The sequence below is a fragment of the Quercus lobata genome, chromosome 12 (genome assembly GCF_001633185.2).
Source record: "Quercus lobata isolate SW786 chromosome 12, ValleyOak3.0 Primary Assembly, whole genome shotgun sequence".
In the NCBI taxonomy this organism is placed as follows: domain Eukaryota; kingdom Viridiplantae; phylum Streptophyta; class Magnoliopsida; order Fagales; family Fagaceae; genus Quercus; species Quercus lobata.
This window is the reverse complement of record NC_044915.1, coordinates 38,155,122-38,260,454: the sequence shown is the minus strand read 5'-3', so window position 1 is coordinate 38,260,454 and position 105,333 is coordinate 38,155,122. Positions and strand designations below refer to the sequence as shown.

Genomic DNA, 105,333 nt, shown 5'->3' with positions numbered 1-105,333 from the left:
TCTCACTTTAAATTTGAGCTTATCTCTAAATTAGGATGGAGTCAGGATTTGAAGTTAGTGGGCCATTTTTTTTTTTTTTTTTATAATATATTTTAAAAGTCATTATGAAACTACAAAGAAGCATCTATTTAAGTATTTAGTATTAACAAAACGTCAACAAAGACAAAAACACAAAATCATTATTTCTTAAATACATTACAATGCAATCATTGATGAAAAGGGTAATGTTTTTATTTTTATTTTTATTTATTTTTTTTATAATTTTTAAATATTGGAAATCATTTGTGATTGAATCATACATTCATACTAAATGTCATATATAACAATGTCACTTTCAATGAATAACATCAAAGAATCCATAAAAATTCATCTTTCATTTTGTTGTGAAGGCTAGTTTTGATAAAATTCATAGCTAGAATTTGATAGAATAACTGAATAGTTTAGTTCATAAATTAGTTTTGATTCAAATTTTTTTAAGGACTTTTTTTTTTTTTTTTTGGTTGGTAAAATTGGTTGATTGGACTAAATTTTCTTTTGTTTTTCTACTAGTGATTTTGTTGTTGGGCTAATTTTTTTTGACTTGCTAATTTCATTTTTGGATTTTAGACCATGATTTTTCTTATGGTATTTAAGAGGGACAATGATATTGTTAGGGGGAGGGGGGCAAGTGTAATTTTATTGAACTAAATTGCTAAAATTAGTGTGTGTGTGTAAATATATATATATATATATTTTTTTTTTTGCTGAAAATTTGGGGGGGGGGGGGGGTTGGTGCGGCGCTTGGCCCCAAGGCCAACAAATGGCTCTGTCCCTGTCTCCAAAATTGGAGCTTGATAGATGGTGAGGATTGCATAGTCTTTACGGGTTCTAAATCACTAGATGACCTAATTTTTTTTTAATTTATATTTTTATAATTTGATAGATACAATAAGGGAGAGAGGAATTTGAACTTTGAAAGTTTCCATTGGAATGCTTACTTGAACTTCAAAACTCTTGGCTGATGACCTAAAAACTATCCAAGATGAAAATGCTATTAGAGAAAATTTCTCTAGAAGTCATGCAAAATCTTCCCCTTTTTATTTATTTATTACTAATTAAGATACCAATATTGAATTTACTTTATTATTTATTTATTTAAGAATCATATTGAATTTACTTAGGTGATTAAGAAGCTGCCTGTTGGCAAGCTGTGTCTTTATAAATGATTATATTTCTTTCTTTACTTTGAATATTCACTTAGAACTAAAAAGACAAAACAATGAGTTAATCCCACATTGGTAAATGAGTGTAAGTTTATCAAAGTTCAGCACCCAAAAGCAAGAAGAAGAACCAGCTACAAGCATCAGATAAGAAGAACTAAACATAGGCTATACGACAGAAAAGGATTTTGTACATATAACAAAGCTACAAGTCGTTTTTGTTCTTTTATTTATCTTTTTCATGTTCACACGTGCCATAACCGCCTGTAACTATCTCTTACGCATGTTCCTTATAATTTGCTCAGTTAGTTAGTGCTTAGCAAGTTAGTTAGCTTAGTTTCTTGTATAAATATAATCTTAATGTACAGAATCATTTATACTAATACAATCAGAAATTTCTCATCTTTCTTCCTCTCTTGCTCTTTGTTTTCTTTTTCTCTAAAAGTATTAGATTTTTATGTGTGAGTTAAAGAGGTTTAAAGTTTGTGTTGTGTATCTAAAAGTTAGGCCTTTTTTTATATAAGTTTCTTTAAGATCTTCTTCCCTCTTCCTGTGTGTGTTATGTTCAAAATATTTAGTATTCTCAAAAAAGAAAAAAAAAAGAACTCAAAAGGCTAGGTGCTAAAGGTCGAAATTCTTGATATTCAGTATAGCATTAAAATTCACAAGCCCGTTTGCTTCCTATTTAAAAAAAAAAAAAAGTTATATATTGTTCTTAGATTCTCAAAAAAAAAACATAAAAGATTTAGTCAGAGGTTATCAATTCCTTTGATTCTATACTTTAAGCTTCACAATTAACATAAAATGTGTAATTTTCTTTACGATTAAGTTTTATTGAAAATTCAAGATACAAGTTATACAACAACACCTATGGAATTATACCCAAATTTTGTCTTAAAATTATTTTTTCAGATAATTATTCTTGAAAATAGCATGTTTTCAAAGAATATTAAATAAATTTTTTTTTCTAAAACCATTTTTTCCCCAGTTTTGGAAAAATAAATCAATTGAAAACATCATGTTTAATAAGTTTTTATTTTTTGAAAATGGTTTTTAAAAGCTATATTTGAAATTACAGCCAAATTGGTTGGAAGATTCTGCTATTGCACGCTTGCAAGTGCACCAGCACACTCAACATAACACCTTAGCACATTTTGTTGTTGATTATATATGTGTGTGTGTGTGTGGGGTTTTTGTTATTGTTGTTGTTTGTTTGTTGTTGAACTGGTCCTAATCTATCCTAAAGTGCTCCCTTGGAGCCAGAATCCTAGACACTCTCAACCCATGACAAAATTTGACTCATATTTGAAATAATTTTTTCTAAGCTATTATGTGATAAATTATAAAACTGTCTATATATATATATATTATTTAAAAAAGTAATATGATTAAAACTATACCTAGATGAATTAGAACTTAGTAAAGTAAAGTAAGATAACCCAAATATGTTTAGAGCCGCCAAAAGGTAGGTGGTGAAGTCTTGAAGCACATTTTGTTGTTGAAAATTTTTATTTTTTTGGCTAAAATTTTGTTGTTGTTGTTGTTTTTTTGGCTGTATGATTGACAAAATTTTTGTTGAAAAATGAAAACTGTTTTAAGTTTATAAGGGGAGACTTGGTCTTCCTCGGCGTCTATGGGGTGAGACTAGGACATTGTCAATTAAGATTATTATTATTTATTGACTTGAAATGGCAACTCTCAATCAAAAGATTTTTCAAAGTATTTCATCGAGTGACCATTTTGCTTTAAGATTTTTCAAACGGGAATTAAGAATTATATATTTTTTACTTTATACAAAAGGAAAAAAAATTCCATATTCTTATTATGGCCTAATTTAAAGAGTAGCATTGTGATATGGAAAGATGTGTGGTGCGGTCCCGTCACTAATTTGGTTACAACTTGCAAAAGAAGCGTGGAAAATAATCAACGAAATATCTTGTCTAGTCTCCTAAGCACGTGTTAAACAAAAATATGGATTTCTTGAATTTTTGGTTGAGTCCTGATAGAATCAACTCAATTTACTCTTATTTTATTTAATGTTAATACTTTATTTTGTTAGAAATTTAAAAGTTGGTTCAAGATTGTGGGCTATGCACTGTGCAGCATTATAAAAGAAGATTCAAAGACATAATTTGGAGGCCCTAAGTTTCAAATAATAAAATTCTCTACGTAGATACGCATGTGTACGCATACACATATATTAAAAAAAAAAAAATCAACTTGGGGTCTCCTTAGATCACCTCTAGCAGTTAATTTAAAATTAAAAATTTCAAAAAATTGGTTATTAAAAATGCTATTTTAGCTAACCACCTCTTTAAATAAACCCATGACAAATTCTTTATTCTTTTTCTAATCTATTTAAATATTTATTATTAATTTTTTTTTATTTCGAAAAAGTTTACAGATGTCCTAAAACATTGGTTTAAAAAATATTTTTAGAAACTTTTTATGGAGAAAAAAAAACATTTTATATTTTTCATAAAAGTGATTACTATTTTTTAAATAATCAATTAATAAATACTTTAAGAATACCCAGTACCGTTATCATTATTATACGGATTAGGATTCGGTGCAATATCCTAGGTATTAGGGTATCATCAGGTGCAATTCACCCATCTTCTCACAATTTTTTTTATTTTTTATTTTTTACTTTTCATCTTTTTAACTTTCACTTTTTACTTCTTTTAACTATTTTCTTTAATTTTTTTGAATCAATGGTTGAAATTGAAAGTTGTTTTTTGCAATTATCAATTTCAATCATTCATAAGAACTGCGTATTGCACCTTATCTCAATCCATTATTACCGCATCAATCAAGTCAAACATCAAATCAACACCTAACACTTCCCGTCTACCACACAACTACTTTGTAGAACCTAGGCCACCACACATAAAGACCACCTATAAGGCTAGAACATTGGTCATAAAATCCAAATCACATATTGCAAAATTAAATATTTACGGAAAAAATAAAATTCCCTTGGTCACACCCCCAAGCAACCACCGATTCCAAAGCAACCATTGCTTGATTGCAATGACGACCGGTTTGGGCGCTAATCACTAATAGGTGGTCAACAATCCAAAGAAATTATGGCTTCATTCACCTCAAAATTAACCCAATTTGACACCAATAATGTTAGGTGTTTCTTGGTTCCAATGTATTACATTAAGACGATCTTTCAATGGTTGGATTACATAGACCATCGTTGTGAAATGTTCACGATGATGTTTGGAAGTGGGAGACTATGTTGTCATGAGGCTTCATAATGGGAATGGAGGTTGCTTTTGGCTATGAGTGTGGGGAATGAAGAGAGATAGTCAGAGAGAGGATTCGAATCCTGAATATTTTCGTTAAAAACACCCGCAGATGTTAACCAATTGAGCTTTAAGCCTACCATGCTTGTGGCCATAGTATAGTGACAGTTTCAGTGCATAGAGTAACTATAAATTACAAGAGTATATAATTGGCATAGCCAATAATGTATCTGTTGGACCTTCAATTTCTGGTTTGTTCTAATAATTTTGGAGAGAAGAATATAGAAGAGTGGTTGGAGATGCTTTTATTGACTCTGGGATTGCCTGAGATTTATTTTGGAGTACTGGAGATAATTGATCAGGTAACATAAATCACTGAACATAACTTCGTGCAAAAAGCCAATGCCTTACATGTGAATCATTGATAATGATATGTAATTTGACTCATTAGCAGATAAAGAGACCGACATTAGGTCTTCACCTAAGGGTTTAGTCAAATTTGTGTCGAATATTAATTAACCACATGTGCTAATCCATGATCCACAATTTGGGTATATGAGAATAGTCAGTCAAAGGTTTTTAGATATTAATTTTTTATTTTCTTTAAATTAACTCTAATTGTTTGTTTGTTTCTACGTTCTCCTCAATAATTGGGAAAAGACATTTCTCTTGCAAAATCTCATTCATTGTGACCAAGAAAATCACTGGTTGTCTTACATTTGAATTATGAAATAAAGACATTCTCCTCTTTTTCCATATGTGTGTTAAAAATACTTAATATTCTTTTAAAAAAAAGTTATGATATAAAGACCTTTTTATATACACCGTTTCGCCAAACTATAAAATAAACCTACTTTCAATTTGTAGTAATAATAATAATAATAATAATAATGAATTAATGATTCTCTTATATTTATTATTTTACCTCCACTATTCACGTTTTAAATGTGAACACTACTTTCTTTGCTTTTTAAAATGTGTATATCAATGATTGCGATTGTGAATATTATGTAAAAGAATGGTTGTAAAATAAGTATAAGAGTATACTTAGTCTAATAATAATAATAATAATATCGTTGATAGTAAGGGATTTGTGAGTTGTGAAGCCAAAAAAGGAAAAAGAAGTAGTAGTGCATTGCAATATTTCTCAAATGGATTATGGATGTTGCTATTTGTACACCTTAGGTTAGTTTATGGGTAGCCTAAGGTTAGTTATATATTTTCTAATATATAAACTCTACATTGAGTTCATTGTATTTATATAATATAAGTGCTTAACATATATAATATATAGCCGTTAAGGGCTTTCTTATTATGGACGTGAGCCGTTAGACAAAATCACGTAAACTTTTGTATGTGCTCTCTTTTTCATATTTCCACTTATTATTCAATCATCGCACAACAACTTTCACAATATTTATAACATATCTTGTTCATTTTAAATCGAAATTATAGGCTGAATATTGATTTTTTTTTTTAATTATAAAAAATTGAGATATCTCAAAATTCGCAGGGTCCCGTTCCTATCTCCGTTTTAAAGAGAGAAGTGCAGTATGGGCTTTGGCTGCACCATGAGTATGAGTTCCCCCTTACCTACAATGCTAGCAAGGTCAACCATTTTCTACTTGCTTGACAGTTGCCACTAAAGCATGCACCGTCCTTCAAAAGAATTCAAACCCTTGTGAAGATTCTCCTGTTACTCCTTCAGGAACATCTTCTTATATCAACTTTATTGCTCTTAAAGTTGATGCTAAGCCTCTAAAACAGACAACAAGAGTCAAAATCAAACCCAATAATCCTCCTGTTTTATCAAGAAAATCAAGAATGCTTACAAAACGGCCATTTTCAAATCTTCTTTTATTGGTACCTTTGTCCTCCGAATTTTATTGCATTAATAATTGAGACAGCTGAGAAAACATGCAAACCTATTATCAAAACATTAAAAATTAAAACAAAGAAAAAAATGCAAACCCATGTTGCATGCACTGCACATACAAAAGGCTTATTGTGAGGAGTTGAAAAATTTGTAAGCCTTACTGTTATGGGTTGGCTGATCCTGATTCATTAGAAGCCTGAAGTCTTCACACATGGATGCAGAATAGAAAGCCTACTAGACCAGTTCATTCTGGTTATATGCTTTTTAAAAACATATCCGACTGTAATTTAAATGATTTAATTAAGAAAGCTTTCAAAATATAGTGATTGCTTCTGTTGCTAAATCATCATCCTCAATATAATGATTGCTTTTGTTGTTGCATTTTACCATATCAGGTTGCTAGCAAGCTCTAATACCAATTGAATTAGACCATAAAGTTTGAATATGTTAGATATCATTCCAGTTAAATGCAAATCTTTAAGCTTGTTAATGGTTCCTTGAATAAACAATCAAGTACATTGAAATTCGTGAGTTTCAGTTAGTTCAACTGGTAAAGTTTCTGATGGTTGAATATAAAATCCTTGACTACACCAAATACCGATTAGTACCTTGATCTTTTCATTTGCAAGCTGGATGCTGATATATTTTTTTTTTTGCCGTACTAACATTGTTTAATACTTACGAGTTCACAAGGGTTAAAAATTCTCATGAGCTTCAAACTATCTACAAAGGCATTCATCAAGTAGACTTAAGATATTCTAGAAATGACAAAACTTAAGTACTGTACCTTAGGTGCTGTTCTTTAGGTTCTCCATTTAATAAGATTCAGCCATGTGGCTATTTAACATAAAAATATACTAGGTTCTCATGAGAAAAAATCTACATAGCAAAATCTTAAAAGGGAAACTTAAGGATCAGTACCTAAATACTGTCCCTAACTCTTGCTCTTTTAGAAAAAGTAGACTTAAGAATGACAAATTAAATGTCATTCTCATAAAGACACTTCAAAGAAGAAAGAGGCTCTCATAGCTTGGTCGGTTTCAAAATGACAATATTGGAAGTGAATTGATTCTTGCATGAAGAAGATACAGCTGGAGATTGAAAAGTGAAATAGTAACTTTTTTTTTTTTAGGAAATAGTAACTGGCGTGCAACTTTAATTTATTTTCATGACCTTTTATGACCATCCATCCTTGTGGTATTAAATTATTAAAGTAGAATTTTCATGGCCACATCCATCAATTGCGATAGTTGTTGACTCGACTATTGCCTTTTGAAAAATCTTTATCTATTTATTTATTCTCGTTACTTTCCAACTTTTTTTTTTTTTTTTTTTGTACAGAAAATGTTTTTCTATTCACTATTCAGGATAGATTTTCATGAGTATTCCAGTTAGCTCAACTGGTAAAGTTTCTGATGGTTGTATAAGAGATCTGGGGTTCAATCTCCGCTTACACCAAAAACTGATTGGTGTCTTAATCTGATGATAAGGAGCTATCATTAGAAACGAACACTATAAATTAAAACTATCTCAAAAAAAAAAAAAAGAAGATAGATTTTCATGAATAGAAATTTTTGTTGATATAATTATTTAAAATTACAAGAAGTATTAATAATTTTTTGTATGAATCAAACAACAACAAAATAATTTTTAATTAAAAAAATCAAGACCACAATCAAAAAATGGAAAAATGAGTCATTTTAAAAAGGAATGTTAATAATCTAAGAGTACCCACTTTGGAGTGCTTCATTAAAGTTTTTTTTTTTTCTATATTTATTTATAAAATCAGCATTCAAATTTTAAGGGATAGAGAAATGGAAACGAACCGATATAGAGAAATGGAAACGAACCAATATAACTTCAAATGTCTAATCAGATAATATATCATGTATTCAGATGTATTCAGTGTATGTATTAGATGTGACTTATGTGACAGGAATGATTGAACTATGATATTTTTTTTTCAAAAAAGAAAGAAAAGGAACTACTTCAACCTCAACAGTCAACAGCATAGTAGGACTGTACGTAGCAATGAACTATTATACTATTAATGGAATTTACTAGTTTTAGGTCTAATTCACGTCAGTGGACGCTATTTTACAGATCAGCAGGACAAAAAAATTAAAACCATTAGATACATGCCTGTCAATCAAATGTTTTGATCTGCTGACGGCTTTGATTGTGAAGTGTGAACCCATGTCCGATGTTTACACAACACAGCTAGCAGTAAAAAGCTGTGGTGGATAATTCATCAAAAAAAAAAAAAAAAAAATTAGTCCGTAGTGGATAAATTAAAGTAGTCCTCTCCAAAGAGAAATTTTAAAAATTTGGGTGTGAATTTTAAAATTCTAATAGTTAGATTGTATTTTTTTATTATATTTTTTATGCATGTAAAATTTTATCAATCGCTATCTCATCAAACAAATGTTAAAATTTCAATTTTTTGTGATATAAAATTGTGTATAAAAAATAAGTTTATTGATCAAATAGTAAATAATATCTAATTTAAAAGAAATTTGATATGAATGTTAAGAATATAAGGAATATGAAATTTAACGGTTAGATTTTTAAAATTCAAAAAAAAAAAAAAAGATATATGAGAAGTTTGAAATTTGGAGAAAAACTTTGTTCATTTGTTTGTGGTTCAAAAAAAGGATTCCTTTTGGGCTTTGGCTATATGATTTTTGTACAGATTTGAACATTCGCATTAGTGTTTGAATAATAATAAAAATATTATATTTTAATCAATTAAATTTAAAATTCATATAAAAATATATTGTTATTATAATAATCGTAAAAATGGACACTGATATTATTCATTTTACGTTGAATTTTATTATTATTTCTTTAATTATTTTGAGAATAAAGGAAGATAGTGCATGGTGATTAGTGTGTGAAAAATAAAAATAAAATCCAGAAAAATTGATAATTTAATAAAATATAGTGTAAAATAAATAATATACCATGTAATGTTTAAAAAAGTAAGTAAGTAAATTATTTTTTTTTAAAAATTCTTATATTAAAATTGACAAAAAAATTTGTACTGATGTTAATACTTAATACTTTAATATTTTATGTCAACACTTTTGGCTATAATCCAATTAATTTCGAATTATTATCAAGTGCCAAGCTGGTTGTTCAATAGTGGCCACATGTTCTAATTAAACCATTGTCACTTGAGGAGGATTACCAGGATCAAAACTTTTTACAATACTCAAGTCTTATCCTCCAATATCATATAGATTCATAGAATCCATTACCAGTACTGATAAATGAACTGACATAATATGAGCTGAACTCTGTACTATGTACTAAGCACATTGAACCAACTATGCGCGACAAATTTTAAACTGTATGCAGTCTTGTCCATAGAGAATATCATGATTAATTGAATGGGGATGGAGGTTAATTCAATTAGCAATAGTGTGTTGATTTGTGGGGAAACCCAATCGAAATTCTCATTCTGTAATAGCTATCTGTCAGTTGTGGATGGAGAGTGCCCTTTAACCCAAGGGCAAGGGGGCACGCTAAATTGGACTCCACAGTGGACAAATTTAGACTAACCACATCCACCCTAATCAATCACAATATACATTCAATTACCTTAATGCCCCAATTTAGTTATAAACTTACGATACTAAGCTCGGCAATTAGCAATAGTGTGATATTATAAGCAGGGGCGGCTTGATGCATTTAGAGGCCTTAGGCGAAAATTGACTCGAGATTTTTCATATATTTAAATATGACTTTTTTTATAAAAAAAAATTAATATTACTTAAATTCTATTATCTTGTTTTAGATGCAAAATTATTAATTAACTATGTAGAATATTTTTTTCTTTAAAAAATCTATAGACATAAAAAAATTAACAAAACATTTCACAATTGTTGATGTAGCAGATTGACAATGGTAAGTAAAAATGTGATATTAGTGGTAGACTTAGATGAAAATTAGTAAAAGTTGACAATTCAACTGTTGTGAAAATTTGTGAAATTCTTTGGGTATTGCTTTTTTTTTTCTTTTTTTTTCCTTTTTTGTGAAAAGTACTATATTTACAATATTTTCACAACAAATCCTAAATATTAAGTTGTTACTAGTTCTAATTTAAACTCACCACTGAATTACTTTTTTTTCCCACCAATAACAGCTAGTAACAACTTGCTACTTAGGACTTGTTGTGAAAAATGTCGTGGACGTGGCATTTTTCTCTCTTTTTTCTTGTTTTTTATTTGATAAAAAAAGTTATTTTATTTATTGGCTAATATTTTTGGGCTTAATGAATAAGTTTATAATATAAAAAATTACTTTATTGGCCAAAATTTGGGGGCCTTTTTCTACTCAGGGGTCTTAGGCGACTGCCTCACGTGCTTTCATACTAGAGCCGGCCCTGATTATAAGTTGGGGGTAAAACTTAGTACTTTAGGCACAAGGAATAGCAAAATTAATTGAATGGGGATGGCAGATTTTTTTTTTTGGGAATAAATATGAGGTTAATTCAATTAGCCATAGTGTGGTATAATAACTTGAGGGTAAAACTTAGTACTTTAGGCACAATACATTAAGTTGTTTGATCAAATTCAAAAACTTGATTGTATTGATCAATAAAAAACAAATAAATTTGTTTTAAGCACAATGAAGTTTAAAATAAGTAAATGTTTGAATTGAATTGGAATCTTAATGTGGTGCAAATCCTGCTAAGTTGGTCAGATTTTTATTTTTATTTTATTTTTTATAATTTTTTTTTCAACAACCATGGTCTAAATGATTTGACATCCTATTATTGGTGATGGTGAGTGCCTGGTTTGGTTGTAGAAAGTGGAAACTAGAAAGTATTTAGTAAACTGTGGACCCGCTGCTGTTGTGAGACACCCATTGCATGCAAGAATTTGAAGTTACTTAGCAGACTAGCACCACTGCCACGCAAATCAAGAATCAAAGATGTTGTTTATTTGTGATGTCGGACTGGCCAATAATTTGTCTTGAAAAATTCATGTGCCACAATAAGAGGTATAATATTGATCACAACTCACCATATGAACGAGTTGTGATTAATGTTGTGCCTATTTGTGTGGTATAAGAATTACTCATTTGTCTCAAATGATTTTAAATAGTTTCAAAAACCAATCAATCAAGCTTTCATAGCTCAGTTGGTTAGAGCACCCGTTTAGTAAGCGGGAGGTCTTGAGTTCGACTCTCAATGAAAGCAAAGGATTATAACTAAAGTTTTGGGATTAGAAAACATGGTTTTCAACTTTTGGGGAAAACGACTTTTCAGAACTTTGCTCCAAATTGTTTTTACACTTTTTATGTATAAGAGCTGCCACTTCTGACTTCACCACAAACAGCTTTATTATCATGCTTTGTATTTGGCACATCCTGAACCCCTACTGCAAATGAAAATCAATTTTAATTATGGCAGTTTTGTTGTCTGTGGTGTTTTTCATCTTGTTTTTCTCTTCTTTGCAGATTTTCTGCTTGTTCTAGTTCTAGGACAATGTATTTGGTCAGGTTTTTCTATTAAAAAAAAAAAAAAAAAACCCCACTTCAAATGAAAATCAATTTTGAGGTGTCATGTTTTTTTCTTTTGCGATGTGCTATTGTTTTAGACTTTTAGTTCTAGTTGCATTCTGTGACCTTGTTGTATTTGCAGATTTTTCTGCTTGCTCCAGGACAATGTATTTGGTCCAGTTTTTCTAATAAAAGTATGAAACCACTTCATTGCAAGCCAACACCGGTATGACGAAATTCTAAAAATAGTAAAATACTAAATACTACTAATGGTGCATAGATGGAGACTGTGGCAGCAACACCAATTAATCTTGCCAGGCTGGTATGATATAATCAACGAAAAGAAAAGCAGTGAAGCAAAAGAAAATAAAATGAGCAAACTCAGTGATAATCTAACCCCATCAAAATGGAAAAGAATTAACAGTAGTAACAAAACAATTCAAAGCTTTAAAAATGACAAATGTTAACTACACAACGAAGTAAAAGTTTTTAAGTGCAATTTCGCTTCCCTATTGCATAATGAGTGAAAGATAAGAACTCTACATTCTTTCATAGGTCTAAAGGGTTGGGAAAAGATTATTAAGTCTGCATGGTAATCCATAGAATTCATCATTTCTAAGATCTGAACTATATAAGCTGAACCTCTCCCACCATTGCAAGCTGGTGTCTTTTCTTGTGGCATCAGTTTCAGGAGAGAGTGAGCAATCCAAAATCAAAGCAACCAGTGCAGCCACCGTTGTGTGGGACATGAAGATGACAGTCACCATATCGTCAAACTGCAAGTTATAAGTCAAAATTAAGTAAAATGCCAATAGTGGGAGCATTAACATATATATTGACTAAGTAATTTGATATGTAAGACCAATTCAGTTCAAGACTCGCACCCATCCAGAGCTGGTGTGAACATGAACAGAGCGGAAATCTATATGATAATATTCTCTGAAGTACTGTGGTACTGAAATGCCCATGAAGAAAGAAAAGCCCAATATGAATTTTGTTCTGAAACTGTTCAAGTTACAGAATTGGAGAAAGCCAAGACCTGCAGAAGCTGCACACAACATTATAAACCAAGTTACCATTCATTTTTCATTGACAGGAAAAAACAAATCTCTAAAAACTGAGTATGATGCCCTTATCATAGGGAGGTTTAGGTGAAATAGAATACTTACAAACATAGCCAAAGAACACACAGTACAAAGCTGCTACGATTGGTAGAGGTATAGAAGCGAAAAGCGCTCCAAATTTTCCTGGTCAAGAACATGATTACCCACATTTAAATTGATTACATCTTAAATATGATGCAATAGGCATGATTTAAATATTCTATATACTACTTTTGGATGCATTTCAGTTCTGAAAATTACAAAGAAAGCAGTTGATGGTGAATGTGAATGATAGGAGTTGTCCTCTCTTCTAGTTTCACATTCTAAGAATAGGATGGAATGTTATATTCAGCTGGGCATGGTTTAGAAACTGATTAAGTTTAATACCTACCACTGACAGGTCCTCAACAGTGAATTTTGTTTTCGAACAACTATCTTTCTGAAAGAGCTCATATTTAATATAAACCACCAGTTACTGTAAGTGCCAACAAGCTATAAGCATTGACATGATAAGAGTTACTTGAGCTAGCATACCAAACACAGAGAAGAAAATCATAAACCCTGCTGATATTTGGATGACTCTTCGACTTCCAACTCTTGTCAATGCCAATAGACCAGCATTTTCCCTATACATGAAGCAAATCACATAAGGAAAGGTAATAAGGAAAAAATGTTCAAAGGTTTGGGTTGTCTTCCTTTATATGTAAATCATGTTGCACCATATGTGTGTGAATCTTGTTATAACACTAAAATATGTTTTTGTGTTTTATGATCTGATAAAGAATCAAACCTCCTTTAATGTTTATGCCATTCTATATGTCCTTGAAAGTGGGCTCAACCTATGAGAACTGTTCATAATATTTCAATGAAGGCAGTGTATAACCTTCCTCTTCTGTTCTATTCATACCTATTTATTATTACTACCATAAAATGTCTCTTCTATAACAACAATAATTTATTTTTTATTTTGGTGACATAAATTCATATAAGACAGTTGGAAAATGTCAAATGAAGTAGTTGGAAGTTGTACTGTAAACCTAAAATTTTTATATTATTGCTAACAATAATAGTTGGTTTTTTGTTGAAAGTTTACCCCTCCCCCCCCACTTTGATGTTGTGAACAAATAAAAAAATAAAGGATTTTAATATTTTTTAAAACTTATTTTGATTGAATATTAGATTGAACCATTTCTGTTTTTCAACTGCATCAGATCAGATCACCATTAACAGATGATATCCAAAATAAACCTACTAGTCCATAAACTAGAGTTAGAGGTGGAGCCAGAAGACCTTTATCTGATTTGCTCTATAATAGTTTTTTTTTTTTGATAGGATGCTCTATAATAGTTTATATTGAATAAGAGGTTTGAACTTCTTACACTGAAGCACAAGCGCCAGTTACACATCCAAACATGCCATTGAGCAAAACTCCTACTCCCTGAGAATCAAACAAATGGCACAAGTGAAGGAGCAGCAAAAATTTAGTCTACAATGAATAGAGAGAGAATCATGATATGTAAATGAGACATCACATAGACACATCTTACCAGCCAGCCAACTCCACGGCTAATAACAGAAGGTGGCACTGGTGTGGCACTGCCATATCTAGCTGTTGCAAAAAATGTACCAGTAGACTGCAAATAAAAGGGGAAAATTAAGAGAAATATTTTGCATTTGTCTTTCTTTATTTCTGATTTTAGAATGATGAAAACATGTTTTTCATATTCATAAAGTAAAAACAAAAACTGAGAATTTACATGCATAATTTACTGCATACTAGTTTCTGCTTTTGGAAGTAAATTAGAGAAATTGATGGCAGGGTAGCTAGCTAATAAACAAAAAACACATGAAATAGCTGTTAAAAATAAAAAGTAAACCTCAAAAGTTGAAACAAAAGAAGCAGCCATCATGGCAAAAGCTTCCCCAGCATGAAATGTGGGGCTTCCCCATTGAAACGGGTAAGGAATATATACCCTGCATGTAATAAAACAATGGCATAATGTCATATAATGTAATCACACTATTCAGTAAGAAGGTGAGAAACATTGTCTAAGTTGTCTGAATGATTATGGTCTTTCCATATAATTGGGTGAATTCATAAATTGAAAGAGTAAAGTCAACAAAGGACAATGGTCTATCAAAATGAAAGAATATAACACCATTTCTATGTTGAATTATATAAGTAATAAATGTGGCATTTATTTGCACTGATTCATACTTTTGTAACATCTTGGAAGCGTTAAAATGTAAAGAATAGAAATAACACCCTCCATAATACAAAGGATGATCATGATGTGGTAAAAGGAAATATCCTGGATATCCTGCTGTCGATGCTACTATCCATTCTTTGCTTGTAATTCAGACAACCATCCTTCTCTATATGCTATTAAGCGGTTAAAAAGAATGGGGAGTTAAAATGTTTTTTTTTTTTTTTTTTTTAATCTTCTTTCTCATTATTTTATATTTCAAAAGTATTAGTGTAGAATCTCTTCCAGCTTTATGTGGTTTCAAGAGGGGGTGACGAAAACAGTTACATAATACTTATATGAGCTTGTTTGAAAAATCTCACCAAGGAGCTGCAGTAAAGAGTCCAGCACGATCTGTGCGGCAACTAATCTGAGTTTTTGCAGGTCTGTTGTTATACACACCACTTGAGGTGAGAAGTTGTGCATATATCCATACAATTGAAACTGAGAAGAGCACTGCAAATCGATCCCATATTGGCCTCTTTGGTATCAAAATTTGAGGAAGATACTGCAAAAGCATAAACCGACACCAGAAGTGAAAAATAAAGAAGAAAGAGAATTATCATCAATCATCAAACTTCATATGATACACACATACACACACATATATAAAGCACATTTACCTCACTCCCCACTCCATCTTATGAGGGGAAGGAAGAAATTTGAGCTAGAGCTCATTGGCAGTTTGAAAAATGATCATATTAAGCAACACATTATGCAGGTGGAGAGTTAGGCCTTTAATATCTATCTACTACTGTCCTACAAACAAAGAACGCCCAATTGAATGACAAATTTCCTTGATGCATCCTTTAATTTAAAAATAACAGTCAATTTCCACTCAACTCTACTCTATTTAACAAGTATTGTTATTGAAAACAAAGTCATAGACTATTCATCTCTCTCTCTCTCTCTCTCTCTAGAAAAAAGAGTCTTCCGGTGGTTTGTCCTAGAGAGAATTTTATCCCTAACCAATTCTCAAATAAATAATATGATATGGTGTGATCCTAAATGGGCGTCACCCAGGATAAATATAAGTAAGGTGGGGTGAAGAGAGTGACTGGATTGGAAGAGAACCTGGCTACTTGCCTGAGAGATGAAAACCATTACAATCAACCCGGGAAGCCCAATTTCAACACATTTTGCCAGCTGCAACATAAAAAGAAAGAAAAATATGGAAAATCTTGCAAGTCAAACGAAAAAAAGAATGCTTTGATAAAAAATTAGCAATATTAATTAGGGTAAAGACAAAAGATTTAGAACTCTTTACCATGGGGAAACCAAGATGATAAAGCCCAAAACCCGTCAAAGTTACATATGGAACGACAGAAAGGGGGCTCAGAAACCTAATTCAGCAAGCAATTAAAGAAATTAACAATCATGAGATAGCTAACACATTATTTTCTTGTAAACTAAAAAATAAGCCTAGGAATTTATGAAACTGGAAATTATGGATAACGTACCTAACAGCATTTCTCCAAAAGCCTAAGAAACCCATTGCAGTCTGGAAACATGCAGTGATAATTAAAGCACCTTGTATCCCTCTCATAGTCTCCATGAACCTCTGAAAATTCACCCACGAGGCAAAGGGATTAGTATAGCACAATGTCAAGCCACTCAATTAAAATACAAAATTACAAAAAAAAAAAAAGAAAAAATGAAAAAAAAAAAGCCAAAGCCAAAGAAATGTATAAAGATCAACCTCATGAGGATCTGTATATGCATTATATCTACGGGCTAACACAATTGAAGTTGTGGGTATAATATATGAATATGAACCCACAACCACAGAGGGAAGTCTGGTCCCAAATAAAGACTGCAATAGTGTGCTCAATCCTGAAACAAAAAGTAAGGTCTGTATCACTCTAGCCTTCTCAGCCTGCAATGACAAAAAAAAAACCTCAAGTAAATCAAATAAGTAGGCAAATTAATCAAGAAAGAAGAGAAACAACATTCAAGAAAATGTAGTCTAATCCTTACATCATTGCCTCCCATTTGAGGAACAATGATACTTGGGATCAAAACGATAATGCCAAGCGCCAGTACATAATGCTGGAATCCCAACACAACAGCTTCAGCTGCATCATGACAAAAATGTAAGTCCTCATCCAAATTTGGACTTAAATTACAATGAAATATATATATATATATATATATATATTTAAAAAGACATATAAATATTGAATTAAGAATTTACATTAATTTTTTATATTGGTAAATCTAATTGGTAAATGGATTAGTACAATGATCCAATAAACTAAAATAAAGATTAAAGGTGAAACATAACATCAAGAAGCAAAATCAATGTAAAGACATTACGCCAAAAAAATCTTGTAGCTCAATATCATGTTCTCCTTTACACATGGAAAACAAAGATTCAAATTCCCCCTCTCATTCTCGCAACTATCGAATTACCAAAAAGTATAAAACATGGCTATATATTTATGGAGAGAGAGAGAGAGAGAGAGAGTACGGACGCCATGGAGGAGGACTGTTAATGCAATACTGAATGCCAGGTAGCTGCTCCTTTACCGGTTGTGGTTGAACCTCCTCAGGCTTTTTGTTGTTGCCACCACCTCCATTACCAGTATTGTCAGCATTGTTGCCACCACCACTATTACCAGTATTGTTGCCGCCACCTTGTGCCATGTCTTTTTGAGAAACTGTTACAAGGGAGGGAAGGTCAAGAAAATAAAAAAAGGTTTATTATAGAAGGAGAGCTAAAAGTCTAAACAAGTGACTAGTGTTCTTGAAAAAAATTCGACCGTTACATGTATTTATAAGGAGATATCATTATAAAAGACTAAATCAATTTAATAATTATCAGAAAGAATGATAATCGTACTTAATGCTGCAGTAATGCGCTGCAGTAATGCATTAGCCTTCAATCAAAAGTAATATGATTGATGGAATAAGTAAGTTAGAAAGACTAAGATATTTGAAATAGTACAGTTTTGAAAGAAGAAAAATAAACAAATTAAGATGTTAATTATTTACTCTTTTTGTTCGCAGAGCCATGAGCAACGCCTCCCCACTTCTACAGTGTACAGTACAGATCATTTGCTCTCGCTAATTGGCGACTTCTTCAGCAATGGAGTAACAAAAAATAAATGGGAAATCAAATATGCCATTTTACCAAATAGAGATATATAATATCACCGTTAATTTTTTTTTTTTTTTTGAGATAAAAGATAGACCGTTAATTCATTTCTGATTAGTACTATCTATAGTTAGTATCTTTATTTATTTATTTATTTTTTTTGAGAACATATTTAGTATCTAATTAAATACCAACATCTAGTTTTCTACTAGTTGTTAGAACGGTTACAAAAATGAAATCTTTGGACTTATTTCCTTAATGAATGGTACATGATTTGTCTTTCATTGCTGGGTGTAAATTGTCATTATTTACAAAATTTCCATAATAATTTATTTTTAACTGGGAATGATTCACCACGTAATATGATGATTAATGGAATTGAAGGAATTAGACTCATAATGGGAAGGAAAGTGGGGAGCATGAACGAATTTAAAAAAAAAAATATACATATATATATATATATATATATAACTTAGTTAATTATTAAAAAAATAAAAATAAAACTTATTTTCTTTTAGTTGGAGTAAAAATGAGTAATAAACGAGTAAGAAAGAAGTAATATATCGGCTAAATTTTTTTGAATGATGCAGATCAATTCAGTTAAGCCCCCATTCTTATACTGATCAAGGACTCATGGTGATATCAAGTGATAGTTAGATTCATATATTCTATTCCCATCTTGACCCCAATAGAAGCTGATGATCAATTACAAAATCAGAAAAAAGATTCATTCAACTGGCACAAATTTATATTTGAGTATCAAAATTAATCACTTAGAAGAAAAAAATAAAAAAAACCAGCGTCTTTTTAGCCATCATTGTCCAACAGAAATCTCTCACCGTGAAACTTGAGGACAAAGATAATAGTAAATGAATAATCAGGTCCATTGCAACAGAATAGCAACGGGCAATTATGAGTCATAATTGCCTCTTAAGGATAAAAATCTCTTAGTTTCTGCGTTTTTTTTATTTTTATTTTTTAATTTTCTTAAACTGAGGGTGTTTTTTACCTAAATTATTTCTTTAAAAAAATTGACCGTGAAGGAAAAAAAATTTCTTAAATTTTAAGAATTCTCATTTTGAATTTAAAATGAAATTTATTATTTGATATTTATGATTCTATTTATAAGAGAAGTTAGTATTTTTGAACTACATAAAGTCTAGTTTAAAGAGGAGAATCTTTTATATATATATATATATATATATATAGTAAAGAAGTATGGGTCCGGTTAATGTAAGGGCACACATTAAGCTTTCTATTTTTTGAAACATTTTCTCTGGAATTTAAAAAACTGTCATTACTTTTTCAATTTTCAAAATTTTTTTTTCCAAAAATGGAAATTAATTCAAGCTTAAGACATTAATTCAAGAAGTATAGATAACATTAGTTCAAAATACCACTAGTATTTTGGGAAAGGCGTTGGACACAAGCTTAGAGAATTCTTCAATGGCCCTTCTAGAGATGATTTTGCAGCTAAAAGCAAGAAACAAAGTACTGCAAAAGCTACTGCATACCAAAACCTGACGGTATTTACCCCATTAACTACTTGATAGCAGAGAGCCAGAGAGTAATGTAAGGCAATATCTATACATAAGAATTGCTATATCAAAATTGTAAAGCAGTGACTTCCAGTTCTTTTTCTCTTTTCTTTTTGGGAAGGGGGGTGGGGGTTATCTTATGCATCGCTTATATGCATCCTATCTCTCACATAATATAAATCCCACAAGTGTGTCAGCCTGCAGCATGTTAGAGGCGAGATGCATATAGCCGCTGCATGAGATACTTCATGGGGATGCACGAAAGGTGCTAATTATTCTGATTCTTCTATGGTGATGCACAGATTTATGGTCAAATCCATTAAAGAGAGTGACCAAACCAAGTAAATGAAATTTATTGTATCACTTGCCTATTTAGGAGGGCGGTTTAGAACCACTTTCTTGAAGTAAATCTAAAACCCTAAATTTTTTTCTAGGTACAGCTCTTTCAAACAATCCATTTTCAAAATACTGAAAAACAAACTGTACCAAATAGGCATGGATCAATATGATATCAATCACTTTAAACAGTATTAATTACTTCTTCCCTTTCTCCTTCTCCAGCAGCCACTTCTAGCAAACCTGCATTCAAGATATACTTTCTCAGGAAAAATAAAAATGTTAACTTAAAAGGTTTTCATTGATAATTAATCCGAATAACCTGAATTAGTCACGAGAGATTCTAAAGTTTCCTTTTTGCATTTTAAAAGCAACCAATTGAAGCATAATGTAACGTAAAAAAAAAAAATTGAAGCATAATAAGTAAACAATCAAATAAAACATCAATAATGATTAAAGATATTGAGTCTAGGCAACACTAATTAAAATTGCCAAAGTAATGTTTTTTCACAAGCAGTAATGATTAAAGATGTGTGTGTGTGTGTGAGGGAAAGTTAAAAACTCAAATGCTTCAGAGTATCTTCTAGAATACTTATTCGGCTATGGCAGGAATTGGTCATGGCAGTAATCTTTACGCAAGTAAACTTTTGCGCAGTATTAAAAACTCAGGGATTCCAGACTAACAGAAATGCTATTTCATTTTAAGATCATAAGAGTTCTGCGTGCATAAAATTTCTAACTGCAGATACATAATATGGCACAGTCATAAAAGGGTTCCTAAGTTTTAGTAGAAGGTAAAATTAGTCATTCTAGAGACCATTAATATTAACTGGTTAAGAAAGGGTTGGAATCCATATTAAGTTCATGCCCACATAAAAAGACCGGCCTTGATCAGTGAGCAAACCAGAAAGAACACACCCTTGGATTATCTATCTATTATGGAAAACATATAAAAAGAGAATAAATAACCTCCTTAAGAACTATGATGTCTTATAAGTTCTAATTATTTTTCCAAGATTTCATTGCCAGGCATAAAATTTTATTATCATCCAAAAATGACAAGTCAACATCACCTTTAACAAACAAACTCTTATTAAAAACTATATGTACTATAATCATCTGTCAAGTCTTTCAGTATGGTTGCCATTAATAAGCCAATTTTGTATACTGCATTTGCATTTCTAAATTCTAAGCTCAACTTACGGAATTTAACAGCTAACATGTTTCATCTTTCAGAGCACTGTCTCAAATTTTCCTCAGAAACGAAGTCCTACCTACACAACTAGTTGCTGACTTATGACCCAAATCCCTTTCTCCGTTTCAGTTTAACACCTCCTAAAGCTTCATGTAAACTTTCCCCTACACATTGTACAAATATCATTGCTGAAACAATCGTTTATCAGAAACTGACATTAGCAAATTGCAACCCACAATGCCACATTTAAAATCGGTATCACCAACTGACATCCGATTTCCATCTCATCTAACAAAAATGATATAATCAAAAGATAAAATGGAACACCACACGAAGAAAAACTACATATTCTAAAGATATACCTCAATGAACCTCAAGTTTCCATATAAAGTTTCTCAACTCCCAGTGGGCAAGCATCATTTTGTTGTGTAATTCCCCTTGTTGAAAATCATACACAGAATACCAAATACTATGATTTGCATTTTGCAAAGATTAATATCCTCCAACTCAAGTAATGCATCACATTCACAAACACATTATGTCTAAAACAATTACAATTACTTATTAATGAATGTGCTGCTTATCATTTGAGTCATGTTCAACATAACATGCTTTTTAAACTATTCTATTAAAGTAATGCATGCTTGGCCACTTGATAATATATAATAAGCTACCTTATTGAATTTACAGTAAGTATAGTTTATAACAAATTTCAGAATAAGGTGCTCTTAATATGCTCTCACAACAAATAAGGAAAGCATTATAATTCTTCAACAAACCCCCCCCCCCCCCAACCCCCCTTTCTCTCTCTAATCAGACAATGCTTATCTAATTCTCTAAACGTTATTGTGATTTATTAGCTAATTCTTTAAGACAACACCTTCAATTATGTGTAACATTTAAAGTTAAAGAACCAGAAGGATAGTATTTTTCTTTAAGCAGAATTATCATTTATTATCAACCAAAATAACCCGATCATTTCTTCCATCCCTCGAGTTCTCGATTTATTATTTTGTGTAATGGTTGCATACAACATTCTTTTCACATGGGAGTGGGAACCACCTCCGATTGAAAACGGTTACACACAATACCACCTCCGAGTTCTCAGACTGCTAGATCAAAATTCACAAAACTCTATCAACACGCTAAACCTATGGTTTAAAGCTTCACCTATTCATTGCAATCTCCATAACCACATATTAAAATAGTTTCAATCATTTCAGTTCATCATAAACACATATAAACGAAACACACAAAATTCTTAGAAAGCAAGCAAACAACATTGCATATGCTAAGCAAATTCTAATCATTCATACTCAATGGCAACAAACACAGGCATTATTGATTTCAAAATTTCCATTTACACACACATAATGATAGCAAAGGGAACAAGGTTATCTCACCAAAATAAGCACCATTGCACCAAAAACCGCAGAGCAATTGAAACTAATTCGATTTCTTCGGCTCGGTGATCGATCTCTGATTGTGAACACCGCCAATCTCTCCCTTCTTAACCCAAGCCATTCCAGCACCACTAGGCTTCTGTACCTCTTTGCGACCGCCAAACTTGGAAGAGCCTTTGTAATCAATGTAACTTCCTCCAAAGCCCCGATTGTCTCTGTGACCGTGATAAATACCGGTGTTCGGCCTCGTCACTCTAACATTCCCTTTTCCGATTGTGAAATCCCCAAATTTCCGTTCAATCTCCGCCGTCGGCCTGAATTCACTCTTTGTTCCCTCCGATTCGCCGTTCGTTCTCGCCGGAGAGTTCTCCTTCTCGCCAATCACTTTCGGCGCGTGTGACGCACCTCCCGTCACCTCCACCTCCTCCTTCTCCTTCTCTTTCTCTTCCTCTGACCTAGGTTTCATTTTCTTCTTCTTCTTCTTCGGTTTCTTCTTGTTCTTCTTCTCGTTGTTGTTCTCCTTGGCTTCCTCGCCAGTTTGCTCCTTCTGAGCACTCGCATTCCCGATACCAACCTCCACGGCCACGAGCGCCGCCGGCTCCTCCGGCTTCTTCGCAGGGCTCACCTCCACCACCGCTCGGCGATTTTCCCGCCAAATTTGCAGTCTCCGGTCGGGCTTGCGATCATTCGCGTTGAATTTGAGACGACCCTGGCTCTGAACCAGTTTTCGCTTCCGCTCTTCTTCCTCTTTTTCCCGAAGCTTCTGCAGCTGAAGCTTCCTTTGTCGTTCCTTTTCTTCTTGTGCTGCTGCTTCCTCTAGCTCCTTCTCCTTCTTCAGCTTGCTTTGTTTCTCTTGAAGCCATCGTTCCTCGAGTTGAACAATCGTGACGAAGTTGGAAGGCACAGAAGGACCGTTCTTGTTGTTGTTGTTGCTGTTGTTGTTGTTGTGATTGTTGTTGCTGTTCTTGACTTCGTCCACCTCCATTGGAAGCACCACCACAAAAAGGAAAGAAAGCAAGGAAACAGTAACAAACTGTTTTTTGCTTTAGGAAAGAGAAACAAAAACTGTTTTACCAGTGGAGCCTCCTAAAATAGACTCTGAACTCTGAAGACTATTTAATTATAGTAAATATGAAATTTGCAAGTCTGTTAATTAAAGGACAAAAATAAAAAATAAAAAATGATTCAAGTACAAGTGTACAACCATGGCCCATGGATACTATAGTTTAGATTCCCAATTTGAAATTTGACCTGTTCAATAAAAACTTGGGTAATTACAGCTTATAATTTGTCTCCAATTTAATTTACGTATTTGTGGTTTTATTTTTGATACTTTATTCACTGATGGTTCATTCTGTTTATACTCTGTAACCCATCTCTAATTATTTCGTTACTCTAACACGTTTCATCAAAAAATCAAATCAGACAGTCATCTCCCACACACTCTCTCATACTTGCTCACCCCTTCTAAACTCTTGATTCTACATTGCTACCCTGATTTTAGACTGAGAAATCGATTGGGTTTTGTTTGTGCAAAGACATCGAGGAAGAAGACCCACCTGATTTCTCCTTTGGTACTTTTCTTATTTCACAGCTCTCTCTTTTTGACCCTCTATTTGGTTTATGAGAAAGCCATCGGAAAATTAGTTTTTTTTTTTTTTTCTTCTTATTAGTATTTGGTTGCTAAGAAAACTAACCAGGAGAATAGAAATGTAGCTAGCTCAATGGAAACTGAAAATGAAGGAAATGAAAATTTTTTAAGCGTAGTTGGTGTTTGGTTGCTGAGAAAACTGTGGGAGAGAATGGAAACTGAAAAATCTAATCCTTTTTTGGGGGGTCAAATTTACTATTTGGTTGCAAAGAAAATGTAGGAAATGGAAAAAAGAATGAAACTTTTTTTTTTTTTTTTGGGAATTTCTGAATCTGTGATGAGCTGTTATTTACTTGGCCCTAATTGCTATATCAATCTCTTGGGGGTTTGAATCCAAGTTTCTGTTTGAATGCTGTAAAAATGGAAAATAAAATTTGAAACTTCAATATTATTGTTGTTTTGGTTCTTGGGAAATTGAAGCTCAACTTAACGAAGTCAAAGAGAAAAAAGAAAAAGAATTCAACCCATGTAGCCTTACAGGTTGTGTTAGGCTTAATTCTATATGAGTGCATTGCTTTATTATCAGGAAAGAAACTAATTGGAATACAAAAGTATCATAGAAAATCTTGTTTTTCTTTGTTTCACTTTTCATAGATGTAGTTGGAAGTGGGTTTCCTTCCTTCTTGTTCTTGCACAAACAAAATCAAGTCAATTTCTTAGTCTAAAAATCAAGTGGGTAGCAATGTAGAATCAAGGGTTTAGAATGGGTGAGCAAGCGTGAGAGAGTGTGTGGAAGAGGAGTGTTTGATCTGATTTCTTGTTTGATTTTTTGATGAAACGTGTTAGAGTAACAGAATAATTAGAGGTGTGTTACGGAGCATAAACGGAATGAACCATGGGTGGGTAAAGTGTCAAAAATGAAATCACAAGTGGGTAAGTTAAATTTGAGACAAATCACAGATAGGTAAGATGTAATTACCCCTAAAAACTTAAAAAGATAATGTACTATTTCTATTTTTTTTTTTTTTAAAGTTTTTACCTTATCAGTTTCTATCTTTTAATCCATTTTTTTATTTATTTATTAAATCTAGAGTTTTAGTTGTAGAGTTTAGTGGGGAAGGATCCCCCCTATTTTGATTATGCTGTACTTTCTAATTTAAAAATCATATATACACCACAAAATCAAATAAATTTACAAATTCAATTAAGAATTGAAGGGGATTAGAGAATTCCAATGAAAGGGGAGGACTCGATAGGAGACTTGAAAGAGTATTCTATATTTAGACGTAGGACATGTAGTATTTAAAAATCAAATGTCATATGTTGCACATTTGAGACTTAATAAAGAAAAAATATATTGGAAAGTGTTAGTTGAGTTATAAGGATCTTATCTTTATCCCTATTTAGTAGGGTTGTAAGAAGTATAATTTTAGCTCGAGAACTTTAACTATAGAATTAAAAATTTAACTAAAAATGCTTTAATATAAGGTGCGTGGCAAATTATGGTACCAAAGTGCTTCAAAGTTATTAGAAAACAGTTTGGCAATAGATTTTAAATGTGAAAAATGGTGATATATGAAAAAAAAAAAAAAAAATACAACTAGCATATTATTGAGCTTTATCACTAAAACTCATAATTTCAACATTAGAGAAAAAAATTGGTTAAAGTGAATTGGGGAAGAGTAAAAAGAGAAATACTAAAATGTGTATATTGAGTTACAAGACTTATCCCTATTTCTATTTAGTACTGATGTAATAAGTAAATTTTAGCTCTACAGCTTTAATGGCAATGATTTTGCGATAAATAATTTTAAAATGTTTTATTCTAAGGCATTTGGCATATTTTGGTAACCAATTACTAAAGAGATTTAAAAAAAAAAATAGTAAAAAGATTTTAAATGTGAAAAATGGCCATAGATGATAGATGAAAAAAAACTACAATGGTATCTTAACGAGCTTAATGCTAAAATCATTCTAAAAAAAAAAAAAAAAAACTCAATATCCTACCTCATCCGCCAATTGTGTTCCTTCCAATTTAGGAGGAAAGAGAGAAAGAAAAAAGAAGTTAAAATGTTAAAGGTGAGAAGAAAAAAGAAAAAAGAAAAAAAAGAGGCTATTTGGTAATAGTATTTAAACATATATTTTTGTTTTGTAATCCATAAAATGGTTGGTTTCATATTTAAATTTATTGTTTGGTTAATATTTTGTAAATACAGTTTTCAAAAAACTGTATCTTATTTTCTTGATTAAAAATAGGATTTTGAAAATAGCTAAAGGGGTGTTTTCAAGATATTTTAATGACATAGTTATAAATAAATTGAAACCAGTGAATCACACATATTTGTCCAAATTCTTTTATCTCTTAAATCGAGAAACTTATTTTTATCACAAAAAGAATTCCTACAATTCAAATTTGAAACTTATTATTAAAAAAAAATATTCTTTATCATTATCCACCAAAAAAAAAAAAATAATGTACAGATTCTACACGTTACTTTTTGTATTTTTTTTTATAAATTTTAAAAATAAAAATAGCCTCTCAAACAATTATTTTTTGTTTTTATTATTTTGCAAATTATTCTTAAAAGTAAGAGTCAAACACATATAATATAAAAATCATTATCTAAAAACAATTTTTAAGTCCAATTTTTTTTTTCTACTGTTTTGAAAATAAAAACAAAAACCCTCTACCAATCAAGTTTATTTTTATTTATTCTTTTTTAGGATTTATTTTATCTCTTTCTTTGCTTGGCGAAGAAGTTGTACTTTACTTCTTTCAGAAGTCTGACGCATCACTTTTTTCATTTACCTTTGGGAAAAAAACATTATATAAATGCTCTCATTATGCATCGCTAACTGATAAAACTATCAACTAATAATGACTTAATGTGGCCCTACGTTGCTTGATATTTTTTTCCCTGCTCCATATGTGAATCAAATACTGCCAGATCAGATTATTAAAAACAAAATAAAAAAATACTGCCAGATCTTACAACACAAGGAAAGTTTTTTATTTTTATTTTTTTAATTATATTTTGGTTGACCAATTTTAACATTTTTTTTTAAAATAACAATTTATAGCATTTTCAATCTTGAAATTTCTGAATGCTATTTGTGGAGCCCAACAATTCGTGGACTAGGCCCATTTGCCCTTAGAGAGTTCGAAGGCCCAATCCGAGGAGAGCTGTGGCCCAAACTCTACAACGTAGAGCACAAAAGAATTTTGGGAGGCAGCCGAGGACAGTGTAGTCCTCGGCAGATCCATAGTCCCACCAGAACAAAGGGGTGAAACTGGTACAGGGACGAATTCGTAAGGAGATCCAAGATACCTTGGGGAGGTTATCCTTACTACCCCTCCAGATAAGACCCAGCGCCTGACAGAGCCGCACTCTGCAGCTTTATCAAACCATCCCCAACAATTCCGGGATTGGACTGATGGGACAAATGTTAGTGTTTGTAAAGACTGACCCTACACGTGGACGAAGGATAACGAATGCAGACGAGTATAAAAGAAGAAAGTAAGTAAATCGAAAGGGGATCCCGGCCCACCCCCAAAAAGAGAAGGATCACATGGGGGAGAACATCTCAACAACACCGGACTTCACTGAAGAAAGTCCGTCGTTGGAGAACCGGGGAAAGGCCTCAATGGTCCTCGGATCAACTCCGAGGAGTCCCATCCCATAGGGTACGACGTCTTAGGGCTTAAATGTTCAAGCCCAACTCCTTTTTCTACCTGAATTCCTCTAAAACCAGGATTGGACATCGCCCCGTGACCAGCGGCTAGCTTTTTAAGCCCACTCTCTACAAATCATATTGTGAAGGATCTTTCGTACGCGAGCCCAACATCCTTATTGGGCCGCCAGAGAATTGTGTCCTTACAATTGGCGCCGTCTGTGGGAAAGCTTGCGTGTTGGCGCAGGTGGCGGTGGAATCAACTCATTGGCAAGCAGAAATTTCTGGGATCTCCTCCGTCTCCGGCGACATATAGTTGTCACTCCGACGAAAGCTTCTGCTAGGGGCTACGCCTCGCAGTACTAAGGGCGTGGGCATCTCTAGGGGCTTCCAGCCTCGAGCCAACTTTCCCCGCCGTGGTGTAGGGGCTTATGGCCGAAGAAATAAATCAAGTAAAAAAAAAGAAAATCTTATAAGTTTTGGACAGAACCAAGGCCTTGCATGGTCCTCGGATTCAAGCCTATGGGGAAACCAAGTACATAAAAAGATCGTAAGTTTTGGACAGAACCAAGGCCTTGCATGGTCCACGGACTCAAGCCTATGGGGAAACCAAGTACATAAAAAGATCATAAGTTTTGGACAGAACCAAGGCCTTGCATGGTCCTCGGACTCAAGCCTATGGGGAAACCAAGTACATAAAAAGATCATAAGTTTTGGACAGAACCAAGGCCTTGCATGGTCCTCGGACTCAAGCCTATGGGGAAACCAAGTACATAAAAGATCATAAGTTTTGGACAGAACCAAGGCCTTGCATGGTCCTCGGACTCAAGCCTATGGGGAAACCAAGTACATAAAAGATCATAAGTTTTGGACAGAACCAAGGCCTTGCATGGTCCTCGGACTCAAGCCTATGGGGAAACCAAGTACATAAAAAAATCTAAGTTTTGGACAGAACCAAGGCCTTGCATGGTCCTCGGACTCAAGCCTATGGGGAAACCAAGTACGATCATAAGTTTTGGACAGAACCAAGGCCTTGCATGGTAGCCTATGGGGAAACCAAGTACATAAAAGATCATAAGTTTTGGACAGAACCAAGGCCTTGCATGGTCCACGGACTCAAGCCTATGGGGAAACCAAGTACATAAAAGATCATAAGTTTTGGACAGAACCAAGGCCTTGCATGGTCCTCGGACTCAAGCCTATGGGGAAACCAAGTACATAAAAGATCATAAGTTTTGGACAGAACCAAGGCCTTGCATGGTCCTCGGACTCAAGCCTATGGGGAAACCAAGTACATAAAAGATCATAAGTTTTGGACAGAACCAAGGCCTTGCATGGTCCTCGGACTCAAGCCTATGGGGAAACCAAGTACATAAAAAGATCAAGTTTTGGACAGAACCAAGGCCTTGCATGGTCTCGGACTCAAGCCTATGGGGAAACCAAGTACATAAAAAGATCATAAGTTTTGGACAGAATCAAGGCCTTGCATGGTCCACGGACTCAAGCCTATGGGGAAACCAAGTACATAAAAAGATCGTAAGTTTTGGACAGAACCAAGGCCTTGCATGGTCCACGAACTCAAGCCTATGGGGAAACCAAGTACATAAAAAGATCATAAGTTTTAGACAGAACCAAGGCCTTGCATGGTCCTCGGACTCAAGCCTATGGGGAAACCAAGTACATAAAAAGATCATAAGTTTTGGACATAACCAAGGCCTTGCATGGTCCACGGACTCAAGCCTATGGGGAAACCAAGTACATAAAAAGATCATAAGTTTTGGACAGAACCAAGGCCTTGCATGGTCCTCGGACTCAAGCCTATGGGGAAACCAAGTACATAAAAAGATCGTAAGTTTTGGACAGAACCAAGGCCTTGCATGGTCCACGGACTCAAGCCTATGGGGAAACCAAGTACATAAAAAGATCCTAAGTTTTGGACAGAACCAAGGCCTTGCATGGTCCTCGGACTCAAGCCTATGGGGAAACCAAGTACATAAAAAGATCATAAGTTTTGGACAGAACCAAGGCCTTGCATGGTCTTCGGACTCAAGCCTATGGGGAAACCAAGTACATAAAAAGATCGTAAGTTTTGGACAGAACCAAGGCCTTGCATGGTCCACGACTCAAGCCTATGGGGAAACCAACCATAAAAAAAAAAAAAAAAAAAAAAAAAAAAAAAAAAAAAAAAAAAAAACTACTATGGCATATAAACCTCAAAATCCATCCGAAGAGAATTTCTCGTTAATAGTTGGGTCAATCCTTTAATTGCACGGGTTCCCCGGTCTACCCTCAAATCCCCAGTGCCAAAGGGGCTAATACGATACGGCACAGTATGTTACCCCAAGGGCACGATCCAAATCCATCGCTGCTTGGCTGCCCTCTCGGATATTCGTCTAGCGTGCATCACGCAGCGCTCAACAGCTATCTCGGTTAGTTCCATGAATTCAATCTATTGAGGATTACCATTATTATACTTGATAATATTTGCGAGTTTAAACTAATAAGGGTTTGTATTAAAGTGTTCTTCCGCCCAGAATATTGTTAAAGGCAGGCTTAGACTTAACATTCAGACCCAAAGTGGTTGTTGCAAAAAAAAAAGGAGTATATATAAAGAAATAAACACATCTTTTATTAAAGTAAAAGAACAGTACAGTGTACAACAAAAGCTGAAACCAGCTTACATTAGAGTTAACTGCGTAAGCAAAAGAAAAGCACAAAAGAGTGAAGATGGTGCCGAGGAGATATCTCAGAGGAGAGGTTGGCTACTGTTCCAAGATGTCGTCTAAGGAAACTATTCCTCGACGCTTCTACATGCCCATAACTCAGGCAGCCAAAGAACCTGACCTCAGGCTAACACCATCTACGGAAAAGATGCAGGGAGCCGGAAGTTGGGAAGTCCCCGCAGAAATTTGCCTGCTACAAGGCAGACGGCGCTGATGGCGGAAATTCCTTCTTCGGGCATACCAAAAATCTGGCATGACCAGAACCTGCTTCGGATTTTGACTAAAAGAGGGAGAGACATCCTTTCCCCTCTCTCGAACTGAAATATTCTCTTGAGTCTACGCCTCCTTGGCCCGCACCTCACTATTTGGAGTCGCAGGAAGACACGACGTTTTCGTGGCGGAGAGAGCTCCTTTGCCCCAATCCTCGCCTCAAACATGATGTACTAAGAGAGGAGACTGAAGAATTCGTGTGAAAGTAAAGCAACCTTCTCTCCTATTTATTTAAAAGATGAGGTGATGGCATTTAATTCACGCAGCGTCCCAAGGAACGCTACAGACAAAATGTCTCCGGCTCGATTTCCAATGCCGTCTGCAACCCTGAGATTAAAGGAGCCTCGTGAAGGCGCACCTCGAATACTGGGACGCCAAAAAGTACCGTGTGACCAAAGACTACGAAAATGCCTCTAAATCTGTGGGCCTAATAAATTCGCGGCCCAGGCCCGTTCTGCATGGAAGCCCACGGACTATGGCCCACACCAAGAAATAACCGTTACCGAGGACAACTTCCTGCTCGGCAACTTATGAGACACCTGAGGAAAGACAGGTGCAAAGAGAAAAAGGGAGGGCATAAAGTTTTGGACAGAACCAAGGCCTTGTATGGTCCTCGGACTCAAGCCTATGGGGAAACCAAGTACAAAAATTATTATTATTACAAGTTTTGGACAGAACCAAGGCCTTGTATGGTCCTCGGACTCAAGCCTATGGGGAAACCAAGTACAAAAAATTATTATTATTACAAGTTTTGGACAGAACCAAGGCCTTGTATGGTCCTCGGACTCAAGCCTATGGGGAAACCAAGTACAAAAAATTATTATCATTACAAGTTTTGGACAGAACCAAGGCCTTGCATGGTCCTCGGGCCCAAGCCAAGGGGGTAAGTATTACTTTTTATTGGTCTGCCTTATTATGCCAAGCACTTCCATTAAAGTTATGGCAACATCTTTTTATTATTAAGTATTTTGGTCTTAGTCGTCATTGATTTAGATGCTATATGATTGTTCCGAGCGGCGCTTACAAATTTATAAAAACAAAGAGACAGAACATGCAAAGTGAAATAGAAACAAGTTTTATTAATATGAAAAATTATTACAATGTACAAAAAGAGGCTTCAACAAGCTTATACAAAAGAGGGGCTGCTGAAGCAGTACTGACATCCACAGTACAGATAAGCAAACGATCAAGCGCCTTTTAAACTTGTCTTCAAAGTCTCTCCAATCCCTGCCTCGCTGTTGCTCATACTAAGAGAAGAACTCGCTTAAAAAAAAAAAGAGAACGAAGAAGAAGGAAATAGTAAGGAAGAAATCAATGAAGAAGATGAAGGACATGAGTAAGGAAGGAGGAGAAGAAGAGAGAAGAGATAAAAAGAAAGAAAATGAGCAAAAGAGGGAGAAGCAGAAGCACTTAGCCCCTGCCTCAGCCCTGACTCCTAACACGCTGGTGCCATATTAGGTACGCTCGCGAGGAGCCGGGTGGTGCTGGTCTTGATTGTTCTCGACTCAGTCACGCCGAGAAGTCGACATGACAAGCCCCTGCTTCGGATTTTGGCTAAAAGAGAGGCGAGACAGATCTTAAGTCTGCGCCACCCTTGCCCTGACCGAGCCATTTCAAGTTTTGTCAGAATATAGTGTTTTGAGGAGGAGCGTGTTTCCTTCATCATTCATTATGGAGGGCGTATGCAGATATGATGTATAACAAACGGGCTAAGTGGACGCTAAAGGGGGATACGGATTTCAGATTTCAGAAGGAAGGAGAGGAGTCTGTACGAAAGTCACTGCCACCTGCTTGCCTTTTTATAGGAAGGGCAAAACGGATGGAATTAAATGCGTTCAGAGTTTCCAAAAGGATCTGAAGAGAAAAGAGGCGCCCGTTCCGTTTCCCACCTTATCAGATGAGCCGCCGGACATAAATGTGCCTCGTAAAGGGAATTCATTTAAGGGCGCGTCTGGGACATCCAAGCGGCAGGAGTAGATCACGAGCGGATTAAACGGAATCCCTTGAAAACCGGCCGACTTCTTGGGAAACCGCTCACATAAATGCGGGGTCAAATTAAATGGGCCATATTGAGGGCCCGGGTTTGCCAAAACCCTCCTTTCCAACCCGGAAGTCAGACAGAAGGGTTTTGAGGGGCTATTGTGGGGCCCAACAATTCGTGGACTAGGCCCATTTGCCCTTAGAGAGTCCGAAGGCCCAATCCGAGGAGAGCTGTGGCCCAAGCTTTACAACGCAGAGCACAAAAGAATTTTGGGAGGCAGCCGAGGACAGTGTAGTCTTCGGCAGATCCATAGTCCCACCAGAACAAAGGGGTGAAACTGGTACAGGGACGAATTCGTAAGGAGATCCAAGATACCTTGGGGAGGTTATCCTTACTACCCCTCCAGATAAGACCCAGCGCCTGACAGAGCCGCACTCTGCAGCTTTATCAAACCATCCCCAACAATTTCGGGATTGGACTGATGGGACAAATGTCAGTGTTTGTAAAGACTGACCCTACACGTGGACGAAGGATAACGAATGCAGACGAGTATAAAAGAAGAAAGTAAGTAAATCAAAAGGGGATCCCGGCCCAACCCCCAAAAAGAGAAGGATCACATGGGGGAGAACATCTCAACAACACCGGACTTCACTGAAGAAAGTCCGTCGTTGGAGAACCGGGGAAAGGCCTCAATGGTCCTCGGATCAACTCCGAGGAGTCCCATCCCATAGGGTACGACGTCTTAGGGCTTAAATGTTCAAGCCCAACTCCTTTTTCTACCTGAATTCCTCTAAAACCAGGATTGGACATCGCCCCGTGACCAGCGGCTAGCTTTTTAAGCCCACTCTCTACAAATCATATTGTGAGGGATCTTTCGTACGCGAGCCCAACATCCTTATTGGGCCGCCAGAGAATTGTGTCCTTACACTATTCATTTGATGTTTTCTATGTCATTTATAGTTATGATAAGATTTGAATTTATAAGACTTCCGCTCCATGATTTATTTATTTTAATTATTAGACAAAGATACTAAATTATTTTGGGTGTAGACAATATCTAAATCTAGGTCTCACTATTCAATAATAATTAAATAATTTTACTAGTTAAACTAATTAGAACATATTTGATGAAGTATAAGTATAACAAAAACATCTAGAATTTAAATTTTCCTATCTCATTGTTATAACTATCAAATTATCCAAGGGGGAGAGAGGGACTACTTAGGATTGTTGAGACTTGAGCGGCAACCCCAGTTGAGAGAGTACAATAAGGAGATAGGAAGTGTGAGTATAAAAAAGTTAATCAATTAGAAATTTTAGGGCTTTTATTTATGTACATGAATATCATATCTTAGTATTGATGTGAATATCAATTTAGTCTTTTTATATATATTTCTAAAAAAAATTTCTTATATGTTTGATTTAATTAATTATTCCCATGGATAGTAGATTTGTGACAATTAAACTGTCTATTGATCCTATAAAATGAAAATAAAAATTATTTGTTGATATTGTGGGGAAGTGGACCTGAATCCACCCTAAAGACTTTGGCCCAAAGAGGAAATCCGAGAAGTGGATTTGGCCTAGGGTCCAGCAAAAGATAAAAGGGACTTCTAACAGGAAGAGACCATTTGGGCCCTCAACCGAGGTAGTCCGCTATACCCATCCTTCCTGAGGACCATCTGGGCTCACTACCGAGGTAATCAGCAAAACCTTTCTTTCCTGAGGACACAAAGACCAGCCGAGAAGTGACTTTCCTCTCAAGCCGGGGTCTCCCTTTATTCACCTTTCTCCCGAGAAACACATTGAAGAAAACACAGAGCCCAATATAATAGTCACCTCCGCATTAATGAGCTCCCCTCACCTAATTTCAGCCACATTAAATACTAAATGATTGGCCTGAACAGTAAAAACACCCCCCAAAGTCCTTCTTCATGATCAAGAAATAACAAGATAAGATACTAATGGGATAAGTATCCCCTCAAATCCAGCTAAAAGCTGGACAGCTGGAGAATGAAGGGATGTGGCTATAAAAAGGGGAGGGGAGCAATAAGAATGGAGAGGTAGAAAAAAGAGGACTTAAGCAAGAACAAGAGAGAGGAAGAGAGTTAGAACTTTTTACTTGTATTCAACCCTCAGAACCCCTCTTTGTACCACGGGAACACCCCTTTTTCATATATAAACACATGATTCAGTTTCCTTTTGTCTTTAACTATCCTTTTAATCTTCTTGTTGTGAATTTCTATTTCCCACTTCTTAGAAATTAGTTGTGTTGATCAAGAACTTTTTTTAGTGTTTTTGACTCCCACAGATATGTTTTATTAAAAGCAAGGGATGTAATCATGTTACACACATAGTAACAATGTTTCAAAATTATTGATCACATGGTAGAAAACTAGAAATTATGTGTAAATTGTGATTAATGAAATTAAGTTTTAACCGTAAAGATTAAATATGAAAAGAATGTTTGCCTTGTAGTAAAACTAATACATAGGGATCAATTGTTCAAATCAAATATTCAAATACTAAATTAACACTTCACTTTAGAGTGTAAACAAGGGTGATATTTGTAAAAACCTTAAACTTGAAGAGGGAATTGACTAGACTCTGACAAGGATAGAATTTGAGTTAACATGGCTCATTTGTCAATCAAGAATTAAGATTTCCAACAAATTGCCAATTACTTATTTAACACAGCTAGTTTTGTATTTTATAGGATTTCAAAACCAATTCACCTGTAAAATTAAACTCCTACTTTAGTTCCATTTGGTGCTACAAAGAGCACAGGTGAAACTTTTTAGTGCGAGTGCTATTAATTTAGACCAAAATAGTATATAGTGCACATGAGTGGGTATAGCATATCATTAAACACGTATGAAATATTTTCCTTTAATTTCTTACCAATAAACTAAAAATTAATATTGTATTAACACGGCCGAGCCTGGTAACGTAGGCTTGTCACCAAGTGGAGCATTAAAGTGGTTGAATTATGTGTGACTTTCCAGGATAGTCATGTGTTGAAGGGCCCTGGCCTATGGTTTAATGGGCTAATCACATCCTATATGGGTGAGTAGCAATTACAAACAATTGAGTTTGAATAGATTATTAACACATCTTGAAAGCCCTCATGGCCAACCTCATTCTACATGGGTGGGTAGCAATTATAAACAATATTGTATTAACACGCATTGTCCCAAAAGGACAAATAAAACAAGTCATCACTCTTGGGCAGACGACATATTAGTTTTGCATTATCTTAAGTTCTAGTTGAAACCAAAAGTCTCGTAACTTAAATAGTTGATATTTTTTTTTAGTGTTTTCAAATAAGACATTTAGTTGAACAGCCCATAAGAGAACCAGCTGTTGAGCAACCCCGTTGGTGTCCACCTCCATCTCCCCTGCTCAAAGTAAACTTCGGTGGTGCTCTGTTCATGGACTCGTGTAAGGCGGGCATCGGTGTAGTGATAAGGGATTCAGCGGGGAAAGTTATTGGGGCCCCGTCAGAAAGGATCCCATTACCCAAGGGCCAAAACTGTAGAGGACGTTGAAGCGTTGGCCTGCAGGAGAGCAATTGAGTTTGCACTAGAGAAAGGCTTGCAATAGGTTGTCTTAGAGGGAGACTCGGCTACTGTCCTAAATAGCATCTTGGGGGGCTTGCCGTGCTTGCCACCTTATGGGAACATTATTGAGGATTCCATCATCTTGACTTCGCAATTCAGTCACTAATCGTTCTCCCATGTTCGCCGCAAGGGCAATGCGGTGGCTGACAAGTTAGCATAATTAGCCAAGCATCTTAATGTACCCAAAGTTTGGTTGGATAATATTCTTAGTGATGTCAACTCTCTTGTAGTTATTGACAGCAGTTCTGCTGAAGTTTGAATAAAATTACTGGACGGTTTCTCAAAAAAAAGAAAAGAAAAAAAAAGACATTGTTCAAATCTCTTTTCTTCCATCTTTTTTTCCAACTATTAAATCATCAAAGAAAAAAAATGTTGATTGAAGAGTTGTCTTCACATGCAACCCAACTGCTACTGAGGAAGGAGAGTCAGAGACACACTTGATGTGCTACCAATAAAAACTATACTAATCATAATTAAATGTCCCAATTGATCATAACATGATTGTAATTCTTTTATTTATTCATTATTTATTTGTGGGCTTTGAACTAGCCTTTTGCAAATACTTGCTTATGTTTAGAGTTTCTCATTTTTAAGAAAAATACATTTTTTCCTAATTGTGATAATTGTCTTTAACTCCTCCATTAAACCGAATGAGCTTGCTCCCTCAGCAAAAATGGGATAAAGTTAAGCTAAAAGATCTCAATTCAAGAGGAAACGAGATCTCTTTAGGATCCACTCCAGCATTTAGAAATTGGTTAATTGATAAAGATACATGAACTTGGTGCCCGTCCATTTTAAGAAGTTTCAAATTAAAAATTCATTACCAATTTGCTATTATTATCCAATTACAAACCTTACCCAAGGCGCCATTACTTAATTGATAAGCAATTAATGGACATTCTTTCCAAAAAATTACAATTTACAGATGACGATGATAGTGAATTTCAAGGAATGAGTTGTTACTCTTTTACAAATTTCCAAAATAAAAAAAGAAATGTTACTCCTAGCACACATTTATTGTCCCTTCCATATGCATGAATCGTGCTTTAAATCCTCTAGTCACAACATCCTAGAAGCCACAAATAACGTATATTGGTTATTATTATCTCAAAAAAAAAAAAAAAAAAAAAAAAACGTATTGGTTGTTCATTGTAAAAAAACCTATTTTGATTTAGCTCCCTTGATGAATGGCTTAAGAATCAAATATAAGCAACTTAACATTGTTCATGCTAATTATTAGTGGCTGTGATGTGCCAAATGCTTTATAGCTCTTTTACATTTTTTGGTGTTTTCAATAGAAATATTTAAGATTCAATTTCTTCTTCCTCGTTGTACAAAAAAACAAACACACCGAAACATAGTCGATAGTTATTTATTCTTGATCCCCATTGCACCTCAGTGAAAGCTTCGTTTATATCACCATCCTTTAACCTCTCCTCCATATCTATAAGAAATCCTATAGCTTTCTTTATCTAAGTTGATTTCCTATTTTTCTCTTGCTTTGTAAAACTAATAGAAGAAAATGAGTCACTACCCACAACAACCACCTGTGGGTACTTCCCCTCCTCAAGGTAAACATGATTGTTTTGATGTAAAATATTAGTTTTATACTTAAGGAGAGTTTGATCTGGGTAATGTTACAATGCATTGTAATGTTAGATTCTTTAAATCTTAAATTCATGTAATTTTTTTTCATAGGAGTACAACATTACGGTGTTTGGTTCATCATTATAATATTGTTCCAATTGCAATGAGCCGTTTAATAGTGATCTTATTAGTGAGTTGCAACTTATGTCACGTAGCATTGTGATTGAATTTGGTTTTTGTTTTCTTATTTTGAGTTCTTACATTACCTGTTGTATATGTGTGGTTTCATGTGAATCATATATCTAGGTTATCCGACACAAGGATACAATGCAAATGATGCTTATCCTCCACCTGGTTATCCTCAAAGCTATCCTCCTCAAATTCCTCCTCCAGTCCCACCTCAACCTCAAGTCATTTACTGTCAGTCTCCACCGCCGCCGCCACAGAAAAATTCACAGCTTGGCTTCCTGGAGGGCTGGTTAGAGTTTTTCTTTCTCTCTCCCTCTTTGATACATTTTGGGTTATAAAGCATATATAGTTAGTAATATGCGAGATAAAAAAATTAATCGTTAACATTTATAGAACTACATACATTTATACATATGGAACCAATTCATGTTTTGATATTCTTGTATGGGAAGAGTACTGACTAAAAGTTTGTCATCCTTTGTGCATCTCTGCAGTTTTGCTGGTTTGTTTTGTTGCTGCTGTCTGGAGTTCTGTTGTGGCTAAGCAAAGAATGCTTATATAACCAGAATCAGTTAAAGATTTGTAGTATTATTATTGAATCCCAAATTATATAGGCAGGATTAAAATTCATGTGATAATATAATGTTTGACCGTGCTTTTAATTTCTTGGGACTTGAAACGTGTTTTGAAATGCATTAGTTAATGTATCTTGATATTGTTTTTGTAACGTGTTTAAATTGAAAGAATTGGTGGAATGTGATTATGTGAATCAAAATAGAATGACAATGGAATCAGGGATGTCTTGTGACTCTTGTCTTCGTTTCAACATGAGGTGGGCAGGTTAAGCAAGAGGGCAAATTTTTGTCATTCCTAAACCAAAGGATTGGTGTATTGGTTGGGTTGATTTTGGGAAGGGGGTGGAGAGAATGAAGTTTTCTTCATTTTGAAAAGAAAAAAGAGAATAGAAAGTAAAGTTTGGGCTGGAGATGAGATCAACAAAACCTATCCTTTGCCCATTACCTCTTAAAGGTGTGAAAAACTTGCACAAGGTAGAACGGGTAAGGTAGATAAGCATGAGGGAGAGTTTTGTCATTCCAAAATCGAAAGATAGGTGTGTTTTTTGGGTTGATTTTGGGAAAGGGGAGTAGGAATGGGTAGTATAATAAAGTTTTCTTCGTGTTTATTTGGAAAGAGCTTATTTAGTTGAAACTAAAAACATTTTATTGAAATTACTGTAAATAAAACTAAAATAAACTAAATAGTAAAAGTTGCTTTTTTCAGCCAATGACAAACGCAACATTCGTTTTGTTGAAAGAAAAAAGAGAGTAAATAGGAGCATGGTGGTTGAGTGTTTTCCATCAAGAAGCACCAAATTTAAGGGAAAATTTGCTAAATTTCCTTCTTATTTCCTCTATCTTCTTTCCCTCTTCATTATCTAACTCTTTATCTAATCCTAGAAATTGCCATTGAAACCTCTTGAGAAGCTTCACTTTTTTTTTTCTTTTTCACCCATCACATAATAAATACAAGAGCAAATTTTAAAACAATAACAATAGAAAGGAAAATTGAGAAAACAAAAACTACTTGTCTCTATAACTACTAGACCAATTGATAATTTAAAAAAAAAAAGTATTATTAGACTAACTCAAATATTTAGGAATAAAATAGATGAGATTTGTATTGAATGACTTTTTCCTTTTTATGAACTTTGGTGCAAAGTGGACCAAAAGTAACCACGCCATAGTCTCTAGTTTCTTTCCTTAATTGGTGGACTCCTTGAAGTTGCTGCCAATGAATGTTTCAGCTTGCGATGGGATTTAATTTTGGGATTACAGAATAGTAAAATATGATTATAGTCATGAATTATATAATCAGAGAAGAAAATTTCAGTTGTGTTTGATTTCCATGAGATCCTTTAAAAGGGCAGTGCGACTGAATTAGGTTTGCTCTGCTTTATGATAGTCATGGGAACTGACAGGAATAAATTAAGCTAAAAATAGTTAGGAATAGGGAGCCTTTTCCATTCTACTTTGTATTACTTTTTTGTAATTTTTTATTATTATTTAAAAACTATTACCCTATAGCTGAATGAATACATGGCTTTATATTAAAGAAAGCCAATTATTACTACGTTTGCAAGTCATGTTATTAATAATTGATTTGAACATGTCAGCTTTGACATATGGGTACCTTAGGCAATCACCTAAGGCCCCAAATAAAAGAAAGCTCCCTCTTTTAATTAATATAGTATAATATATTTATCTATATATTTTTAATTAAGGTTTTATGCTTTTTGCGTAGGAAAAAAAATTGAGGCCCTCTTATTGGCCAATAGAATGCATTGTGTATTAAAAAGACCCCATATATGAAAACAAAGAAGATTAAGAAAGTGAAGGGGAAAAGAATCAGTCAAAAAATTCTTATCAAAATTAAAATCTAAATTAACAGTAGGTAAATTCATTAATTCATCTCTTAAAATCTGTTAAAATTTAAATTAATATTAGACAAATTCATTAATAAATCTAATGTTTATCTCTTGAAATATTTTAAAAAGGAGAGATTATAAATCTCTAAGAACAAAAGACAAAACAAGAACATTCTCTTATCTCTCCCTATCTCTCCATCTTAATTCTTGAAAAATTGAATCCCAAATTTTTTTTTTTTTTCTCATTGTTCACCTTGCTATTCTTAATCTTGATCTTTTTCCTTTTAACCTTTCTTTGCAAGTGGTGGACAGTGTGTGGGTTCACTAGGTTGCTTCAATCTTACAGGTTAAGGTAATCTCTCAAAGTCTCACTCTCTCTTTAATCTTTTTTTTTATTAATCTCCACGGTCCACACATGTTTACTATCCCTTCATCTATTTTTGAACAAAACACAACACATTTACAAATGGCTCAACAACTTTTAGGTCTTAAGGCAGAAATTTCAAGCAGAAATTTTTTATATTTAAATATTAATTGAATAATATGTATTGAATTTTTTTATTTTTCTTTTAAAATCTATTTAAAAAAATACTAATTATATAAACTACTTGACATATATAGAAAAAAAATCGGTACAAATTAGATAAGTCAACCCAATCAAAAAATAAATTACTCACTCCATTAGAGCATCCACAGCAGCTGTGGCAAAAATTATACCATTTTGCCATATTAAAGACTTACTTTATTATTTGACCACATCATTTTACAACATCCCATTGATCAGATGTTTTATCATTCAATTCTATACATTAAAATAATATATACTACTCATTAAAATAATATATTATCTCAGCCACCAACAACAAACAAATACCAATCACCAAGCAACAACATCCACCAACCACCACTGTCGCAACAACACCGACCAGCCACTACTGGCACAACCACCACTTCACCACCACACATGCCCGGCAAGGTAGCAACCACCACCACCACCACCACCACCACCCCACCATCACACACCCAGCAAGGCAGAAACCACCAAAAAAAAAAAAAAAACCCATAACCAGAGAGAGGCAGAGTGGCTGGAGCGTAGCTGAGCGTGAGATCGATGGCGGCCTCGGGGTGAGATCGGTGAGATCAAGCGTGGCTGAGCGTGGCTGAGATCGAGCGTAGCTGGAGCGTGGGTGAGATCGAGTGGCTGGAGCGAGATCGAGCGTGGCGGAGCGCGCAGTAGTCGTTGGAGCTACGCCGTCGTCGCTGACGGTAAATATCCCGGACTGGTCGAAGAGAGAGGGAACCGGTATCGGTACAAGGAGAAGAGAGAGGGAACCGGAGAGTGAGAGAGGAGAAAAGAAAAAATGAAGAAGAGAGAGGGAACTGGAGAATGAGAGAGGAGAAAAGAAAAAAAAAATGAAGAGAGAGGAGATAGAAAAGGAAATATAAAATAATAAAACTTTTACAACATTTGTCCGTACCGTTGCAAATTTGCAACGGTACTGTAGTCATGTTGTATAATTTTTGAGATTCGGCACATCTCAAAAAACTTCATTTTTGTGTTTGGTGTGGTAAATGTGCCAAATATTTGACATTTAACACATTTAGAGCATTCACATCAGCTCTTGCATAATTGTGTATAAATGTGTAAAATACACATTTTGACCGTTTTTACACATTTTGAAGCAAAAAACACACTACATCAGTCTATCTAAAATCATGCATAATCATCTAAAATTTTCAACGAGCTACAGTACCCGTGTAAATTTACACGGGCACTGTAGCATGTGTATTTAGTTTTTTATTAATTTCCGTTCGCACCAATTTTTCTCTCTCTTCTCCGTGCACAATGACCTCAACGGAAAAACAAACAAACCCAAACGGAAAAAAAAAAAAAAAAAAAAAAAAAAAAAAAAAAAACCCCAAACAGAAAAACAAACAAACCCAAACGGAAAAACAAAAAAGAGACAGATCGGTGCTTATCGGAACGATCGGAGCTCGTGGGTCTCGCTTGGTCGGAGCTTGTGGGTATGGGTCTTGATCAGAGCTCGGAGCTATGGATCGGTGCTGCTGTGGATCGATGCTTGTGATCGGAGCTGTGGATCGGTGATCGGAGCTGTGATGATGTGGATTGGTTTGTGACCGAGAGGGAGAGAGATGAGACAGAGAGATAGACTGAGAGGGAGAGACCGGGTATGGAGAGATAGAAGAGAGAGAGAGAAATCAGAAAATATGATGGAGAGGGAGAGAGAGCGCGTATTAAAACGAGTGAGGTGAGAGAAATAATAAAATAATTAAGTAAATTGATTATTTAAATAAGAGGGGTGATAGAATAGATAAATTGATGTGGGTGTTTTGTAAAAGTGATAGTATAAAATAGAAAAATTAGGTTTTTGATGTAAAATAGATGAAATCTTTTAAACGAACTGATGTGAATGCTCTTACCACACCTACTGTGGGTGAGAACTAACAATTAACAATGATATAAAAATAAATAAATAAATAAATAACAAATTGGTTATCAACTCACGTGATTGCTATGATTCTCACCAAAAAAAAAAAAAAAAAAAGACTCACGTGATAGCTACAGACCTATTGACTTCCAGTTATTGACTATTGTAAACATGTGTCAGTGTGTCTTGTTCAAATATCAAAATAGATGAAGGGTTAATAAATGTGTGTAGACTAACTTGTTTTGTATCCAAAAAAAAAAAAAAAAAAAAAAATGTGTAGAGATTTTTTTAAAAAAAAAAAAAAAAAAAATTAAAAGAGATAAATATAAAAAGCCTGGAAAGTACTGAAACGTAGACAAAACTGTTGCATTTCTAAAAAAAGATGGAAGAGAGAGTGAGACTTTGAGAGGTTAACTTAACTTGTAAGATTGAAACAATCCAGTGAACCCACACACCATTCACCACAAGATGAAGAATACTAAGGTGAGTAATGAGAAAAAAAATTGGAATTTAATTTCTTCAAGAATTAGGAGAGAGAGAGGGTTTTTTTTTTTTTTTGGGTTTTGCATATTTCAATATATAAACATGAGATTTATTAATAAAAAATTTGCTTACTATTAATTTAGATTTTAATTTTGTTAGGGGGGATTCTCAAAAAAAAAAAAAAAAATTGTTAGGGTTATTTTTACTCATTTTTTTTCTCTTCACCTTCTAAATCTTTTGTGTTTTGGCATATGAGATTTTTTTGATACACAACTCATATATTATATTATATTAGTTAAAAGAGGTAACTTTTTTTTTTGGGACCCTTATAGGCGATTGCCTAAGTTGCCTACATGCCGGAGCCAACTCTGTTAACATCATTGTCTATAAGTATGTAGATATCACATAGATAGATAATCCATTTATTACAAATTTTTTTACATCATTGTTAATTGTTAGTACTTTGTTATGGAGCGAGTAATTTATTTTTTTGATTGGGTGGACTTATCTAATTCGTACCAATTATATATATATATATTTCAAATAATTTATTTAATCGGTATTTTTTAAAACAAAAATAAATTAATTAATATTTAAATATAAAAATAGCCCACTTAAAATTTTAACGCCAAAAGTTGTTGAGCTGCCTTGGATTTGAACCCCCATTATTTGAATTGTATGGTGAGACTTCTAACTGTTTGTTAACATGGAAGTCTGCAATTTGCATGCACTGCTATACTCGTGTGAAATGTGAATTGCATGTTGCCCAAACACTGGGACTATCTATAAATAAAGCACTGGCTTGTACAATCAATAAAGCAAATTAGCCAATTCTTTCTAGCTTGCTGATATACATTCTCTACTAGTTTCCTCGATCTCTTAGATTGAGTAAACAGTTGTTAGTGTAAGTGATTGGAGGCAACCAAATGGATTGGCATTGTTCTCTGCATTTCATTTGGTTTCCTCCAATATCTCATGTCCAACATTAGATTCATATGTATCAATCTCCCAGGCCTAACTGAAGGAATGAAAAAATATATTGATATTGTCAAAGTCGTATCTGAGGATTGGAGGAAATTAAATAGATTGTCATCATTTGGGGCATTCTATTTCATTTCCTCCAATATCTTATATCTGTCATTACATACAAATATACATCTATTCTAAAATCTAAAGGAATGAGTAAATCAAGATTAAATTTTGTGTGTTTGTGTATGTGTGCGTGTATATATTTGATAATTTGACAATTATAAGCACAGGGCGAATGATTAAAATCTTGGTTCTCAAGTATAAGGGGTAATGTTATTGTGCTATTGCTCTTGGCAATTACATTGCATATTTAATCTCAACCCTTGATTTTCGTTTTAAAATCATTCTATACTTTAAAATGTTTCAAAAATGTCATATTATTAATGGATAGAAAATATTGACGTAGTAAATAAAATTCATGAAACCGAGATTTCTTTAATGGCGTGATGCTTATGAAATGACATGAACATTTTGAAGTATAATGATGCTTTTAAAGCAAAGATTAAAACCAAATATGCAATTTAACCGCAAAAGCAATAATATGAATTTCAATGTCACATTTGAGAATTGATGTATAAAAACATTCGCTTTCAAGGGAAAAAGCTATAAATTCTAGTTTGTAGTTCTGATTATATTGATTCGTTCCATAAGTTTATTTCTCGTTAGTGAAAAAGTTTATTTTTTATTTTTATTATTAAATAGGAGGAAAAAAGCTTTCTCGTTAGTGAGAAAGTTAAAAGACAAAAAAAAAAAAAAAAAGTAATTAAAAAAAATGAATAAAGAACCAAATCATTCTTTCAATTTTCAAAAATCCAATCAATTTCATTCAAATCTCAATAAATAAAGAACTTGTTAAAAGTTTATTATGGAACTAAAAAAAAATCATTATAAAAATGTAAAAAATTTCAGAATCAAGTCAATTTTTGAAAACTTGAGAGACCAATCATACTCATTTGAAACTTGAGGGACTAATTGTGCACACATGGTAAACTCCAGGGACTAATAGTGTAGCTTCGCCAAAATGAAATCCTCCATGTGAATATCTAAATTAGAAAGAAAAAAATTGTATTTTTCTCTAAAATATACTATTTAAAAAAACTGTACCTAAAAAGAAAGATTTTTTAAAAATTGTATTTTTTTATTATAAATAAGTTAGATATAATTCCAATTTATGATGTTTGCACAATTTTAAACCATCCACCATAATGACCACGGTTCACAAATCGGTCCCTTAGTTGCCTAGGTTCTCCCACACTTGTTAAAGACTTAAAGTTTCTTTTGTACCATATAAACACTCTCTCGTGGGATCCTAAATCCTTTAGCCACAACATACCTTTAAACAATCGGCCTCCTAAAATGTTTTAACTGCTTTTCACAAGGTTTCAACAAATTTTATTTATTTGGGTACATTTGTGTTCAAGCTTATTTTTGGGTCATATTGCACTGTGTTTCATGACCCAGCCCCCAAAAAGACAGGAACGCAACCCTATGGGCTACAAAACACATGGACAAACAAAAGGTCCATAAACCTAAAGCATTTTTGGAAGATACAAGCCCATTAATTGGGCCACCAATGCTTAATAAAATTAGACGTCAAATGGCTTTGTTAAGGTCTAATCAATGACCCAAGTCCATGGCAAAATTTAAATTCCAAACCAATGGAGTAACGTTCTGAGGGGATGGGGTGTAAATCAAATTGAACACCACTTCGATTTAATTAGGAGAGTGAAATATTTTGAAACAGATCAATATTAACATATCCTTTTGAGATTTTATTTTATTATATATATATATATATATATATATATTTGAGAATCATATACCCTTTAGAGATTATTATTATGAAATATTTTGGAACAGATGAATATTAATATATCCTTTCGAGATTATTATTATTATTATAAGCTACATGAAGGGCACAAAACTAAAAAACAAAACAATTACCCAATCACCAGAACCGTATATTCAATCCAATTAAAGAGATCACTCCATTCCTCAAGAACCCAATCAAATCAATCATATTCAAATTCACAATTTTTTTTTTTTTTTTTTGAACGAAGGGTAGAAAGTTTATTGAATCAAACCACAATAATACAAGTAAGGCCAACGCTGCAAATGGTTACTAACCACAAGCACAGTCGTATCCCCTATGGGAGTTCATAAGGGAAGGGAATAGAATGAAATTGAATAATCATAAGAGAATGGAATGATCATAACAGAATGGAAATGAATGAAATAGAATGAAATGTATTTAAGTAAGGGATATTAATGGAAAAGAATGAAATGGAATGGAATTAAGTAACTTTGATTGAATGTTTTAAAATAAAGGAATTGAAAGGAATGAAAATGAATAGAATGTAAGTAATCTTGTTTGTGAGCAACATGGAGGGAATGAAATGTAATCATTTTATGACAATATTACTATTAGACCCTTATTTTAAAATAAAGAGTTGAATATATAGGGATATTTTGGGAGTTTTAGCAAAAAAATTATTAAATCTAATTTCATTCATTCCCATTCATCTCAATTTCGGGGGGAATGAAAATGTGAGATTTTAAAGGAATAGAGAGGAATGAGTGTTCCCTCCTACCCATTCCATTCTCTCTCACTTAAATTCCCAAACAAAGGAATGAACTTTCCATTCCTTTTATTAAAACTCTCAAATAAGGGAATGAAAAAAATTCTAAAATGATTCTTTTCATTTATTTCTATTCCATTTCATTCTCTCCTCCCAAACAAAGCCTTAAACTCTATATCAGTTCACAACCTGTTGTGCTACCATACATGTTTGGTATTCTATTAGCAAACTAGTTGCTCGTTCCATGATAATCCTTGGCTGAAGCTGCACATGGTCGAAGTAAAATTTATTTCTTGCATTCCAAATGCTCCAACAAATAATACACAAAATTTCTACCCACCAACAAATAATCCAATCAATGAATATAGGAAAAGCATAAAAGTTGCACTAAAGTTCATAGTTCATACAGGCTCTCATTTAGCATACAGAATTCTAACCAAATGCAAGAAATTTGGAATTAAACAGTTAACAAAATTATCGTTAAACTTATGATGTTCACGAGTGGACTTAAATTAATAAAATTAAACACAAAATAAAAGGCACAAACTAAACTAAAAGGTATTTGGGGAAAATATGCACGGTGGATTTGGAGAAATGTTAAATGTCACAAACTAAATTAGCATATGGGGAAAAATGTCACAAACTAAAAAGCACAACCATTCCATGAAAACGATTATGAATTCATATCAATTAGCATTGAAATTTCAAAATTCTCACCTATGGTATGGATTTAAAGAATGATTGTGGGTTGTTCCTACATGGAAATTAAATGAAGATTTGAAAAAACAAAAAATTGAAAATAAGGATTGGAGAGAGAGAGAGAGAGAGAGAGAGAGAGATGACAACGCGATTGAATTTTTAATTATTGACAAAGATTTTGATGGAGCATTGATTAGCAATGTTGAAGATTTTGACAGGGCGTTGATTCGCAATATTGGTGTGAGAAGGAAAGATTGCATATTTATATCATTATTAGAAAGTATTATCATACTTATTTTGAGTTAAAAGCTAATAGACTTTAATTTTACAAGGGCCATGATAAAGTCAAAGAAGGCCAACCCGATTAAATTCAAATCCAATTGGAGCAAGAAATCAAAGGAAATTTACACATAGTCCAAGTCTAAATCGGATTAGGATTCCAGCTTGCGCACAACGAGATTGAATTGGTTTTTAATTATTGACAAAGATTTTGATGGAGCATTGATTAGCAATGTTGAAGATTCTGATGGGGCGTTGATTCGCAATAATGGTGTGAGAAGGAAAGATATTTCAAGTGGGAGGATAGCAACAACATGAGAGAGAGAGAGAGAGAGGAATTTTTTTTTTTTTTTTTTTGAGAGAGAGAGGAATTTGTGTGTATCAAAACATACGCTAAATTGTTTGGTATACTTAAAATATGAGATACTTTGTATTGGATCCCATACTGGTACAAGTATAGTATGGTACAAATAATTTGATTTTCACCCTATAAAGATCCCATCTCTTTAGACCAAAGAAAAAAATGACTTAATCCAAAAACTTCCGTCTGCAATGACCAGTTAATTACTTTGCCAATCAGCCAAATCAACATTTTCAGCATATTCTAATATTTTCTAAAAGTTATTACGTTGTGATGAAAATATAATTGAATTCGATAAGTGACATTGTTTTATTTCTTGTCCTTTAATAAAAGATGGCAATGATGGGAATTTAATAAAAGATCCCTTCTATTAAAACAAGACCTGGGTTACGTCTTTCTCACAAAAAAAAAAGAAAAAAAAAAAAAGACTTGGGTTCCGAGTTAGGACAAATTTCTTAGAGTGTGTTTGGATATTGTTTATTTTGCTAAAATTGAAAAATTATTGCTGAAAGTACTATAGATAAAGGTAAAAGTTAGTTAAAATAGTACAGTTGGACCATGAATAGTGCCAAAAAGTGTAGTAGGGCCCATGAATAGTAGCAAAAATAAGCTGAATAGTGAAATAATTTTCATTTTTCATCCTAACCCAAATGCACACTAGCAATAATTTTTCAGTTTCAACAAAATAAATGGTATCCAAACATACTCTAAATATATTATAAAAAATACTTTTCACCTTTATGAAACAATTCCATGACATGGCAAGGATTCACCCATACGTTTTGGGCTAATGCTTTTGATTTTTTATGCCCTTACTCTGTTATTGTCCTGCTTTGTACTCAGTTTTGGCGATTTAGCTGCCTTTTTTGAATGAAATACGCATGTTGCAATATATATATCTATGTATATATATATGTAAGGACACAATTCTCTGGTGGCCCAATAAGGATGTTGGGCTCGCGCATGAAAGATCCCTCACAATATGATTTGTAGAGAGTGGGCTTGAAAAGCTAGCCGTTGGTCATGGGGCGATGTTCCGGGCTCGATTTTAGAGGGATTCCAGTAAAAGAAAAGAGTTGGGTTTGACCATTTAAGCCGTGAAGTGTAGCGTCCATTGTGATTGGGCTCCTCGGACTTGGTCCGAGGACCATTAAGGTCTTCCCAGGTTACCCGACGGCGGGTCCTTTTATGGTCTGCACATGTTATTAGGGTGTTTCCCCCTATGGAGTCTTCCTTTTTTGGAGATCGCCCCGTGACCAACGGCTAGCTTTTCAAGCCCACTCTCTACAAATCATATTGTGAGGGATCTTTCATGCGCGAGCCCAACATCCTTATTGGGCCGCCAGAAAATTGTGTCCTTACAATATATATATATATATATCATTCATATTATTTTGGTGGGATTATTTTTTTTAGAGAGTTTCAACCTATGACGTTTACTACTGATGATAATTTTTTATCATCAGACCAAAACACCAATCGGAATTTGGTGTGAGCAGAGATTAAATCCAAATCTTTTATTCAATTATCAAAGATTTTACCAGTTGAACTAATTGGAACCCACTAGTGGGATTATTTTTAATTGCATATTTACGATGTAAATATAAACGCGGTGATCAATTGGACTTTTGATTAATTAATGTTTTTTTTTTTTCTTTTATTGACTCCTACTTGTTTTATTAATTTTAATACATAGGGATAAATGTATTGTTACATATGAATAGTACTTAAGTACTGTACCTAAATTTTGCCCTAATAAAATAAAATTTGACCTCTATCTCTATGTATTAAAATTATGCCCTTGCAAGAAGAGCAGTTTCATCTGCTAACACTGATATTTAGGTGGAAGAGCTACCTAATGATTTGGATAATGTATTCCAATTGAATTTGATTCATTAATAAAACTATGCTTATCTTTCTCTATTAAAAAAAAAAAATTCGATCTAAGAATATGAGAATGGGATCATTGACTCTTTTTTTGGGTAGTATTTTAGGACGTAACTTCAACCTAACTTTAATTTTATACCATGTACCACAAATTGTATGATTAATTAAGTAAAACATATGCAATTGACCTAACTTTGATATCTTATACTCTTTGCTTTATGAGGTGAACATCTTAGTCTCACAACTTATTGATTTATTGAGAAGGTTTCTCTTACAAGTTACAACTACTCTATGGAGCGAGACCCATGTAGTACACGTGGTATTACCCATTTTTCTCACGTGACGTGGAGTCAATGAGCCCATCCCAATGACCCCTTTTTTCATTCAGCAAAAAAAAAAAAAAAAAAAAAAAAAAAAAAAAAAAAAAAAAAAAACTAGGGTGCGGAATTTTAAGATATTTACTACTAACTTACTTATAATAAAAAAATTGTATATCATGGAACAATCATTTGATTCATTTCACTCAAAAAGGGGCTTAATTATTATTGAAAAATGAAAAGAAAGTAGCACTGATGACATCATGCGTCTCAATCATCATCACTTAATTTTTTTATTATGTGCTTTTGTTAGGTCAATCATCATCACTTTTATTATGTACTTTTGTCTCAATCATTTATACAATTGTTAGATTGCATTATTATTGATCTTTGATCACCTTAAAATTTTGCAAATATGAAGTATATATAAAGATAAATCCAATAGTCTATTTGTCAAAATTCACATTCAATTAAAAAATATTAATTGATGTAACATTGTTATACCAAGTATTACTTGAACTCAACGCACGAGTCTCTTTCACATTGAAACTTGTGGGTCACTTATTAGAGTGTGCCAACATGCAGACATTTTAATACCAATCCTTTGTTTGTACCTTTAATTTATGTTTGGTCTTGGAAAAGTTAACAATGATTTGAGCATCAAACATTAACATACGTGCTTTCTGATTAGGCACTTTACATTTTGACTTTCTGATCTATGTTTTGATATTCTCGTTAAGAGCTAGTGACTAAAAGTTTGTCATCATTTTCATCTTTGCAGTGTGGCCGGTTTGCTTTGCTGGTGCTGTCGCTGTTTGCCGATATGGCCTTGCTTCTAAACGAAGAACGATTTATATGAACACTGAACAGATATAGAGGGTGGTATTTGTGGTATGCCGTATGCATCCAAAATTAAAGTAATGTGAACATCTTGCTTTTTTTTCTTTGTTGCTATTCATCCTAAGAAAATGTTGGACCAAGCTTTTCTTGAGCATGGAACATATTTTTGAAAATGTTTTAGTGAATGCCTCTTGATAATGTTTTAAATTTCAATACTACATAGGAATATGATTGACTGAAAGAAGCAGTGGAAATTGAGAAGTAGGAAGTGAATCAAAGAAAAGTTACATAGATTAAATAAGAGGTGTATCACAATATTGCTTGCGTTGTTGGTAGGGCTCTAAGTGACCCACAATGTCTCAATGAGAGAGGGAGTTCCAATGTCTCCCTTGAGTTCATAAATCTCTTTTATGCAATTTGATTTGTAGCTTTAGTGCTAAATTTTCCGAGATTTTTTTTTGAGAAACAAATTTTCCAAGGTTGAATGTCGATAAAGTGATGGATTTTTTTCCAAATTATCCATTTATTTTTACCTTTAGTCAAACCAGTGAGTCGATTTAATGGAAATTTGAACATCTAAAACATTACTTAACAATATTTTAGAATTAGGAAGCATTTTATACTAAATTAAACAATATTTTATTAGAAAAAAGAAGAAGAAGATATTTTTGCTTTTATTATGAAAATTCTAATTTTTGTGTAAGGAAATTAGTCAGAGAGAGAGAGAGAGAGAGAGAATTTTAATAAATAATCATAATGAATTAGAGTTCTTAAGGTAGAAATCTAAATCCTTTATCCTTCACAAATTCTAATAGATTTAGAAATGTTTAACCAAATCCATCTCACACCCATATAAGTATATACTAGTAGACTCTTTACTTTAACATTCTCAAAAAAGACTCTTTACTTTAACAACATTAACCCACCTTTGAAATTCGTGGGAATAATATTTCTCTAAACAATTACCATCCCGATTTATTTCTTTTCTTAGGCTGATGGGAAATTCCATGACGTCATCCAATGCGTGAATGTGACAATTTGCCATAAAATCTAGAAATCAGATTGTGTTGCATTACTTATAACCTTTTTTTTTAGTGGATAGTGGAACAATAGAAGATGAAGAGGTAAGGTTTAAAGCTAAACTACACAAAAAATGCCATTGCTTTTTTTTTTTTATAAGAAACAAACTAACCCTTAAACACACACACTTAATTACACTTTCTTACCAAATTCAAACACATTAAAAAATGTCATTACTTAGTACTAAATATTCAAACGATCTACAAAACAAAAAAAGGATTTGGTTTAGGTCCAGTTCATTGGACCCGATTAGATAGTGATATATATTTAAAAGTAAATACATGTCATCATCTCAACGAATTCAGTTCTACTAAATATTAGACGTAAGCCTAACCCACGAAAGAAAACCACCTGCACATATAATTAGAGGTTAGAGCATTGTAGGTGGGTTTCCTCTATTTTGTTCTTTATTAATAAAGTACCACATACGAATTGGACTACAAGATGGGCCTTAGCTCCGCCAATAGATTGAGCACATCTTAATTACATCCAATTGGGTAGCAACTAACTACTAGTCCAACTCCTGTCATCGTAACTTTCACCTGAGGCGAGCTACACAAATGGTTGTAGAATAGTACGTGATAGACTCTCACTTTCATATGGATCAAATATTTATTTTTGAGGAATTTTAGAATTACAAATTATTTCACAATTTTTTCTCACAATTTTGACGTAATAGATTGTAAATGGTTAATCATCACTTTTTCTTGGATTTATAATTTTTTTTTCACTAATCACACTATGTCATATCATAATTGTGGCAAGAAGTTGTGAAAAATTGTAGTCCTAGACTTTTCGTTTATTTTTTATTACTTATAACATTCGTATAAATTCGTGCAAAAATTTATATTTATTTTAGTATAAGATTTTACCTTTTCTATTATAAAGTTTACACAACCCCTTCTCAAAAACTTCTGTATTAGATTATCTTTTTTATTTAAATAATCATTTTTATATTATAAAGAATCTATATATATACCGATTACTGTAGCAGTCACATATTTTTATACAATTTTGGACAACTTTGAGTTAAATTAGCTAAAATATAATTCTTATTATATTATACCAGCATAGACATCTAAGATAAGTTTGACAAAATATGCGTAAAAGCGTGATACGAATTAAAGGAGCTACACACTCATTCATTGTTGCTTCTTTAATCTTGACCTGACCCAAACCTGAACGATGAGGCGGCAATCAACCAAAGCACCGCTACGGCGCTAATAAGGAAAAAGAGGCACGCATTTCATGAAGTGTAAATCATTAAAAGACTATATTCGTTGTATCCAAAAAAAAGACTATATACGTTTTCGAAACCTCAAAGCACCAATAATAATCTTAGGCATATAGAGGCTACGTGTACCCATTCCCCTTTATTTTTTTTTTTGTGCATGTGTTTAGTTTAACACTCCCCAAGGGCTCACCCTCCAATCAGATTCTTCCTCATCCGTTGCATGCAATAGGAATACAAGTAGCTGACACGTGGAGAACCACCAAATGTAACCGATCCATAGAGAGGAAGAGGTTTTTATTATTATGACTTTTTATATCGTAATTCACTCAGAAAAGTAAAACACAAAAAACAACCAAAACAATTTTGATAGGTGTATCCACGCATGTCGGTCAATTCACACGCGTTCTAAACAGAGAGCATTAGGCATTTAAGTTTTATAGGGCGCCACCAAGGTTAGTAGCCAGGAGCTTGATTGGCGTGAGAGACTGAAGGCACAGTTGTCAAAACAAATCGTACATCTATTTTTACTTATGTGTAAGCATGCATGGTCATGGACCCACTCACCTTCCTCAATTCCCACATGTCCTTTTCTGGAACTCTCTCAAACACGTACCCACAGTTCAACTCCAAGTGTCACTCTCTCCTCTCTCTTTGCTTCATGTTGCCCAGCTCTCATTGGTCAATTCTCACCATTGAAATCTCACACCCATCTTCTTTTCAAATACAAAATACTAGTAGAAGTACTGGTACCCACAAAGCCAAAGCACAAACAAACCACCTCTCACAGTAGCTCTTAGCAATTCCTTTACACAAAACTCTCAGGATGATCAAGACTCTGAATCCCTACACCACCACAGCAAAAACTGCTGAGATTATGTCTAGGTACAGGCCTATAGCTCCAAAGCCTGAGTCAGCCACAGATCCAAGCAATGAGTGTCCCTCCATGTCTCAGAAGATCAGGCAATCTCCTTACCTTAGGAACCTCTGGCCACAATTGCAAGCCAGGCCCACCAGAACGAGAAAGAGAGGTAGGTCTGCTATAACACCACCCTCCTTTAAAAGACCAAGAACCCATGTCTTTGGGTTTTCTTCTCCTTGTCATTTGACATCATCCACTGCCAAGAATCTATCTTTGCAGGGTTTTGCTCATGGTCATGGGCTCCCTCAGTTTCCTATTCCAAACCTACCAGCAATTAGCAACAGCTTGGAAGTACAGCCAACCACAACTCCTAGTTTAGTGACACTTCCTCTTCTTTCATGTCCTAATTCTGTCCCCAACCAAACAGGGGCACCAGAGCTTGAGTTAATGGAACCTTGTGGTGAGAAAAAGGTTATAGATTTAAACACTGTAGCTGAAATTCCAGAGGAAAAGGATCTCTTGCAGCAACTGCAAGGACCCATCAGCAGCAATGTAATTACACCTCAGCCAATTCGACCAGTTGGCTCTAGCATAAGCGTTGGCAGCATTAGTGAAGACCCAAGTTTTATCTCAGCTGTTCAAGTTCCTAAGAAACCAGAAGAGGTAGAGGAAGAGGTCGAGTCCGAGGCCTTACCGGCAGTGATATCAGACTCAAACAACAAGGTGAGGATGGCAAATTCGGCTTACAAGGAGATGGTGGGCCAACCAGAATGTTCCTGGCTTGATTCTATGGTGACCAGTGATGGAAAATTGGGAGGCAGCTCAAGCAAGAGGATCAATGGGGAGGTGATGCTTCATCTTTCTGATTCAAGGTTGCCAATTTCGTCAAATGGTTTTTCATGTTGGGTGAGGATAGAGTGGGGAAGTGGGGAGAAGAAAAGCTCAATCAATGCTTTCTGTGATGTGATTAGATTATCCTGTGAATCCAAGGATTATCTATTCACATGGAGGTTCCACACCCATAGCAGAGAGGCTTCTCAGCCCAGTTGTAATGTGTAAATATTGTACTACACAAGCATAATTACCACTAAATGCAACTTATCTACTACTGTGCAAATTAAATATCCAAGAGAAATATAGTTTTATAACAGCTTTTTTATCAACTCAGATTGAACTCCTTTTTTTTTTTTTGGTTGCCTTTTTAAGTAGGTGAGCTATGCATTGGAGCAACACACTGAGTATTATCTCATAGAACTTGTTCATTACAATTTTATTTCCAGAGAAGCAAGTCTACGAGGGTATTATCTCATAGAACTTGTTAATTACAATTATTTGCAGTGAAGTGAAATAAACAACAAATAAAAAAAATCAGATAACAAGAAGCATAAGAAGCTTTGTTATATGAGCTTACATTCTCACAAGCACCCAAACAGAATTTTGGGAAACTCCATATTAATCAGCTTCGGTCTTTGGTGGGCCCCTCCATTTGTAGTTGTCAGCGTATGACTTTGGCTGCACATGATTAAAGATAGGTTAATGGGTTCATATAACAGATGAGGGAAATGTTAACAAATGTAGGATAGTTTTTATGAAAAAAAAAAAATTTAATAATTAATATTTTGACAAATTTTTTTATTTTTTATTGTTTATAACACTAGATCCATGACTTCATTTTAATTTCTACACACTATAGTGGTTCAACTAAGTAATAAAACTAGATCCATCATCCATGACTTCACTCTACAGACTATTGTCACTAATATAATCTAAGGTCAGTAATTGGAGCTGAGTTAATATTCAGAATTATTCATATTTAAGTTAATTGGGAGCAATTTGATTAACTTATTAAATTGGGAGCAATTTGATTAACTTAGGCTCATGTGTTTACAAATATATTATTACTTTTTACCTTAAAAAGTATAATATTGCTTCGTTCATTTGAACAAATGACCATAAACAATTTTACTGTTTAAACTTAAACTTAAATTTGTTAATTTGAGATTGTCTCGTTTGAATAAATGAACCTAAACAATTGCTTTTTCTTTCCCAAAAGTCGAACCGGAACCACCTATTTAATATTGCTTCATTGTTTGAACAAAAGAACATAAACAATTTTACCGTCTAATAGTCAAATCTAAACTTAAATTTGAGCTTGCTTTTTCTAAATAAATGAACATAAACAATTTTTTTCCAAAGCCAAACCCAAACCATGGATGTAAGGACGCGTTTCGTGGCGGACCGTAACAGTGTCGGGTTCGCACGTGAAAATGCCCCTAACAATATCATTTGTAGAGCGTGGGTTTGGAAGGCTAGGCCTTGGTTGATAGGCGGTGGGTTTTTCACGGTGTTCGTACCAGTTTAAGTTTTCCTACACCCCTGGAGTCTTTCTCCTGGAGGTGGGCTGGGAGGCTCAGGTTTCTGGCCATTTTTCCCAACCCCCCCTCTTGGCGCACCTTCCTTTTTATTATATAGTCCGTCTTGGCTGATCCTAACCCTCCACTTGTAGGTCAGGCAGGAGCTTGTTTCTGTATCCATCCCATCAGCTGTCCTGTCTAACTTTCTATTAGTTGCATGGACCGACGTTCGCACCGCCCAAACGTCTTTTCTCATTAACCAGCTCTGGGTATTGGCAGGTGCATTTACTGAAGGGGGTCGGCCGCACTTTCCCTGGTCCGAGTTCACACCCTGCTTTCCTATGGGCCTCATTCCGTTCACATCCCTTTGAGGGGGCTGTTTGGGGATTGCCTACACCAAGGTGTTGGTCTTCCTGTTGAAGCTATGGAATGCCGAGGACAGGGTAAATTCTCAGCCGTTCCCCTTGCTACCTCGGCCACTGAGCATTTGTCTTCGGCAAGGTACCTCCTCGGCACGGGCCCTGGGCCCAGATAGAGTTTGGGCCGGACTGCAGAACTCTCGGACCCACAATAGCCCCTCAAAATCCTGCTATCCGTCCCCTCGGACGGATAGGAGGGTTTTGATGACATCATGGATCTGCCAATACCCATCAGTCCTTGTCATCTAGCGATTCCCGAGGTTTTTCACCTGCCCAAGGCACGTTCCTAGAGCCGTTGGAAGGCGAAACGTGGCCTCATTAAATACGGGCGGCTTGGTGCTTCCCACGTTCAACGGTGTGATGGGAATCGAACGGTGGTGATCTCCTGGCCTCTTTGGGCGGGAAAAAGGGGGTGCTGTTTACCCTAGAAAGTATAAAAGATTTTTTGGAGATGGATCCGTCTCTCCAGTTCTATACTTAAGAGTTTTAGTGCGTGTATCCAGGGTTCATCCGAACTTCCGTCCAAATTCAAGTCTATCTCAAGCACATATAGCCCATCCGAAGCGTAATTCTCTTTTTATGTAAGTTCCCTACCTCTATTTAACTCACGTTTTTTCTTTTCTGGATTTATTTCTCGTTAGCTCCCTTTCTTTTCCGTCGCGGGTTAGGTTTGTTTTAGTAAATGGCGAAGGCGGCTAAATTGAGATTGAGGAAGTTGGTTGATACTGAAGAGGCGATGAATAAGTTCATTGTTGATTATAGGATTCCCCCCAACGTAAGGCTGGAACACTGTAAGATGGGGGAATGGCACATTAAGAGGGGGACGGGCGCGGTTGTAATTCCCGTCCTCGCCTTTGTAGAGGGAGGTATGAGAATCCCCATGGGACCAGTGACAAGGGGTTACCTCAGGCATTTCCGTTTAGCCCCTACCCAGTGTGCCGGCAATGTTCTTAGAATTTTGGGTTGTGTGGACGCTTTAAACGAGAAGATGGGTTTAAAACTGACCCACCATGATGTAAACTGGTGCTATAACCTCCAAAAATTGAAAGGAAAGACCTACTACATGAGGTCGAGGGATGACAGGATTCGGTTGATCCAGTGCCTCCCTGATTCCAACAAGGGATTGAACAAGGATTTTCTTATCGTCTCCGGGGAGTGGCATGATGGCGATCCATGCCCCGTAGTAGAAGGAGAACCAGGTAGGGTATTAGGAATGGAAGAGGGATAACCCTTTAAACCATTCTAAACTAACTTCCTTCGATAGCTAACTATGCGTATATGTTTGTTGTTTTTGTAGATGAACACGCCTATAAACGGCATTTTCATTTAGTCAATCGGGCAGATTTGGAGACCGTTTTACAAGCGGCAGTTTTTGTGAATGACAGTGATGGCCAAGTTCGTGCAGCTCACAAAATACTAGGGTACCCTCCGGTTCAGAAATCATTCGGGGACGCGAAGCACGTGATCAGTGCCCGCCGTCCTTGGCTTCCAAAGATTACAGTGGTAGAGAAGGGGTTCTTGATCTCGCAGGAGCCAGCTGTTCCCAAGAACATCCCGCTGGTGGGCCCCTCTTCGTCTCATCAAGCAGCAGAGGACGAGGGTGAGCCAGATCAGCCGGAGGAAGGGTTCGGGGTATTCGACTTAGTCTACCAATCCGAGGACCCCCCGGGTGACCTAGGTGACCCAGCATTGTCCGAGGCGGAATTATCATTAATAGGTACCTCTTCTCAAGCCGAGATGGGAGTCAAAAGAGTACCTTTAACCCCCCTTCTCCAACTCCTCGAGGACCAACCAGGGACGGATACCCAGGAGGCACCACAATCCAATGCTCCTCCCCCTCCAGCTCGGCCCCTCACAATCCAAACCAGGTCGTCCTCCACCAAGTCCCAACCACAATCCACCCGTCACGAATCTCCCACCTCCTCCCAACCAGCCCGGTCTCCTCGACCTGAAGGTGCTGATTCCAAGAGAAAGAGGAGCCCCAAGGGCAAGGACATCGTGGATGAGAGAAAATCCCGCCCTTCTAAGGAGAAGGATGAGACTCCGCCCATAAAGCAACTGAAGATCGGACCCCAAGGCAGAGGCAAAGGACCCGCAGTTCAAACCTCTCAAGGAAAAGGAAAAGGAATTGATTCCCAATCCTTACCGAGCACCTGGCTTCCTGCCCCAATGCTTCACGGGGGTCCATTACTGGAAACTGCTTCTCTGAGGGACCTTGGAGACGGCGAGGGTGGATACGTGGCAGACGCATTAGGGAGAACCATGTTACTCCCTAATGACATGGAAGAGCTGAAGAGAATGAGAATGCAGGAGGTTTTTCTCAGTACTAAGAGATACTTGGGCATGGTAAGATTTCTTGGAACTTAACCCTTTACTAATTCTCATCACCAGTTTGTCATTTACTACACGTTCATCTTTCTTGATAGGCTCTCCAGGCAACCTATAGGATGGAGGACGAAGTGCATGAGAGGAGTAAGGTAGCCGAGAACGAACGCAAGAGGCGCATAACGACCTCAAAGACTCTCGAAGCTTCTGAGAAGGAACTTGCCAAAGTCAATGATGACTTAACGATGACTACTCGCGAGAGGGATAACGTCTCGGCGGGCCTTGCTAGCGCCCAAAAACAGGCCAAGGACCAGACCAAGCGCGCAGTTGAAGCCGAGGACCAGCTGCAAATAGCCAAAACTCTGATTGAGGATTTAAATAAGCAGCTGGCCACGGCTCTGCACGAGAAAGGAGTGGCAGAGTATGCCCGTGATGAGGCCGTAAGGGCAAAGCAAGAGGCCGAGTTTGCCAGGAATGAGGCGGAGGCTGCCAAGAATACGGCCGAGGACGATGGTTACAACATAGGAGTAGCCGAAACCCAGGCCACCCTTAAGGCGCAGATCCCTGGTGTGTGTAGGTTTTATTGCTCTCAGGTCTGGGAGGAAGCATTGAAGCGAGCTGGAGTGGATGCCTTGTCTGATTTGTGGAAGGCGGAGAGCATATTCTACCTGGCGGCCATCCGTGAGGCCACTTCGACCAGCCCCATGGCTACGCGCGATCAACCCGAGGAAGAGATCCCTCCGCTGGAAGACTTGCAGGCCAGCGGTTCTTCTAGCAAGGCACCCAAAGAAGGAGAACTTCAGGACGTGACAGTGATATCCCAGCACACAGATTCTGAGGTACCTAAAGAGGTTGCTGAGCCCGTGATTGGCATTCAGGTGCCTAATACAGAGGAACCCACCACACTTGCAGAGCCGCCACAGGCCACTTCCCTTGCTGTGGTTCCCCAGGGTACCAGTGCTGCTCCTGTTCAGCCATCCCCGGAAGGGACCATCCTTCCAGGCACCGAAGCTGAATCCGCTCCTATCTCCAAAAATGTTACCGACAAAAAAGCAGAGAAGTAGAAACCTTCGTTGGGCTTTTTGCATTCACTTCTATTTGAACGATTAACTTGTTCCTTTTCCTTTCACCAACTTCCTAATTTATTGACGGTTTACAAGCATTTGAACATGTATATATGAAATTTTGTTTTTCCTTGTTCCCTCGGATTACGTTGTTAACCGCCCTCGTTGATGCGCACTATTTGCCTACGAACTCTGCGCTGATTTATTTTACTATGTACAGATAGCTATGTATGTAATACAGTTATCATCATGTTCCCCGAACCCTAATTTACTTGCGCCCACAGAGGCCTTAGATTTACTCCTAACCTTCGTCTCACGAAGATATAAGCACCTTTTTTGACGTTACGCATAATAGCTAAAACCTGCTTAATGCCTGGTTTCCTTCATTCAAGTAGTTGGTTTCCCCATAGGCTTGAGTCCGAGGACCATGCAATGCCTTGGTTCTGTCCAAAACCTAGTTTTCCACATCCAGGTAGTTGGTTTCCCCTGAGGCTTGGGTCCGAGGATCATGCAATGCCTTGGTTCTGTCCAAAACCTAGTTTTCATTACATCCAGGTAGTTGGTTTCCCCTGAGGCTTGGGTCCGAGGACCATGCAATGCCTTGGTTCTGTCCAAAACCTAGTTTTCCACATCCAGGTAGTTGGTGAGGCTTGGGTCCTGGGCTTGGGGGAGGACCATGCAATGCCTTGGTTCTGTCCAAAACCTAGTTTTCATACATCCAGGTAGTTGGTTTCCCCTGAGGCTTGGGTCCGAGGACCATGCAATGCCTTGGTTCTGTCCAAAACCTAGTTTTCCACATCCAGGTAGTTGGTTTCTCCTGAGGCTTGGGTCCGAGGACCATGCAATGCCTTGGTTCTGTCCAAAACCTAGTTTTCATTACATCCAGGTAGTTGGTTTCCCCTCAGGCTTGGGTCCGAGGACCATGCAATGCCTTGGTTCTGTCCAAAACCTAGTTTTCTCCTTGTGCGGGATCTTGGCTTTAGGGGAGTTAGCTCCTCAGCCAAGCCCCTAGAGTTTATCCATACGGTTAACATTGCAAGGTACCTAGTTTACTCTTTACAGGGGACCTTGGCTTTAAGGGAGTTGGCTCCTCAACCAAGCCCCTAATCAAGAAACGTAGTTCCTAACAGAACTTTATACTTAGAACTCTGTAACCAACGGCTAGACATATCGGAGAAACTCTATCGACCCACTTCCTATACCAACACACAAGCCCTTCCCACAGACGGCGCCAATTGTAAGGACGCGTTTCGTGGCGGACCGTAACAGTGTCGGGTTCGCACGTGAAAAGGCCCCTAACAATATCATTTGTAGAGCGTGGGTTTGGAAGGCTAGGCCTTGATTGATAGGCGGTGGGTTTTTCACGGTGTTCGTACCAGTTTAAGTTTTCCTACACCCCTGGAGTCTTTCTCCTGGAGGTGGGCTGGGAGGCTCAGGTTTCTGGCCATTTTTCCCAACCACCCCTCTTGGCGCACCTTCCTTTTTATTATATAGTCCGTCTTGGCTGATCCTGACCCTCCACTTGTAGGTCAGGCAGGAGCTTGTTTCTGTATCCATCCCATCAGCTGTCCTGTCTAACTTTCTATTAGTTGCATGGACCGACGTTCGCACCGCCCAAACGTCTTTTCTCATTAACCAGCTCTGGGTATTGGCAGGTGCATTTACTGAAGGGGGTCGGCCGCACTTTCCCTGGTCCGAGTTCACACCCTGCTTCCCTATGGGCCTCATTCCGTTCACATCCCTTTGAGGGGACTGTTTGGGGATTGCCTACACCAAGGTGTTGGTCTTCCTGTTGAAGCTATGGAATGCCGAGGACAGGGTAAGTTCTCAGCCGTTCCCCTTGCTACCTCGGCCACTGAGCATTTGTTTTCGGCAAGGTACCTCCTCGGCACGGGCCCTGAGCCCAGATAGAGTTTGGGCCGGACTGCAGAACTCTCGGACCCACAATGGATAAACAGCAAAAATAAAATCTAACACTGAACAAATGAATATAAACAATTTCTTTTTTCCAAAGTCAAACCCAAACCATTGATAAACAGCAAAAATAAAATCTAACACTGGAAAAGGAAAGATTAGTCAAATCTAAACTTAAATTTGAGGTTGCTTCGTTTGAACAAATGAACATAATTTATTTTCCCCCAAAAAAATCGAAACCCCGAATTGTTGATAAACAGCCAAATTAAAATCTAACACCTAACACCGAAAAAGGAAAGAGAAGCTGTAAAGATTTCTAAAGTGTTTTTTAAGCATATACATGTCATACTTCTTGATTCTTGAGAATGAGAAATATAAATACCATCAAATAGGAATAAAAGTTGAGAATTAGTACATTCAATTTATTTTGAATTTATTACAAACATGAGTCGAGCTTAAACTCATCATTAAGTTTGAATACATATTCAAATTGATTCATTTTCTTGTTAAACAAGTTCAAGTTTATTCACAAGCTACTTGATTTTTTTCCCTTTAGACAATAAATACATGTTAAAAATTACTAAGGGGTTGGTAGAGTTCAAACCCTAGTATATCTATGTAACCGCTAGGAGCACTACTGCATATGTATCCTCATTGTCCTGGGAGAAAACTTTATATTTTCATTTTTAATAATAATAAAAAAAAATTAATTTGAGATATGTTTTTAAAGATTTTGTAATTGGTAGTTGTTATTAATTTTGAAAACTTAAAATAAATATAAAATGATTCCATAAAAAAAAAAAAAAAAAAAAAAAAAAAAAAAAAAAACCTAAAGATATATATTAATTAATTAATTATCATATCCCTACTGACCGTATCATGTCCTAATTTTTTTAAAATTGTTGGCTCCATGCTTGTGCTTCTTAGCACACAAGCACCCAAAACATAAACAATATATTTTCTTAGAACCGTGGGTATTTACTTGGATAGTTACAATTTACACAGAAGATTTGGAGGGGGGAAATTCAAGCAATTATTTTGGAAAACTATTGTGGAGTGAAGTTCTCGTTATTATTTAAAAATAATAGCTACTTGTTTCATTTCCAGGAAAGTTTTCCAAACCTTTAAAATAGGCGTATGACGCTTCTTGACCTGCAGTAAAGAAAAAAGTATGTCAATGATGTTTATGTGGAACAAACTGAAGGTGACAATACAAAATCCGGACATTACAATGTCATTTAAGTATTATATACTAATTACAAGAAGGCATTTTACATACACTACCATTTTTAAGTCTATATAACTTTCAAATATAAAATTAAGACTGTCTATTAGTGGCTCGATGCACTATACTTCCTAATCAAGTATTTGGGGGATATATTTTTCAACAAAAATAAGCAAATGTCACCAGGAATAAGAGAGAAAGTAAAACCCAAATAGTCCATAAATTAACTCATGTATATGAATGGATAAAAGTCAATGTACTCTTAACTTCTCAATTGAGGTTCCATTGTTTTAGTTTTTGAACAATATTGTCCGATTATTCTCCCTATAACGTGTATGACTAAAGAAGAATGATAAGTTTATTAGGAAGGCAGTAGAGAATAAGATTTTAAATAGAATAGAATATTTGAAAAAAATAAACATATGGCCAACACCGATAAGTTGATGAGGATCCATAGCCGATTCCAATTTTATTGGGATTAAGTCTTAGTTGAGTTGAGTTGAGTTGTGCTCTCAATGATGTGTTTTCAGTTTAGTTGAGTTGTTCTCTGAATAATGTGTTTTGCCTAAGTTTTACTTCTTTCTTGTCTAACGGGATCTAATTCATACATTTTCAAAGACAAGTTAACATCCATGCTCAAACATAAGGGATGTGTCAGCTCCTGAAGATTAGGAAAAAAAAAAAAAAACTGTCTAGTGAAGATGCAGTTCAACCAATCAATAAGCAAGCTTCAATAGAAAAACTTCTTAGACTCCATATGAATTTTTCTTACTGGAAGATTATACTAGAAATGGGAGAGGAAGCAACATAGAATTAATGAGACAAAAAACATATGAAATAAAGGTCAATAAAGTCATACATACTTTCATAGAGTAACCACAAGATCAACATTTCAAAGACAATTTGATTCAGATATAATTTATCTGCATAGTGGAATTACTGACTAAAGAGGCACATACCACGTATTCCCAACCATATTTCTCAGCAAATGCTTTTGCAGCTTCTTCACTATCAAAACTTAATCCTCCCTCACCCACATTGGCATACGGGTCCCCTGTGGATGTCCAACCCATCAATGGATTTTCCCACCTGCACAATGTTAAGCAAAGAAATGGCATTAGCCATGTTATTAATGAATATAGGTTAGAGCTCATAAGGTCATAAAATACATTTTCTGGCAGTTTAAGCACAACTATCTTCAGCTTTAGGTACTTACTACAGCTAAATTCATTTTTATTTTGTATGCATTTTTCTCTCTTCATTGGTACTTGAACCATGGAACTTTTAGCCTTACAATTCATGCCCAAGGCCAACAGGTCTCATGGAGATCAATTTTGTGTCTGAGCCATAAGAGGTTGAGAAGGTTCTTCCTTTACATTACACCCTACCCCTCTACCAAGACAAGATGGAGGTGCAATTGTCATATATATATATATATATATATATATTTGATGAACTGGTGCAATTGTCATATGGAAGTATGGAACTGCTTTCAGATAATTTTGGCAGGATGAAAAAAGAGGTGAGTGTCCTAAAACATGATAGAAACATTGGATTACAGAGAATAAATGGTGATAATATGATGGTGACCTGGCTATTGTTATAGATACACATTATCCATGCAAATGATTTGATTGATAAAATCCTAACCAGTATGTTAAACATAGATATTAGTTGATGCTTAGTGGAAGGTATTTCATTAGAGAATTAATTTTCCACATGAATGGACAGAACGTACTTCTGAGTAGACATAAAATTAATTTTCCAACGCCCAACTTTCCCAGAGCCTTGTTGTGTAGCAGTTCGGCCGGGTGAGTAAATTATGACCTGGCATTCATAAATTAAGCAATGTAACCTGGAAAATTTTCAATTTAAAAAATTCAAGAATCCCCTAGGAAAAACAGTAAAAAGTTGTTAACAATACCATGCATCTTGGATGGTGTCCTCAAGAATATATCATGATCCTCTAGAATTTGACACCATTATACATATACTGACTGTATGGTCAATTATAAAACAACAAACCACAGCTCACAGAGCACCAAACAAATTGATAAGACATTCATAATTTAAGAATGGATCTTATCAAAAAAATCAATACCAGAACAGCAGAACTAAAAAAATGAATATCATATACTATATAATAAAAATTGTCCTACAAACCACAGTTGCAACAAGTGGCTGCCCTCTGATTTTTCCTTTTATATTTTCCCCCTTTTTTTTCTTCTCTGTACCACATGGATGGTCCTTTTGCAGCTTTGCTCCTTTATTTACACATTTAACACTTATATATATATATATATATATATAAAAGAGTCATTCACTGCACTATCTTATCAATTAAGATTCTATTACTAAAGTTCGAAAAGAAAAATTAAAGAATTTTTATTATTTATTTTAATCATAGAACCTAATTTTTAGTCTTCACAAAAATTCTGGTCTTACATGGAAGCTTCCATCATATAATTAATTTTATATATATATAAAAAAAAGTAACTATTTTGTTGTAAAAAAATTTTATTGGTAAATTGACACACGCATCTAGTTAGTTTTGAATCCACGGGTAATTCTTACATGCTCTGGGAGCAATGTTCCCTCCTCTCACATGATGGGTGGGTCTCATGGTGGGACCCATGCATGGGCCCTACCCCTCATGTGAGGGGAGGGAGCATTACTCCCGAAACACCTAAGTTTTTTCCTGAATTCACAACCTTACTCTTCAGTCTTCACCTCTTATGGGAAGGAGGTTTCATTTGGGCTAGAACTCATTGGTATTATTTTATTGTTTAATTTCAATAAAATATATGAAATCTTTTCTTTCTTTTACATATGAATTCTATTTAGTCCATGTATGGCAAGAGCATACTTAGGAAGCATAGACACTTAGGAAGCACATATACATACACGAGTACGAGTACAAACATGGTACAATACCGTGACTCAAGCAATTTTTAAAAAATTATAACATAAAACGGGGTGTACGACATGGGTGTAAAAGAAGTGTCCATGCTTCCTACGTATTACTATTTTTTAGGTCAACAACATTACTCTTTGGCCTTTGCTATAGCATTTTTTTTTTATACATCAAATTATACAATAAATCAAGAGCAATCTGATAACCACTAAATCCAAAATAAAAAATAAAAAATCCATCCCAAATCAGCATGATTTCAAGGATTGCTCCAATAAAGCACCTAAGCTAATTTTTCCTAACATCCATTTCCACAAGAAAATAAAAAAATTACAATTCCTCAGCCAAATAGCTGAGAATTCTAATAAATTCATTTGGTTAGACGTTTTGGAAGCTTAAAATATCATTTTTAAAACCCGAAATTCTGTTTTGCAATTACAACTGTTGTAACATTTTTCCCAAGCGTTCATTTTAAACTCAAAACACCATTTTTCAAATGTTTATACAAATGCATCCTTAACACAATTCTCAGCGTTAAATTGTTAATATAATAATCCCAAAAAATAATAAGAATAATTAAAAATTCCGATTCAATTCTCTCTTAATCCTACATTTTCTCAGCAATCAAACGGAAACTCAACGAAATGATTAAAAAAACAAGAAACTGAATGGTGAGACAAACAGAGAGGTGAGAGGAAAAGCGAAGAGCGTACCCTTCTTCGAAGGTGTTCTTCAGGTACTCCAGAAATTGTGCCGACCTCACCGGGCTTGACCTCCACCAAGGCGTCCGAAGCCGAAGAGAAATATCTCGTAGTCGATAAGAAAACCGATCGATGAGCACGACCGAGATTGAGGCCTCGTTGCAGAGATTGAGAGCTCGCCATTTTTTTTTTTTTTTTTGCCTAACAAAGGTCGAAGGTACGCACTTGGCGGTAATGGTTGCAGCACGATACGTCTTGAAATTACCGGAAAATTTGTACGTGGCTCCTTTTATCATGCTCCATTTGGCTATTTTCAACTTGTGCTGCCATCTCACCACTTAAATATATTGAATTAGTATTGCGCCCCTCTTAGCGTGATGGTCACTCCACAAATATAAGTGTTTGTGAGGGACAAGGACGGAGTTCAAGTCTCCAAAAAGAAAACTTACACATATACACTTAGATTACTTTAGAGTAAAATTTTTATCTTGTATAAAATATATATATAGGGTCAAGGGCCCAACCCACATATTGGGCCTTGGGCTCTGGCCGAGAGCATGGTGATCCAAAAACAAATAAATGGAGGTAGCAGAGTTAAGTTTAGAATTTAATAAGTGAAATACAAATGGGAGAGTAATCCGAGGAGGAATGTCTCCTCGGATAGACTAAGCACAACTCAAATATTTCTCCTAAAAAGTCAAGGTGACCTTCGAGGAAACTCCAGTGATAGGGACGTACCTCATGAACGTACAAGTAGGATGGGAGTTAGGAAATATCTAAAGGAAAACTGCTGCCACTACATTTAATGCCCCTTAGCTAACTTTCACATATTGGGTCTTGGGCTCTGGCCGAGAGCATGGTGATCCGAAAACAAATAAATGGAGGTGGCAAAGTTAAGCTTAGAATCTAATAAGTGAAATACAAATGGGAGAGTAGTCCGAGGGGGAATGTCTCATCGAATAGACTAAGCACAACTCAAATATGTCTCCTAAAAAGTCAAGGTGACCTTCAAGGAAACTCCAGTTATAAGAGATATTCAAGCTACCCCTATTCCGTTTGTGAGGAGGAATGAAGATAGATTGGCTTGGAAGCACTCTCCGAGAGGATCCTTCGAGCTAAATAGTGCTTACTTACTTGCCATTGATCATTTGCCTGACCCAGCTTTCCAAGGTAAGTGGATATGGAAGCTAGACACCTTACCTAGGATTCAAATGTTTTTATGGAAGTGTATGCATCAGAGCATAGGGGTAAAGGAGTGTTTGCAAGCTAGGGGGATGTTAATAGATACGACTTGTCCTCACTGTCTCAGCAATTCTGAATCCATTTTGCATGCCTTGCGGGACTGCCATGTGGTTAAAAAAATATGGCATCAATTGGGTGTGCAACTTTTGGACAATATCTTTTTCTCTTCCAACCTTCAGGAGTGGTTAGTGAGTAATTGCTCCTCAAAGAGTATCCGTGTGGCAGGTCAAGCGCCTTGGAACCAGGTCTTCATGTTTGCTGTTTGGCTGATTTGGCAAGGTAGAAATAAACTAGTTTTTGAAAACAAAAGGCTGAATCCGAAAATTGATGGTGATATTGTCTATAGGGCAGTAGAGTACATCCACTGTGCTGGTAAGCCGTTGATGTCAAAGCACAAGATCATGAAGCAAATAAAGTGGGAAAAACCTGTTAATGGTTGGAGAAAACTTAATGTAGATGGAGCTTATTTGGTGAACACAGGCAAGGCTGGAGGTGGTGGTTTGTTAAGAGATGAGGAAGGTAATTGGCTTGGGGGTTTTGCTAGAAGAATAGGCTGTACTAATAGTTTTACCGCTGAATTATGGGCTCTCCGTGATGGCCTTATATTGTGCAATCAGCTGAAGGTGCAGGCGGTCAACATAGAGCTGGATGCAAAAGCTATAGTTGATGCCATTAACCTCCAAGGTAAGTCGGACTCTGCGCTGTCCTCTATTTTAGAGGATTGTAGACACTTGATTGCTATGATTCCCCAAACAACAGTAAGACATGTTTTCAGGGAAGCCAATCGGAGTGCTGATAGGTTAGCAAAATTAGGCATTAATCTAGATGTTGATTTCATCTTGTATTCTAGTCCTCCTGTGGACTTATTTTCTTGCCTGGAAGCTGATAGCCAAGGCGTGTACAGCAGCAGGCTCTGTTTTGATCCTGGGCTCTCTTTTTAGTTGTGAATGAAGTCTCATTTTTACCAAAAAAAAAGTGATAGGGACGTACCTCATGAACGTACAAGTAGGATGGGAGCTAGGAAATATCTAAAGGAAAACTGCTGCCACTACATTTAATGCCCTTTAGCTAACTTTCTGGTTGCATTTATGTGGAGAAGACTCCTGAACAGTGTTGTCTTGGCTACTACAACTAACAGAAGGCCAGAGGGGGTGTCTGATTGGACAGGCACTCGAGTAGTAGCTTAAATAATCAACAGATGTAGGATCGAGATCATCCTAAGGGACCTATATAATGTAAGAGGTCCTCCATTGATAAGGGGGGGGGGGGAATAGAGAAAATGCATTATAGCAATCTACATTGCACTTGTACTCTATTTAATTGATTTATATGAAAACTTATCTCCTCAAACGGTGAATTCATTCAGCTCTATGTTCTTTGTTCTTTCTTATTCATCTTCTACATCCATACTAGCCGTTGTCAAATTCATTAGGACCTAGTTCTTTAACCCACTCTCTACAAATTCATTGTTTTGGGCTTTTTGGGCCTAAGTCCATTCATCTTGGACTGAGTCTCGAATCTGGTCCTTACAATATTTATTTATTTATTTATTAGTTTTATTTTAAATATAGATATAGATTTTTAACTTATGACATGATTTTTTGTTTTTTTGTTTTTTTGTACATATGGAGTTTGAAGTTCAGATCTCTTATTCTAAGATAAAAGACTTTACAAATTAAGTTATTGATCAGAGTAAGTTTAGAAACACAATATAATTCACAACAAAATTTACAAATGAACATATCAATTCATTATATGTCAAAATAAATCTAAATAGAATAATAAAATATTATACCTAAATTCCAGAAAATAAAAATAAGAATTTCAAGATTTATGAATAAACAAAGTTTACTATTATTTCTTCTATAAAAAAAAAATTAAAAGCATGATTAATGTTTAATTGTAAATACTCAATTTATAAATTATAAAAAAAAATTATTATTTATTAACCTCATGCACGTGCTATGCGCCTGCTTAAAGACATTTTTAAATTTAAAAAATTATTAATTGTTCAAAATTACTCACTGTATGCACATATAGGATCCTTTTTTTAAAATTAAAAAAAAAAAATCGTACATACATACATGAACTTAGTTATAATTAATAGATGTTTCTCAATTAAAACTATTTTACCTATTATCCTTTTATTTTAATCTAAACTTATTTAATCATTTTATCCTTAGTTTGTATTTTTATGAAAATCAATTTGAACTAAACAATCATGGTTGTTTTGGAAATTAAATAATAAAAAGTAGACAGAAAGAGTCCTCTTCCAATTAATCATGGTTGTTTTTGGAAATAATGAAAATTGAAAAGTAGGCACAAAGAGTCCTATTCCAATTATATATAAATATATATATATATATATAATTTAAATGATTAAATTTACAATGAATTTCTTAATTAATGATAAGTTTGCAATATTGACCCCATCATTTAAATGAGGTTGTAATCCATATTCCATTCCATACAAGGGGCTTGTAGCATGTTAGCGCCCATAAACAAGTAAAGCTATTCTTCTGTGCTTGTCTTTTACAAAACAAGCAGTCCCTCATTCACAAAGTATTCAAGAGTAGGTTTTTCCCTACGTGTTCATTCATGGATGCCCCGGAGTGTTCTAGTGGATCGTATGCATGGCGTAGTATACTCCAAGGCAGGGAGGTCCTCAAACAAGGTGCACGTTGGAGAGTAGGGTGGGGTGATTCAGTTAAAATCTGGGATACCCCATGGCTTCCTTCACTAAACCATCCAAGAATTTTGTCACCCATTCTTAAAGGCATGCAGGAAGCCACCGTGGACACACTTATTGACCAGCAATCTAGAACATGCGATATAGATATTCTTAAAGGATTTTTTGCCCCATTGGAAGTAGATCTTATTCTCAAGATTCCACTTAGCTCCAACTATGTTGAGGATAAGCTTGTCTGACCTCATACGGCAAATGGAGTCTATTCGGTTAAAATGCGGATATAACTTCCTAGCTAAAGAGAAATCATCCACTTCGCTGGCTGTCTCTCTTCAGGATGATGGAAGAAGTATATGGAAAAAATTATGGAGCTTGTCAGTGCCGAATAAGATTAAAAACTTCCTGTGGAGAGTAAGTAGAGAAGCGATCCCAGTAAAGAAGAACCTGGTTGCTCGTAAGGTACTTTCCGGGGATATTTGCGATCATTGTCACGTGGCCATTGAAGATGTCCATCATGCACTACGGGATTGTCAGGAACTGTCGGCTTTGTGGGAGGCTGACTCGCTATGGTTGTTTCGAAGAACAAAGAAATTTTCGAATTTCTTTGAGCTGGTGAGTCACATTTTGGAGGAGAAGATAAACCCGGCTCTCTTTGCTACTCTGGTGTGGACTATTTGGTCCCGTCGTAACATGCTTTGGACTAGCACCAAACCTTTCCCACTCTCCTAAGTAGCCCCTTCAGCCTCACAAACCTTTCAGACATTTGCCCAAGCCCTACCGGTCCCAAGAATGCAGTCAAGTGCCTTGCCAAAACAGCACGTCAGATGGACCCCTCCACCGTCAACGAGCTTAAAGATCAACTTCGATGGTACTATATTCCATGAGACAGACAAAGCGGGGCTGGGAGTTGTTGTTCGTGACCACCAGGGAAGGGTGATGGCCTCCATGTCTAAAAAAACCAAGTTACCATCTTCCTCAGATGAAGTGGAAGCGTTGGCAGTGGTGAGAGCTATCTCTTTCGCTCTTGAACTCCATCTACCTTCTGTTATTGTCGAGGGAGATTCGGAGTTGATTATTTCAGCCTTACGAAGTGAGGAGGAGTCCTTTACTTCCTTTGGCCATTTGATTTCCTCTATTAAACAAAGTCTTGGAATTTTTTCTTGTATTTCTTTTTCGCACACCCATAGGTTGGGTAACTCTCTAGCTCATAATTTAGCTCAATACGCTATACATATTGATGCTCTTACAGTGTGGATGGAGGATGTTCCACCACAACTTCACCATGTTCTTGTAACCGACTTTGGTTGATTTAATAAAGTTTCTTCATCTTGATTCTCAAAAAAAAAAAAAAAGAATACAAACAATATAAGAGGATGCAACCATTTTCCTATAGATTAATTTTTGGGAAATGAGATTTTAACAAAATAGGGGTGTGAGGGTTTGAATGATTTTTTAATTTTTATAAGAGGCTACTTGCCAAGGCTTCGCAGGTATGAGCCCTTGGGAAAATATTCTTAAATCCAATCAAGTTCATTCTTAAGTTGAACACAATTTGTTCTCCAAAAAAAAAAAGTTGAACACAATTTGTCATCGTAAAAAAATTAATTTATTTAACATTTACTCTTTTCAAATAAGTTATGAAATTGAATTATTATGAAATATTTTGAAAATGAATGAATAATTATTTAGAAAATGATAAAATTATTTATTCAAATTAACAATAAAGATTGATAAGAATTAGTTTCAAATGGATTACAAGTAATTCAAATAAATTTTAAAATTTAAATAAAATATGAACAAAGTTAAGCTACAAAACTAGTTGTAGCCTAAAACTACAACTTTACTCAATAAAATAAACATAACTAGATATTTTGAAAATCTAACCGTTAAATTGCATATTCTTTAGGCTTTTAATACACATGTCAAATTTTGTATCAATCAGATATTATTTACTATATGGTCTATAAACTTATATTTTATGCATAATTTTAAACTACAAAAACTTGCAATTTAAACAATTTATTGATGAAATAACTATTGATCTTTAGTTTTTTAGAAATTTCGCAAACATGAAGGATATAAGAAGATGTAATCCAATGGTAAATTTGTCAAAATTCACCTTCAATAAAAAGATACTGAATACAACTAATTTTGTAACTAAACTTTGTCCATTAAATATTAGAATAAATTCGGTTCGGATGTGGCGTAAAAGGCCACTATTACGCCTTCCAATAATGATGTGACACGTCATATTTTTGCAAATAAAAGACTAAGCACTTAAGGGATGGCAATGGCGCGGGGCAGGGCCGAAGGATGGGATCTTCGTCCCCGCTCCGCATGGTTTTGTCTTACCCCATCCTCACCCCACCCCGCATGACTGGAAATACTTTCTCATCCCATCCCCGCCCCTTCGGGTCCCGCGAAGCCCCGACCCGTAAAACTCCACTTTTTGTTAATTAGCCTTACAACTAGTACAATTTTTTTAATAAAACTTATTTTATTAATAAAAATATACTTGAAATTACAAATTTATCCCATCAAATCAAATCAATTTTTAGAAAAAAATTGAATAATATATCCAAGTGTTTAACAAGACAATCATAAAAATAAAATAAAAATCTCATATTATAACACATAACAAAATAAAGACAGAGAATCACATTGGGTAGAATAAAATATGCTAATATTAATATGTTTGTTTAAATAGTAGGCTTTTAGGGTATGAAAAATTTACAATTATAATCCTTAGTAATGCGAAGCGGGGCGAGGATGGGGAGGGGCGGGGTGGGGCGAGTCTAAAAAGTCTAAACCCATCACCGCCTCGCCCCGTGGTGCGGGGCTAAAATCTTGCCCCATCCCCGCCCCACTGCCTTTGCAGAGCGGGGAAAATCCACGCGGGGCGAAGCGGGGAGGGGCGGGTTAAGCGGGACGGGGAAAAATTGCCATCCCTAAGCACTTTCACACTAAATCAAATCCTCTTCAATACAGAAAACCAAATCCACACTTCTTCCCTAAATAGAGATGTTGCTGAGAATCTCCAATTACGGACATCGGAGGTGAAGGACAATTAGCGGTGGAGGAATTGGACCACAGAGGAGCCTTCAGACGTGTCGCTGACAACCCTCCAAACCTAAGGTGGTCGCTGCCTAAGACAATATCGATCTCTCAATCGGTAAGAATAGAAGCCATCAATCTTTCCGTGGTGGAATTTCACCACCAATTACATGAAAAAAAGTTGGAAAGAATGAAACCCACAAAACCAAATCTAAAAAAAGCTACTCCAGCAATAAGATTTTAAAAAAATCTTTGATTTTTGAGTTGGGTTTTAATTTGGGTTGGCAACTCAGGGAGTGGTTGTTGAAGTGAGCTTATATGGTTTGGTGTTATGGTGCCATTTGGTTGTTGAAGTTGGCTCATGTGAATCAGAGAGAAAGGGAGCTAGTGAGAGAGAGAAGCGAGTTTCTAAGATGCTAACAGTGGTTGCGGGTGGCAGGAGTCGTGGAGCTTGGCTGGCAGTTGGAGATGAGGGAGCTTGAGAAGATTGGCTATGGGCTGGTCTGATTAGAGAGAGAGCTGAAGCAAATGGTCGTTGCCTTGTTGGTGTGCCTTGCAAAAATATAACGTGACACATTATTATTGGAGGGCATAAAAGTGGCTTTTTACGCCACATCGGGCCATTAAATATTTATTCCCATTGGACCGAATTTATTCCCATTAAATATTTTAAATTAAATGCTGACTTCCATGCACAACGGGCCAGGCTCGCTGAGGCCCATAGTTGACTACTTCGGTTTATGGATGCCAGGATAATTTTTTGGTGAGTGAATGCTTAGTTTTGGACCTGTTATTTGGGATTAAAGCACACCGGCTGTACATGCTACATATTCTTGTTTTTTCAATTGCTGTTTGTTCGTTTCTGTGAAGCAAATGCCATTTGTTCTTAGTTTGTGTCGAGATCGAGTCTCTTAAGGTGGTTCTTCATGTCCTGTTCTTCCTCCAAAAACATTGTGTCTGTCAATAATCATATATATAATACAAGCTCAACCATCCCAACCCCAATACTACGTACAAAGTAGACACCGTCTCAGTACTCTGCGTGAAGATCAGAATTAATGGCGCTCAATGAAGAGGATACAAAGCTTACCCCGCTGGAGTTTGCGTGTTCAGATCTGAAAACTCTGTTGCAAACCTCATCCAAAATGGAAGAAAGCCTTGGAAAGATGGACAAAAAGTTTGATCTTTTAGATGAAACTCTTTCGACAGCATCAAGAAGAGTGTCTCCTTTACAGTCTTTAGCCATGGCTACCAAAGCCCTTGATACACGAATCAACCGAGCTGTTACTCTTGCTCTTGCTCTCCTGGAGAGCTTCAAAGTCTCCGATTCTCTCCAGCTCAAGCTCCTCGAACTCTCATCAATCTTATCAGCAGAGACAACACCCAAAAAAAGGCTCAAGAAACTGCTCAACTATGTGGACTGTGTTAATCAGCTGAATGCTGCGATTAATTCGATCAGTCAAGAGGGGGAGCCGGTGATTCAAAAGCTTCAAGAAGTGGTGGAGTTTTTGAGCAGGACCAAGGCCACGAATCAGGATAGGACACATAGGCTCAGAGAAACTCTGTTCACTCTCAAAGCACTCTATGAAAATGAGGTTGATGCGATGAAATTTGATGGGCTGCTTGATGAGGCTTTATTAAATTTGCGGGACGAGTATGAGAGTATATTACAGCTTTTAAGGCATCAAAATATAAGGGATCAGGTGCAAGTTGATGATAAAGAAGCCGAGATTGTGGCATCTGATTTGGGTACAGAGCTGGAGGTTGAAGTTCTACAACGAATTTCAGAGACTCTAGCTGCGAATGATTGCCTGGATATATGTATTGACATATATCTCAAGGTGTGTGAAATGGTTCATCTAGGAAGTATTTTAATTATTCTTTATTAGTTGCCTTTAAAACCTAACTTCAATCTATTTTTGTTTCATATTATTATTCAGATTTGAAACTGTAGTGATCATGAACCATTCTCTTCATGAAACAATTCTCAATATCCACCCGTAGTATACGTTCATGTTTACTGTTTAGACTGTAATCATCATGAACATTCAGTTTACAAGTATTAAGAAATATGCTTTGATTCAAAAAATATTAATAATACTACTCCGATTATATCTAGAATAGGAAATAAAGTACACAATTTCTCAATAAATATTGTAGCTCAGTTTTCAATTAAATTTAACTGTGACCTTAAAAGCTGTAATTATACATAAGGAAGCTGCATTAGCCAATAAGTCAATACCCCAATAAATTATCAAAAGAAAAGTCAAACCCCAATAAATCATATGGTTGTGCTATACTGGCTAATAAACACATAGTTATATTATATTCATCCTTTTGAATATAAAATACAGCCCTTGAAAAACACTAAAAAAATTCTATCCTTTAGAATATAAATTCAAAGAGGAGACGGCATCATTTGATACTGCCTACAATGTAGCAAGCTAGCAACAGTTGGACAAGATATTGTCTAGAGCATTGCCATTGGGCAATGAATGTAAGATTCAATGCAAATTGCTTATTCAGTTATTCCTCAAATAAAATTAAAATTAGAATTTTTTTGTCCTTGAAGACATGAATCAAATATACCACTTAGTTTTCGTTAAAGCCAATATTGTGTAAATGCTAATGCTTATTGGACTATGTGACAGGTGAGATACAGAAGGGCAGCCAAAGCACTGATGCGGCTAAACCCAGATTACCTAAGAACCTACAAACCCGAAGAAATCGATGCCATGGAATGGGAGACCTTAGAGACAGCAATAAGCCTTTGGATCCAACACTTAAAATTCGCAGTCAAAACAGTACTTGTATCGGAAAAGAAACTCTGCAACCAAGTTCTAGGAAACATCATGGATGGAGTGGTGTGGCCACTATGCTTCTTGAAGATTGCAGACAAAATCATGGCAGTCTTTTTTCGATTCGGTGAAGGCGTAGCTAGGAGCAGCAAAGAGCCGCACAAACTGTTCCAACTATTGGACATATTCGATTCCTTGGAGAAACTTAAGCCCGAATTCTCAGACACTTTCGAAGGTGAAGCTGGAGCTGATATACGTACTCGGTTTAGAGAACTTACAAAGCTACTCGTTCACGGTTCGAGTAAAGTGTTTTGGGAATTTGGCCTCAAAATCGAAGGCAATTCAGATGCTTACCCTCCACCACAAGATGGCTCGGTACCGAAACTTGTTCGATATGCAATTAACTACCTCAAATACTTGACCACAGACGCATACAAAGCACGTATGGCCATGGTTCTTTGGACAGAGCAAATGTGGAAAGTGGGAACTCTATCAAAACCTGAAACAGACGAGAATTTACTCCAAGATGCCATTACCAACGTCATGGATGCACTTCATAGAAACATCGAGACCAAAAGGTTGAGCTACAGAGACAAAATCTTACCCCACGTATTTGCAATGAACACGTACTGGTACATTTACATGAGGACGAGAAACACTGAGCTAGGAAAGCTTTTGGGAGACGAGTACATGAAAAACAAGTACAAGGTTGTTGCTGAGGAATCAGCGTACATGTATCAGAAGCAATCGTGGGGACAACTTGTGAAGCTGTTGGATAAAGAAGACTTGAAGAGGCAGAGCAAGGAGGGTTTGGGAAGCTTAGCAAGAGCAAAAATGGAGGCATTTTTGAAGGGTTTCGATGAGATTTCACAGAGGCACAGAGGGTCTTATAGAATTCCTGACAGGAATTTGAGGGAACAGATTAAGGAATCGACGATAAAGCTTTTGGTTCCAGTTTATACTGAGTTCTTGAACACGTTTTCGGCTGTGTTACGAGGTAAATTGTATGTGAATCCGGATCAATTACAAGGGTTTTTGGGTCATATTTTCGACGGTTCCGATGCGAAGTTGAAGGGGCGTGATTCCAAAGATCGGATGGTTGGAGGGAATTCGTTGTCTGTTGAGGGGGAGATCATGGATTTTCGACGGTCCAGATCAATTTCAAGCAATGTGTAAATCGTCTGATTGGTATATAGTATTCCAGTCATTGTGCCTTCCTTGAGGAATTACGAATTAGATGGGTGGAATTGAATGAACGACTGATCATTGTTAATGCCTGCACCTGAAGGGGAATGTTCTTTTGGGGATATGGATTATAAATAATTTGTTTCTTTATTTTTCCCCCTCTTATTATATAAATAGGGTCAATTGTGTGATTATTGTTAATTAAAATAATACAGTTTTAAAAAAAAAAATTATTTTATGACACTTTTGGGATGTGTAATGTGGACCTGTGGTAGGTAAGTTATCCAAATTTGACATATTTGTGGTGGATTTAAGAGTAGGAAATGGCCTAATGTAATTGTTGATATTACATTGAATATGACATTAAAAGTTATATATAAAACTTTTTTTTTTTAAAAAAAGGAAACAAAATTGCTGTTTTTAGTCATTTTAGGATAATAATTAAGGTTGTCCATAAATTCTCCAAACTTGACCCACTCGAGGGATCCGATTAGACCTGAACTGGACTCGATCAAATCCTGTGATTACTTCTGTTGATGATGACTCTCTATTTTTAAAATTTGGTGATGGCAAGTTGAGTGGTGGGTTTACTCATTTGAAATCCAACCCACCTGATTTAGCTAATGAAGAAAGCTAAATCTGGGAAGATCTACTAGATTTAACAAGATCGATCTAGCGAGATCTCACTTGAGCTCTACAAAATCCTCGTCATTATGAGCATTTTATCGTCTCTCCCTGCAATTAGTTGTCCACTGTCAGTAAGGATGGCAATTTTGCCTTATCCCACTTAACCCACCCCTTCTCATTTCGCTCCATGTGGGTTTTCCCCGCCCCGTAAAGGTGGTGGGGCAGGGATGAGTTTAGATTTTTTAGACCCACCCCACCCCGTCCCTTTGTTGATAAATGTTAAATTGTAAATTTTTCATACTCTAAAACCCTACTATTTAAACAAACATGTCATTAGCTTATTTTATTCTACTCAACATGGCTCTCTACCTCTTTTTTCTCTCTAGCAAGGTTGGAAATAAGGTACCAATTTTAATGTTTTCTTTTGTCTTTATTAGAAACAAATTTATATACTATTAAATTATTGATTTTATATTATGAGATTTTTGTTTTTGTTGTGATATGGTCTTGTTAAACACTTGGATAATAATATTAAGTTTTTTGCTAAATATTAATTTGATTTGATGGGATAAATTTGTTTGTAATTTTAAGTATATTTTTATTAATGAAACAAGTTTTATTAAAAAAAAAAATGTAATAATTGTGGGCAAATTAACAAGAAGTAGAGTTTTATGGAGTGAGGCGGAGCTTCGCGGGGCTCTAAGGGGCAAGGATGGTATAAGACAAAACCATGTGAGGTGGGGCAAATACCCCATCCTTTGACCTCGTCCTACCCCATTGTCATCCCTAATTGTCGATGCCAACTGATTTGTCTGTCACCCGTGAAAAGCCCTATTAGCCATTCTTTATTAGTCAACAATGGGTTGAATTTTTATCCGCTCAATTGAATTAGTTCGAGTACCAGTTAAGCACAAACTCGACTTGAGCTAACTCATGGATACTCCTAATAATGATATTGTTGAATTCAATACAAATAAATAAAAATAAAAGCCAACAAGAACCAAAATGGATTTATTGGACCACTCCCAAGTTAACCTTTATTAAAATAAATACAAATAGGACGATCAAGTGATAACCGAATAGTTTGACATCTTTTATAATGTCATCTATTTATGGTTAATTTATAAATATATTAACACTAAACACAATCCAAGAATGGCTAGAGTTGGTGCTCTAATTGTTGTTAATCTTTGACTACAAACAGCAATTGCTTTTCTTTTCTTTTTTTTCCTTTTTTTTTTTTAATATAGACAAACAACAATTTCTTTAAGTGAGTGTTTAATTGAATTATTATTATTATTATTATTTAAAATTCAACCATTAGAGCAGCAAGCACTATTAAATTCTTTACTATGAACAAATAAGCACATCCTCTCTTCAAAACCATTATTGGTGATTACAAGTTTCTCCTCCAAGGGATCCACCCCAATGAAATCAAGCATGCATATAGAGAAGCCAATAAAAATTATGGATTTTTTTTCCGCTGAGAATCAATTGATGATGATGCCTTAGCACGAATGGTATTGAGTCAATCGGAAGCCTTTGTCATGTTATTCTTTCCTCATCCCAGGCCAACATTATAGATTGTCTTAATTTTTTTCTGATGGCCTTAACCTTAGACCTATATCTGAATTAAACTTTTGTTTCTTAACGCATCCTTACTACCAAGAGAGAGAGAGTTCCCTTAATTGGTGGTTTCTTAGTCAAAGGAGGCCATTTACGCTAAGGAAGAGAGAACTTCTTCATATTTTGATTTTATATTAAATAAAGTTCATGGCATATTGGTTGTCACATTGGACTTTTTCATCTATTATTTAATAGTAATAACTCTTTTGACACAAAAATAAAATGTTAAAAAGAATAATAGCACATCTAAAAGGTTAGACTTTATAGACTATTTTAAAACATGAGATAGAGGTTAAGGACCAAAATAGTAACTACAACTCAAAAAATTATAATATAATAACAAACTAAAAGTAAATATTATTTTTCTGCCTAAAAAAATATATTATTTCATTAGTAATTAAATATAGCAAACAAAAATATTTTTATGCAACTTGGGTTGTAGAAATTTTTATGAAACACAATACGTAGTGATTTGCATTTAAAAATTCATGTAATTCAGGTTACATAATAAAAATGTGACATTATCCATAGCCTAAATTTATCAAATTATATTGAATTGACCATGTTATTACTATACCTTAGTTTTTTTTTTTTTTTTTTAAGTAATAAGTGAAAACAAAAAGAAGTAAATAAGTCTCATAAAAAAAAAAAGTAAATAAATGAGACTTTGTCTTGTCATTTCTTTTTTTTATTTTCTTATTTTCTTTCCCTATCTATATCAAAAACTTATTGATATTTTAATTTGATGATAAAAACTATTTCAAAAACACCTGTCAAAGGCAAAAAATAAAATTACAAAAATAGTAATCTCCACCTTCATTATAAACTGATTAATGTCTTAATTTGATAATAAAGAGTTATCACCACGTGCAAATAACATAAGTTAAAACTATTTCAAAAACACCTGTCAAAGGCACCAAAAAAAAAAAAAAAAAAAAAAAAAAAAAAACAGAAATAGTAATAGCCGTAATATAATATACGAATACGAAAACTTTATACACACTCCATGGCACTCAAAATGACAAAACTATCCCCCACACACTACCCTGCACGTTTGTTACACTACAGTTTCCACGACTCCGAATTCCCCCACTCTACTTCCTACGGTTGTAAAAGAAAGATTCAACGAATAATTCCCCCCCGCCCAGAATTATACCAAAATCCTTATAAACTGCCTTCTTTATTTTACACCCGAGAAAATCAATTCCCATCTCTATATTCTCTACTAAAGTCTTAAACTTTCCTGAGAAAACATTTTCCGAGTCCCAAGCAAAAATGGCGAATCCCAAATCCGACGAAATGGGCGGTTCCATTTCCTTCACCGATTTCCCAGAGGACGTTCAGCTCTGCATCCTGTCGTTCCTCTCGCCCTCCGAAGTCTCCACCTTCGCTTGCACATCGAAACGCTTCGTTTCGCTGTGCCGAAACGACGCCAAGCTTTGGTTCACCATGTGCCATAGAAGGTGGGGCTCCAAGACCCAGATTCGAAAATGGGGAAACGGCAAGATCGCCTTCAGGCTTCTCTACAAAACGCTTAACGAGTGGGAAAATCTCATCGGTTTTTGGCGCCGAAGCGGTCGTGGAAATATCGGAATCTCATCGCCGCCGTTGGTTTTCTTCGAGTGGGGCCCATCGTTTCTAACCGGTTCGAGAATTTCCCCTTCGAAAAACGGTACCTACAGTGTTTTGAAGTCACCGTTTTTGTGGATGACACTGTCGCAGGAGGGTCAGACCGTGAATTTCCTCGACCCGGACGGTCGGGCCGAGGTGTTGGATTGTGTCGGGGAATTGGATTTCTCGGATAACGATTTGGTTCCGGTGAATTTGAGCTTTATGGGGAAGACCCATTTCGTTGTCGAAGAAAACATGAACTTTTTCGCGTTTTCGAGTTCGAACTTTCGGAGGAGTTCGAGCTCTTCGAATATGAGATGTGACGATGAAACAGAGGATTCGATTGGAGGAGATAGTGGGTCCTTCTCGCCGAGTCACTCACCTGGGAGCTTACCGGACCGGTTAATGTCGGAGATGTATCAGCATTTTGCGAACCGGACGAGTCCAGGTAGTGGGGATAAGAGGAGGCAGAGGAGGAAAGAGAAGGAGAGACAAGGGAAGAGGAAATGGGAGGCTGAGCATTTCGTCAAGATCGTTAATTGCTCGCCCACGCTGACTCGCCCTTTGCAGGGCCTCTGGAAGGTATTCTTTAGCTCATTTGTATCAAATAATAATTCAATTTCTTTGTTTCAATTGGATTCAATTTTGTTCATGATTGCTAAGTTAAGTTTGCTAGCTATAAATAATATCTCATGATCAAGACAATTGGCTGAATCGCGCAAAACAATTTCGTAGAAGTTCATTGATAACTAAAAGGATGATATTTTGTAATTAGTACACACATCTTAAACTATGAGCTCCCCCTGCTCTTACAAGAGGAGGTACATTTGAGCTAGAGCTCATCATTAGTTCATAGAATGCAGCCCCAACCAAAGAAAATATATATATATATATATATATATAATTCCGTTGAATTTGAAATCTGGAAGTTGAAAATGTTGCAATTCCTTTTGTGTGTTCCCTGAAGTTTCTTGCCTTCAGTTGAGCATGTGCAATGTTGTCTATTAGTGAATTTTGAACTATAGTGCAGAGTGAGTGTTGGAGAGATGTTCTTAAAATATCTTGGGGTATACAGGTAGGTATGTTATGGTCTAGTACCTACCTGTACGTGTGTCTATGTTCCTATGTGCACATGGAGAGATGTTTTTACTATTTACCTTATTTTTGCTACTATTCATGGGTCTCATTTCACTTTTTGGTATTATTCATGAGACTCACTGTACCATTTCAACTACCTTTTAGCTTTATCTACAGTACTTTCAGTAAAAAGTTTCCAACTTCCGCTGTTCCCAAACGGACTCTTAATTGATAGAACTACTAGAAATATAAAATTCTGATGCTAATGACTCAAAGGTTTGTCTTAGTTTTGTATTACTGAATATTTGAATATGAAGGAATATTAGAGGGTGCTTGGAAACCACACTTCAAACCTTATATGATCAAGGATCAAATAAAATTGAGCTCTAGCTACTGATATGAAACATGAAAGCAGTAGGGAATGTATATGGGATCCAGTCACCAAGGTTTTTCTTTGGATGAAGAAACAGTGCACCTTTATTTTTTGAAGCCCTTATTCATCGTTGACTAATCAAACACTTCGTCATTGCCAATAGACTCTTGGTCTGAGTTCTACATTTGGCTTATGATAAAAAAACAGCCATTGTGAATTGGTTTATATGTTTATTTTGCATGCCACGTACAAAAGTTATGCACCCAAAAAGTACAAATGTCTGACGCTTCTTTTGAAAATGAGTGGACTATGAAACTTGGTCCTATCAGTCTAAGAACAATAAGTCCATAGAAGTTTTCACAGCTTTTTTTTTTTTTTTCAAAAATTGTTAACATGGTATGCTATGATTGGTGTATATTAAAAGTGATGTTAGGCCCATTTAAAACTGATGTTGCTCTAATCACAACTTGCTACTATAACAAGTTGTGATAAAGGCTAATAAAAAATTGTGTCCTTAGTATTGCAAGTCTAAGAAACATGGTAAGTTGAAGCTATCATGTGCATGAACAGCTGTGATGTCAGCAAACTTATTTTCTTTTCCCGATTTTGCTATTTTCATTCTTGCTCGGTATATTTATGTAGTATCATGGTTGGAAGACGTTAATGCATGTAAGATCTTCATTATGGCTCATCTAGCCCCTCCCTGCTGCATCTCTGTTGCAGGGAATTTATGATGACATGAGCTTGAATTTCTATCTTGTGGTATATGAAGACAATGGGGGCATCATATGCCGGAGGGTTGGAGACTCTTCTGAACGTCTCTCTAGTTATGGTCTAGTATTTTGGACATCAAATGCTAAATTCATAGAGTCTCCACTTTCCCCGGAGGAAAAATATTTGTATGATTCTCGCATGCATGTTCGACCACTTGCAGCAGAAAATTACATTCATGAGGAACTCCTTTCAGAAGAAACTGAGATGGTCTCTCGCATTCTTAACATAAACTCAAGTTATGATTTAGTTATTCCAGACTTGGCTGGAAGTACTACGAATCCCCGGAACGTGGAGGGAAGGATTTGGCAGTACATTAGTGGTACCTTTGGGTTTGGGTTTCTTCGGGACAATTTTATCATAGACCTGAAGCATGTTTCCCAGAATGGTTGTGTTCTTGATACAAAGGAGCTCTGTAGTGATTAATTTCCTGTTTGGAATCATTCTTGTACATAAGTTGCGTAGCTTATGCACTTTGTGCTCTTTGTATCATGTCCTGTTCTGATTTTATTGGATGTCCCTGAAGGGACAGTGTACTATATCTGTTTGTAAAATTAAATTAAATAATAATATCAATTCTCTTGGAAAATAACTTTCTTTGATTTTTCCGAATGCCACTTTTCTAGTTTTTTTTCAGTGGTGTTTACGCTATTTTAATAACCACGTTTGGCGTAGATGGTAATTGGTAGGTGATGAGTTTTAACTTGTAAGGTCTACATTCAATTTAATGGTATAATTATTTTCCTTTTACCTTTGTTTTTTTTTTCTTCTCTTTCTATAAAAAAGTTAATCATATTAATGAAATGATTAGAACTGAATATGGCTATATACGTACGATGTGGTGTTATTCCTAGCTAATTTCTATACCAGCTATCAAGGTTACTTCCTAATTTTATACATTGTCAGCCTATGTCTTAATTTAGATCTAGAATTTCACTTGTAGGCATACTTTTCTGTACATTACATTGATTAATTGTACCGTTTTTGGCTCTCAAGGTTCTAATTTTCTGGACAGAGGTTCCCAAAAGTGCTTCTTCTTTTTTTTGGGTTTGTTTTTAATGATTAAGTATATAATTCAATCAAGACACAGATACAATAGTATCAGTTACCTCAGATCACCAAGCAGCATTTGAGCTGCAACCAATAACAAAATTAACTACACAAAAGCTACAAGCAGCAATTATACCGTAAACAACTATGCCAACCGACTTTCAAAAACTGAACATGGAATTCTCCAAAAGCTACATAAATTCCTATTTTCGATTGTATTCTTAATCCTTCATTTGGTAGCCAATCAGCATCTCACATCATTTTCCACAGTCTTCAGCAGCTCCTATTTCATTTCTCACACTACAATGGTGACCTCTTGCATTTCCATCCATCCTTGTGTGGTACTAAGTCAATTTTCTCACATTAGAGGTTCACAGGTCAGTTACTCCTGCTCTCTCAATTCATTTCACCTGGTTAACTCTAAAATCCTTTTTTCATTCCATCTTTTTTTTTTTTTTTTTACCATTATATTAACTATTTAATTTCCATTTTCCATTAAAGTGTCATGGGATGCTTTTTGCTTTTTTTTTTTTACCTCTCCTGTTTAAGTAAAACTATTCCATCCCTCACAAGAAGAGGAGATGCCATTGACATTATGGGATGCTTTTTGTTTCAATCAGTCTAGAGTCCCATTTCACCAAAAAATTCATACCCCCTTACTTTTTTTGTGTTGTGATCATGTGAGTAAATCTGTGAATTTTTAGGTGAAAGTTCAGTGTTGTAGCAGAACTGTTTTTGTTTTGCTATGGTAAATGTCACCTCAGAAAAGAAAGTGTGTTGGATGGTGGAATCAAATTAATGTGTCCTTGCGAATTGCAATATTGATTTTCACATTTGCAAACAGCTGGATTGTGCCCCACCATTTGAAATTGAAGGTAGTTGAGACTTGAGACTTGCAGATGTTCAATCAAGCCTGGGGACAGTATGGCGTCACATTCTTCATATAGACTGAAATCAAATAATAGCACAAGAAGGAAAAATAGGAAAAAAGTGGGGATCGTCAAGATTTATTGAAAATCAAAGGAACACAACAAAAAATCACAAACAGAACACTAATACTTGTTACTGCATCACATACTGAGAATCAAATAGGTCTTGGCATCCATTTGAACATCCACAATCTCGCAACAAACCCCAAAAAACAGCAAAAATGAAGGCGCACACACCTCAACAGGAAATACTAAGAATTCCATCAGCACTTTAATCATAAGGCCTAAAATTGTTACACCAATAGGGATAGTGAGAGCAGAGAGGGTAGGGAGAAACCATGATGGGAAGGGAAAAAACAGAACAATTTATTAAGCAGTTTATGTCTCGGCAGCAACTTCTCTGCCATTGACATTCTCATCCATTGCATCCTTCTCTTGTTCACCCTCAAGCTGGCTTAAGTTGCCTTTCTCCTTGATGAGTTGGATGTGGTGATGTTTGCAGTAGAGTCGGCCCTCGTGTGCAATGTAGTTGGATGGGCTGATCACACATCCTCCATGAGTGCATTTGAAACAGCTCTTGTGATAAGGAGTTCCATTTACCGTTACCTTAAACATAGAGGATATTATTACTATTAGTGACATTTTCCAATATTATGTGTAATGTTCATGAATAATGAATTGTGTGTAACGTTTACCTTCTCAGTTGGATAGACAGTTTTTTTACAGCCAAAGCATTTGTCTCTGGTTCCACCAAACATACTTGAAACTTTATTTGCGGAAGGTTTCTGTCAAGGCAGCTCATAATCAATGTTAGCAGTAGGTACAATGAGCTCTTAATGAAGCATAAATGAGAACCTAGATTTGGAGACATTACCTCACTATCAATAGGTTTCTCAGGTTTTACAATTTTTGGGGTCCCTGAAATCATCAATTTAGATGGAAAGAAGTCAGCTTGAGCAACTGAAAAATGTTTGACATACTGGAAATAAGACTCTAGCTGAACTTATATTTGTTACCTTCAAAGCTTTTGTCAAGACTGCCAGTTCTTTTGAAGAGCTGATCAAAGTGTGGCCTGCAATATAGTACTCCCTCAAAGGAATTGTAATTACCAAGCTGCAAATGGTTCTATATGTCAATAGCTTGTATATCAAAGCTCTAATCAAGTAAGTGGGCAATAATATATCTTTTTATATGAATTGGGCATTCTGTCTAATTTAGAGTTCCAGAAAGATCAAGTCCATTATATGAGCCACAAATAAATCTAATCTAGTCAGTACGAGCCATAGAATGTTGAACAACTGGAATTAAAGATTAATTAGTTCTCATCACAGATCTTGGACCCTTAAATGAGGCAAATCAGATGAAGAACAGCTGGAAGGCCTCCTTTTGTCTTAAAAAAGTGAAATTGAGCAAGCATTAGTAATTGGGTTACTAAATCCCTCACAAGTAAGAACTTGTTGCTGATCTAAAATGAAAGACTTTCACTTATAGCATCTGAATGACTTTCTTGCAAGCTGAAACAGCTACCAAATTGTTGTTGTCAAACAAAGGCCTTATTGTACCAAAGATCAGAACATGTATGAATCTAATATAAAAACCATCTAACAAGACAAACCTTGAGACAAGAACCTCATTTAAACAGGTGAGAAACAATACTAAACTTATAAATGGTTTTCATGCTAGCATCCTATACAAGCTCTTGCCTTGTCAATAGATCAATGACATGGAAGTTGAAAGGAGCAATCTAGAATATAGAAACCATTTGTTTAGTTTACCTTGAGAGTTCCTTTGCAGTGATGGCATCGAAAACAGGCTTTGTGGTAGATACGATTATCAGCTGTTAACTTATCAACAAGATAAACAGTCTTGTCACAAGCCATGCACTTCTGGGTTGTTCCTGCAAATGACGCCATGTTTCTCAACAATTCACTGTCCTGACCAAGTGAGGTAGAATTTCACTCTTTTTTCTTTGCTCTCTTTTAGAGTTAGAGAGAGTTTTGGATTTGGAGTTGGGAGAAAACAAGCGGTGAGGTTGGGATAAGGGGGTGCAGGTTCTTGAGGACAACAAAAGCAGACTCTTAGATGATTGAAGTTAGTGGCATTTGGCAATGATTTTGTCCAAATTTGAAGCACCTAACCACCATTTTCTCTCACTTATTGTTTTTACTATCCTGTCCTCTTAACGTTGCAATTCAATTAATATAAGATATCAACATATTAAGTTTTTAGTTGTATAATCTGGTTGGATTTGTTGACTATTCTTAAATCCTGTTGCGTGGTGTTTTATTTTTTAATAAATACGTCTACATTTAAACTTGTAACTGTAACAGCCATTTTATGATAATTACTCTTTATGATTAGATCAAAATAGTTTTTGTCTTTTTTTTTTAGTTGCCTGCGAATTGATCTGACATAAAATTTTTTTACTAATTGAACCAATTGGAACCTAACCTATTGTTACGTAGATTTAAAAGCTACAAATGATTTATTTGAAAGACCGATAAATACAAAATTCACATGACAAATTGGAAATATGAAACATTTTGTATCTATCTTTTTTTTGCTAAACACCCATTTTGTATCTATCTTCCTCACATGTACACAGTATTATTTCATTATATTTATGGCGTTCAAATTATACATTTGGAGTTATTGGCCATGGAGTTAGTTCTGTAGTTAAATGTTTTTTTGAAAACAATACATTAATGCGTTCTTTGAATACCAAGAGTACCATTACGAGGTTCATTGCAATAATTTGGGTTTTTTTTTTTTTTTTTTTTTTCCTTTTCTGTTTTTCTTTAAAACCAAGAGAGTAGTTGGTGTCATAAGGGGAGTATGATCTAGTGGTGGTCATAACAAGGAAAACTATTTAATAGTTTGGATCAATATTCTCAGCTTTTCATATAGGTTCTAAAAAAAAAAAACAAAAAACTTTCATATAAATAGATCTTACCATGAATTTAAATAGCAAGATTCGTTATTATATTTGAGGAAAAAACATTACCAAATAATTACTCCTCATGACAGCATAAATCTAATGTGGAACTCCCACACAAAATCGTATGAGTTATTTCATATTAATCCAGATAATAGTACTACTATATAAGAAAAAATCATGTCCAATGGAAAATCAAAATGATAGAGAAATTTTCTCAACAAAAAAAAAAAAAATTGATAGAGAAATAATGAGTAACACACTAACACGTTCTCTAAAATATCATTAAAAAAAATGGACTTCAAAGATTCTTCTTCTCATTAACTAAAGCTTTTTTTTTTTTTTTTGGAGGCTCCATGGGCTTTCTCAACTGCCAGCATTTCATCACTCAACTCCTAGCTGGCCTACTTTCTTTCTAAAACAATTTCTTTCTCATTTTCTCTTCATTCATAAGCAAGAAGAGTCTAAAGCATGCCTATTGCCCACCTTCAAAAAAAGGTCTTTTAAAGTCATATAATGGTGAGCAATAATTGGACAAAAATAAGTCTCAACATCAAATAACACATATTGATCAAATGCATGGTTACAATCACTTTTCCACTCAATCCTTAATTTGATTTGTGATTATATGTTATGGGTTGTAATTAGCTCAACCAATAAAAAAATTTGCTTATAAGAGACCCAAGTTTAAATTCCTGTTTACACAAAAAAATTAATTAATGTTTTCACATTTTTGTTTTTTGAGAGAGTTAATATTAGACCAAGACACCAATTGGTTTTTGGTGTAAGCGATAATTGAATCCCAGATCTTTTATTCAACCATCAGAGACTTTACCAGTTGAATTAATTGGAACCCACTTATTAATGTTGTGCCATAATGATAAAAAATAATCATAAAGAACGGAATTCACATCATAGTTATAAATCTATTGTTGTTTCTATTAAAAAAAAAAGACATTATAAGTTACATAATAATATGTTAAGGCAAAGCACCATTCATCACATCATAACAGGAATGACACGAGTTTGAAATGATGGAGGTAGTCTATTTTTATCTTCCTCCACGCTTAATAATGATGGAGACAAATGAATAGCTGACAACTTTTTTTTTTCTTGTGGATGGGAATTCAATCTTGCTTGATGAATTGGGTCGCAACCAGCAGCGATGTGGGTGTGCACAAGTCTAAAAATTATCATTGATTGGACCGAGAATACTGGAAAATGTCGTGGTACAATCTCACATTGTCTACATGCAAAATCTCTTATTAATTTCATATTTGAGGTTTAAGATTTAAAATATTTGGACAATTACTATAATTTTTAATATAAAATAAAAATAAATGCAAAATGACTTCTACCACAAGATATTCAAGCATAATGAATGTGTTGGTCATTTATAACGATGTGCAGTATGTTGTCAATGTATGATCAAGTTGTTGGAGAGGAACCAAAGGAAAATGGGGGTCATCAAAGAAGTATATTTCTAATAAAATAATAGAAGAACTCTTATAAAGAAATCAAATTATATTATTTGGATTTAAAAAATAGAATTCATGAATTATAAATGAAAAAATATTCAATAATTCACGATCAAATTATTCAAGAATTGTCCATCCAAATTAGATGAATGAATAATTACTGTCGATACCTCCCCAAATTTGTCGGACGATGATGAGTACAGCTTCAACTACCTAAATGGCGATGCACTTACGTACGGAAACAAAAATGACACTACACTGCTAGTACTATGTGTGTCCATAAAATGTGCACAGTGGGTGAGGATTATAAAAGTGATCAATTTTGATCATGGTTCAAGAGTCGCCACTAATCATTGAGTTTTTTCAGGTGTGATTGATCACTTATATTTAATTTTATTTTATTACCAAAATTGGGCTAGGAAAAATTCTTTTTTCCTAATCTATAAGGAATGATAATAAAAAATAAAAAATAAAAAAAAATCTTGATTCATGAATTCAGAAGTTTGGTTATGCATGGAGATGGCGTTAGAAACCCTACACGGTGCCTATTGTAGAAAGAATTCTTTGGAATGTTGCCAGGATTTGGACAAATGGCATCCATATGATGCTACTGCATGGTAATGTATTTCCAGCCCTTTTTATTAATTTAAATTCATTCTTTTTAATTGGCAAGTAACAATGTGACATTTACCCAAGAATCAGTGGACCTTAAATTAAAATTGGACACACTCAATAAAAATGTTAGGATTATTAGATGGATTTTCAAGAGATAAATATCATGGACTAGTTAAGAACTTAAGATAGATGGGGAACTCTCTGGCCCAATTAAATATAACGACAAGCATTTTTTTTTTTAAATCCAACTAATTTCCTAAATGAAACTATGATTCAGAGAATGTTCCAAAGTTAATTTTTATCCCAATTTAGGCTCATCAGAGTAAAAGGGAGATTATAGTAACACATTAGAAAATATCTGTAACGTACTCTAAGAGCATCCACATCCGGATCTTAAATCCCATCTTATTTTACCATCCCAAAAACCTATTTTATCAATTATACAATACCATTTTACAATACACCCAACATCCCAACTTTTATTTTCCTATTCTACTCATTAAAACAATATTTTTACACAATAAAATAATATAAATTCTACAATAAAATAATATTTAAATTTTATCTATCACTCCTCTCTCTGAGTATTTGTCCCTCTCTCAACAACCAAACAACCCAATTTTCACGGCAAGTTTCAATTTGGGCAATTTTCATATTTTCACAATAATTCAGTCAATTCAAATCTTATTTTTGTCCTTAAATAAACAATCTGAATGGAATTGCACAATTCTTAATACAAGGCTAAAATAAATCCAATGAATCCATAAATTTAAAACTGGAATTCCCAAAAAATTTCAGGGCAGGACAAAATACAACAAATATTAAATTTCTATTTTTTTATTTTTTATTATTTTCTTGATATAAGATAAAAATTCTACTATAGTCTAATTTAAGTATATATGCATGTGAAACTTCCCACTAGAAACTTGAACTCCGACTCTTACCTTCCACATTCACAAACATTTATACTTGTGGAGGGATCATCGTACAAAAAATGTGCGATTGTTTTTTATTTACTAATTTCATTGAAAACTGTTATTAAAATGAATAATGAAAAGTTGTCTCTTGAATTTTTAATCGGTCCTTTTCCTTATTCTAATCAAAACCTTTATAAAGATTAGAAAATGGAAAAGCAAAAAGTGGACTTTACCCGTTGAATTATGACTAAATCTATTATTCAAATATTAAATATTGAAAAAGATGAATCATTGTTTTTTTTTTTTTTTTTCAAGGTCCTACATAACTCCAAGTAAAAATGAAAGAGAGTATCAGTTCCATTAGTTCATTTCCACCTACATCAAAAGAAATTCTATTGATGTCTTTTGTAGATTGGACACAATAAAATTCATATTTCTTTTGAGAATCAGATTCAATAAAATTCAATTATGCAGTTAGTAAGGTTCTTCAAACCCGTTTGTTGCAAGAGGAATGACTCATAGTAGATTCATAATATTTTAACAGAGAACCCCCAAAACCAAAATGATGAGCTCAACTACCAGGTGGATCACCACATTTGAAAAATGGAGCTGGCTGGCAGGGTGGTCCATGGGCTTGTGATAATCTGGCACCACACGAACACGACCCCCCATAAGTATTTGAAAAGAAAAGGGGAGGGCTAGGTGTTTGTTGATCTGGCAACATTATACACCCCCACCACAAGGAATCTAGAGCCTATAAAAAGAAACAAAGAAAAACATTGCAGTAAATAAATTACACGACAGTGTTGCTGAACGAAACCAAGTTAAATAATGAACAGCTTCATTATTGTCAAGCTTATATATTTTAAAGTGCTCAGAAGCTTATATATTTTAAAAAGCTATTTTTTTTTTAACCTTATTATTGAGTTAGAGCATCTCCAATAACTTTTTTAAAGCCAATTTTGGAGAGAAAACACTCCCAAAACCCACTCCAACAGCTACTCCATTTCCATTTTTTAGATTAGAATTGCTACAATACTTTTCTACAAATAAAGAACACTGTAACTTTTACTGTTCACACTTCATATGTTTTTTTCTATTATAATAATCAGCTATTGAATAAAAAAATGTTGGAAGATGTATAATTGTTAAAAAAAGAATAAATAATGGAAGAAGAAATAATATTTAAATGAGATGGAGAAAATAATAGAGAATCTGTTGGAAAGTGTATTTGAAAAAGTAGGTAGGTAAAAAAAAACTAAATATCACTGTTCACCATCAAAACAGTATAAAAATTTAGATAATCTGCCAAAAATGTTGTTATATAAGTTTATTACATAACTTATAAACAAGTGGGCATTTGGTCTAGTGGTATGATTCTCGCTTTGGGTGCGAGAGGTCCCGAGTTCGATTCTCGGAATGCCCCAATTTTATATTTTTGTGACTTTTTTAGTGCCAACTATTAGAGCATTCACATTGGGTATTGTATATGCAGTATGTATGTTGATAATGTTTAGCACAAGTGCCTCAAAACCCTCCATTTTTTGCAATTGTACTACAATGCCATCCTATTTTTATGATGGCACCCCAATTTTTATTTATTTATATTTTAGTGACTTTTTAAACTTTTTTAATACCTAATCATTAGAGCATTCACATTGGGTATTGTATATGTCATATATTGGTAATATTTAGCATCAGTGCATCAAAACCCCCCATTACCTAGTCTTGCCATTTATAAAAATTTGCAATTGTGTTACAATTGCAAATTTTTATGTAGCAATTTATATACATTTTTATGTGTTCCTAAAAAAATATATATATATATATATATATACACTTTTTTTTTTTCTCTAGTAATGGTGGGTGGGCATTTTTAAGTATTTTTTTTAATGAAGAGGAAGAATGAGAAAGAGTTAGTGAAATTAATATTAAATTAATATTTTAATAAATAGATGTGATAAATAAGAAATGCGAATCCTCTTACGCATCAAAACACTAGAATGTTGTATTTGGTTTTGTAATTTTTGGCTTTTGACCCATTATCCTAAAAGGCTAAAACCCTGAATCCCTCTCATATGAACCCTAAAACCTAAATTTTGAACATTTTCTTTCATCGATTCGAATAATTTTCTTTTTATTTAAGAAAGAGAAAGAGAGAGTAGAGATGGTGTTTGGGCAGGTGGTGATTGGTCCACCAGGATCAGGGAAAACCACTTACTGCAACGGCATGTCTCAGTTTCTCAAACTTATCGGAAGGTCTCTTTTCTTTTTATTTCGTTGGACCCGAATTTGTAAACTTATTCTTAGTTAGCTGGAAAATTAAAAAAATTGTATACTTAAGGGCTTGAGTTTATATGTTTCTTCTTCTATGTGGAAATAGTAAGGTATGATATTAATGTGAATGTTCTTTGTTTTTGGTATGCACAGGAAGGTTGCTATTATCAATTTGGATCCTGCTAATGACTCTTTGCCGTATCCTTTTCCAATTATATATTTGGGTTTATAGGATTATCAAAAAAATATATGGGTTTATATTGTTTTTTTTATTTTGCTTGTAGTGTGTTGAGATAAAGTTTCCTTTACGAAATTATATAGGTACGAATGCGCTGTGAACATTGAGGATCTTATAAAACTAAGTGATGTAATGACAGAGCATTCTCTTGGTCCGAATGGAGGTGAGCGTGTGTGTGCGTCCTTGTTAATTTGCATCCGATGAGTGTTCTTTAATGTATTTATGTGTTAAGGTTGTGTAATGCTTATCAACTAGGTGGGTTCAAAATTTGCCGGGTTTTTGTGTGTGTAACTTATCATTCTATTAAAAGAAGAAGAAGAATAGTTAGCTACTGCATTTGGCTTTCGAAGCCACCTTTGAAAATGGAAATGTACATAATGTTTACCTTTCTTTTTTGATAAGTAATAAAACTTCATTAATACAAGGAACCAAAGCGCACAGGCAGTGTACTAAGGATCCAGCAAAATGTTTACCTTTCTCATGTCCACATCTTCTCCAACATTACCCACCAAAAGAAAATTTAAAAATTCATTTTTGAATATGTTATATGGTTTGTAGTCTCTTTAAGTGTTCTATGAGTTTTGACTAACCAAGTGGTGGGACTTAGGTGTGTGCTCTTGTTCAACATGCTTGTCACTTATCTGCTGTATTAGTCATGCAGTTCCTGAAGTTTATTTTGCTATGCTCAAACAGGCCTTGTGTACTGTATGGATTATCTGGAGAAAAATATTGATTGGCTGCAATCAAAATTGGAACCCCTTCTCAAAGGTTTGTATACTGTGGCTTTACTTCAAAATTTTTAATTTTATAGGCTCTATAAATGATAACTTTGTGCTTTCTTATATTTTTTTATATAATTTCAAGCTTTGTAGTCTCTAGAAATTGGAGTCTCTCTCTCCTTTTTTTTTTTTTTTTTGAACTTTCATTTACATGCTTTCAATTTTTTAAGTTGGTCTACTGAACTATAATAAAATGTTGGGATGCAATGTTGTTTAATGATGGTATTAACTTTGCAGATCACTATCTTCTCTTTGATTTTCCCGGCCAGGTTGAACTATTTTTTCTTCACTCCAATGCCAAGACAGTCATCATGAAACTCATAAAGAAATTGAATCTTAGGGTATGATTATGTCTCCTACGTTTATATGATATTTGGTATCTTTCAGGACCCTGAACAGCTGAATTGACCTCATCTTCTTGTGTGTCAATGTTCGATTATAAAAATCTTATTGGATTCTTCGTTTTATGCAGCTGACTGCAGTTCATTTAGTTGATGCCCATCTTTGCAGTGACCCTGGGAAGTATGTTAGCGCATTGCTTCTCACTTTGTCAACCATGCTACATCTAGAACTCCCACACATTAATGTCTTATCCAAGATTGATTTAATTGAGAACTATGGAAAGCTAGGTGTGGTTATAGCTTTTCTTATTTTGACATTAAGCATGAAATATATGCTATGATCATAAAAGTGTTGGTTGTGCTTTATTAATTGTTACTTTTTGGTGTGCTGCAGCTTTCAATCTTGATTTTTATACCGATGTGGAAGATTTATCTTATTTACAACACCATCTTGATCAGGATCCTCGCTCTGCCAAATACAGGTATGATTTAGGGTAGAATTCATTATGCAATTTGTATAAATTAGTCTTTGATTTTTAATCTATGCACACTATATTGAATCATACTTGGGTGTCATTGTTAAAAATTTTCTATTTGTTTTCTTCATTAGTATGTTGCAATTGTTCCAATTGTTTATTGCTTGTATTTCCTTTCCATTTAATGCCATACTGTAGTGAATATACCAGTTATTCCTGCTAACATATCTGGCATATTTATAGAATTATGACAGTGGCGCAAATACTAAAACTTCGGACTTAGAATGTATCAGTTAACATCTAGTATGTAAGGTTCCTCTAATATCAAATGATATAAAGCTACTGAGAAGGTGTTTCAATATTTTTTACGGGGCACCTAATATGTTTTCACATCTCTTGAATTAATGTAAGTGCTGCCTTCTCATGGCACTTTTGCTGTCACCTACCATCATTGCACTGCCTATTGGCTTTAGATGGGGTTTAACTTTAGGATTAGATTATTCCATTTTCTTTTGGGTTGCTTTGACCAGCAATTCAACCCTGTTACCAGTGGCATATCATAATGTAAAAACTTGTAACAAATATAAAATGGAAACCATGATGACCAGTCATCCTAAGGCAATTAGTTAGGGTTCAATGACTGGCTTGGGCTAGGGGTCAATCTGACTGGTCAGCATTTATTCTATTTGCGACGGCCAAGGTCCAGCTATGGTTTGAATTGTTGCATTCATCAATCCCTTTTGATAGTTAGAGTGAACTTTTGCAAATGTTGGTTACACTTGAAAAATTATGGAAATATTGCATTATTATTGAAGAAAGCCATTACATTAATATGAATTCTCTTCCAACAATTTTGGTATTAAGAGACCATTATTAAAAAATGATAATAAATAAATAAAAGAACAAAATGTATCAAAAGAATCATTTGGTACTGATAGGTGGATATTTTGGTTCTAGGTATGATAATGGCTCAAAATTTTCATTTTATTGTATTAGATTGCTATATTGATGGACAAGATATTGCATCCTAAAGAAGCTACATATCAAGGGAAATTCATCTGTTGAATACGTGTAATTTTTTTTTTAGGAGAGAATACCTTGGGGAAACTCCAATTGAGAGGTTAATATAACATATAGGGACACTGCTTAACCCAAAAGCTTAAGCCTATGAGTTTGGGCCCAGTTATGTGATATTAACTACTCAATCTTCTCATTAGTATCCAATGTTGGACTCACTACTTAATAAACCACACCACTCACTTGAATATCACAACATTTTCCACATTAACTTTTGGTGTCATTAAATTAATAAGTGGTTTAACTAGATGTCATGATAGAAATTTAAAATCTACTCTTTCTTGGACACAGTACAGTGCATCCTAAAGAAAACCAAATAAATGCTTTCATGTTGCCTAAATGCCTAGTTAGATTGAAATCAGCTTAAAGATATGGACCTTTGGTTTTGATTCTCTTGGTGGTGTCAAAGTTTTATAGTTTTTATTATACCTCTTATACAACTTGAGTCAATATTTAGTCATATAATGACAAAAGGTATTGTCAAGGTATTCAAGACACAATTGATTAATAATTTCTGACTTTTCTGGTGTTTCCATTGAGGTGCTAATAAGAAATGGAAAGATAATTAAGTAAAATCAGTATCTTGTCTATGCCCTTTTGAAAGCTGATATATTATTTCTGAATGTGTATTCAGAAATTAACATTTGTATAAGTAAGTTGTTTGTGAATCTTATTCCAGGAAACTCACTAAGGAGCTATGTGATGTGATAGAAGACTTCAGTCTTGTCAATTTTTCGACCTTAGATATTCAGGTCTGCCAGTCTCTCTGTTTTTCCTTCTTGAAATTGCTTTTTTTTTTTTTTTTTGGTGTTCTTAGTTAGATGTTGCTTTTCAGGATAAAGAGAGTGTAGGGAATCTTGTGAAGCTGATAGACAAGACCAATGGATACATTTTTTCTGGCATAGAAGCAAGTGCTGTTGAATTTAGCAAGATTGCAGTGGGTCCTCTTGATTGGGATTACTACAGATATCCTTGTCTTCTTTTGATTCTTAATATCATATTTGCTCAGTTTTAGCCAAAAAATAATAATATCATATTTGCTCTTAAAAATTGGTTTTTATACAAAATGTGACTGGCCAAAATCTCATAACTTGTGTTATGACATATTTGTAAAGTATCTTTCAGCTGCATTCTTTCAAACTGTGTTATTTAATTAGAAATCATTTTGCAGCTTGGTTGGCTTCAAGGTTTAACAGCTAAGGTGGTGGTAAGATGGTGGGTATCTTCAAGCTGTAGCAATACTATGAAAATAACTTTCACCCTTCTTTTGAGGAGTATTTTGAACTACATAACCAAAAAGAAGTGTGAGAGACTATTCATGCAATGTTTTCCAAGTAGGAGTTTGGTTGTCAAGTATTTGGTCTCAAATTGACTGATTATGAGTTAGAAATGACATATAGGAGAACATAGGTTTGTTCCTCCTTTTTTGTGATTAGAGCCATTAGGCATGCTATATTTAAACTGGCTGTATGGGATGTGAGACTTGCATCATATACATGTGAAATGTAATACCCTTGTGCAACACTGCAAATCAAATGTGCAAGTGTTGTGTCCCAAGGCAACATGGCAGATAAGGTTTCTGCTGCTGAGTAATTCCAGCAGCATGGCCTCATCAATTAGTTTAGCTGTTCAGATTTGAATATACGTTTGAATTGTTATCAATAAATCCTTCCTATTGTGTCGGAGAGATTAGGTGATTAGGTTAGTTGTCAGTAGGATATTGTTGTTATCATATTCAGCCAATTGTTACAACTGTTTGAATTATTTGAATTGGTTGTTATTGTTATCAGAAGAGTGTATTTAAATGCAGCAAGGAATGAATAAGAGGCAAGCAGACATTTCAATCAAATTATCTCTCTCTCTCTCACATTTTAGGAGATTAGTCATCTCAAATTCAAATATACAACCATTTAATATTTCAAGTCTTTCAGGATTACATTAGTTATAGGTGGATTAGAGATTGTGTACCTATTATTTTCTTTATGTCCACTAGTGTGCAGTACATAATAGTGAACTTTTCTGATCCGGTGATTATACTGCTTTGTCATTCTTTTCTTAGCCATTTTTTTTAATTAAAAAAAAAAAAATCCTTTTGAGCACAGTATTGAATACTTAGCATTTATATGAGATGGTTCCCTGTGCATGTTGATTTTTGGTAAACAGGACCCTGAAGGAATTTCTTCAATTTTGCAAGATATGTATGGGCTTATCAAATGTCTTTATTTCATGGGGTATCTTTGATCTTTAGTTACTTGAAATGAAATGCATGAGTTTTGCTTAACAAAGAAGTTTACAGTTGCTGCTGTGCAAGAAAAGTACATTAAAGACGATGAAAATTTTGACTAGAACAATTTCTGGAAAAGCTCTGTTTCTGGTGAGCAAGCGACTTTGACATGTTTGTGTTTTGTGAATGCATGTGACATGCCTGTGAATTTGTTACTGTTCTCTTCTTCAGAGAAGGTCTTGACTGTTTCTCACTGCAGGTGTTGCAAAGGTTCTTAGCAACTGCTATTTCAATGTTGGATAAGTGGAAGATCGAGAGAACACAAGTCAAAGTAGCAAAAGCCAGCTGCATCTTCCTCCCTCATCATGATCTTTCTTAGAAGTTAGCGAAAGTAGGGATCTGACCAACTCTCCTGTGGCTGTTTTTGTGTAAATATAATTTAAATTAAAGTCATACGCTCTGTTTGATGTGTGCAGAATTTGCAGATGTATGAATTTGGAAATGTTGAAGGAGATTGAATAGTGTTTGATATGGCTATAAAATCACTTTCTTCTTCTTTTATAGCATTTAGATTTAGTTTATATGCTATTACATATAATTATTTTTATTAAACAATTTAAATGTTAATTATTAAAAAAATATTTTTCAGTATTTTTGAATGTGTCAATGAACGGGTTTTGGTTAGTCTGCAGTGATCATTATTATGTAGAGAACTACAGAAGTTAACTTGGCCTGGTACTGGGCAAGTTAACTTCTGTAGTTCTCTACATAATAATGATCACTGCAGACTAACCAAAAACTTGCTCAGTACCAGGCCAAGTTAACTTCTGTAGTTCTCTACATAATAATGATCACTGCAGACTGTAGTTCTCTACATAATAATGATCACTGCAGACTAACCAAAAACTTGCCCAGTACCAGGCCAAGTTAACTTCTGTAGTTCTCTACATAATAATGATCACTGCACACTAACCAAAAACTTGGCCTGGTACTGGGCAAGTTTTCTTGAGTAATTATCTTGAGTAATTATCTTAAGTAATTATTAGATACTTAAGGAGTAAGGTGATGTGGGAGTCTATCATGAAAGTGAGAGAAGAGAGCACCATGTTACCGTACTTTGAGATAAAAATGTGTGCTACTTTTTTTTTTTTTTTTGGGTTGATCTGAGATAGAATTATACTCTATCATAATTTGGGTGTATGTATGTGTAAGATTTCTTCATAAAGACTTGAATCTCGGTCTTTATCTCGCACACCATACAAGTATTTATAATTGTAAAGTGATTATTATGCCACGAAGGTATACAGTGGTCTACTTGCTCTTATCATGTAGTAAAGGTTAACATGTTTCACAATCCTTTGGCCCACAGTTAGAAATTTGACAAAACATATATGCGGTATATAGTGGTCGACTTGCTCTTATCATGTAGTTAAAGTTAGTATGTTTCATAATTCTTTGGCCGACAGTTAGAAATCTGACAAAACATATATGTAGTGCCCAAGATTTTTTCATATGTAGTACTATTTCTGGTGGCACGTTTCGTGTTTCAAGACTGACTTTTGGTTATCAAATTTATTAGCAGAAGAAAACCACGCGGTTACGTAAGAGATTGAAAGCGTTGTTCACGTGTAGCATATGAAGTTATGAACAGCTTAGAACTTGTACGGTGGTACCTACTCTCTGCTCTTGAGGTTTCTCATTTCTGAGAGAGAGGATGCCTGAATGCCAAGTTCTGGGAACCACGGCTTTGCTTCTTTTTGTGAAATAGGGAAAATCTTTTCCTATCATCAATCATCAAATTATTTACTCTTTAACTCTTTTAATATTCCTTTCAATTCCACAACCCTCTTCTTTTTTTTGTCCTTTACCCTTTTCTTATTCCAGGAAAGAGTTTGGTGTTTATTGATAGGGGAAAGAAGAAAGAAAGAAAAATGTTATTTCTTATTTGCACATTTTTTTGGGTGCAATTCTCTTATATCCTTTATTTTAAATTAAAATTATACATTAATAATGTGCATAGATTATATAAAATCGAAAAGTACCACACAAAAAAAAAAAAAAAAAACAGTTTTATCATTCGGACACATTAAACTCTAGTAGACTTTTAAATGAGATAAGAGACATTTTAAATTGCAGACTTTCATAAATGTACTCATATATATATATATATATATATATAGTTTTTATAAAATCTAAACAGTAAAGTGGACAAAATGGACAGGATTTATTTTTAAATTTTAGAAACAAACGGAAGACTTGACATAAAGAGGATCATTAGGACAAAGTTTAGGTCTAAACAAGTCTAGTACTAATTTTTTTTTTTTAATTTTATTACGTGACGAATTATAAAACTATTCATATATATTATTTAAATATATCATTATTCATTAAAAAAATTATATGATGAAAATTACAAATAAATGATCTTTTCAATTATCACGTAATAGATTGGAACAAGATAATTTCAATCCACCTTAAAGTCAATCATTTCTTGGATCATTATCCTACTAAGAACGTGGTCCCAAAGTGTTTTTATTTTTTCCATATCTTTTTCTAAGTACTAAGTAGCGCGTGGCCTTTGCTCTCTCAGTCTCAGATACGTTTACCTCACAGATACCAGAGGAATTGTCTTTCATTAATTTCTAGAGATTAGAAAAGACAAAAGGAAAAAGAAGAAAACCCAAATGAACAAAACAAATAAATACGTCTTCTAGAGGATGAAAGGGATGCATCCAAACAAGACCCTCGTGGGAAAGGAAGTGCCGGTCATACAGATATGGCTGTAATTTCATGACTTGGGTCTCACCACTCACAATTACCGAAAAGGAAAAAAAAAAAAAAAACAAATGAAAACAACATTCCATTGTGCTCTTCATTAATGAATTAAACAGTGTTTGGTTGAGGTGAGAGGCTCGGCAAGTGGACAAAAATGGTGGCAAAGTGATAAGTGCTTCAAAATTAAAAAGTAGGAAATTTTAATTTGAAAGCAAACACAAATTTGTTTCTAGAAGAATGTCCAGCTAAAAGTATTATTTCTATATAATATAAGCACCAAAGTTTTATCCTTTAAAAATAGAAAGTTAGAAGTAGACATTTATAAGCATATAATTATATCTGCTAGAAGACTGACCTTTCAATGTAGATAAACTTTGGCAACATAGATAGATACTATTTATTTGTCTTTTTATTCTTGGCTTTTAGGCTTTTAGCCTAAACTGCTTCAATCTGTTTAACTATAAACCAAATTATATATATATATATATATATACACACACATTGAGGTAAAACTCAAAGAAAGTGAGTTATGTGGGGACCACACTATAATTATTCACTTAAGTTTTTAAATTTTTGTGCAAAGTGAGTTAATGTGTGCAAAATACTAAAAATCTAATATTAATGAACTATAAAATTAAATTAAAAAAAAAACTAATCTCATATACTCAATAAAAATCATCACACAACAAAAATCACCACACATTCTATCTTATTAAAAATTATAAAAAAAATTATCATAAGTAGTATTAAATTTGGGTAAGAATTTTAATATATGACTAATTATGTTTACTCTTTTTTTAAAAAAAATTGACTAATTATTTATATTTTTATGATAAAAATTGTGTTTAATTTTAAATTTATTTATACATATGCACGTGTTACATAGAGAATCAAATTAGATTTTAATTGAATTCTCTTGTTTGCACCATTATTAATTTTTGTGGCAAGTGAATTATTGAGTGCAAAAACTAAAGAGTCTAAAACCAATTAAATTATAAATTATATATATATTTATATATATAATGAGAAACCATTACAAATTTTAGAAATGTATGGTTTAAAAAAAATGTAAGCTAATGCCATGAATAATTTGAACCTCTTCTAAAAAAAATATATAATTTGAACCTTATAATTGTTATTTTTTTTAATTGTACACGTATATATGCACAGGACTACACACTAGTATATATCAATAGCCAAAACTTAGAGAAAATCCAATTAGATTTTAATTGGATACTTAATTTTGCATCATGTGTCTCATTTAATTTTTAATTTTGTGCTAAGTGAATTATTGGGTATAAAAATCGAAAAGTCCAAATTCAATTAGATTTTAAATTGGATTTCAATTAAAGTATAATTTTTCACCATGTGTTTATCTAAGTTTTTAATTTTTGTGGCAAGTGAATTATTAGATGTAAAAATGGAAGAGTTTAAACCAATTAAATTCTAAATCATATATATATATATATATATATATAAATAATAAGAAACCATAACATATTTTAGAAATGTATGGTTTTAAAAAAGTATAAACTAATACCATGTATAATTGGAATCTCTTCTAAAAAACTGTAAAAATTTAAACCGTATAATTGTAATTATTTTTAATTATACCTGTATATATACACAAAACTACATACTAATTTTATGATTATGTATGAGACAGAAATTTCAATTTGCATAAAGATGATATGAGTTAGGTAACAAACTAACTCAATATGACTTTTTAGAGATAATTGACAAGTTTACAACGAGAATACAAAACACGAAAGATACTTTATTGATTATTGTAATCATATTTATTGCACTTATATTTAAATTAAATATTTGGCCCAACAAAGTCAGCGGCAATCTTAGATCAGGACAATCATTTTAAGGGGTTTCTTGGGAATTACAAAGCCAAGTACTGTTATCTTAGATCAGGATAATTATTAGGGGGTTTCTTTCTTCTTTCTCCTTTCTCCTTCTTTTTTTTTTTTTTTTTTTTTTCAAGAACTAACTGACACTGACACCTTTTGCTTTTTATAATTAGGTTCGAATCTATCGCTTTTGATTAGAAAGGGAGAAAAATTAGGTTCGAATTACACTTAAAGTATGTAATATTTGTTAATATTATAGACTTAAATTACGTTTTATTGGATTTTTTTTTAAAAAAATAATCTTTTGATTGCATGTCTTCTTATAATCAACATGCTTGTAAATATCTCATTTATCTTTAAAATGTTAAGCTTCAAGGTTTTTTTTTTTTTTTTTGGGTCTTTTAAAATTATTCATAAACATGAGTAGGGATGTGAAAAAAAAAAAAAAAAATTTGAATGTGCCATTCATCTATAAGATTTTCAAAATGTA

At 34.7% G+C, this 105,333-nt stretch overlaps 9 protein-coding genes and 2 non-coding genes across 12 annotated transcripts; 7 read left to right on the top strand and 4 right to left on the bottom strand.

The window, feature by feature from the left end:
* Positions 1-11,461: 11,461 nt before the first annotated feature.
* On the top strand, positions 11,462-11,535 carry TRNAT-AGU. The gene has a single exon. It is a non-coding gene; the product is annotated as a tRNA-Thr (tRNA).
* A 779-nt stretch (positions 11,536-12,314) lies between these two features.
* On the bottom strand, positions 12,315-17,832 carry LOC115971559 (putative nucleobase-ascorbate transporter 10). Its single transcript, XM_031091551.1, has 14 exons — positions 17,661-17,832; positions 17,164-17,261; positions 16,886-17,062; positions 16,647-16,747; positions 16,454-16,529; positions 16,273-16,332; positions 15,510-15,694; positions 14,818-14,914; positions 14,488-14,574; positions 14,320-14,378; positions 13,475-13,566; positions 13,007-13,084; positions 12,722-12,885; positions 12,315-12,613 (listed from the first exon to the last, which is right to left on the bottom strand). The coding sequence occupies exons 1-14, from the start codon at positions 17,830-17,832 to the stop codon at positions 12,395-12,397; spliced, it is 1,665 nt and encodes a 554-aa protein (XP_030947411.1). The 3' UTR covers positions 12,315-12,394.
* A 2,244-nt stretch (positions 17,833-20,076) lies between these two features.
* Positions 20,077-23,881, bottom strand: LOC115971560 (histone-lysine N-methyltransferase, H3 lysine-79 specific-like). Of its 2 annotated transcripts, XR_004087333.1 has the most exons (3): positions 22,756-23,881; positions 21,432-21,516; positions 20,077-20,400 (listed from the first exon to the last, which is right to left on the bottom strand). XR_004087333.1 is itself a non-coding variant. In XM_031091552.1 (2 exons), the coding sequence occupies exon 1, from the start codon at positions 23,738-23,740 to the stop codon at positions 22,799-22,801; it is 942 nt and encodes a 313-aa protein (XP_030947412.1). In that variant the 5' UTR covers positions 23,741-23,881; the 3' UTR covers positions 20,077-20,400; positions 22,756-22,798. The 2 variants fall into 2 exon arrangements, 1 of the variants encoding a protein (XP_030947412.1); XM_031091552.1 differs by lacking the exon at positions 21,432-21,516.
* A 30,849-nt stretch (positions 23,882-54,730) lies between these two features.
* LOC115970856 lies at positions 54,731-56,073 on the top strand. Its single transcript, XM_031090474.1, has one exon. The coding sequence runs from the start codon at positions 54,875-54,877 to the stop codon at positions 55,967-55,969; it is 1,095 nt and encodes a 364-aa protein (XP_030946334.1). The 5' UTR covers positions 54,731-54,874; the 3' UTR covers positions 55,970-56,073.
* Positions 56,074-56,124: 51 nt separating this feature from the next.
* Positions 56,125-68,193, bottom strand: LOC115970857 (NADH dehydrogenase [ubiquinone] iron-sulfur protein 4, mitochondrial-like). Its single transcript, XM_031090475.1, has 5 exons — positions 67,836-68,193; positions 65,950-66,038; positions 65,171-65,300; positions 64,109-64,138; positions 56,125-56,422 (listed from the first exon to the last, which is right to left on the bottom strand). The coding sequence occupies exons 1-5, from the start codon at positions 68,004-68,006 to the stop codon at positions 56,363-56,365; spliced, it is 480 nt and encodes a 159-aa protein (XP_030946335.1). The 5' UTR covers positions 68,007-68,193; the 3' UTR covers positions 56,125-56,362.
* Positions 68,194-72,540: 4,347 nt separating this feature from the next.
* LOC115970617 lies at positions 72,541-73,059 on the top strand. The gene has a single exon (XM_031090222.1). It carries the CDS (start codon positions 72,541-72,543, stop codon positions 73,057-73,059), a length of 519 nt encoding a protein of 172 aa, XP_030946082.1.
* Positions 73,060-75,842: 2,783 nt separating this feature from the next.
* LOC115972607 (exocyst complex component EXO70A1-like) lies at positions 75,843-78,916 on the top strand. The gene is made up of 2 exons (XM_031092939.1): positions 75,843-76,646; positions 77,457-78,916. Exons 1-2 carry the CDS (start codon positions 75,864-75,866, stop codon positions 78,777-78,779), a joined length of 2,106 nt encoding a protein of 701 aa, XP_030948799.1. The 5' UTR covers positions 75,843-75,863; the 3' UTR covers positions 78,780-78,916.
* A 3,189-nt stretch (positions 78,917-82,105) lies between these two features.
* LOC115971248 (F-box protein At3g12350-like) lies at positions 82,106-85,451 on the top strand. Its single transcript, XM_031091036.1, has 2 exons — positions 82,106-83,234; positions 84,826-85,451. The coding sequence occupies exons 1-2, from the start codon at positions 82,317-82,319 to the stop codon at positions 85,297-85,299; spliced, it is 1,392 nt and encodes a 463-aa protein (XP_030946896.1). The 5' UTR covers positions 82,106-82,316; the 3' UTR covers positions 85,300-85,451.
* Positions 85,452-86,903: 1,452 nt separating this feature from the next.
* LOC115971249 (LIM domain-containing protein WLIM1) lies at positions 86,904-88,966 on the bottom strand. The gene is made up of 5 exons (XM_031091038.1): positions 88,628-88,966; positions 87,869-87,965; positions 87,727-87,770; positions 87,548-87,637; positions 86,904-87,458 (listed from the first exon to the last, which is right to left on the bottom strand). The coding sequence occupies exons 1-5, from the start codon at positions 88,763-88,765 to the stop codon at positions 87,231-87,233; spliced, it is 597 nt and encodes a 198-aa protein (XP_030946898.1). The 5' UTR covers positions 88,766-88,966; the 3' UTR covers positions 86,904-87,230.
* Positions 88,967-94,151: 5,185 nt separating this feature from the next.
* Positions 94,152-94,223, top strand: TRNAP-UGG. Its single transcript has one exon. It is a non-coding gene; the product is annotated as a tRNA-Pro (tRNA).
* Positions 94,224-94,778: 555 nt separating this feature from the next.
* Positions 94,779-100,775, top strand: LOC115972053 (GPN-loop GTPase QQT1). Its single transcript, XM_031092203.1, has 11 exons — positions 94,779-95,056; positions 95,228-95,272; positions 95,396-95,475; positions 96,006-96,080; positions 96,329-96,432; positions 96,564-96,720; positions 96,827-96,914; positions 98,665-98,737; positions 98,821-98,951; positions 100,280-100,359; positions 100,469-100,775. Exons 1-10 carry the CDS (start codon positions 94,965-94,967, stop codon positions 100,329-100,331), a joined length of 897 nt encoding a protein of 298 aa, XP_030948063.1. The 5' UTR covers positions 94,779-94,964; the 3' UTR covers positions 100,332-100,359; positions 100,469-100,775.
* Positions 100,776-105,333: the final 4,558 nt, after the last annotated feature.

What these genes read in the sequence shown, in the direction of transcription:
- LOC115971559 (XM_031091551.1), bottom strand. Translation starts at nt 17,832, where the DNA reads ATGGCACAAGGTGGCGGCAACAATACTGGTAATAGTGGTGGTGGCAAC. An exon ending in CTCAAATGGGAGGCAATGAT is followed by an intron (nt 17,063 to 17,163) that starts GTAAGGATTAGA and finishes TTGTCATTGCAG; the next exon opens with GCTGAGAAGGCTAGAGTGAT. An exon ending in GCCGTGGAGTTGGCTGGCTG is followed by an intron (nt 14,379 to 14,487) that starts GTAAGATGTGTC and finishes TTTGATTCTCAG; the next exon opens with GGAGTAGGAGTTTTGCTCAA.
- LOC115971560 (XM_031091552.1), bottom strand. Translation starts at nt 23,740, where the DNA reads ATGGAGGTGGACGAAGTCAAGAACAGCAACAACAATCACAACAACAAC.
- LOC115970856 (XM_031090474.1), top strand. Translation starts at nt 54,875, where the DNA reads ATGATCAAGACTCTGAATCCCTACACCACCACAGCAAAAACTGCTGAG.
- LOC115970857 (XM_031090475.1), bottom strand. Translation starts at nt 68,006, where the DNA reads ATGGCGAGCTCTCAATCTCTGCAACGAGGCCTCAATCTCGGTCGTGCT. An exon ending in AAGAACACCTTCGAAGAAGG is followed by an intron (nt 66,039 to 67,835) that starts GTACGCTCTTCG and finishes TATGAATGCCAG; the next exon opens with GTCATAATTTACTCACCCGG. An exon ending in AATATGGTTGGGAATACGTG is followed by an intron (nt 64,139 to 65,170) that starts GTATGTGCCTCT and finishes TCTTTACTGCAG; the next exon opens with GTCAAGAAGCGTCATACGCC.
- LOC115970617 (XM_031090222.1), top strand. Translation starts at nt 72,541, where the DNA reads ATGCAGTCAAGTGCCTTGCCAAAACAGCACGTCAGATGGACCCCTCCA.
- LOC115972607 (XM_031092939.1), top strand. Translation starts at nt 75,864, where the DNA reads ATGGCGCTCAATGAAGAGGATACAAAGCTTACCCCGCTGGAGTTTGCG. An exon ending in GTATTGACATATATCTCAAG is followed by an intron (nt 76,647 to 77,456) that starts GTGTGTGAAATG and finishes ACTATGTGACAG; the next exon opens with GTGAGATACAGAAGGGCAGC.
- LOC115971248 (XM_031091036.1), top strand. Translation starts at nt 82,317, where the DNA reads ATGGCGAATCCCAAATCCGACGAAATGGGCGGTTCCATTTCCTTCACC. An exon ending in CTTTGCAGGGCCTCTGGAAG is followed by an intron (nt 83,235 to 84,825) that starts GTATTCTTTAGC and finishes TCTCTGTTGCAG; the next exon opens with GGAATTTATGATGACATGAG.
- LOC115971249 (XM_031091038.1), bottom strand. Translation starts at nt 88,765, where the DNA reads ATGGCGTCATTTGCAGGAACAACCCAGAAGTGCATGGCTTGTGACAAG. An exon ending in TCTTGACAAAAGCTTTGAAG is followed by an intron (nt 87,771 to 87,868) that starts GTAACAAATATA and finishes TGATGATTTCAG; the next exon opens with GGACCCCAAAAATTGTAAAA. An exon ending in CTGTCTATCCAACTGAGAAG is followed by an intron (nt 87,459 to 87,547) that starts GTAAACGTTACA and finishes TCTATGTTTAAG; the next exon opens with GTAACGGTAAATGGAACTCC.
- LOC115972053 (XM_031092203.1), top strand. Translation starts at nt 94,965, where the DNA reads ATGGTGTTTGGGCAGGTGGTGATTGGTCCACCAGGATCAGGGAAAACC. An exon ending in ATTGGAACCCCTTCTCAAAG is followed by an intron (nt 96,081 to 96,328) that starts GTTTGTATACTG and finishes TTAACTTTGCAG; the next exon opens with ATCACTATCTTCTCTTTGAT. An exon ending in TGAGAACTATGGAAAGCTAG is followed by an intron (nt 96,721 to 96,826) that starts GTGTGGTTATAG and finishes GGTGTGCTGCAG; the next exon opens with CTTTCAATCTTGATTTTTAT.